Source organism: Puma concolor, chromosome B3, assembly GCF_028749965.1.
Source record: "Puma concolor isolate L17-30 chromosome B3, mPumCon1.1.hap2, whole genome shotgun sequence".
Lineage (NCBI taxonomy): Eukaryota > Metazoa > Chordata > Mammalia > Carnivora > Felidae > Puma > Puma concolor.
Window position 1 is genome coordinate 86,234,712 of NC_141672.1, and position 136,441 is coordinate 86,371,152.

Below are 136,441 nucleotides of genomic sequence, written 5' to 3' on the forward strand. Positions count from 1 at the left end.
TGGTATGAGCTGATACATGGCTAGGAAGGGTTTAGCACGGGGCACAGACAACAGATTGTGCCCAAGAAAATGAGCTTTTGGCCACGTTATAGAGACAATGGGAACCCTCCTCCACACCTGTCCTTTTGCTGCTTTGTGTCACCTGGGTGCCAGATTTATCACTAAGCCCTTGCTCATGCAGAAGCTGTGGTGCATCACAAAGGCTCTGCTCCTAGCGGACGGACGGGGCTAGGATGACAAAGGCCAGTCGCATCTTCTGCTGGAGACAGGATAACGCAAGTCCCATACTCGGGGCTCTGCAGTTCGTAGCTCTGACCGGTTTCTGAGCTGGCCTTCACATTGTGGTTAACTCCTCCGGGTCAATCCCCTGACCCCGCCCCGGCCGCTGGAACCAGCTCAACTCACTTCTAAGGCCCTGTGGCCAGAGGGGAGGGGGGCCTATTTCACTCCGACAAAGCTTTTCTTTTGGGCTGTGTCTCAAGAGAGGTCCCAGCTGGTTTCTGACCGAGGTGGGCCAGCCCCTCTCATAGAGGCTGCTCCCAGGAAAGGCTCATCCTGTTTCTCCTGAGGGAAACTCCTGCAGGACAACAGCAGAGTCCCTAGCCAGGGTCACTCCTAATCCTTTTGAGATCCTGATCTGTCCTTCCCTCTCCCGTGTCTCCTAGTGCGTTGTGACAGGGCATAATGGCAAGAAGGGAAGACCATACAAAACGGTATCTGCCTTCTGCCCTCTCAGGCCATCTGCTGACCCAGCCTCTTCTCTGGGTCTGTCTCCCTCTCTTCTTGACTCCCCCAGTGGACCCAGAGGCAGGGGCACTGTAGCGACGGAGGCGTGGGGAATGCTAACCCAGTTTCTCAGGGAATCCTCCTAGTCTTCCCTCAGGCTGCATTATGGTCCCTTGGCCTCCTCCCTACTCCCCTGCCCATTGGTATCCGGGTAGGTTCTGCAGTCCAGACCGGGCTATTGGAAGGCCTCATCATTCCCTCTTCTCTTTTAGGCAGCATTGGGCCAAGGGTCAGGGTCAGGCAAGGCTGTTAGCCAGCAGCAACAGTAACTCCACCTGGGCTTCTCCCCTTTGATTTTGTTGAGGAAGAGTTCCTAGAGAAATTCCCTAATCTGCAGGCCAGCCCGCATTCCTACTCCCAGGAGCATGGAGAAAATTCCCCTGCCAGCGATCCGTTACATACCTTGCCCAGCCCCCAGGGCACCTCCTTATCCTGGGTTTCCCCTACGCCCCCACTCCCACCCACACAGGATGACAGAGGAGCAGGGCCAGAGAAGTGGGCACAAAAGGGACCCAGAGCATCCCTATCTGACAAAGCCCTGAGGCTTCCTTCCCACCGAGGACCCCCAGGATTTGACCTGGTCATCCTCCCCTTTGCTACCAACACCCTGGAGGACGGGCGGGTATCTTGGAAACCTCTGCTTCCCAGGCACCCCACCTGCCATGCAGGACCATTTGGGAAAACCTCTTGCAGGTGGGCCTCTGCCTCTGGTCTGGTTCTCTTGGAGGCCCGAGGCTTAGGGGCCCCTCTAAGGTAGTGCCAGTCCTGGAGTGCAGGATACATACACGGGCCTCCAGTGACAACACTTGCTCATTAACGCAAGCCCTTCCTTTCCGGGTAGGGGCTGGAAGTGGGAAGAATTTGTCCCTCCCTTCCTGGCCCTACAGTAGAGGTGTTGACAAGTATAGGCAGGTGGAGACAGGCCTGCACAGCCATTAGGAAGGTCTTCGTAAAGCACCCTGTGTACACGCAGCACGAAGGGGAGGCAGGAAGTGTGAGGGAGAACCTAAGTTTCTAGAAAAATTTGCCTGTCAAAAGGAATATTTACCACACACTAGAGCCCTAGGCTTGGTTTCTGAAATGTTTTATTCTTTGGGAAAACCCAGGACGCATTGGTTCATAAAAACGTTAGGACTTCACTGTTAGGTGGCCTTTCTGAGCCGCGATGATTTGCTGAAACCATACGGTCAGTGGGACACTGTCGATGTAAGCGGTAATCCCAGCTGAAGCTGACGGAGCCAGAATAGCGCAGTTGAGGCAAGTTACTTTTGAGGCTGTGAGCATATCTCCACCTTCGAGAACAAAAGAATAAAGTGAAAAACTTTTCTTGAGAAATTATAAGGCCATCGTCTTGACAGATCCATATCAGCCACAGCTCTCAGGGAGCGGAGATTCAACGGCAGGAACGCCCCTGGTGAGAGCACCGCCACTGCCTTTGAACCACAGATACGTCACACACTCAGGGCTTGAGCTAGAACAGGCCTGTGTGGGTGGCAAAGGGAACAATCCAGGCCTGTGAGGAGGGAAAGCGGAGTTCCAGTCCTGACTGCCTCTCGTCTCCCCTGCGGCTGTGCTGAGTCACTCAGCCTCTCTGGGCTGCAAGTCTTCGCACCTGTAGAAGTGGGGGCAGGGCTGGTGATTCTAGAGTCCCTTTCAGCTCCACCATTCACCGCATTCTAAGTAAGGATGGCTGGAGCACAGAGCCTCTTCAGATGTAACAAAGTTAACAGAAGCATTTACCATGTGCCAAGCACCACGCTGGGTTTCCTGCCCCGGAGCAGCTCGCGGCCCACTGGGACTGACAGAGAGGTGGCCCTGCCGGGATAAAGAAGGGCACAGGGCAGACCCACTGGCCCAGGAACAACTGGGCATCAGCCCACCTGTGCCCTGCAACAGGCAGTCCAGCTTTGCAGGGTTTCTTCCAATGGCTGGCACGTCCCTCCTTCCCCTTCTACAACCTACGAAAGGAACAGATCTAAGTTTGCAGATAGTCTCGCCAAATCAAGGAGTCATGCAACATGACAGAGTGGAGGGACAGGTCTCGGTTGGCACAGACCATCAGTTTTCAGAAGCCTATGGACAGGAAGAGTAAAAGAGTCAACGCTCCCTGATTGTCACGCTCAGGAATTGGAGATGAATAGAAAAAAACAGCAAAGATGCTGCCTCGAACATCAGCTGGTTTTTGGCCTCTGACACCCGTTCCCCTTTCCTTCAGTAATAGCATCCTAGTTTTCTTCCCCACATGACGTGAGGTAACAGAAGCACCGTCCAAGCCCAGCCTCCCTCCCCTCTGCCCGTGACCTGAGCCAGAGGTGCGCTAGGTGGAGAGTGCAGTCGGGGCACCCTGCACCCAGATTCAGGGGAGTATGGAGACTACAGAGTCAATCCTGATGCCTCAAGCGCTGGCTTCTGCCCTGGACTTGATTCTCCAGGCTTCTCATCAGTGCTGGGTGTTAGTTACCTGACAGCCATCAAAGAGTTCCTTTCCTGCTCAGGATGGAGCTGGGGTGGGTTCCGTAGCTGGTAGTTGGAGGACCTGACTAACCGAAATTTTTATGCTTCATGCCATGAGGTCCAATACAGTGCAGTTCAATCAACATGTCTATGTGTTCAGCTTCAGACCTTAGCCCAGGAGGTGACTGGGGGTCATGGTTTTGGAAGCTTAACCCGCCACCATTTGGTGGGTGGATAAGGGTGAACAGCAAAAACACAGTCACGAAGGTGGAGGAAAAGATTTAATGTTTATGAGCAGTCCCTATGCCAGGAGCTCTGTTCATTTAATTCCCACACCCTGTGAGGCAGGTGAAATCATCCCCATTCCATGGATGAGAAAATTGAGTTCAGCTGATTAAATAACACGCCAAAGGTCACTCAACTGAGAGCTGGGAGGTGACCTCAGGACTGTGAAAACCCAGAACCTGGGCTTTTAACCAGACACCACATTGCTTCACTATGGAAGATTTATGAAAGAGTTCTCAAAAATAATGTAAGCAGCTTAGTGTCACCTTGGCTCTAAGGGGCCAGCAGTGAGAAGAGCCAAGGAGAGCATCTCCTTCTGACTGTCAGCAACTGGGCGCTCAGAGCAGGAGGTGGCTATGGGGGTGGGGGGCACCTGCAGCAGGGCAGCCAGACGTGGGGTCTGGGGAAGCATGTCCAGGTTGACGGTCAAAGCCACGGAGAGGATGGTGTTTCAGCGAGTGTGGTAAGAGAGGAGCAGGGGGCCAAGCCAGGAGGGCTGGGCTCCACCTGGTGTACTCAGAGGTGCTGGCCTGCAGGCACCCAGAGGAGCTCAGGCTGCCTACATGCACACGACCCTGTTCCTCAAGGGTCCAGCTGAGTGGCTGGTTTCGGCCCCTGCCAACCCAGGAGCTGGCGCCCACCCTGCCCATCACCCACCCATTGTATGCCGCTCTCCCCGCCCTTCACAGCAAAACCAGCTGAGACCCCGAAAGGGGAGTTCGGCCCAGTTGTGGCCAGGTCGGCCAGTTCTGTGGCGTGGGGAGCCTGGGTGGGAGGGTCTGGCTTCTGCGGGGCTGGGGGAGGCTTCCACTGAGGCTGGCAGGCAGCCCTTCCCTTCCCTCCCCCTCAGTAAAGGAAGGCAGGAAAAAACGTGTTTTTATAAATAGCTCCAGCCCCAGCTGATTTGTAAATTCAGTGGGTTTTTTGTGTCAATGACATCACCCTCCTCCCCATAGCAACCCCCGACGATATCAAAATTGCCAAGCAACGTTGGAGCAGCTCAGCGCCCCAAACGAGCAGGTCGCTGCCTGAGGATTTAATGGAGAAAGCCCAAAGTGAGCCTGGGTGCGTGGTGGAGGAGGGGCGTGCTGCGGCTGGGAAGGAGGCCGGAGCTCGCCGCCCGTGCAGCCTGCCAGGCAGCCTCAGGCCAGCTGGCGCTCCTCGGCCAAGGCCACGCTCCCTTTGACAGCCCTGTTGTCGACAGCAGATGGGGGAGGGCACTGCTCCCTGGCTGATGTGCCAGGAGCTGGGAGCAGCCATCCAGGTGACTAAGCCGGCCCACTGGCACTGAGTCACCTGCTGGCCCGGAGATTTCTTCCTTCCCTTTTGCATCTGATTATTTTGGGAGCTGGAAACTTGGAGCTGCACCTGAGTCCCACCCCTTCTAGTTCTCCCCTCTCTACCTTGGGCTGCGAGGAAGATGGGACCTATCAGGAATCTGCTGCCACCCCCCAAGGATATGGAAGATGCTGTGGGGGGTTCGGAGAGAGAGATGCTGGCCGGCAAAGTGCAATAACAGATATGGTGATCAGGCTGCTGTGTCCTCTGGAGGTGTCAGGAGAGAAGGGGAGACTGGTCCGTGCTAACTGGAGTCCTCCTGGGCCGGCTTTGAACTCACCTCTCACAGGATATTGCTGTTCATGAGTGGCTTCTAGGGTCAGAGTGGCATTTGGAGAGCAAGGCTGGATTGGCTTAGGCTGGCCGGGGCAGGTAGGTGGCTCTGTGCTGGGTGTGGCCCCACGTGTGTGTGAGAGCATGTGTGTTGTCCCCCTGCTGGGGACAGAGAGCAGGACTTGGCAGCAGTTCATCCTGATGCTGGGCCCACCCAGGCCCCGAGACGGGTGCTGCGGAAAAGGGACACCAAGCGCCTGGCTGTACCCAGGATGAGGAGCACCTCCAGCTCAGACACACCCAGGCCCTCTCTGAGTCCACAGGACAGAGACACGGGAGGACTTCAAGGTAGGGAATGGTCTAGAGGGGTAGCCCAAGGATGGAAGCCAACCTGCCAGGGGGTCAGACAGCACACTGGCTGCCCCCCCTTGGGACAGCCCCGGGTCCTAAGGAGACAGCCTCCTATCAAGGAATTCTGTCACTCGACCACACGGCGCCAGTTAGCACCGATGGGTGTGCTCTGCTGAGCCCACAGGGACCGGCCAGGGCATGGCTTCCCTGCGCTCCGGACCCAGCTGGGGCCACCCGCGGCCTAGGCCAGACCCCCACAGAGCATGCTCCGGTGTGTCAGGCAGAGGGGCGTGGGCCACCTCCCCCCGCCTCCCCCATACAGCTGGCAGCCTCACGGGCACACCGGTGAGTAAGCTGCCAGAGGGAGGAGGCTGTGTGCCCACAGAGGCAGGACAACACCATCCAGGAGCCTTCAGGAGAAGCGGCTAGGCAAGAAAAGCGCTGAGGTTTTCTTCTTCTTTTCCTTTTTCTCTTTTTTTTGCCTGAAGGGAGTGCCGCTTCCTGGGCTCCAGACAAGCACCAGCCTGCAGTGAGGAGCTTGAGGCCCAGCGGCCCCGAGGAGCGGCCACGGTAAGGTCCCTGCTGCCGCTGTGGGTTCGGGCTTCCCGGGCGGGGCTGGGGAGCCCAAGTGTCGGGCTGCCCACCACCTGGGACAGGGGCGGCAGCTGCCGGCTGCTAGGATCGGTAGCCCCGCGCCCCAGCGGACCTGCCGCTCCCTTTCCAGACTGATTTTGAAACAGCCCGGCGCAAGCTGATTTCCTATGGCTTCCTGGCCATAGGAAGAGACGCTTGTTTCTGCTGTTTCTGCCTTTACCTCCCCCTCTTGCTGGGCCGGGCTAGTGTGGTGCCACCAGGATGGCCCTCGGGAAGGCCCCTCTCACCCCACCACACCTGGGACACTCTGCTCACCTGTTCGGCCCACAAGTATTTATGGAGTATCGCTGGGACCCAGCTCCCAGTCACGCCCTTCTGCAGAGCTTGACCTGGCAGAGATGCTGACTCTGAAACTTTGGAGTCAGGTCAGGTTCAGGGGGCTGCCTGGCTGAGCACCATCCCTTCTCACAGGCCTCAGGCTCCCTGCCTCTGCTGCAGGGTTAATGACCTGGTTGGCTCCCCGGGGTCAGGCCCAGTACGTCTGGGGTTTAAAGTGCTAGGGCCCCGGGGCGCCTGGGTGGCGCAGTCGGTTAAGAGTCCGACTTCAGCCAGGTCACGATCTCGCGGTCCGTGAGTTCGAGCCCCGCGTCAGGCTCTGGGCTGATGGCTCAGAGCCTGGAGCCTGTTTCCGATTCTGTGTCTTCCTCTCTCTCTGCCCCTCCCCCGTTCATGCTCTGTCTCTCTCTGTCCCAAAAATAAATAAACGTTGAAAAAAAAAATTAAAAAAAATAAAATAAAATAAAGTGCTAGGGCCCCACCAAGAAGCAAGGCTAATACCGCATATGCAGCTTCTTCTTTCCCTGGTGTCACGCACCAAGGTTGGAGGGACCTGCTTGCGGTCTTCCCCTAAGCCAGTTCTGGTGGGAACTGGTTAGGGCCGCTGGACTCGGCCCCCACAGAAGCGCATCTGGCTCAGAATAAGGCCTTTGGGCCAAGCAAGGGGTCCCCTCTGCAGCCTAGGAGTGGCAAGCCTGGGAACCCTACTGGCAAGGGTGTCTAGTCAGGAAGGCATTGGAACTTAGGGGCAAAGCTTCTGGAAGCAACTGATTGGGGTGGAAAACTCCGTGCACCCTGATAATGGCCGCAAGGTGGGAGTGTGGGGGCTCCATAGACCTTCCAGTCCCCCAAAGACAGACTGATTCTTGGTGAACTGACCTCTCTGGGATGTGCCAGGTACAGGGAAGGTGCATGCAGGTCTGAGGTCTCTAGCCACAGCAAAGCCCACTCAGCACAATTCCCAAGGATGACCAAGAATGCCCTCTGTCCTAGAGGAGCACATGGGACTAGAGTTGGGATGAACCCAGAAGTGTCTCCCATTCCATTAATCCCCATACCTGGCTCCAGTAGGAAGAAAATGGCCCAGCTGAGGGGGTATTGCCCCCTTACAAAAGGTGACTCCAAGCCTAGGGGTCTCGAATGTATGCAGAGCTGAGCAGCAGCCAGTACCCAGAGGCTGTGGAGTGCCAAACAGCAGGCTGGCAGAGTGGCAGCTGGCTGGGCTAGGAGGGAGCAGAGGATAAAGGCGAGGGCGTAGGAAGCAGGAGAGGAACCGGCAGCCTGGGTTTTAGGCTCAGGAAGGGCTCTGGAGGGCTGGCTTTCTTAAACCTGCCCACCTGTATGGGAGGGCGGGGCAGGGAGAAGGTGGAGACTCTGAGGGACTGTGTTCTGTACGCAAACAGTCCCAGAGATGCCTGTAACGCACTGTTTCCTGGGTGCAGAAGGTAGGGGGGACTTGTGGGAAACTGTCTTGTGGCCTGAAGCAGAGCCCTCCCCATAGGATTTTCTCCACACCGTAAGTGGGAAGGCCCAGGATTCGGGAGCAGTTCCCGACGTGGGCAGTACTGCAAACCTCATAAACAGGCATTCTGCCGCCTGCCCCTCAAAGAGGTAGGCTAGCCAACAGGTTGGAAGGGAGCATGGAAGATGGAAGCTTTAGAAGCAGAAAGAGCTCTCAACTTCCTGAAGCCCAGCTGGCCCTGCTGCCCGAGGTGAGCAGACTGACTGGAAGCTGTCTGTCCCCTTCTGAGCTCTGCCTCAGGGCCCTCTCGGGGCTATGGTGAGATGTGGGGGATGTGAGATAAAGGGGAATTTGTCTTTTCTTGGCCAGATGCGGGCTCCAGGCAACACTTGGTGATGACACTTGGCACCTGGTTCTGGCTCACTGGCTTGCAGGCAGGGAACAGGACTGCCTGACTACAAAACGCCGCCACGGGTGGTGGGGACAGGGTGCAGGGGAAAGTGCTGACAAATGAAGGACCAGGCCTTTGCCGTGGGGAGCTTATAGCTCTTCCCCGTGAGTGGAAAGGGCAGCTGAGTCTGGAGGCCACCCCACCAGAAACCAGCTGAGCTACAGATCAGCCATGATCAGCAACAGGTGGCAGCATCCTCTTGCCCACCCTGGGCCCCAGACTCATTGCTGAAGCTGTCGGCCGTGACCCATCCAGTCCAGAACATTTATAAATTTAGACCGATGCTGGGAGATGGTTCTCAACATAGAACTTAACAAAGATGGACAAAGACAGATTAGCTGAGAAAGTGGAGCAAAAGAAGACGCCGCTTGAACAGTAACGGGCAGAGGACGCACGCTCAAGGAGATACACAAGTGCAAGAAGAGGGAGAAGGCTGGAAAGAAATGCGGTGCCACTCCAGTTTTTCCCAAATAGCAAATTGTCTGCCACTGAGTTTCTCTAAGGAATGACTGGAGTCTGTCGTTCAAGGAAACCTGAGTTTCCTTCTCCATCTGAGATCTAGATTCAGGCCTTGAGGACTTAAAACAGGCTGTAGACAGTGAAGGAACCAAGAGGCCTGGTCCCACTTCTCTCTGCGCCTGAAATTTTGTCACGTGTTGGCCCCGATTCCTTGAAGAACTGTATACTCATGAGCCCCATCTGAAAGCACAAACTCGGAGGGGCTTCATGCAGGGGGCCAGACCAGAGACCCCAGGGGACTTCTTGATCACTCTGGCAGATGACTTAGAAATGCCCAGGCACCATAAGGTTCAGACTCAGAGACTTTTTACTTTTTCTGCCAAAGTTCTATGGATTTAGGAAAGTTAATCCGGGTTCTTTCACCTGAAAGAACAAGGTAAAACCAAAGCACAGCATACTTTCATATGCTGGGGGGAAATCAGCATGCAAAAAAGGGTTCCCCCATAACTGCATGGAGCCACATTAGCCCCAGCAAAGGGACACTCATGCTGGCCAGCATTTTCTATAAAACCTCATTGTAACACATCAGTCAGTGCAGAGACCCATGTCTTTACAGAGGGAGGACGATAACCTTTTTTGTACATCTGTGGGTTTTCTGTGGCGACCATCCCCCCTCACTAGTATCTTTCTGCTTGGCTCTGGTTTGCCCGTGTCAAAGCACTCAGGCCCCTGCGCCTCTGGCTAACAGGATGGAGCCTGATGTGTGTTCTCTTGCACACTCAGGCTGCTCAGGATGTGGAGAGGGGGGCCTCTGGGTGCTCAGAGAAGCAGGTCCAGAAAGGTCTGGTCAGCTAGTGAGTTGTTCTGATCTCTGGTACCAGTGCAGCAGGGACCCAGCCCGCTCCACCTCAGGGCAAATAGCTACCAGCCGGTCACCTTTACTCAAGGCCTCCTGCTGTCTGCGTGCATGTCCTAGCTCCTGAAGGCTGCAGCAGCAGCAGAGTTAGAACTGGGAGGACTGGTTCTCTGGTTCAGCTTCCTGGCCTGGAGCCTTCGGCCTCCATTTTCTTTCTTTTAGCTTCAAATGAGGAATTGCACAGGAAGGCACAGAGGGTGGAGGGAGCCAGGGGGCCATTTATTCCACAGCCTCATGTGCTTCCAGAGTGCAGTCTGGGGTCAGGGGGGTGGGGTGCAGAGGAGGAAAGGACTGCTCCCAAAAGGAGATGGCCACCTTAGATTGCTAGAGCACATTCAAGCCAAAAGGAGTCCCTAAGAATGTCTGATCAAGACCCATAATATTATAGAGGAAGGCAGAGGCCCAGAGAAGGAAAGTGGGTCCCGAGATTACATAGCTAACTGATGGCAGAGCCTTGGTTTCAGGCTTTGAGGGTCCCCACTTCCCAGTCCAGGACTCTCTCACTGCCCAGACTACCTTTCTATCTGCAGTAACATCAAAGGTGACCCTGCAGGCAAGGGCAGACAAAAGCTGCAGAGGCTTGAGGAGACAGCCTGGCCCAAAACACTAGGAGGCCAGAGGGGTCCTGATGCTCCTGTGTGCCTCCTGCCCTAACAGGGGACTGGCCCTGCCACACACACACACACACACACACACACACACACACACACACCACCTGGGCTGCCCTGCTCCTGCAGCTCATTCAACAGGCAGCCCCAGCTCAGCCCATGCTCACTCATCAGCGCCCCCCAAGGAGAGGCTTTGCCCCTCCCCCGCAGCCTCCCCTCCTGGACACTCTACGATAAACAGATCCAGCTAATTCATAAATGGATTGACTCAAGTTCTCCTTGTCCCAGGAAGCATTTTACATTTGAACCATAAGGCTGGCAGTGTCTTAAGCCAAGGAAGAGAGGAATGATGAATGTGTCTAGGAATGAGAGATTCTGGGGCAGAAGTCAGGAAAACACAGGAGACCCTTTACTTCCGGTACTTGCTTGCTTTTCACCAGCATATCCTATGACCACAGGCAGGAAATTAAATGTCCAGTGGCCACCATCACAGGTCAGATCCCAGAAGCAAGAGGCCTGTTGCCTGTCATCTGTCACCCTGTTACCAGGCCACAGCTGGACTTCTCTTTTCCACTATAGTGGGTCTTGCTGGAAGGTGGTGTGTCTGGGATCCAGAAAGGTGGAGAAAGTTAGGGTCTCATACCCTGGAGAGGGACAAAGCCAGGACTGGGGGCAAGAATGCAAGGCCAGGAGCGAGCATGCGTGCAGAGCTCCTGTGGAGGAAAGGATGGGCAGACAGGCGGAGCTGCCCCCACACAGTCCATCATCCCGGCAAAGGCCGTTATGGCAGCCACTAGTGAGGACATGCCAGTGCACACCAGGACCCCGCCATGTAAGTGTTCACATAAAGTTCCCATGGGCCACCATCCCTGTGGTAATCAAGGTGTGGGCAGAGATTAAGGAAGGAAAGACCCTGAGAAGGGATGGCAGTAGCCGCCTGGGCCCCTCCAGGCCCCTCTAAACACAGTCCAGCCCAGTCAAGCGGCAGTTAGATAGGCCACGCCTTCTAACCCTGACCCAGGGCGGATGCAGAAGGCAGCGTTCTAAGAGCACTGCAGCTGGATGGCCAGTGCTGCCAAGAGGTCACACAGCCCAGAATGTGCGGCCTTTGTGCACTTAGAGCGAAGGTGCTGCACCCAGAGGGTTGTGGATGGGGCTTGAGCAACCAACATCATGTTTCCTCAGACTCTTCCCTTCCTGGGGCTCTGGCCTGTGCTCTTACCCAGTCAGGCACAAGCCTTCTGCTTCCCCCCTCCCCGCCCCCCCCGCCCCCCGGCCTTCCTGAAAGTTGGGCCCTGGGATCTAGGACATGGGTGCCGGTCATGGCCATGCCCCAGCCTCAGACCAGGGATGACTGCTACAGGCTGAGCGGAGAAAGGAAAGACAATGAAGCGTTTCCATTCAAGCAGCTTCCAGCTGTTAGTTCTGGCAGCAAAAATGCCAGCCGGAGAGCTGAACTGCCAGCAACAGACATTTGGATGGAACTTTGGAGTCCATTAGGAGCAAGGGCTGCAAAGTGATCATAGTGAGAAGATATTAAATGAATTCATCATGTCTCTAAAGTGAGTGTCCTTGGCATCTAGGTGGCTCTTTCTGTTTCCAGCCCTGCCCAGAGTAGCTCATGCCCCCATGTAACTGGCAAGGCAGCCACAGCCTGCTGTGTCCCTGCTTGAGCCCCTTGAGGTGGGTGGACAGTGGCCTCTGCATCTGGTGGCTTGCTCACATGACCAGGCCCCTTGGGCACTGCCAGGCAAGTTCAGCCTCCAGTGTCAGTTTGCGTTTGAGGTGGACAGGCCTATGTACTCCCATTGGCATAGGAAACCTAGTACAGATGCAGAATCTGAGAGAAAGGCAGGCAGAGAGAGGCTGGAGGCCTCTGGCTGTGGTGGTTTCCCTCTGCTAAGGTTCAGGATGGCACAAGGACACATCTGCCCAGCAGCTGGACAGATAGACTCTTCCCAAACACCTAATTGGGCCCAGACAGTGCTGCCACCTAGGGCTAGGGTTTTCTCTCTTGGATATGTAGTAGATAGACCTATTAGGTTGATGTAGTAGCAAGTTCTCCTGGAGGATCCCTGGGATTCAGCCCCTTTGGCACCAAAACTAGGCTCTCGTGCTCCCTGTGGCAGCTGGGTACATACATGGAACGGGGGAGGGAAGTGTCCACCTTGCTCCCTTTAGCAGCTATGAGGGCTGTGGGTCAACAACCTCTCGCCCTGACCGGGGGATGCAGGTCCTCGGGACTCTGGTTCCCCAATGCTCTGGACCTCATCATTCCATCACCTTCCCAAGACAGACGGACACTGTCTCCCCTGTTCTACACATCAAGAAACCGAGACTGAGGCATGCTGGAAGCCTAGAGAGGCAGAGGACTCCAATCCTGCAAGAACCCATGGTCCCTTCGGAGGGGCCGTCTCCCTCTCCAGCCTAGCAGCCCCAAGGGCTCGGCAATGTCAGCTCCCTCCATTCACGCTCCCAGACCCTCCCTAGGGCATTTGCACCTGCCTCCTGGCCCCATCAGCAGAAACACGTGGGCAGTCCCATCAGGTGAGGGGCACTGGCCCAGGCCATCCCACAAGCAGGAAGGGACAGGGGTTGAGCACCCTGGAAGAGAAGGAGGGGAAGGGGTCTTTTCCCAAGTGTGCCTCTCTCCTAGGGCTGAGGACTGCAGGGTGAGTGCAGAAGCCCCCTCTGCCCCACACGCCCAGTGCCACGTGGGGATCCTCATGCTCTGATCAGAAATGGTGCAGGGATATTCCCCACATATGCTCTGTGTCACATGACTGGCGCTTGCTGGGTGGTGGTCAGGGTTGGCCCAAGGAGGTAAACGTTCCCCCACCACTGTTCACTGACACTTGACCTCACATAGTCAAGTCACATCAGACAGTCCTTGGAACTAGGGACCTCTGGGCAGCGCAGATAAGAGAATGGGCTAGGGGCAGATGTACTTGGGTTGAAATTTTGGTTCTACGCTCAGTCACTACAAGACCTTGAGCAAGTTCCTTCACCACCCTGAGCCTGTTTCCTTGTGTGTAAACTGAGAATATAATAGTATAGTACTTCTGTGCTGGGCGGTTGTAAAGACTTGAGTGAGATAGTATGTGGGAATGGCTTAGCATGGGGCTAGCCCAATGGAAGCATTCACTAATTGGCAGGCATTTTATTTCTATTATTAGAGGAGGGCAGATTCACCTAGAGAAACAAGCCCTGGAAGGAATAAGTGAGCTTGTCAGCAATTCTTGATCCCCAGGAAGCTTCTCGAGTCACGGAACAGAAAGGTGCAGGGGAAGGATAATGTGTTTTTGTTTCTAAACCACAAGTAGATCCGTATCTTTCCTCTCTGGCCCTAACCTGGGCTCTCAGCCCTGGCAGTAGGTGCTTGGATGTTACAACAGGCCCCACAGGCTGAGAGCTAGCTAGCTGGGAAGCACTCGCCCAGCCCAGTGTGCCTGCCCCGATGCCCTCTCAGACAGTACTGCTTGGCCAATGCCCCAGAGCTGGCGAGGCTCCAGCAGCATCGCCCAGGGTGAAATGTCAGCTTTCAGTGTCCCTGGCCAGAGCTCCTGCCCCATTTGTAGAATGGCAGTGCATGGACAAGCAGAAGGCCTATGGCAGCCACCAGGGCTCTTCAAATAAGGGTGTGCCTGGTCCTTTTCTCTGTGCTCAGCACTGCAACCTGGGAACAGGGCCAGAGGGAGGCACATGGACGCTGGAGGAGACACTGTCCCCCAGAGTGTTCCTGCCACTGCCTGGGCGAGGCTGAGTCAGGCGTGGATCAGAAGAGGATGGGGTGGGGGTGGGGGTACTCACATACCAGAATTGACCACTCAGGATCCATTCTGCACATACCAGTTGTCCCAATTTGCAAATGGTCATTGAACCCAGTGCAGCAGACCCACCTGTAGATGTGACTCGAAGTGCAGAAACTTGGGGTTGGGATGGGTCCAAGAGGTCTTGCCTAGTATCCAGGATGGGAACCTTTCCTCTAGCATATCTGACGGATAGTTATCTCGGTTCTTGCATACCTACAGTGATGGGGCATGCATTGCCTCCTATGTCAGTTATATTTGGGAGTCTCCACCCTCCTCCAGCTCCAAACCCCATCTCTGCTCCCAAAGGACGCCAGGGTTCCCTAGACTCACTCCTAAAGGGTGAGGATGGGACTTGCCTAGTAGCCTTTCTGCGACACCCACGCTTGGATTCAAACCAAATCAAATACCAGTTCAATTCCGATAATATTCTAATGCCCACACTTTATTGTAGCTCAACAGTTCAAACTGCTTGGGGCTCTGGTTTGGGTATAGAAGTTATTTGTATTAAAAGAAAATAATTCACGCGCGCATTTGTGAGTCAGGAAAAAATCTTTAAGGGTGTTGATTCTAGGTTCAACAACGCAGCACAGTTCATTCTAGCTTGGTTCACCGTTCATTTCAAATCCCCCACAACCACTTCCCCGAACCCTCCCACCCAGCACACCCTGCTTCCAGTAGCCAGCAGTCAGCCAGTGCTCCTACATCGCTAGGTACTTAATCTGTGGGGAAAGCCATACGTGTGTACCAGCTGCCCCTGCCCTGCCACATGGTCCCATCAGCCTAGGCTCAGCAGGCAGCTTCCTGGAGGGAGCGGGCCACAGGAGATCAGGGGTTGGCTCATGAGGTCAGGCCTCAGTGTTACCCTGTCAGAGGAAAGAGAAAGAATCCACTTGGGAAAGACACAGAGAGGAGGAGGGAAGACAGAAGGTAAGGAGAGGAGCAGAGTGCATGGAGGAGGGCAGCGGGGGTACCAGCCATTAGCTGCCCAGCTTCTACACCACTAACCCAGGGCTCACAGGGACAGCATCTCCGCAGGCACCACCGTTATGCTTCCTCCCCCCAACCCCCGGGAGGGCGGGCTGTAGTGTAGCCAGACAGAATGCGGGTGTTTGGGGCTGGCAAATTCCCACTAGCCACCTTAGCTCGATTTGGCAGGAGGCTATAGTAAACCATGCATAAACAATAGAGCCTACGTGTAAATGCTTTATCTATAAATTGCACTGATATATCTAAAGAAATCAGTGAACAAAAATGATACATGGCAATAGGACCTCGATTAATAACAAAAGTTTGAGGCACCCAACAATGACAATAATCCCAGCACTGTCCTCAGTCCCACTCTGTGACACTGGTAGTCACCCAGCCACTGCTTGGGGGCAGCCATTTAGGGTCTAGGTATACCGAATTTCCAAGCCAGAATGCCCTCAGCATTCAGTCAGATACAGCCCTCTCTGGGGGCCCAAGTCTAGAAGAGCAAGTCCCTTGTGTAGGGAAGTGACAGGCACACGGCCTCTGCCCCTCACCCACAACAAACATACCCTCTAATTTAAAAGAAGCAGGGTAAAGGGCAAGCAGGAGTGAGCCATTCCCAATGGCCATCATGCTCCTAGGCCAGGGAACTGCTGGGGACTGCTGCGGACAGCCAGGGGAGGCCAGCTCTGTAACCAGGCCCATTCTCTGGGAGGGCAGGGCTCCTGGAAGCTCTCTTTTTCCCAGAGGTCCCCTACCGGGGAATCCTGAGGCCACAGGTTCTCAGAACTGAGCAGGTTCTGACAAGGGAATTGGAATCTATTTAAATCCTGGCTTTCCTGCCTGCTCAAGAGAACTACCCGAAAATAGTCTCAGGGCCTTGTCCAGATGGGACTGACAGGCCAAAATGCCAGATTTTAGGCCTCCAGCTGAGGCTCCCCAGGGTGTGTAGGTGGGTGCACTCAGCCCCCTGCACCTCTGAATATCCGGGAGGAGTCGGCAAGGCAGCCTCCAGATGTGCATCTGCAATGCAAATTAATGAGCTAATTGCACAGCGAGGCGCTCAGCGGATAATCCAGGTCAGGCCTCTGCGCGGCCGTCCAGGGGGCCATGGGGCCACGGGCAGGTCGCAGCGGGCCCGACCGAGATCAGGACCCCGAGGCGAAGTACCGGCCGGAGCCGGGGCAGAGCACTTAGCGGAAAAGGCTAGAGAAGGGGGACCCCCCCCTCGGGCAGACAGAGGCTCCTGGCCGCGGCCCCGGCACCCCTTGCCGACTTTTCCCGGGCTTTGTGTTCGCCTTGTCCTACCTGAGGCCACACCCTGAAATCAAACTCGCGGCCAGGTGAAGCCGGCGCTGCACAAACAAGTAAGTGCGGCCTGTCTTCGTCGTTCTAGGCGCCGAGGTCCCTCCCGCGGAGGGCGGGCCCGACTCCCGCGGCCGCTTCGAGCTCTCCAGGGACTTCCCGCTCGGCAGGTGGGTGCCCCGGCCACCCCGCGAGGCTGGCGACCCCTCCCCGGGCTGGGGCCGGGACGCGCGGACCGGTCTCCCCGCCCGCACGGCCCCCTTTCCCCGCGCTTTCATTCCCCAAAGTTCAGGGCTGGCCGGCGCCCTGTGCGCGCAGGAGCGGCCGTGGGGAGGGCGCCGCGCGGAGGGGCCCTGAGCGCCAGGACCGAGAGCTGGCGCAGCTGGGAGCGCGACCGACCTCCGCGTGTGCGCCGGCGCTTCCGGCCTGGCTGCCGCGGCTGCTGAGGCGCGGGGCTGGGGGATTCGCGTCCCGGAGGGCACCCCACTCCCGCCCAGGAGGTGGGGCCGGTGACCGCGCCGGCTCGGAGCGCGGTGGGGACAGGGGCCTGAAGCGGTGCTGCGCCCACTGCCCCTCCTCCCCGTGCTCTGCGTGGGGAGCCCGCCACCTCCCCTTGTACCTGAGATGGTGGCTCGGTCGGGAGGCAGGCCTGGGGCGGTTCCGAATTCTGGCCAGTCGCAACATCCGTGGAGACATGTACTACATATTTCACGATGAATTTCTGATCTGTTTCCACCCAGGCCTCGGACTGCGGGCCAGGGAGGGTCCTCAGTCTTCCCTCTCCTCGGTGCCTGAGAGCTCAGCCCACTGAAGGGTGAGGAGTCAGGAGGAAGAGCAGGGGAGGAAGGCAGCCAGGAGGTGAGTGAGGAACCTTCAGCCCTGGTAGGGTGTCCAGCAGCCTTCTCAAGACCTCCTTGAGAGACAGGCTGGAAAGGTCAGTGGGCAGGCAGGTGCCCCCCCTGGGATGGCCCATTCTTGGTACTGTCAGGCAGGGGCAGTGGCCCTTTCTAGGTGCCATTTCTCAGTCCTTAATGAATGTGCATTGCTACTTACACCAGCCCAGCCCACATGCCCCACCTGCCCCTGACCCAGCCTCTGCTGTCACCGGGTGTGATGCCTGTCTGGGGCAAGTCAGTGTCAGCAAGGCTGGTGTGCTGAATTTATGCTTGGGAAAGAGGCTCCCAAACAGGAAGGGCAGTAGCAGGCCCCGTGTCTGTGCTGAGCAGGCCAGGAGGCAGCTCCAGGCAGAGGTCCTGTTTGGCCAATCCCAGCCGCTAGCTCATTCCCCAGATCTCCAACCTGCTAAAATCCATCCAGCTTCTCTCACAATGGGTGAGTGGCACCCTATCTGGGATGTAGACGCTGCTAGGAACACCAAGGGCTAAGACATAAAGAGCTTCCGGGGTGTGGGCTGTGTTTTCTGTGTCTTGCCCTATTCTGGTGTGTTTTTGGCTCCCCTGACTTGTTTTTCTAGGTGGGGGAAGAGAGGGAGGTCAGGTCTATGTCTGCCCTCGGATCTTTTGGAACTGAGCAGCATATACTATCATACCGCAAGTTCTCCTCAGGCCATACATAGGACAGTAGCTGAGAACACATTTGGAACCAGAAAGAGCTGGGTTTGAATCCTGGCTTGGCCTTTTATTCCCTAAGCAAGTTGTTTTACTTCTCTCTAAACTTTATATGAAACAGAGCAGCCGTGCCTTCCTCATAAGACAGTTGTGAGAAGTCACAGTGATAAAGAATAAATGTAGACCACCCCCAGCAGTGAGCCACCTCCCAGCCTCCAGTATTACTTTGGAAATGTTAAACTACCTGAACCCTCCCCTCTTGGAGAACTTTGAGAACGGTCTGGTTCTGTGTCAGGAGCTTGTGAAGGGGTTAGAGCAAGCCATGAGAGTAAAGTAAAAGTAGATGGTCCATACAGGGCAGGTAGTGAGGTGGCCTAGGGAAGGGGCCATTTCTGGAAGAGGGTCCAGCTTTGGAGACAGAGATAGCAGTATGTTCTGTACATGTCACAGGTACTCACATGTCCATGGGTGCCCCTGGACACACTGTTGCCACAGGGCTGCCTAGGACAGAGGGGGCCTCTGCCCTCAGTGGCTGTGTGATCTGGGGCAGGCCATTCGACTTTTCTGGGCACCAGGCATGTTAGAAGAGCTTGGAGTCAGAGACATGGGGTTTGAATACCAGCTTACCACTTACCATCTCAGACAGTCTTACTCTCTGAGCCTCAGTTTCTTCACCTGTAAAACAAACCTCCTAATATCTACCCTGTAGTGTCATGACCATTAAATGCACTAATAAAAAGCACCTAGAACAGGGTCTGACACGTGCTAGGCACTTTACACCTGCACGTGTGTAGTATATTCCAGAAAGCTTTCCACCTTCCTCTCCCAGCCACCTTCCATCTTTAAGATGCACCCAGTAAAGCAGGTGTGAGCCATCTCACAGTAATGTGAGTGTAAAATGAAGAGAACAAGACAGAGACATAGAAAGTTAAGGGCTGTAAAACAGAAGTCTTTTTGTGTGATTAGGGGCCTTAATCCTGTGACTAGGGGACTCTAGAGGTTCTTCTGGCTAGGCCCCAAGGACTCTGTGATGAGGGCTCAGGCCCCTGTATGTGGAGGCTGCTGAGAAGCTGGAATAGTGATAGAGATGCCTGGCCTGCAGCCCTCCCCGGAAGGCCATTCTTCACTCTTCCCTTGGACATAACCCCATGCCCAGGAAAGCCCAGTGCTGTGGATTCTAAGTACACTGAACATAGGTCAGAGGGCTGCTCTGGCTTGAGCCGCTGCTGGACTGCAACAGAGATGCTGGCCCCCGAGGCGGGCCTGAGTCAATATTGACCTTCCTGGCTGGCCAGCCTGGCTCTTCGGCCTCTCATTCAGTTGGAGTGTTGACACAAGAGGTTGAATGAGATTTATTATCATATTCTTTTCAAGAACAGCTCCTGTATCTCTCCCCTGGGGATTCACTGGGACCTGTAGTGTGGGAATGGTGACAAGAGCAGGGAGTCCAGACATTTTGGCTTGTGTGCATAGTGCCCTCTGCCCTGCATCCTCAGCTTCTCTCTGTGCCTGTCCAGTGGGACAGCAAAACCTCAGGGGACTGCTCAGCATCCTGGGGACACTGTGCTTCGAGCAGTGGTGGCTAGGGGCACAGCCTGGGTCTAGGGCCCACCCATCCTACAGGTGACAGCTGGGCAGAAGTACAAATGAAATTCTTTCCAGCCCCTTCCCCCTAGTGAAACTTCGGGGGGCCAGAAAATGGTGCTGGGATGCCACCTCTCCTGACTCACATTATGTGATGAGGGGCAGATGGCAGGCCCAGACCCCTTCTAGAGGCTGAGGGAGGATAGAGATCAGCTTCATACAAAGGATGAGCGGCAAGGGGACAGAAGGACAGAGGGCAGGGGCCTCGGGAAGGAGGAAGAGCCCCCATCACCGAGTGTATTCAAACAGGGCACAAGAGCAGGTACAGACACCTCCCTGTCAGGAATGCCACCGAGTGACTGAAAGTTGGCCAGGGATGGAGGGGAGGCCAGACTCCTCGAGCAAGTGCCATAGCACGTGCATCACCATCTCTTCTGTTGGGCAGTGAAGATCAGGGTGGGGTAGCCTGATGTGTAGCCACATCTCTTTGGAAGAGCAAGCCACACTGCATGAGACTGAGCATTTTGTTTTATTCACCATGGTCCCTAGAACCCGGAGCAGAGTCAATGCACAGTAAATGAATTTATTGAATCAATGAATGAATAACATAATTTTATATCTAAATGAACTCCAGAAGGTAAGTTTTGAGAAAAATATTCCTGGCCAGTAAGAATCCTTCAGTGAAAGGCTGGCTTCTGTCCATGGTCTTCTCAATCAGGGGGCCAGTGAGGCCTGTCATTCTTCACAGAAAGACGTGTGGGATGACAGTTCCCAAAGAGTGTTATCAAGAGGGCAGACAACCCATTGACAAATCTCTGGGTGGAAGGGCCCAGCTCTGGGGGTGACACGGTCCTTTGAAGGCCAGTCTGTGACTGGATGGTGGCAGTAGTGGAGGTACCTTTCTAAGTGCTGTAGAACGCAGGGGGCTTACCTCTATGTCGGCGCCATGATTCTACAATAGTTCCTTTCCCAAGGCCTCATGAATGGGCCTGAGAATGACACAGGGTGTTGTGCTCCTGCCTGCAGCAGTGTTCACATCAGGTCGGATAGACACAAGTCTCCCCTTCTTTGCTGCTCTCCTTCGGCAAATGACTTAATCTCCGTAACATGGGTTTCCTCATCTGCATAATGGGTACAGTGATAGTCCTGCCTTATATAAAGGCTTGTGGTAAGGAGATCCTGTCTGTGACATGATCAGCCCAGAGCCTGGTGCTTACAGTCCGCACTCCCTGAGTGATGACTGACTGAGTGGGTATTTACTCAAAATACCTAAAATTGCTCCTTGAGTTGCAGCAGGTACTGTTTCTCTCCTCAGCGTACCTGGAGTAGTGAGCTGGCAGAGGTGAATGAGTCCACTCCCTGGTCACCACCAGAAATGCTACAGCCTAAGAAGGAGGAGAGCAGGCCAAGGTCACATGAAGGAACTTAGGAACCCCATGCTCTGGGGCCACGCCGAGCCGGCACTCAGCTCTGATAAGCAGACACTGAGCCTCCCTCAGCGGAAGCCCATGTGTCCCTCCACTCTGGCTCACTGGCACTTGGAGTGGGGCCCAGGGTGCAGCTGCCTTCTCATTTCCCCATCGCCCATGAAGGGGAATCCCACCAGCCTCATTCCTTTTAAAAAAATTTTTTTAATGTTTATTATTTTTGAGAGAGAGAGAGAGAGAGAGAGAGACAGAGCGTGAGCAAGTTATGTAGCCTCTCTAGAGTTATGTAGCCTCATCTAGAGTTGTGGGTAATAATGATAATTCCTACCTCCCTCCGGTTGTAGTGAGAATTAAGTGAATTGATCCTTGGAAAGAGCCTAGCACATTTCTTTTCTGGCCTCTGCTCCTCTGACACGACAGTCATACCATACCCGTCAGTGACGCTGGGCCTGTGGCTCCCTGAACTCTCCCACCAGCTCCACCCTTGGGTTTACTGGGTGTGGCAGCATTTCCTCCAGAAAGCCTCTGCCAGGAACTGACAGGCTTCCCATCTGCCAGAGTCTGGCTGGAGGAAACAGCCTCAGCAGGAGCTGTGCCTGGAGAGCTTCCTTCTCAAACTGGTTTGGGCAGGGTTCTTTGCTCCTGGTGCTGGGCATCTCCCTCTGGTCCAGTCAGGGGCCAGCCAGCCAGCAGGTGATGTCTGCAGACATTCAGAAAAGGAGAGTTCCAGGGGTGCCTGGGTAGCTCAGTTAGTTAAGCATCCAACTCTTAATTTTGGCTCAGGTCATGATCTCACCGTTCATGGGTTTGAGCCCCTCATCACACTCTGCGCTGACAGTGGGGAACCTGCTTGGGATTCTCTGTCTCCTTTTCTCTCTGCCCCTCCCCAGCTCATGCATGCATGCACTCGCTTGCGTGCTCTCTCTCTCTCTCTCTCTTAAAAAGTAAATAAATAAATGTTTAAAAAAGAAGAAGGAGAAGAAGAGGAAAGTTCAAAGCATTCCTCAATCACAAGGATGGATCCCAGCCTAGAAAAGAACCCTCAGCCTCTCCCTCCCCTGTATGGGGATGAGGTGTCAGACAGGAGGCGCTGGGTCAGCGAAGGCCACACTGAGCCTGAGCTGGTGCTCTGCTTCTGCCCAGTTGCCCTTCAGAGTGTTAGGTCCAGGGGGTTTCCATTGGATTAGGCAGGAGGAAAGGCAGGGGCTGGCTCTCAGAGGAAGAATCCTCCTCCTCCCTTGTTCCCCCTCCCTCCTCAGGGGTATCTTCTTTGAGGAAAGCCCCTCTGCTGGGTGAATGGAGTGTGGATGCACAGAGGTGGAGATACTGGGATGGCAACTTTAAAGGCTGGCATGGGCTGATTTACCACTGCGGCCTCATGGTTGAGGCAGCAACCACCTTCCTTCAGCCCCTGGGCCCTTGGTCTTGGGTCAGAAGGTAGGAAACTGGGGTAGAAAACGGAGATCTAGAAATGGCCAGTCGAGGCCCCTGTCTGGGCAGGTGATGTGCTCCAAGGACACAGGCCCTGCGGAGAGATGCAGGATGTCTTTGTCTCAGGTGTTTCCACACCCAGTGACCTGGCAACATTGGACACTTGAGTGGATGAGTATGTCTCTTAGAAACTCAGTTCTCATGATCACTCTTTAAACATGTTTTGTTTTCTTTAGAAGGAGATCTCGGAAAGGATCCCCTACTCCTAACCTTTGCCATCAAGAATTAGGCTTTGGACAAAGGAAACCTTGGTAGTTCCGTTTGTCTCTGGGACCCATGGGTGTGAAGGTTTTGGCCCCAGCAGACCAGCAGCTCCAGGAGAGCTCACCAAACTTGGGACCCCATGCAGTCACCCACACTGGACCTGGGGCAGGCAATGGCCTGTCTGTGGGTTTCCCCTTCTCCCATCCCCCCATCACCACCTCCAGCTTATTATTTTACCTTTCACATCTAGATCTGATTCATTTCAGGATATGACATGAATTAATTTTTTTTCCATATGGATATCTAATTGCTACAGCTACGTTTATTGAAAAGATCATCTGTTCTCTACCATATTGCAATGTCACCTTTGTCATAAATAAGTGACCTTATATGACTGGATCTATTTCTGGATTCTCTCTTCTGTTCCATTGGGCTATTTGTCAATCCTTGTGCCAGTTCCACACTGTATCAATTTTTGTACTATTATAATAAATCCTTGATATAGAGTAGGGTAATCCTTCAACCTTGTTCTTCAAGATTATCTTTAGTATTCCTGATTCTTTGTTTCTCTGTACATTGTTTTTTTTTTTTTTAATTGGCTTTTTTTTAGAGTTTATTTCTTTTGAGAGAGAGAGAGCATGAGAAGGAGAGGGGCAGAGAAAAGAGAGAGAATCCCAAGCAGGCTCCACACTGTCAGCACAGAGCCTGACGGCTCGAACTCACAAACTGTGAGATCATGACCTGAGCTGAAATCAAGAGTCGGACTCCCAAACGACTGAGCCACCCAGGTGCCCCAAAGCCTGTTTTTCTCCTTGTGTTTGTTTGTTTGTTTGTTTTTAGAGAGAGAGAGACTGTGTGAGTGGGGGAGGGGGAAAATGGTGGGGGGGGAGAGAGAGACTGAGAGAGAGAGAGAGAAAGAGAGAGAGAGAGGGAGAGAATCTTAAGCAGGCTCCATGCTCAGTACAGAGCTGGACACAGGGCTCAATCCCAGGACCCTGGGATCATGACCTGAGTCAAAATCAAGAGTTGGACGCTCAACTGACTAAGCCACCCAGGTGCCCCCTTATGTTTCCTTGTACATTTTGTAATCAGTTTGTCAATTTCGACCAAAAGAAATATGCTGGGATGTTGACTGTGATTGAAACAAATTTGTAAGTTAATTCAGAAATAATTGGTATCTTTGTATCAATGAGTCTTCCAGTCTGAACATTGTTTAATATCTTTAATAATGTTTTATACTTCTCAATGTAGGGACCTTGCACATATTTGATTAGACTTATTCCTAGGTATTTGACATTTTTAACGTAAAATGGTAAATGGTATCTGAGGGATTGTTTCCATGGTAACGCTTCTGATAGCAAATGACAAGGCTTTTTTTTTCCCCTCCTGAGGCCATTTCTCCAACTTTTGGACACCAACTGGGTATTCAAGAATTCAATTCAATTCTGACACTACTTGGAGTCCGCACAGACCCCACAGGCTCAGTCCCACAACCCCCCCCGCCCCTCCCCCCACACACATTGCAGATGCCAGTTGTGAGTCTTGGGCCACAGGTCAGGCTTGACCAACTGGCTATAGTTGAGTGTTCCCATGAGTCCCTTCTCAGGTTCTATAATTTACTAAAATGGCTCATGGAACTCAGGGAGGCACTTTACTTACTATTACTCATTCTTATAAAAGATAAAACCCTTGGGCGCCTGGGTGGCTCAGTCAGTTAGGTATCTGACTTCACCTCAGATCATGATCTCCCTGTTCACGAGTTCGAGCACCATGTCGGGCTCTCTGCTGACAGCTCAGAGCCTGGAGCCTGCTTTGGATTCTGTGTTTCCCCTCTGCCCCTCCCCTGCTTGCTCTCTCTCTCTCTCTCTCTTAAAAACAAATAAACATTAAAAAAAATTTTTTTGTAACTTAAAAAAGATACAACCCAGGCACAGCCAAAGGAAAGAGATACATAGGGCCAGGTATGGGGCAGGACCGAGCTTCTTCCACGCCCTCTTGGTGCTTCACCCTCCCAGAACCTTGACCTCTTGGTGCTTCACCCTCCCAGAACCTTGACGGGTGCGCCAACACGGAAGCTCCCTGCTTCCTGTCATTTAAGGGTTTTTATGGAGGCCTCACTGCACAGGTATGCTTGATCAAATCATTGGCCATTGATGAGTAACTCAATCTCCAGTCCCTCTCCTTCCCCAGAGGTGAGGTAGGGCTGAAAGATTCTTTCCATTTGGGATTCCAAGGGTTTGGGGAGTTGTGTGCCAGGAACAGGAAACTAAAATCAAATATCTATTTCCCATTGTACCCCAGAATCTTTAAAATTTTATTTCCAGGGCACCTGGATAGCTCAGTCAGTTAAGCATCTGACTTGGGCTCACTGTTGGCTCTGCTGTCAGTGCCGAGCCTGCTTCAGATGCTCTGTCCCCCTCTCTCTGTGCCCCTCCCCTGCTTGCACTATCTCTCAAAAATAAACATTAAAAGGGGCGCCTGGGTGGCGCAGTCGGTTAAGCGTCCGACTTCAGCCAGGTCACGATCTCGCGGTCCGTGAGTTCGAGCCCCGCGTCAGGCTCTGGGCTGATGGCTCAGAGCCTGGAGCCTGTTTCCGATTCTGTGTCTCCCTCTCTCTCTGCCCCTCCCCCGTTCATGCTCTGTCTCTCTCTGTCCCAAAAATAAATAAACGTTGAAAAAAAAAATTAAAAAAAAAAAACATTAAAAAAAATTTTTTTATATGTACATGGAGCTGACCCCATGTACACATTTAAAATTTTATTTTCTATTTGTTTGTTGTTGGTATGAAGAAATACAACTGATTTTTTTATATTGACCTTAAATTCACCTAATTCCAACAGTTTGTATGTAGTCCTTTCTCGATTTTCTATGTAAACAAATCATGTTGTCCCAGATAGTGTTAGTCTCACCACACTTGGGATGAGTCTTAACAGCCTCTCTTTAGGTGGGGGTTTCCCACTAGCTCAGTGATTGGCTCTGATTATTTTATTTTATTTTATTTGGACATGATGGCCTGATTACAACAGCCATTTTCTTTCTTTCTTTCTTTCTTTCTTTCTTTCTTTCTTTCACTGTTTATTTTATTTTTGAGAGAAAGAGGGGGGGAGGGGCAAACGGGGGGTGGACAGAGGATCTGAAGAGGGCTCTGTGCTGACAGCAGTGAGCCTGATGTAGGGCTCAAACTCATGAACTGTGAGATCATGACCTGAGCTGAAGTTGGATGCGTAACCGACTGAGCCACCCAGGTGCCCCTGGCTCTGATTTCTGACTCTCTTCCCCCCTCCTCTAAATCCTGAGTTCAGTTCATTGCTTCCAGCTGCTCCCCACACCCACCACCACAACTCTGGCTCCTAGGACTCTGTGGTGTCCTTTTTCCTCCAGCCTTTCCTGCTGCCCCTGGGAAAAAATTTGTTCCCAGGAGGGGGATACTAGAGCCATTTACTATTTGCTAAAGATGCTGTCCTTGTGCATTCCTACAGGCGAGGCTGCGGAACTGGGGAGAGGGATGTTCTGGGGATGAAAGTATTAGCTGGATCTTCTTCAGTTCTAGGGTGCATCCCTACATCTGCATTTAAGTTCACATAGTGAGGCAGGAAGGTGGAACCATCAGTGAAGCTAATCTAGGGACAAAGGGTCTGTCTGTGAGGCTGTAAGGACAGAACTGCTGAATAAAGACTCCGGGGGCCAAAGGCTGAGAGGCAAGAGGATGTTTTACCAAACCTCAAAGTGTCTATATAATGGAGAGGTGATGAGGTGCCCAGACCCTCAAAATTAGGTGTGGTCCCTTGACCAATGAATCTGTGAAGAAAGATATTGGACATCTTTCCCGGGTTTGTATCTGCTCATATCCCAGTATCTGCAGGGCCCTGAGTTCAGAGACAGAGATTCACAGAGAGGTAACATGGCAAAAGAAGTAGCCCCTGTTCACTGGGAGGTCTGGTCACTTAAGCCTCCCGAAGCCCCCCCCCCCCCCCCCCCCCCCCCCCCCCCCCCCCCCCCCCCCCCGTGAGGCAGCCTTTATTAACCCTGTTTTGTAAACAAAGAGCCCTGGGACACAAATCATTTGGGTAGCTTGCTCAAAGCCTCCTCAAATTAGTGGGAGACTCCCTACAATTCACCTGCAACTCAACAGGTCTATTTCATTCCAAAGGCCTTGGTCCTTGGGGGTCCCACACATGTGGCTTTGTCTAGAGGGAGTATTAGGTAAGCTCCCAACATTAAGGTCCCATAAGTTGCTGACACTCCAAGAGGTGTGACATAAATTAACTCACATGTGGTGAGTTCCTCGTGGGAAAGCCGTGGCTATTCGAGCCTCCCTGCCTTTCTGAGTGGGTGCCAGCTGCCTCCCAGATCCGTGACCTCCTCCAGAGCCTGCTAAAGTGACTAGGAAAATGCTATTTCCGGAGCAGGAGCCAAAAGAGAATGCCACGGCTCTGTATCCCAAATCTTTGGGGGGAGGGGTTGTTTGTTTTATATACAAGAACTTATGTTTACTGCTAACAAAAACAAAACCAAACACTACCAAAAAAGAGAGCTAGGGAAAGAGAGAAAATGGTCAGAAGCACAGCACCAAATCTCTGGATAGATGAGTGATCCAAGCATTCATTTCAAGAAACAAATATGTCTGTTTCTTGAAACTTAGAAGTGGACTTTCCAGGTGGCATTAGAGCCCATTCAGTGTACTTGGCCCCAATAAAGAAAAAATTAAAACAAAAACAACCCCAAAACCTCACATTGAGCTGTTTTGAGCCACTTCAGGTACAAAAGTATTCAAGTGAGCCATCCTGACCAGTCTCCCTGAAGGCAGGCTGGGGTCATCACTATACCCTGGGTTTCCAGGCTCCCCATCTCAAGTCTGAGTGCCCATGTCCCTGGTAGCTGTTCACATTGCTCACAGGGCCTTAGGCAAAGCCCGGATTAGCAAGGAGAAGAATGGAGGTTTGGCTACAAGTGATGTTTTGCACAGAGTCCTGAGACTCAAGGGGAAAGGCCCAAGGGTGGGGGGGGGAGTGCTTTCTTCCCTGGGGAGACCTACCCCTAGTACAGTTGTCCTCACCCACACCAGCTATGCCCTTAACTCAGGACCTTTCTGGAATGAGGGCCAAGCACTTGGTGACCAAGAGGGCCCTTTTGGGGTCCCTGATCCTATGATACGTGGTCCCAGACTGGATAACACGTTGGCTTTTTTATGAATGTTATTTATCACATAAACAGGGATTCTGTGGTTGAACCATCCTGGGACAAACAGGAGTTGAATGTGATCTGAAAGAAAAAACAAAAAACTTTAACGTGCTGTTGGATTCAACTTACTAGTTTTGTTTAGGATTTTCCTTTTTATTCACAGGTGAGATTGGTTCAGCTTTTCTTTTTCTTGTACTATTCTTACCTGGTTTAAGAGTCAAGGTTGTACATACATGTTTCATAAAATGCATTTACCTGCTTTCTTCCCTCTTTCCCCTCTTTAAATTATTGACAGTGGAATGATATTTGTAATGGGCTTTGGATCTTAGAAAAACACACCCCCAGAGTCTGCCTGCTCGGCAGGAGACTTGGCACAGACAGGCAGAGAGACAGACACCTCTTTCCCTTGTTTGTAGTCTGTGTTGGCTTATTTCTGGCACTTTTGTTGTTTCTGGGACTGCTTTGCTGGAGCTGGCCATTTCCCTGAGGAAGTAGGGCTGAGAGGTGAGGGAAGCCCTGGGCTGGGGGAGGGAGCATTGAGAGAGGGGTGGGGGTGGGGGTAGCACCCACCTGTGCTTCCCTGGACCAGGCTCCCATGAAGCCCCTCGCTGGAGCTCAGCCTGACCCTACCCACACAGGCACCATGTTCCGAAAGAAAAAGAAGAAACGCCCTGAGATCTCAGCCCCACAGAACTTCCAGCACCGTGTCCACACCTCCTTTGATCCCAAAGAAGGCAAGTTTGTGGGCCTCCCACCACAATGGCAGAACATCCTGGACACGCTTCGGCGACCCAAGCCCGTGGTGGACCCTTCTCGAATTACTCGGGTGCAGCTCCAGCCCATGAAGGTAAGGGAGGCGGCGGCAGGGATGGTCCTGCAGAGTCTGGCCTCTCCCAGTCCACAGAAGCCTGTGCCTGGCAAAACCACAAAGGCACCTGGAGGAACCACCTAATTACCAGCTATCGATTAGCTAGCTGTTTGCGTTCCCTGCTAATCAGCCTCACCCTGGGTGAGGATTGAATTTCCAGGGAGGAGGAGCCTGGGGCGTCCCTCTCTGCATGCAGGTTGGTAGGGTTGCCCGATTTAGCAAAGAAAAATACAGGATGCCCAGCAAAATTTGAATTTCAGATAACAATGAATAATCTTTCAGTATTAAGTGTATCCCAGGCAATATTTAGACCCGTAGCCCCTCTGGGGCCGGGACTCCCAGACCAGGGGGACTTAGTTGTGTGGGTCAAAAAGGGCAAGAGCTTGGTAGGGGCTGGGGTCAGGGGCCCTGCCAGGGTTTGGAGGCCACAAAGCCAGTTAATGTGGAGGAGAGCCCTAGACTGGCCACTGCCTCCTCAAGAAGCTCTGTGTGTCTCCCATAAGGCCACAGATAGAGCTAGAGAATGACAGCAGACCCCAGGCAGGGTCTGGACCCTACCTCTGTGCCCCCTCGGCTCCCGAAGCTCAGATGCCCACATCACTTGGCGTGCTGACTCCCTGTCTGCCCTGCTGGACTGTGAGCCCCATGACAATAGGCCTTCTCCCTGTATTTCTGCCCCCACACAGGCCCAACCTGCTGTGGACCCTGGTGAGTGACTGAAAAATTAAGAAACAGCTAGATGACACAGCAAGCGAGATCCTCAGGTGTTTCTCCTGAAGGCCCCTGGGAAGGCTGTCTGATCTGGTCCAGAGCCACCCCTCCCTGCCATGAACTGGCTGCTCACCCACACTCTTTTCCCTCCCCTACAGACAGTGGTGCGGGGCAGCTCGGTGCCCATGGACGGCTACATATCAGGGCTGCTCAACGACATCCAGAAGTTGTCGGTCATCAGCTCCAACACCCTGCGTGGCCGCAGCCCCACCAGCCGGCGGCGGGCACAGTCCCTAGGGCTGCTGGGGGATGAACACTGGGCCGCTGACCCGGACATGTACCTGCAGAGCCCCCAGTCTGAGCGCACTGACCCCCATGGCCTCTACCTCAGCTGCAACGGGGGCACACCAGCAGGCCGCAGGCAGATGCCGTGGCCGGAGCCACAGAGCCCAAGAGTCCTACCCAACGGGCTGGCCACCAAGGCACAGTCGCTAGGCCCCACCGAGTTCCAGGGTGCCACACAGCGCTGCCTGCAGTTGGGTGCCTGCCTACAGAGCTCCCCACCCGGCGCCTCACCCCCCGCAGCCACTGGTAGGCGTGGGACCAAGGTTGCCAGGCATGGTTCCGAGGAGGCCCGGCCACAGTCCTGCCTGGTGGGCTCGGCGACTGGCAGGCCAGGCGGGGAGGGCAGCCCCAGCCCTAAGACCCAGGAGAGCAGCCTTAAGCGCAGGCTGTTCCGAAGCATGTTCCTGTCTACTCCTGCCACAGCCCCTGCGAGCAGCAGCAAGCCAGGCCCTCCCTCTCAGAGCAAGGTAGGTTGGGATGGGCCCCGTCAGCAGAGCCCAGGAACCTGGCCTTCCCCACTTACGGGGTCAGGCTAGGGAGGGCATAAGGTGACACAGTGATCAAGAAGCCAGCTCAGCCTCAGCTGAGGATTCTACCCTGAACCAAGTAAGCCCTGGTCTTCCAAACCTTAGCACAGGTGAGTCAGGTTCAGGCTGGCTCATTTTCTGGGGCGGGGTGGGGGCCTCAGAAGGGCCTTTGGTACATCCCAGTTTACATTCTTGCCTTCTGCGGTGTGTCTAGATGGGCCACACTGGCAGGCAAACACCTCTAACCATAAGCCCAGACCTTTCCCCGCCCCCAGCACCCAGAGCCAGGTGCTCTGGTGCTGGACAGGGGCAGGGTCTCTGCCTCCCTCTTGTCAGCTTCTTTCGGCCTCCGCCCCCTGCTTGCCCCAGTGCTCTCCTCAGGTCCTGCTGAGGTTCCCTGTCCAGACTGCTTCTCCCTAAGGCATCAGGAATGTTCAGGTTTAACCCCTTCTCCAGTGAGAATGCTTTCCTTCCTCCCCTTTTCCTTTAGTGGCCGTTTGAACGTTCTGTAATGATTTATTTGGAGTCCATGTGCCCTGTGAAAAGCTAGAGCAATGAGCGTGCCTGGGCCGGGGAGCAGCAGGAGAACTGACTTTTGGCATGTGTGACAGCCTTAAATGCACATCTTTTTCCTTTGAAATAGGAAACAGTGAAGGGAACCCTAACGGTGACATTTCTTGACAGGCAGAGGAGACTGTCCTTGCCCTTAGATGTCCTGTCCGTGGTGACAGCACCAGCCTTTCTCATTAGGCAGAATGACAAGAGGTACTCAGAGAGGGTAGGACAAGTCCCAGGTGTCTCGAATGAGTCAGGGAAGGAAACGGTGAGAGGGCCCTCGGGGTTCAGGCCTCTTGCTCCTAAAGGTTTCTGGCATCTCTAGCTCCTTCTTGAGGGGCCGGTGGAAATGAGCTCACATTGCAGCACGAGGGTGGGGAGTCAGACCTAAAAAAGTCAGACCTCCCCTCCCTGGAGGGCTTTCAGAGCAAGCCTGGCTCCTCCCATGTTGGTGGTACATGAGTGTGGTTCCAGCTAGGGGAGTGGCCTGGACCCTTAACCTTTCCAAGTCACTGGCAGCCCAAGGCATCCAGGGAAGGTTCTGGGCTTTGTGTAGTCACTGGAATGAAGGACGTGGGCTGGGCTTCCACGTGGGGTGCGGGTTTAGGGGTAGAACAAATGAGATGTGGCTTGATGTATCCATATGAGGAACATGTCTGTGAGCTGAGAGGTCTCTGGAAGGCCATCCCCTGGGGAGACACTTCCTTGAAAACCAAGGTGGGAGCAGGACAGTTCACGCTGCCCAAGAGGTGAGAACTGATACTTGATCGCTCTCTGGCCTCTCGGGAGTCCTGTGGCAGGGCTTCGGGGGTTTGGGAAAAGGGGGTGTCAGCCCTGGGCTGGGCACTGACATGCATGTTTCTGAGCTCCTGCCAGCACCCCACAGCAGGATCAGGCTGTCCACCCAGCCTCTGTCGGCCCGTCCATCCTACATACTTTACCAAGGATCTCCCATAGGCCACCACTGCTGCATGTGTGGGGCTGTCCCCTGCACCAGAGGCAGGTGGTAGTCATCTGCGGCTTGGAGATGCCACAGTTCCAGATCCAGGGGAGTAGTTTCCTTCCAGGCACCTTGGGCATGTATTTCTAAATAAATATTTTCAAGCCAGGCCTCTAAAAGGCAGGGCTGAGACTTCCTCTGAGCTGCTCTGGGCCATAGCTTCTCAACCCCTTCACTATTGACATTTGGAGCAGATGATCCTTTGCTGTAGGGGCTTTCCTGTGCATCGTAGGATATTTAACAGCATCTCTGGCTTCTACCCACTAGATGCTGGTAGCACCTCTCAGACGGGATAACCAAAAATCCCCCCAGACATTGCCAAATGTCCCTTGGGGGATAAAATCAGCCCCAGTTGAGAACCACTGCATCCAGCTTCCTACTCCACCCCTACAGCCCCAGGAACCACCAGACCAAACCAGCAGCCAGCCTTCCGCACCTCAGCACATCCCAGGGGCTGGCTCAGGAAGCTCACAGCAGCTGTCCATGCACTGGTGCCCTAGGAGGTCAAGCCACCAATTGTCACCTCTAGCCGGAAGAGGCTCCAGGAGGGTCTGTGGCTCTAGGGCTTTTGTACCCAGCCCCAGGGAGCTTGGCCTGCAGTCACTCACTTTGGCTAAACAGCAAAAGACCTCAACCCTGAGTGGGGGCTGGAGGCCAAAGAGTTAAGACAGGAACTTGGGGGATTTAGGAGTGGTTCCACTTAGAGGCAGAAAGGCCAAATCGGAAGACCTCAAGAATCAGCAAGCCTTGGTTAAACACCTACTGTGTACCCTGTACTCTGTTAAATTCCAGGTACCTCCCGTAGGACCACAGCATAGGGGTAGGGAGTTATGCTGACCAGGGCTGACATTGGCCTTGCTCCTCACTACCTAGTGACGCTGGGCAAGTTACTTAACCTTTCTGAGCCTGTTTCTTATCTACAAATACAGATAATAATAGTACCCATAGGATAGTAAAACAAGCCCCAAGGTTGTGAGAATTAAATTAGAAATGCATTTAAGGGCCTTGTCAGAGTGGTATACCCCCAATAAATGGCTTTATTGTTTTTAAAATATTATGACATGGTCTTTGCCTCTGAGGCACTTACAGTACAGCCCCTAAGCCCACGGCTGGAGAGCCTGGCCCTGTCATCATAGCGGGGGAAGGGAAAATGAGGCATCATTGTAACTCTACGCACGACTCTTCTGATGGCTTCCCGCCCGAGGAGACGTCTCTATCACACCAGGAACTCTAGAGCCCACAACAGTGAATTCCATCTTTTGTCCCCCTTTCTCTTTCTTGGTGTGGCTTAATAGGTTTCCTCTGATTTTTTCTTGTGGTGACATTAAGTAGAAACTCCCTTCTTGTGGAGACAGGCAGCGAGGCCAACAAAGGGACCAGATGCTGCTGAGGTGAAGACTGAGTCCAGGTGGTGGGTCCCCACCACCCCCTATCCCATGTTCCAGGCCACACTGGAGCTGGGCTCTCAGCTGGATCCCTACTGTATCATCCACCCACCTACCCCTGCACCATTGGTGCCTGGGTTCAGCCAGCACCTGCAGCAGTGTCTCCACAGGGGCCTTGAGAGCAGAGGGGGAGCAAATCCCCTCCTAGGCCCCTCCACAGGGCTTGTCCTTACCACACCCACTCCCCCCCCCCACCCCCCGCACCTACTGACAGCACCCACTCAACCACAGAGCAGAGATAGCCTGTGTAGGAGGCCAAGAAGCCAGAAGGTGAAGGGAATCATTTTAAAGCCTTCCTTAGAAATCCAGGTAGAGAGAGCAGCTGTGTTTGTAGGCCCTCCAAACTCTGTCCAGCCCCACCCAGATGCTCAGAGAGCATGTTTTCTGTGAGCCATACCTCACAGGCCAGCAGACAGCCTTTCTACAGGGCCTCAGGGGCTACCTCGTGATTGGTGATCCTGTGATGTAGTGAGCCGTGCAGGCTGAAGTCTTGTGAACCATCTGCTCCTGGGACATGGCCTCACAGCCTCAGCAGTGGCCCTGCCCCCTCCACTCCCATCCCAGTCCTCCCACAGTCTCCCTGAGGCCATGGAATCACAGACCCCATTTGTCCAAAGCTGCCCCAAGTGTGGCCCACAGTCCTCCTACATCAGAGCCCAGGGGCCTCATTAAAATGCAGGGTCACTGCTCTAGGGAACCTACCGAGGCAGAAATCTGCATTTTATCCAGCTCCCCAGATCACTGTGCATTTATAGAGGAGACCGGGGCTCAGAGAGGGTGAGGTGCCTAAGACTCATCGCTGGTCAGAGCAGTGTAGTAATGAAACCTAGGTTGTGACCCCCCAGTCCAGAGGTCTCACTGCTCCAACCACACAGAGTGGGGAAAGGTGGTGCGGGCCAGGTGCTGGCAAAGACGTGGGAAGATCTATTTACTACCCAGATGTGCTCAGTGGGCAGGATGGAATAGTCACAATGGGTGCTGGGAGGTTCTCCTGGCTCCTTCACCGTGTAGGCTGAACCCAAGCACACTCTGCCACAACTTGGCTCTCTGCCAGCAGGGGCCCTTGCACACATGCTCACCCCTAGGCAAGACCAGGGGCCGAGTGGGGTGGTGTGAGCGCCCTGAAGCCTGGGGAGAGGGTGCTGAAGAGGTTGACAAGGCTCTGCTGAACCTGGTAGGACCAAAGGCCCAGACTCGGGGTCCCTCAGCCCAAGCTGAGGGCCTGAGGAGATTTCCTGGAGGTCAATGGAGCTCTGGGGACCTGGACCAGGACCCACTGGGCACCTAGGCAGCTGCTACATGATGGGTTCTGAGACGTTCCAAGAAGTTCTCTGCAGCTCCTGAAGTGTCCCTCGTTAGGTAACTTTGGCCCTTTCTGGGGTGCCCCTTTTAAAATCATATAATGCCTGGGAAGAGTCGTATTGCACATCGCCAGCTTCTTGGAGAGAACCCAAGAATGGGACCCTTTCCTGCTGGGCTGCCAGGAGGGCTTAGGACCTGAAAGGCAAGGAACCTCAGAGGCTTCCAGGGCTGGGGCTTGGGCTCACTGAGGGCCAGTCTGCCATGCAATTCCACTTCCCCTCCTGTCCCACCAGAGGCCATAGAGATAGGCCCCTGCCTTCCCTTCCTTGTGGGGGTCATCAGCCAGGAGTTTCATGCTTGGGAGCAGGTAGAGAGGCTGCTCTGTGGAGCCCCTAGGAAACCTCCCCACCCCTGGCCCCAGGGCTTGGGTTTGGCTAGACCTGCCCTCCTGATTCCAGATCTCTAGCCCAGGAAGCATACCTGAGAACACTCAGATGGTAACACGGCTCTATGGTCCTCTGTTAGGGACACACTCTCACAGCATAGACACGCAGACTCCCTGCTGTCTGGCACAAGTGGGGTTATCAGAGCCCGTGCTGTGGCTTCCCTGCCCTGTGCTGGGAGCCAGTCACAGCTGCCCTGCCGTCCACACCCCCACCCCACCACCCAGGGCCTCTTCCACCCACATGGCCCCTTGGGTGGGAGCGCCCTGGGAATGAAGAATGCCTCTGACCCAGATTCCCTGCACAGCCCAGCAGCACAGAAGGAAGTCGGCCTCTGGATGGCCTCCCAGGGGTCTGGCTGTCAATTACCCAGGAAGAAATACCCGGCAGAGGACACCCCAGGGACTCTGCTTTCTTCAGCTTCCCAGGAGTGGCAGAATGGATGTAAAGAGCTGCTGTTGGACTGCTCACCTGGGAATGCTGGGGGCTGGGTTGCCAGGCAGAACCAAGCTTTGGCTTCTGCTCCGTTTGAAAATCCTTGCCTGTAGCACCTACCCTATTTGGTCTGACACCCTCTAGACCTGCCCCTATCCAGAGGTCAACCCCTGCTTCTGGAAAGGTCACAGCAAACGCTCCCACAGTCAAACCCCTTTCTGTTTCTTTTTCCCTCCCTGCAGCCCACCTCCTCTTTTCGACCGCTGCAGAAAGAACCCACCCAAAGCCTGGTGGCCAAGGCCCAGTCCTTGCCCTCAGACCAGCCCATGGGGACCTTCAGCCCTCTGACCACCTCGGACACCAGCAGCCCCCAGAAGTCCCTCCGCATAGCCCAAGCTGCCGGCCCACCCCCAGGCCGGTCTTCCCCCGCGGGCTCCCCACGCACCAGGCAAGCCCAGATCAGCACCAGCAACTTGTACCTGCCCCAGGACCCCACGGTGGCCAAGGGTGCCCTGGCTGGCGAGGACACAGGTGTTGTGACACACGAGCAGTTCAAGGCTGCGCTCAGGATGGTGGTGGACCAGGGTGACCCCCGGATGCTGCTGGACAGCTACGTGAAGATCGGCGAGGGCTCCACGGGCATCGTCTGCCTGGCCCGGGAGAAGCATTCAGGCCGCCAGGTGGCCGTCAAGATGATGGACCTCAGGAAGCAGCAGCGCAGGGAGCTGCTCTTTAATGAGGTGGGAGGAGAGGGCAAGATGTGGCGGGGCGCTCGGGATGAACATCTGGGAACGGGGGCAGTGGGGACTGTGCCTGGCACTCAGGCACCCCCACCTGTCCCCCCCAGGTGGTGATCATGCGAGACTACCAGCACCTCAACGTGGTGGAGATGTACAAGAGCTACCTGGTGGGCGAGGAGCTGTGGGTGCTTATGGAGTTCCTGCAGGGCGGGGCCCTCACGGACATCGTCTCCCAAGTCAGGTGGGCAGCTGCGAGGGCTGGGCAGTGGGAGGGCCGGCTGCCCCCCACTGTCTTGGAAGGAGTATTGTGCAGCCTCAGGCCAAGGACACTGGGGTGCCTGTCACGTCATTGTGAGCACCTCCCGTCTGTTGGGGTTAACAGACTCATGGCGTTCAGGAGAGTGGGTTGGGGAACACTAGAATGTCTCCAGCCTAAGTCCAGGCCCATTTCTACCAGGGCCCTGGCCTGACTGGACCCCCACACATATTGCCTAGGAGCTGTGGGGCCCGGTACCAGGGGCACCTAATCTGGCAGCCAGCTGCCCTGCAGCCCCGCCAAAGCTAACATTCTCTTCTGCCTGTGGCCTTCCCTGTCCAGGCTGAACGAGGAGCAGATCGCCACTGTGTGTGAGGCCGTGCTGCAGGCCCTGGCTTACCTGCATGCCCAAGGTGTCATCCACCGGGACATCAAGAGTGACTCCATCCTCCTGACCCTGGATGGCAGGGTAGGCCCCTCCCCTCCCTGGTACACCCGCGTCCCACCCCCTGCTTCCATATTCCCAGCTCGGCTCCGGCTCCACCACTCACTCCCATTTTTCCCTCTCACCTCAACCGCAGGTGAAACTCTCTGACTTCGGATTCTGTGCTCAGATCAGCAAAGACGTCCCTAAGAGGAAGTCCCTGGTAGGCACCCCTTACTGGATGGCTCCTGAAGTGATCTCCAGGTCTCTGTACGCGACTGAGGTAACTGGTCCTTCCATCCCCCAGTCCTCCCAGAAGCAGCTTGGGAACAAATAGCTCTTGTGGCCCTTGCAAAGACCCGCCCCCGCTCCCCAAAATAGCCCTAGTTTTCAGATTCCTCCTTAGTCAGTACCCTACCCCACTGCCCATCACACCCTGCCCACTCTTAGATGGGTCTGCTCTCACTTGTGACTTTGCATCTCGAAAATGCTCCTACGGCAGCTCAAGGGCAAGGTGGGGTATGGCCGGGCTTCCTCATGTGTGATGGCCATTCTCAGAGAATGGCTGACAGCTATGTCCCTGCAGTCAGTGGGCACTCATGCAGAAAGGAACCGACCACGAGGCAGGTGGCCAGGAAGGAGGCCAGCTCACCGATGAAAGCTGGGGCCAGCTGCTCCCATCCCCCCGCGGTACACTGCTACTGAAGGGTCAGCTCTGGTCAGTGGAATCAGGGACATTCTCTTCCTGCAGGTGGATATCTGGTCTCTGGGCATCATGGTGATTGAGATGGTGGACGGGGAGCCACCCTACTTCAGCGACTCCCCAGTGCAAGCCATGAAGAGGCTCCGGGACAGCCCCCCACCCAGGCTGAAAAACTCTCACAAGGTCAGTCAGTGCACAGGGTGTGCCCTTGCTGACCCCATTCTTCCTGAGGCTTGGAGGACCAGAGCCTGGGCTCCCAGGCCCAGCTTCTCCCTTCCACAGAAGCCAGAGGCTCCCAGAAAAGGCTCTTCTTTCTCCGCACAAAACCTGCACCTGGGTGTGGAGCCACATCTGTACACAAACCTCTGTGGTCACTCAGACAAGTTTCTGCCTGCAGGCAAATGACAAGAGCCTGAGAAAATGGAAAGCAAGCCTTCCAGGAATCTAGAGAAGCTAGTTGAGCAGGAACCCCTCTACCCCATCTGGCAGGGGAGCCATACCAAGGCACAGTGTTCCGAGTCTGTCATAGCAAATTGCCTTGTCCTTCATTGGTGCACATCCTGACCACGTCTGAACCACAGGTTTTCCCTTAAAGGGGGTGCGTGTGTGTGTAACCCTTTTCTGTCAAATCCACCCAAACTCACAGGCCTTTACCAGTGGACACTCCTTGCTGGTGGGCAGGTCAGTACAGGGCGGCAAAATGGCACTGCCATCTCGTGGCCAGATCGAGAAATGTCCCAGAGGGGTGAAGCCCAGTCCCCGAATAATAGTTCTGTGGCCCCACCACAGCTGGATGGGAGAACAGACAGGAAGACACCTTCTGAGACAACTGGTCCTTGGAGCCTGCACCACCAGCCCCAAGATTAACATATGGGGAGATTTCCAATTGGCTAATTCCCTAGAGGAGGTAGCCTTCTGTAACAGCCCAAGATTTAGCTTAATCCCAAGATATTGGCGCAGAATGAACTAAGATAAGCCCCTGACTTAGACTCTAAGGCTTAGAGCAGTAAAGAAATCTCCCTTTTCAGGTCCCACTTTGTTTTTTTTTCTTTTCTTCCAAACACTTCATCCCTGATCTCTTTCTTATCTTCACTAAAGACAGGGCAAGCACATTTTATCATTAGCCCATTGGGCAGATGAGAAAACTGAGGTCTAGAGAAAATTGCAACTTGCCCAAGATCAGGGATAGACCCAGGACTGGATCACTAATATGAATCCCATGCTTCTCCCGCAGAGCCACAGAACCTGAAGGCTGAGAGCTCTGAGAAGCAGGGTGAGGAATGGGCTATATTTGCAGCCCAGCTTCCCAGGACACCAGGCTTCTTAATTCCACTGCTCAGTAGCACCCCCTAGAGGTGATCTAGCCACTTTTCCTGGACCGATGCCAATTTTACCTATCCCATAATCCAGAAAGTACTGAGTCTGGGAGCTACTACCAGGAAGTAAGAAACGAGAGAATTCAAGACTTTCAAATGATGGTGGGGCCAGGCAGACAAGTAACCCCGAAGCCACCCCATGCTGTGGCTTCCTCTCACCGATGCCCTGTCTCCACAGGTCTCCCCAGTGCTTCGAGACTTCCTGGAACGGATGCTGGTGCGGGACCCCCAGGAGAGAGCCACGGCTCAGGAGCTCCTGGACCACCCTTTCCTGCTGCAGACAGGGCTGCCCGAGTGCCTGGTGCCCCTGATCCAGCTCTACCGCAAGCAGACCTCCACCTGCTGAGCCCGGGGACACTGGGCAGCCAGCCTGCCGGCGGGGCCTGCCTGCCTCATTCTCTCAGTATTCTCTCCAAAGATCGAATGTGAAACCCCACCCACACCCTTCTGCCCCTCAGCCCACTGGGCCAGGCCGGACCTGCCCCTCGGTCTCTCTGCCTCCCAAGAGAGTCCCCAGTTGCCTTTGGGATGGTAGAGACCCCCTTCTACAGAATGACCCTCTGTTATTTGCACAGGGATATTTCTAAGAAACGTGGAGACCCGCACTCCTGGCCACGTGGCCAACACAGCAGAAAAAGCTGCTGCGGTTTTTTAAAAGTAGTTGTACATTAGCATCCCAGGTCACCGAGAGGGCAGACTGCCTGTCTTCGCCAGGATACTTGCTGTTCTCAGCTCCAGCTCTAAACCCTGGGGTCTCAAGAGGGCCACAGGGAAGGTTTCTATTGCCTGAAGCCGTCTTCCTCCTTTACGTCTGACTTCCTGAAGGTACGGTCCAACCTGCACCTGTTTCCTGACCCACCTGCACTGACACCACTCTCCCTGCACAGCCTGCTCCAAACTGTGAACAGCCTGCTCTCTGGCCAGGGGTGGAGGAAGGGCATTTGTCTGGGTAAAAGAGAAAGAATGCGGTTGGTGGTAAACATAATCTCACTTTACAGGATGGAGAGAACATTGTGTGTGTGTGTGTGTGTGTGTGTGTGTGTGTGTGTGTGTGTGTGTGTGTAAGTGGAGGACAGTCACCCTGACAGCCTGGCTCCCTTCAGGTCACTCACAGGTCACCTACTTCAGTAAGGCTTCCCATCCTTTCTGCCACTAAATTCTACCAGGAAGGGACTGCTTTCTTGGCCTGGTTTCCCACCTCCTAAGTCCTGTGTTTCTACCTGAACAGTGAAGAGAGCTGACACATCCCAGGGGCTTCACAGATTTCCAGGTGTCTCCTGTACTGTGGAGTCTGAGAGCCAGAGATGGGAATGGTAAAGGAACAAACTTTGTTTTGCCTGTGAGCTTTCTCTCAATAACCAGGTCATCAAGGACCCATTATTTTCAAAAATCTTGGTCTGAGGGAGATGAACCCCCCCCCCTGGGGCTCCATCCTGTCAAGAAAATGGACACCCCCTTTGTGCAAACCATCTGCCCTAGCTGCCTCTTCAGACACCTGTCTCTTTGTCCCCCTTCCCTCCCCACCTTCAGGGATGTTGTGAGTCAGGGAATCCAGGGAAGAACTCCAGGTGTCAGGACCCTATCTAGATAATATTTTTAGATTCCTCTGCTCCCTAGTGGCCTGCTTTGGGCCCCCCCCCCAAAAAAGAAACTTGCAAGGACTTTTTTAAGGGTCAGAGTTTTAAAAACAAAAGCATCTTCCCTAGAAACTTTTGTGAATTGTTTGCACTTGTGCCTGTTTTAAATTAAACTGAGTGTTCAAAACCTCTGGGCTGTTGTCTCTGACAATGGAGCCAGGCTATGTTCAAGCTGGACACTTCAAGCAGCTGTCTGGTGTGCCCCCCTCCCATATGAGCTCCCCAGCGGTCACTGAGTCCACAAAAAACCCAACTCCCTCGTGGCATGTGGGCCCATGAGGGCGGATAAGAAGGGAAACGGAAAGCGAAAGTCCCTTGGGACTGAAAGAACTGAGAAACGGACAGAGCTGTCCTTCCCAGGGGAGAAGAACCCAGCCAGGAAAACCAGGGCCATGCACTCTGCTTGCTGGTACCACAGGGGCTCTGCGGGCAGCCACTGGAGCTGATGGCCACTTTCTGCACCGGCGTCTCCCTTCTCCCTTTTGCTTCCCACTCCAAGGAAAGTCAGAGGCTGCTTTCCTCCAGCTGTCCTTAGAAAGTGGCCTGGAACTGCTTCCAGGGAGAAAGCAGTCTGTGTTTCTGTTCTCAGAACTGAGGGGTTGTGGAGCAGCAGTGCAGTGACTGGAAATCAATACACCTTGGTCCTAGTCCCGCAGGTAGGGGAGGTAGATGGCATGATCTTTAAGCTTCTAGCTCTGACACTGATTCCAGCACTTCCTTCCTGAGAGTTCATCCTACCCCCAGCCCCAGGGTTCACTGAAACCTCTTACCCAGCATCCAGGAGTCACACAGACCCTCTCCTGCTCCCCACACCAGCCCCAGCCGGAGAGCTGCCCTGGTCTCGGGGTCCTGGTCCCACCAGCTCAGTTGGAAGCAGTACCTGAGTCCTTCCTTCAGGAGGCGGCCACAGTGCACGGTGGAACAGGCAGGGATGGAGGCTGACAGAAGGCAGAACCTTCACAGGAAGCAAGCACACCCTCTTGTCACTCCATAGGGAGCCCAGAATCAGGAGCAGTTGGCGAGGCAAAGAGAGGCCAGTTCTTGCAACTGAATAATACTGGATTTATTAACTATTCTTCTGAGTTCTAATAGTCCTTCCACCGCCCAGTGTCATTCCAAAAGCGTGTGCGGACGTCATTTGGCCTCCCATGCAGCCTAGTTCTGAGTTTGATGTTAGGGTACTGAGCTCCAGTGGCCTGTGTGATTCTTCACAACGATGAAAGCAACAAGGATTGGAAAAGAAAACTGTTTAGAAAGGTCTCTTCTAAAGTGAGCGAGCTAGAGAGGACCCCAGCCTCAATGCCTGGGGGCTGACAATGAGAAGGAAGTGCAGGAGAGCAAAATGTGCTGAGATGTAGAAGTTTTGCACAGAGCTGGGACTAGTAAGTAATCTGCAAGAACAGAAAGTCAGTCACACACAGTTCATTGCAGACAGGAAAGATCTGCTGTGGTCTTTTAGAAACAATACTTTCAACCACCAAGCCCTTGGCACCTCCGTGGAGAGGAGCCCTCATGACTGTTTACTCAATAAGGAAGGCCCAGGGTGACATTCAACCAGAAAGCCACAGGTCAGCAACATTTGAAAGATGACAGCACCATCAACCTAATGTTCACCCCAGACCTTACAGTGTTTTGAAGAAGTCAAAATACTTGTATTCTTACACCATTAAAAACACCGTGGAAATTAAACACAGTCAGAAAGGGAATAAGTGAACAAGCAGGGATAGGCCGGAGTGGGGGGCGGGGGGGGGGGGCAAGAGTTTGTGCTTGGGATGTCCAGTTATCCCCCATCCCACCCCAGATCCTCTCCACCTGGCTTTTCAGGTGCTTCTGTATCCTTCACCCACCACCCAGACAGTGGGACTAAGGAGAGGCAGATGTCTGGGGAGAAAGGAATGAGGGGAGGGCAATACACACCCAAAACGAAAGCAAATCTCATCAGAAGAAAACAATGGAGGTCCTAAGGTTCAGAAATTATAAAGAAGGGGTTGGAAGCCCCTGTTTTTCAGAAGAGAGCAGGAACTCTCTGGACTTGGGAGCCTTAATTTGGAAGATCTTGGAGTCCTTAGTGAAGAAGGGTCTGGGCTCCTGCTACTCCAAATCCGGGTTTTTTGTTTACTGTCCCTCACTCCACTGCTGGGAAATGGCTTCAAGTATCCGGATTTAATATACTACAAGAGTAAGGGGAGTCCATGGGTAAATGCACACGGAGGGAGAAGTACATTGCCGTGATCCCAAGTGAAACCAGAAAAAGTCTCAACTCCGAGCCAGGGCGCCGCGAGGTAGGCGCAGCGCTAGCCACCAGGGGGCACCAGAGATCACGTCCAGTGCGGGGTGGAGTGGGGTGGCTGCACTTTTGAGGGGCAGAAGGATTGGGAAGGTGTCTGACATCTATACAACGCCCACTCACCCCATCCCCATCCGCACCCCTCCCCCCGACCCAACTTCTCAGCAGAGATCATTCTCTCTGGGCAGTCCCCTTAGAGTTATGGTGAGAAACCTTTCGTTCTGCAAAGGCGTTTTAGATCGACGCCTTGAAAAGCCCCCACCTCAGACGGGTGAGGCGCTGCACGCTCAACCTTCGGGGTTCACAAAAAAAGCCCCCAAGCGCAGCCATCTCGCGGGCTGGGCGCACAGGTGCACGCGTTCACCCGACCTCCTAGAATCCCCCTCTTAGGCCAACACAAAGAGGAGGCAGGGGAGGTGGGAGAGGAAGGACCACGCCGGAAAAGGGCTTTTAACCACCTCTCCACGGTTGCCTCTGACTCACTAATCTGCCCAGTAATGAAGCTTTGCCCGGCCTGCGTCCCACGCGCTGGGGCAGAGGCAGGGGTCCTTGGTCTCGACCTCCAGCATCTACCATCCGCCCTGCCCTCCATTAACAGCCCAGCGAGAAGCAGGAGCCCTTTAACAGCCCCCTTCCAGCTCTCGCCAGAGTTTGATGTAATTTAAACCCGGACCTGCGGCTCGTGTGGGCTTCCCGACTCCCTCGCGCCGCCGTTCAACGTGGCAAACACTTCAGTCAATTATCCCCCTCGCAGAGCTTCTATTTAAAGAGACATTGTCAGGTTCTTAAGCCTCGGATCAGACCCGCTGCTTTCTGCTTCATATACAAAGACTCAAAACACGAGTTCTTTGAGGATTGGAAGAAATACAATTAAGCCAAGCCTTCGCAACCGTTCCACCCTGCGGGAGCACCCACATGGCACCCACATGCGGGACCCGGGGAGCTGGGAGGTGGTGGGGGCGGGGAAGTGCCAAGTCCTTTCATTTCAGGCCTCTAACAGTTAGCAGAAGTAAGGCTGGATCACGAGGGACACGACCTCAAAGATAAAACTCAAATGCCCCCGAGCTGAAGTACAGGCTGGCTCAGGTGCTGGGAGCTGGGCTGGGTAGGGGTTGGTGTGGGGCAATGACCCCCCCCCCCATCATCAATTAAGTTGAATCCTGGGTCGGCCAGAGGCACAGGGAGCTGGAATCACCCAGGAGCTGTTTCAGGAGACAACCAGCATTCAACACCAAGGCCTCTGCCACCCCCAAATATGCTCTCATTGTCTCGAGGCAGAAGTTTCTCCCCAGAAAAACGTAACCTTCAGACTCCTTCACAATCAGCCCTCCTGTCCAGAAGGGCTCAGAGGCCAGTCTCCTTGCTCTCCTTCTCCAGCACTTAAGAGGAAGGGAGACTTAGGTCACGTGCAGAATTACTGTCTTATCACTACGCAGAGGGGGGAGGCTAGGCCTTTGTTCTACAAGTCAACTCTTCTGCTGCCTGGCTACTAGGGTGTGGGAGACTGGCCAGGAGGGGCGGGAGTCCCGCTAGACTCAGAACTGAGCCTTAGGGCTCAGAGTAGAGGGTCCATCTTCCTGGCTGGAAGGCTGTAGCATGTGGAACCAGTCTTCTACTCTTCCTCTTCCAGGACAGGAAAGGTAGGCTGTAGGGAAGGCGAGAGACCTAGGCAGGGAATACCAACAAGCACAAAAAAGAAATAAAATAGGGGCTCTTTTCAGAGAGAGGGTTGGTAAAGGTCTTGCCTTGGCAGTGGGGGACAGGTTCTGGATCACAGGCCGGGAAACTGCCAGTTAAATGAAGGACCTGGAAGAGAGAAATCCCAGTGGAGGCGAGACATTAAGAGCAGGGGGAGCAGGGTTCAACCTCCATGCTGTTTACCGCTGAGAGTGCAGCACCATGGCCTCTGTGCCTGCCTGCCAAGGCTGAGGCCCAGGCCCCGAATGGGGCAGAGCGTTGGCCTCTAACTCTGCGCCGCTCTCGGGCCCTGGTGCGTCCCCGACCAGGCTGGGGATGTCTGGAGCTGTGGAGCGTCGGCGCAAACCCAAACGGCCAGAGCCGGGGCCGCCCTCCGGGTGGGGGCTAAGGCCAATGGGGGCTTGCACTAAGGTCGGAGGCACTCCCTCCAGCACCTCCTGCGAACGCCACCTCCCGGTCCCCGAAGACTGGGGCGACTGTGGTCGGGCCATTAGGGCTCCTGCCCGCAGTCGAGCCGCCTCCTCCTCGGTTACAGCACCCAGCGCCAGGCTCATGCTCCGGCCCAGCTCGGGCCTGTCGCTGCCCTGCGCTCGGTGCCGGCCAGAGCCCTTGCCCCCTGACCCTGCCTCGCCACCGTGACCGTGGCCGCCGGCCGCTCGCGCAAAGCGCGCCAGGAGAGGCCGAGGTAAGCGGCGAGGACTGGGTCGTCGACGCTCGGGGCTGGGCGCGGGAGCCGGACGGCCAGGAGGGCTATCGGAGTTGGAGCCCCGGGCCGCGGCGGCGGCGGCTGCGCGGCCCCAGGGCCCGGTGAGGGCTTGCACGCAGGTCCCGTGGCCGCGGGCGGCGGCCAGTTGCAGCGCGGTGAGACCCGCTCGGTTGGTGCGGTCGAGGCGCAGGCCGAGGCGGCGGAAAGAGCGCACCAAGAACTCGAGCACCGCCCCATGGCCGCACGCCGCTGCCCACATCACTGGGCTATTGCCCGCCGAGTCGGCCGCCTCCGGGTCGCCGCTGAACTGCACCAACAGCTGCACGGCGTCCAGGTGGCCGCGCTCGCAAGCCAGGCTGAGTGCCGTGCGGCCGCGCTCGTCCCGCAGGTTCACTGCTGCACCCTGCTCCAGCAGTAGCCGCACGAAGCGCGCGCGCAGCGCGGGGTCCGGCAGGCCCACTGCCACCATGAGCGGCGTGCGGCCCTGCTCTGCGCGGCAGTCGATAATGCTGCGGTCCAGCGCATCCAGCACAAAGCGGGCCAGGTGCACTTTGCCCGCCTGCATGGCCTCCAGGAAGGTGCGCGTACCCGCTCGGGGGCACAGGTCCTTGGGCTTGAGCATGACCCCGGCCGCCGCTCCCAGGCGGCCCAGCAGCTCCGCACGGGGGCGCCCCTGTTCCCGCGCCCCGCCGGGCTCTGGGCCCCGCTGGTGCTCTGGTTCGGCTCTCTCCGCGCGTGGGCGGCTGCAGCCGAGGGTCCTGATGTTCCCAGTCTTTTGCTCCCGCGGCTTCCGCTGCCCCGCCGCTCCTGAGCCGCACGCCTGGCGTCTCGCTGCTCCTTCCCTGAGCTTCCCGCCTGGAAGTGCAGGTTGCTCGCTACTCTGAGCTCTGCTCCTGGCCCGCTACAAGACTACGAGAGCGAAAGCTCGGCCCCTTTCTGTCTGTCCCGCTGTTTTCCGCGTGTCCGGTGCCCCTCCGTCCCTTGTGGCTTGGAGCCGCGCCACTCACCCGCACCCAAGGCAGCCCCCGCTCCCCTGCTGAGACGGTGGCGCCCGCCGAGCGCGCCTGCCTCCAGCCCTGGCGGGGCGCGCCGCTCCTCAAGCTGCTGGCGCCGCTCCTCCGCCTCCTCCCCGCTCGCGGGGGCCGGGCCGCGCCGGGGCGCTTGCTCCTTACTTGGGGGGCTCAGCGGCGCGGGAGCCGCCGCAAGCCTGCACACCTGGCTTTATAGCCTCGGGGGTCTCCATGGCAATGGCTGCCCTGGAAGCGGGCTGAGCCGTCAGGGCAGGAACGCACGCGGCGGGGGAGACCGCCCCTGACCCCCACCCCTTTGTGGGCCACGAAGTCGGGGAGCGGCTCCTCCTCCGCGCTCCCCTGGGGCTGCGGCGGCAGTTGTGGGGCGGGGGTGGCGGCTGCTGCTGGGGGCCACATGCAGCAGGCCAGGCCAATCCCAAAGTCACAGTCGTCTTTCCTCGTCTCCCCGCCCTCCGCCCCCACAGGAGTCGGTGCTCCTGGCTCCTTAGAAACTTGGGACCTCGGACCCGTCGGGGAAGACGGAGGGCTTCTCGCTGCCCCCAGCGGTCCAGGTGGAAGGAAATGGGACCCCAAGAGGGCAGAACTGGACCATAAGCGAGCTGGGAGTTGGCGGCGAAAGGCGAACTGGAAGTAATTGCGGGGCGGGGGAGGGGGTATCTGCGCTGCGCACAGGGTGGCGGGGGGGGGGGGGGGCGCTCATTCTGGCTGAGAACTGCCACTCCAAGTGTAGCGAATCACGCACTCACACACAATTGTTCTTCCCGCACACGCTCACTCTGAGCGGGGGCGGAGGGGAGAGTGTGCTCTCCAATCTCCGACGTCTCCAACCCCGACCACGCGCCCGCTTGCCAGCTCCCGGCGGCTGACAGGCACAGGAGGGAGGAGCCGAGACGCGCGGCCCCAGCCGGAGCCCGGAGTGCTGCAGCCTCGTGAAGAGTTCCCTGGCGCCGCCACCCCGGAAAATGCGAGGGACAAACACGCAAGCCTCCCCTACTGTCCTCGCCTCCCTCCTGAGCACAAAACCACCCCCAGACCACAGGGCTCTGATTTTGACTACTAGCTGACCTGTTTGAAAGGGAAGAAGAGAGCTCGAGTCAGGGGGGTGTGGGAAAACCACGGCAACCCCACTCGCTCCTGAGATGAAGGGCCGAGGTCTGAGGCCTTGGTTGAAGGGAGTCGGGGCTCCTCAGAGACGCCGTGGGGTGGGGGTGGGGGGTTTGGCTGAGAGGGTAGGTGTGTGTGTAGGGGGGATGAATGGGGGGAAGAGAATCAGGTATCAGCTTCAGAATTTACTGAGACTTTTCATGAGCCAAGTATTGTGTTCGCAGTTGCGGGGAAACACAGAAGTTCAGTTCTGGGTAGAAGAGACCTTCCCTCCCAAGCAGGGAAGACAAGACCGGTACAAAAAAGTAGAGGCTATCACCAAGGGCTCAATACATAGGTTAAATACAAAACTGAGACAGTGCTCAGAGGAAAAGGTGGAGTTGTGGGGAGGAGAAGGCTCTGGAGGAAGTCTGAAGACAGGACTTCTGAGGTGGTCTTCAAGCCTGTGGGGGATCTGGCTGCTAGGAAATGAGGAAGACATTCCAGACAGGGTTACTGAGGCCAGGCCAGGAAGCAAGAAAAACACCTGTAGGGGACAGTATTGAGGGCTGCTTTACTGAGAACCTTCCTATAGAAGACAGGAAATTAAGGGAATCCTAAAGGTGTCCTGAGCCTGGGCAGAGCATTGATAGTATGCTTTGCAGCAGGAGCCGCCTGTGGAAAGATTCTGGGCAAGGAGAGGATTTGCCCTTCCAGAAAGAAGACAGTGGGCTCAGATGGGTGAGTGGCAAAGTGCACATTGGGCCCTGCACTCCAGGCTTCTTGCCTTTCTCCAGCTCCCAGGCTTCAGGGATGCCCAGTGGCATCCTGAGCCCAGCTATGGGGCGGGGACTCCCACACCCCTCTGTTCTGGGCGGTGGGGGGTTAGTGGTGGCGGTGGTGGTGTGTGTGCATGTGATATATACCTGTACACACTGTCAAGCTCCCACTCCCTTTATCTTCTCTCATTCTTTAATCCCTCTGCTCTGCCCATTTTCTCTCCCGGTGTCACAAAAAGGGCACAGCATTTGACATTGGAGTTCAGTCACAGCTTGAAGGCATTTATTAGCAGTGTGGCTCCAGGCCTGCATTGTCTCATCTGCAAAATGAAGCCGACAATACTAGCCCTGCCTACTTCTGGCAAGATCAAGCTAGAGAGTGTCAGGGAAAGAGCTACATGGTTATTCAGAGTGTAGAAAATCCAAACTCGCCCACCCCAGACATGGGGGCCCCTCCTGGGGTGTCGCCTCAGGGTGAGTATAGACTCTCCAACCCCAGTGGGGGTGCAGGAAAGCTCTCCCCCCGCCAGAGCAGAAGAAAGGCTTTCCTTCCCTTCATGACTCAATTCCCCTTTTTGCAGCATGAGGGAAATTGCTTTCTTCCCTCCTGTTTCCAGAGTCGGGGAAGGAGGTAACCCTGGAATCTGCATGTGGCAGGCCCGCCTGACAAGCCAGGCAGCGACACACCCCAGGTAGAGGAGAGAAGCAGTGGGAACATGGAATGGGTCACTGCTCTGTCCTAAAGAACCATGGACTCCCTCCTCATTGGGGCTTCCGCCTCTGTTCCTGGGATGGATGGAGACAGTTCCAGGGAAGCACAGGAGCCAGAGGTTCCTGTCAGGGCCTCCACCCTGGCTTGGCAGACAGCGTCATGCTGGCCACTCTTTAGAAGGAGCAGCCAGTGCATTTGCCCCATCTGTCATCACCAAGCCAGTCAGGCCTGTGGCGGGTCTCAGGCCCTGGAGCCCTAGCTCTGACTTTTCCGTAGGCTCAGTAGGTTCTGAGCAGAAAAGAAATAGCAAAACTGGGGGGGAAAAAAAGAGCTGAGACGGTGCCGCAGAGCAGAGGCCCCAACAGCCAGAATTAGAAGCTGTCGCTTAGGGAGCTGAAGGCTGACAAGAGATGGAGCTGAGGCAGGGAGCAGGCAGGCACTCCACACTCTCCTCCCCTCCACCTGCTGAGCCTCTCCCCCAGGCAGGCCCCAGGCTGGCAAAAGAGCTTCCTCCCAGAGGCGCTAGGCTCAGGTCTGCAGTCTGTCATTCTGTCTGCAGCCAGCGCCCCTCCCAGACCCCTTTCTTTCCCCCTCAAGTGTCACCAGCCCCCTCACCCTGTCATGTTGCACCAGCTCGGCAGGGTTGGGCCAGGTGGCACATGCCTGGGAGATCCAGAGAGCCGGGGAGGGGGTGGGGGGTGCAGGGGGTGGGGTGAGTCAGCAGGGGACTCTAGTATCTGAGTCAGCAATGGGACTGGGAAGGGGCGGGGACCCTTCTCTTCATGTAAAAGGTGAAACTGAGGCATGATGAATGGACGGGGAACCTTGCCCCAGCCCCACAGATACACAGCAGGAATTCACCTGCTCAGGGCCCTGAGGGAAGGCATCAACCTCTCCTCTGCACATCCCCTACAGCCAGAGATTAACTCATCTCCAGGGCCCAAAGACTATGACATTTTCCCAGGGGGGCACCTTGCCCTTTTTCCAGAGGACAGAAAGCAGGGAGGTGGGTATCTGGGGCTGGCCCCCAACCTGCTATGCAGAGGCCTCTCCAAGAGGCAGGAATGCATTTCCTTCCCTATTCCTGGGCTTCCCAGCTCCACACTGGGGAGCCCAGAAACTGCCCCGTCTGGCTGAGAGGCTCGGGGAAGGCAGCTTCTCCTTCCCCTCAGCAGTCTCGGGCAAAAACAGGGGACTGTCCAGTTGACTCTATTTGGCACTGGCTCTGGCTTATGCCCACGTGCCTGGGTCAGTGAGCTCGTCTAGCCTGGATCCTCATCCCTACACGGTTCTACCCCTGGGCTGGCAGGGAGATGGGGCAGTGGAGTGCCCAGCAGGAGAACTAAAGACAGCACACTGCTCTGGGGTACAAGTGTCCCACCCTTGGCTGTATCCAGTGTGTATGCAAGCGGGACGTGTCAATGACAGGCCTTACTGCTGTGAATGAGCAGGACCCCTAGTCTCAACCTGCAACCCGGGAATGCTGGGATCCCAGAGGTCCGGCCCCCAGAGGTATGGAGGGTGGTGGCGGTGGTTCTGTTTATTTTTCGAAGGCACAGGTGCTCAGAGCTAATGGCATTTGTTATAACTCTCTGATAAGAAAACAACCTCTTCCCAGAATCAATCCCCACCTGGTGTCTCCCAGGCCAGTGCCTATTCCCATTTGGGATTTGGGACCATGCCACAGATGCGGCGAACAGCTGCCCCCAAGCCCCTGTCGAGCAAGCGTTGGGTTCAACCATAACTACCACGGGGGCCTAAGAACGTGATCGCTCTAAGTCTGCCTAAAGGGGCCCAGGTGGCCTGGAGGTTCACAGCTCCCCAAGAGGGTGGGGGGCACCTTTGCAACAGGCTCTTCTGCTGTAAGCCCTGAGGGTGGAGACAAGGAAAGCCCACATCTGGGGGCGGGTGGAGAGAAGGAGTGACCTCATTTTCCAGTGGTTGTGGCATCAGAGCTGCCAGAAGGGGAAGTGAATCCCCTTCGTGCCCAGAGGCAGGGCCATTCCTTTCCGCTGGGCTCTGGAAGGGACTTCATCCTGGGGTTCAGCTCCCAAAGGGTTTTTTTATTTTACTCCCCAGGCTGTTTCATTTCAGGAGCATACTACCCCTGCCTCCCATTTCTTAGCTGTAGAGCAGAGACCAGGCTTAGGCAGGAAATATTGGGACAGGGTTCTTTTCAGTAGCAGTAAGAAGGGGAAAAAATAAATAAATCTCATAAAGGCAGGAGAGAAAATGATAATGACCTTGTCAGGCAGCCTGCGTGGGGGTGCATACTAGGAAGTAACCACCCCCCGCCCCCAGGCCTAGAAGAGTGTCCCAAAGGCCTTCCTTGGCCCCTCCCTGCGAGCCAGAGGCCCAGTGTCTCAGAGACCAGACATCTGAGGCAGCTTTTCCATGTCAGCCTCCCGTCCCCCACAGGCAGGAGGCCAGGGAAGGGACCTCAGCCTGGGATCCCGGAAGCAGCTGTCCCCAGGGAGCTTGGAGGTAGTGCCAGGCTCCACATCAGGGAGCTGACAAGGAGGCCAACTCAGGACAGGTCTGAGATGGGGCCTCACAGCAGCAGGGTTTGGAGTTTGGTCCTGCTTGAACTAGAGGTTCTAGAGTGGAGGTTCCAGGTGGCCAGACCTAACCCTCCAGGTGAGAACAGTGAGTCCGGAGTGGGGCACCAATGGTTGCTCACTAGGAAAGGTGGAGTGGGGCCAGGACCCCATTTCCTGCCTCCCAGTCCATATTCTTGTGCCCTCAACGAATCTGTGACACTCATTCAGAGGAAGAAGTGAGGGATGAAGAGCAGGAAGTCCGACTGGAGAGGGCCTCTAAACCCAGACAGGCCCCTGCCCTGATGGTACCAGGTTCCTGCCTCCTCCTCCAGCTTAGCTGCAGGAGGGGGCTCCAGAGTCCAAGGGAGGCCCAGCTTCCGACAGCCTTAGAATGCGGGGGCCTTTCCTCCCAGGGGGATGGAGCCACATCCCAGAGAAGAGAGAATGTCCTTACAGAATGTCCCAGTGGGATGGGGGCATCAGAGGCGACTCTCCTGGGCATCTGCCTTTGCTGTGAGTGGGTCCTGCTCACACAGCTCCTTGAAGGCCCCAAAGGACCTCTCAGGCTTGTCCTTGGCCTCAGAGGGGAAGCAGTCCCTGAGGCAGGTCCTCACTGACTCCTTCACCTCGGCCTCCAAGCCCTTCATCTTGGCCTCGTACTCTGCCAGTGCCTCCTGCTGGAACTGTGGGGACAGCAAAGATCACCACCTGTCTCAGAAGGGGCCAACCGCCCACTCTCTGGACAGTCAGACAAGGGGATGCCCAGTCTGTTTAGAGCTCCCAGGAGACTGGGGTGGGAGGTGGAAGGTAGTGGAGACCATCAGGGAACCTCTCAGGGAAGGGGGTACCAACCAGGCAAAGAGATGTATAGAACTACCTCCTCTTAAAGGGCCCCAGGACCCCATGGGAATCGGGGCCTGTGGTCCACCAGTGAAGGCTGAGTCCCCTTCCCCTCACCCCATCCCCTGACTGGCAGCTCCCCGGGGCAGGCCAACTCTGCTGGTGGCCAGGGTAGTGGTCCCTGTCACCTGCTTTTCCATCTCCCGGATCTGCTCCAGGCAAGCTGCCTGCTTCTCCTCCAGCTTCTCCTGGTGCTTCTCCAGGTTCTCTGTCATCTGGGTGGGAGTGAGAGGCAGGGAATCAGGATAGCACAGACAGGCAACCTGGCTTGGAATCCAGCTACAGTCCCAGTTAACCAGCTGTAAGACTGGGGACAAATTTGTTACCCTTCAAACAGTTCTTTCAAATTTGTAAAATGAATAGTGTGTCTTGCTGGATTGTGCAGGAGTGTATGAGACAGTTCAAGTCAAGTACCTGGTTGAGAGCCTGGTATGAGGTCAGGTCTCAGTAAAAGTGAGCTGTGTTAGTGTTGTTAATGGTGGGGGGTGGGGGGTGGGGGGGAGGCGGTTAGGTCCATTCTCAGCAGGTTTTCCTTCCTTTTCTGACTTCTCGGAGCCTCAGGAAGCCCCCCTCACATCCCATCCTCCCCTGGCCATCTAGCCCCTTAACATTTCCATCCAGGGTGATTGGCCATAGACAGATCCCCTTAGGCTGGTACCCCACCCTCCCACAAAGGCCAGAACCACGGGATAGCCTGGGGACTCCTCTTCCTCTTCATTGCCTCCTCCCATCCCTAGCTGCAGGGCCTGTTCTGGACTGTGCATCTCTTAAAGGCAAAGTAAAGGCCTGGGACCACCCCTTCCCTCCTATGTAGTGTGTGTGTGTGTGTGTGTGTGTGTGTGGGTGTGTATGAAGGACACAGCTCTTACACACCTGCTTGATGGCTTGCACCACCTCCTGAATGTGAGAGTTGTTAATCTCTCTCTTCAGCCTGTTGGGGTGATCAGAGTTTCAGAGAGGGCAGGGGGCCCCTAGGAAGAGTTGAATGAGACCAAGTCTCCTCAGTGTGTAGACAAAATGAGAACTCCACCCTAAGAGCAGAACCAGCCAGAGGGGGTAATCATGGGGACCCAAGGAGGACTTGAGGGGCCACTGGGAGCTCCAGGGACTGAGGAAAGGGCTTCCTCACTGAAGTGCACTGTCCTACAAGGTGTGTGTGTGGGGGGGGGGGGGAGCTACTGTCCCAAGGTTGCACCTCCCTCTTTGTATGATTGGTTTTCCCTTAAATTCTCCTTTCTGAGAATTTTGATTCTCCTTTCTGATGGCTTCTGTGTTTTGCCTAAGGAGGACACTCCGATCAGAGGTGACAGAAATGGGATTAACTTTAGAAACCCAGGGGACAGGCACATCTCTGGAAAGTAAGTCAGGATCCACTTGTAGACAGGCCCCTTCCCACCTGGAGTGGTCCCTTCTCAGACCCGCCCTGGAGTCTGAGGCCTGGGCCTCCCTCCAGGGCTCACCTTTCTTGAGCCATCTTGTCCGAGGTGACTTTGACCATGGCCTGGATCCTCTCTATCCTCTTGGCCTCCAGCTTTTTCTTCATCTCTTTGGTATCACTGCAGAAAGACAAGCATCAGGAAGATGTTCTGAGGGGCCTGAGCCCTCCTGGGAGATAAGAGTCAGGCATGGGCGGGAGGCAATCATACGTCTCCAAGGTCTCCTTGAGGGTCTTCAGCTCCGCAGCCTGCTTCTCTCTGGCCAGCTCCATCATCTTGGCGATTTGCTGCGGGAGGTGGGGGGGGGGGGCAGTTGTGCAAAGATGAGCTTGGCTAGAGGAGCCCTTTGCTGTGAGGCGGTGGGGACGGGGTGGTGTTGGTTGGGTTGTGGCTCCCTCCCCTCCCCCGCCCGGGCACCTCGGCCACGTGCTGCTCCTTGCGCTTCAGGATGCACTCGTACCGCTCCTCGCCCTGCTGCAGCAGCTCCAGCTCCAGGCGGTCCTTCAGCTCCCGCGCGCGCGCGTCCGCGCCCTCGGGGCCCTCGCGGCCCTCGCTCGGCGCGGCCCCGGCGGCCTCCTCGCAGAGCGGGGTCCTGTGGAGGCCACGTGTGGGGACAGGCCCTGAGCCCGCCTCGGAGGGCAGGGCCCGCCGCCGCCGCCGCCGCCGCCCTTACCTCTTCTTGCGGGAGCCCTTGCTTGCGCCGAGCCCGCGGCCCCCGCAGCCCCCCGGGCCCGGCGGCCCCAGCTCGGCCAGCTGCGCCGCGCCCCTCTGCAGCAGCTCCTCCCAGCGCCGCGCGCCGCGCCGCTCCAGGTCCCGCAGCTCCTTCTCGTGCCGCCGCTGCAGCTTCACGACGCCCTTCAGCTCCCGCAGCTCCTCCGGGCTGGCCGTCCGTGGCTCTGCGGGGGCCGGGGTGAGGTGCGCCGCCTCCCAGAACCCCCACCCCCACCCCCCAGGAGTCTAGGACCCTCCCCAGGCTCGTTCCCAAGATCACTCGGACTCAGCAGGCCTTACCCGCAGCTTCTTTCACGGCTTGCTCCCTGGCCCTGGCCCCGGCTGCTGCAAGAGCCACAGCGTGGGCTAAGAGGTGCTGGACAGACGGGATTAGTTCTGTAGGCTACTCTCCCCTCCCTGGGGGGGCATTATGGGCCCCCTGTAGCGCACTTTCCTGGCGCTGCGACTTCTCACACAGTTGTTCCCATCCCAGGTGAAAGTCTATTTTGGGGGGATGCTGTGGGTACCGCTGGAGAGGTCGAGGCCCTTCCAGTCTGTGGGAGGACCCTGCAGTGCTTACCTGCAGACCCGTTGCTCAGTGGGGCCAGTGCCCCATTGACGTGGCCGGCGACCGGACTTCCGGGTGGGAAGGGTTTCTGTGTAGGGAGAGCAGATTCGGAACATAGCACCAACAGCTCTTGGTCTTTCAACCTAGGACTCTGCCTCCTCCCTCATCTTCCCTCCCAGAGGGCAAAGCTCCTGGACCAGGCAACACAGACCTCAGGCAGACCTCCTATGGCTTCCTTGAGCTTCACAGACTTCTTATCGTGGGCACTGAAGAACTTGATGGGATTGGCAAGAGCCACGGTGAGATCTGGGTGCAGAGGGGCATCACTGGCCTGGTATGGAGATGTACCTGGAAGCCTCCCCCATCCTCACCTACCCCAGGATGCCCTGTCCTGCCCCACTCTGGAGGCTGGCTTGAGGAGGGGGAGGGGGAGTGAGTGGATCCCGGCTCCCAACATACTAAGGGCCTCCTACCTGCCCAGGTGTCAGGTACATAGTCCTTCATCTCCAGGAAGACAAAAAGCGCAGGCATGGTAAGGGGCATGTTGCTCTCGCTGTGCAGGCACAGATGGTGGTAGCCTGTTGGGCATGGCAGGGTGGGCAGTAAGCCATGCTCATTGCTGCCCAGCACTGCACAGGAGCAGCTAGTTACTCAAGACTCCTGGCTTTAGAGTCAAAGAGGCCAGAGCCTGAGTCTGATTCTGTGCCTTCCTGGTTGTGTGACCTTGGGCAGATAGGTTTAAATCTCTGAGATTTTCCTCAGCTGTGAAATGGGGTGACTAGCGTCTACCCATGTGGTTATTGTTAGCATTAAGTGAGAACGTGTTATAAGCCCTAACTCATTTTAAGTGCCCAGTAAGTATCAGCTACTTGGGAAATTGCCCCAGTAGTTCCAGAATATTACAGGCATTCTGATAGGTGGGCAGAGGCCCCACCTCTGTCGGTTTCCTATTCTTGCCACACTCCTTAGGGCTGATAACTTGAGAGGGTTAGGTAAGGTCTCAGGGCCACCTCCCTGAAGCAGCCCCACCCTCTGGACAGGCTCCTAATACTGGCCTTCGTCTCAGACCGGCTGACAACAGCAAAGAAGGACTCCATCCTTACCAGAATTCAGGGCATTAATGGGGATGATGCGGTGTCCAAGAAATCTGTTGCCTTCCTCCATTACAGCCACCCTGAGGGAGGCCAGCTCAGGCATCAAGATCTAAGGAGAGTTCGGGACAGGACAAGCTAGGAGGTGGCCAACCTACCCACCTCCCTAGCTTCAGAAGTCTTAGCGTCAGTGTGAGAACATGGCAGGTGTTGCCAGATTTGGCACACTCTAGGCCACACACGTAGGCATCCTCTGAGCTCATGCCATGGCTGGTCCACGCAGGGGAGAAGGGCTGGGTATGCAGCCCAGGGCTCGGGGGTCCTGGTGCAGGCAACCCTTGACAGCCTTGCCAATGAGCATCCAATGGGAGCAGAGCAAAAGACCCTCACAATTCCGTGGCATTCTGTACCCTCGACTGGGAGTTCACATTTCTGCCTCTCATCCTAACATGAACATACACACACACACACACACACACACACACACACACACATGCATGCACGCACCTGCTCACAAACTTCTGTAAACGTGGATTTGGGACTCTTAAAAATCAGGAAGCCATGGGGGGAAGAGAGGGGAGGGGAGAGGATGAAGGAAGTCCCTTTATTTAGTTCCTCTTTTCTATAAGTAGAGGCCAAGAAGTAGGGACAGACCCCAGCCCCTGCCCTAGGTCCCCACCTTCTCAAAGACAAAGGGCTCCTCCTTCCAGACAGGATTGATAGAGTTGGCACTGGGTGACAGCTTGGTGCGATAGCGCCTCTTAGGGTCCCCAGGAAGGCCAAACAGCTCCACTTCGACATAGGTGCGCACACTGCGTTCTGACAGGAACTGCCCAGAGATCACCTAGGGGTGGGGCCCATGGGAGGCCGGCGTCAGCCTGCCCACCCAGGCCCTTCCCTAGCACCTGGGGCCTCCAGCTCCTGTGGCTAAAGCATCCATTCTTGCATACTGTGAAGAGCCCCATTCAGCTGGGGCTGTGTGGCTCAAGGGTTACAGCTAAGCTCTTGGCGACCAGGTGCTTCCAGCATTCAGGGAAGAAGTGGGGGCCTCCCCACCTCCCTCCCCCGGCAAGGAAGGAACAGCACCCTCCCGCAGGGCCTGGGGCTCCTGTGGACCCACTCTGCCTACTCTTCTCCCCTCCCCCATCCCAGCCTCAGCCCTTCCCCTTGGTTTCCATGGGGACCAAGAGGCAGCTTCCAGTGCTGAGGAGGAGGCAGTTTCCAAGGCAACTTGCTACTGCACGAACTGGCTTGGGCTGAAGTTTTCAGGATATCAGGGGAGGGGGGTTGGGAGGGGAGGAGTAGAGCTCTTTCTCCTCAAGTCCCCAGCCCTCCCGGCCACTTGTCCACCTCAGGGCCTTGCCGTAATGGAGAGGGTGGTGGCTACCACCACATCGATGCGGTCCACTGAGAAGGGGTTGAACTGCTTGTCTGGCCGGCGCATGAACTCATGCTTGAGGAGGTAGCCACTCTGCCCATTGAACTCAAACAGCGCCATGTTCTGCTGCATGGGCAGGTCTGGGGGGACAGGGGCACTCAGTGAGGAAGGCCCTGCCCTCGGTCTGCACCCAGTCTCTGTGTCCTACATTTCTCAGCCTCTCCTATCTTGTGAATGGGGCGCTTGGGTTGACTGTGAGAATGAGGGTCTCTCCTGACCTAGCCTGTTCCCTTGGGGTGTCTCATCTCTCAGGAAAGCTCCACAACCTGGAGTCAGCAGGAACAAAGCCACGACCAGACCACAGCTCGCTGTGGAAGTTGAGGCCAGCAAAGCAGGTGTTTCGATGGGCCCATTCAGGCAGAGCAGCCAGAACCCACGCCAGCACCCTGGCACCTTCACATACATACCCGTACACGTGCAATCATACAGGCATGAGCTAATGCATTTAGATCCCTGACCGCTCACACACCTGCACGTGCTCCCACAGCCTGAACAAACATCAGGACACTGATGTTCTAAAGACACTGAGCTGTTCTAAAGACCCCCCCCTCCCCACAGGGATGGGGTGAAGGTGGGAGAGGCAGGGGGCAGGGGAAGGTTCTCAGGGGCCTAGGAGTACCCTCACCCATCGTCTGGAAGTTGAGGGCAACCATCTGGCAACCAGCATTCCAGAACATCTGGGGCATGTAGTTGGAGGAGTCCATGCGGGTGCCCTTAGGGTAAATGCGGCTCATCTGGCGCTTGTTGTAGCTGCCTCAGAGTTTAGGAGCCCGGCCGAAGGCCGCCCACACCAGGAGGACCCAACAGCTCCTTCTGGGAGCCCTGTCCCCAACCCTCCACCCCCACCAGGGACCCTAGCTATTGAGGCCTCAAGGATACTCCACAAACTGCACCGAGGCCTTGGAGAGCAGGTCGTAAGCCTTGAGCTCTGTGAAGGAGGAGATGACATAACTTCGGTTCTTCTCTGTGTCGGAGAGAAAGGGCAGGGGGCCCATGTCAGGTTGTCCTCCTCCCTCCTTCCTCCCCTCCCTTTAGGCTAGCTCCCTCCAGCACAGAGATCCCTTCCACCCAGCATTTCTGCTGAGGCCCAAGGGCTTAGGGGGCCAAGCTGATGTGCAGATCCATGTGGGTAACGGTGTGCTGGGGGCAAAGGGTATATGTGGGAGATGTGCATAGGGATGGGGTGTGTGCCACAGTCCTGCAGAGTGAGGGGTGTGTGCCCTGGATGGTACAGGAACATGCTGTGATATGCAGACAGTGAGCATGCAAGTTATATCTGAACATGAGGGCTTGGGGGCAGGGGAGGGAGAATAAACATCAAGGATCGGACACGCCGTGGCTGAGCACAGGTGAGTTTGCAGGGTGCGGGTCCAGGAATGAGGAGTCAATGTTGCAGAGGTACACACTGCACAAGTGTGTGCAGAAAGAGGTGTTTACGTGGGGGGCACGCCCAGAGGATGAGGGGAATGCATTATGCCTGTGTCAGGAGAAGTTGAAGTTAAACAGCATAGGTGTGCACAGGAAGGGAAGGGTGCAAGGGGCAGATGTGCACTGTTCCTTCCCTCTGCCTTTGGCCCTTCCTGGGAGTTCTCCTGCCTGGGGTGGGGAGATAGGAGGTGGGGAAGGGAACAGGGCTCCTGGGCTTGGGCCAGCCTGAGGCTCCATTCATCCCTGAGAGCCACAGCACCTGCAGAAGGCTGCAGGAGCCTCAGGCCAACAGGGCTAAGATGGCCTGTCATAAGTGGCCTGCCTGTCATGGACACACTCCAGAGCATTCTGGTAGGTGCCAAGTTTCTCACTACAGTGCCGGGAAACTGGGAGCCACTGCCACTTAAACAAGCCCTTTGCCTGACTCCTCTGCTGGCTATTTATAGACAGGGTCCCCAAGTCCAAGGAAGGGGGGGGTCCTTCTTCCTCTTCTCCCTACCCATCAAGCTGCTCTGCTGTCAGGATGCACTTCTTAAGGGCCTTCTCCTGAATCTGGCCTCGTCTCCAGCTTACCACCTTCCTCCCGCTTCATGCTTACTTACGGGCAGAGAACTCAAAGGAGATGAACTTGGTGGGTTGAATGTAATTCACTAGGCTGGACATCTCCTCATAAGCTGTCACCTCCAGGCCCGCTGTGCCCTAGGGAAGAGAGGGGAGGGTGGAGAAGGGGAGGGCAGGTACAGAACCCAGGGAGGTGGCCCCCTGCCCGCACCTGGAGGGCTCCGCAGAGGACACAGCAGAAGGGGCTAGGGGCTGCCCTCCACACACCTCATCCGACTGCATCTTCTTGATCTCTTCCTCATTCAGGCTTCCCGACTCCTCCTCCTCTTCCACCTCTTCCTCCTCCGGCTCTGTTCCTTCTTCACCAGCCCACGCTGCCACACGCAGCTCCATGAGCACTGGGGCCTGGGGACCCCATACATCCCTTCCAGGCCCAGCCCCTCTCTCCCTCTCCAGATGCTCCCCCTCCCACACCCCCCCCCTCCCAGGCCGCCTCACCTGTGCCCTCACCCACAGAGGCACTGGGTGGGCAGTCGCCCTCAGCCTCCCCACCCGGCTCCTTGCTGGGGGATGCTGGGCCAGAAAACTGGTTCTTTTTGTTCTTGATGAGGATCTTGCCTCGGAGATCCTCGGGGCTGGGCAGGGGGATGCCTGGTTTCAGCTGAGGGAGAGGGGAGAGGGTCAGTACCAACTCCTCCCCTTCAGGGTGCAATCTCAGCAACTCTGTACCCAAGCTGTGCTCCATCTGGCCCGCCTGCTTCTCCAGCCTCTCATCCCATCGTATCCTGTTGTGTGCTGTGCTCCTGCCTGACCCAACGTACGCAGTTCCTCAGACAACACTCTTCTTGCCCAGCTGCTAGAATACTCTTTCCCCACCCTCACCAAAATAATCCAGTTTCCCCCTCAGATTTCAGCTTAGCCATCCCTTCCTCCAGGAAGACTTCCCTGATCCCCAAGTACTTCCATAGCAGCCCCTGGTTGTGACGACCTGGTTACTTGTCTGTCTCCCCACCAAAAGGTAAGCAACCTGAGGGCTAGAACTGTGTCTTTGTTGCTAACATAGCCCCAAAGCCCTACACGGTGCCTGACACATGGTAGATGATAAGATTCTGGTCCCACAATCTTCCCAGATAAACCCCAACATCTTCTGGGGACATCTGCCTCCTTAACCTGGCCTTGACCCTGCCCTGGGCCCCCAGCCCCCAGGCCCAGATGCCCCACAGCAAATTCCACTCACTGGGAACTTTTCCAGGGGCTCTGTGAGTAGCATGTCCCCAAACATCGTCCGGCAATACTCAGCCATCTTGGCCTGTTGGCGGGGTCTGCAAAGAGCAGAAGTGGGTAGGTTTCAGCAGCTCTACCCTCTTCTTGTCCATCTTTTTGGGGCCCTGACCTGGGTCATCAGGGGCACAGGAGGTCAGGGAGGCAGGGACACAGACAGGAGAGCCTGGGGTCCCAAGGAACTTATAAAACCCGGGAGAGAGCTGGAGGGCATGGCTAGAGGTGGGGGACAGTTGGGAGAGGGCAGCTACAGGCAGGAGATGGGGACAAGAGAGAATGAGGCTGAACAGGTCTGATACGTACGAGTCCACATGGTTTTCAAATGACAGGATGACAGGATAGGGGGAGGTCTTAAAAGCACTTTCTGCAATGGCTTCAATTGCTTCCTGGAGGAGAAGGGGGCCCAGCCGAGAGGAGGTCAGTGCTCCAGGCCCCCCACCCCCAGAGGCACCCGTCCCCACTCCCCAGTTTCAGGACACACACAGAACTGGAGGGCCACTGCTGGCCCTGTCTCCTCTGGTCCCCTCTAGTACCTTCACTGGTCAAGGCCTCCCACCTCCCCCCTCCTTTCAGCTGCACCCCCAGAAAACTTATGGCCCAGGGCCCTTCCCTAGTGCCACTGCCTCCAGCTTCCACACACTGAGTCTGACCTTGAAATAGATGTCTGTGGTCATGGTAAAGCCGTGGGTGATGATGGGCTCCTCGTCAGGGGGCCTGCCCTTCCAGCAGTCCAGCTCCACGCAGCGACAGCCAGCCAGCAGCACCTGGCGGTACATCTCTGCCGAGGAAAGGCCAGAGAACTGGCCAGCTGTACCAGAGCAAAAGGGAGAGGCGGGGGCTTCACCAGAGGCCGGTCCAGCTCGTGCGAGCCCTCTCCAACACAGTCTGTCCTTTTGCAGCCTGTGGGCGATCCCTGCGAGGGATGGATTCAGGGAACAGGAGCAGCCCCCGTAAAAGGAGAAGTCACAGTGAGGTCACCCTGGTCACCTGTCAGGTAGGTGTTGTGTGAGGAGTTGATGAAGTAATGGTTGAGTGGCTGTGTCATGTCTTGGTAGAGTAGCAGCTTGTCCTGGGCCAGCACACTGTTCTCCGGCCCACAGAGAAACCACACCATGCCCTCAGGTGACAGCTGGCCTGGGGGGCAAGGGGAAGCTGTCAGGGCTGCAGCCCAGCTGCCAGAGCAGGCCAGGCCCACAGGGATGAGGGGCTCCCTTAGTCCTCACCCCTCTGCACGTTGATTGCACTGGGCTCGTACTTGTCAATGAGGCCCCGCACTTGGTCAGGCCGGGCGGGCGGAAACAGCAAAGAGTTGAGGCGGGAGTCCCTCTGTTTCTGGTTGATGAATTTGGTCAGGTGCTCCTTGGTCATGTAGGGCTTGGCCTTGGCGTGGCTGCAGGCCAGAGAGGTCTATAGCCCCTGGGCCGGGGAGCACGGACCACCGCCTCCTCCAAAGAAGCCGCCTTATTCCCAGCATGGCAAGTGGGATTTTAGCCACCACCCCTTCCCCATGCCCAGCCCAGCTAAGGAAGCTCACTAGGAAGTGAAGATCTCATCTATTTCTGGCCGAGGACAGAGGCTCATGAGGAAACTCTTGTAGACGGATTCTGGGAAGTCCTCAGGATTGATGGCATCATTCTGGGGGGGATAGTCACCTGATCATTCCTGTCCCACCTTCTCAGTGCTAAGACCCACAAATGAGGCCCAGCCCTGCGCAAGGGGGCCTGTCAAAGGGAGGGCTCAGGGCGGGCCGAGCAGCATCAGGTACACCCCCAAGCACTGGCTTCTCAAGGTGCTGGTTGCTGAGCAGAAAGCATGCTTAGCTGGTTTGCCTTGCCTCTCAACTTGGACACAGGCTAGACCCTTGGCTGGGGCAGGATCAGAACTAGGGATGACCAGAGCAGGGAGGAAACAAGGTTAGCAGCAAGTGATGCTGCTGCCAGAGCAGTGAGCTGTCTTCGTTTTTTTTTGTTTGTTTGTTTGTTTTGTTTTTTGTTTTTTTTAAGTGGAGGACAACTTTTCCAAAAGACGCAACTTGAGTGTAAACAGTGCGCGGAACAGCAGGGCCCCCAGATGCACGAAGCAAAAACCGACCAAACTGAAGTGAGAAATAGTTCAACAATAGTAGAGACACCAAAGAGCCCAAGGAACAATAACAAAAAAGACAAACTGGACTTCACCCTAATTAAAAACTTTTGTGCTTCAAAGCATACCATCGAGAAAGTGAGAAAGTCCACAGAATAGGAGAAAATACTTGCACACCGAATGTCCGGTAAAGGGACAACTCAACCAGCAAAGAGACAAATAGCCCAGTGGAAAGACAGGCAGATTTGAATAGACATTTCTTCAAAGAAGATATGCAAATGACCAGTAAACACATGAAAAGATGCTCAGTCTCATTAGTCATTTGGGAAATGCAAATCAAAACCACAATGGGATACCACTTCACTCCCACAGGATGACAAAAATTTTAAAAAGACAGACAACAACAAGTGTTGGTGAGGAAACTGTAACCCTTGTACATTGCCGGTACGATCATAAAACGGTCAGTCTCTTTGGAAAACAATCTGGCAGTTCCTCAAAATGTTAAATAGACAGTTGCCACACGACCCAACTATTCTACCTCTAGGTATAGAGAATCGAAGACATACGTCCAGGCAAAATCACGCACACGAATGTTCACAGCAGCATTATTCAAATTAGCCGAAAAGTAGAAACAGCCCAAATGTCATCAACTAACGAACATACATAAGCCACATGTGGTCTGTCCAAACTACGGGATATTACTCAGCAGTAAAAAGGAATGAAGTACTCATGCGTGCTACAACATGGAAGAACCTCGAAATCCTCACACTAAATGATTGAAGCCTGACATATTGTATCTTCCATTTACGTGAAATGTCCAGCTTAGGGATCTTTATAGAAGCAGAAACTGAAAGTAGACTAGTGGTCTCCAGGGATACTGTGCCTTTGCATTTCATCCCAGAAAAACCCATCCCATGTCTTCCAGGATCATACAGGAAGGCCAACATCAGTCATAGTTTGGAGCAGAGGGTCTGAACAAGAGAGCCAGCCCCTGTCTCCCTAAGCCTGGGTCTTGGACCTATCAGCTCCAAGCAAAGATAGGTCAGTGGGTCCTAGCAGGACACAAGGAGAGCTGACAAATACGGGGGACTTAGCCAAGGTGGGAGCTCAGGAGGCAGGAGAACAGGAGAGGGGATGTGCAGCAAGCAGTACCGGCTGCAGGGCCCTCTGCAGGAGCCCATTTCCACCCTGTCTTTAACCCTATGCTTGCGTTCCTGTGACTGACTACATCAAGGAGTCACTAGCTGTGCCTGGAGGGGGAGTAGTCTTTTAAGGACCCATGTGGACAGGTGATCGATGAGGTCTTTGTTTTATTTATTTATAACATAACAATTTCTTATCAGGAGACAAAACTCCATGGGGTGCAAGCAGTGCCCCCCATGGGCACAGGGGACTGAGATCCACTCCCCTACCCAGGCAGGAACACTGGGCTCGGGCTGCATCTGCCCAGAGGGCTCCTTTTTTGGTAATCCACGTAAGGCCCCTCATGGGGTGACCCTGCATACAGCTTGTAATTTTAAATTATTTAGCCAGAAGGGGAAAAATGTTTTCCTGTGTTAAGCTAAAGGCTGTGTCCTGGCAGCTTCAATGCTTGGTCTGTTCCTCTCCCCACACTGCACAACTAACCCCTTCCCCATATTTCAGACCCCTGCATATTGCCCCCATCCTTGCTGACCTTATCTCCCTCCTCTAGGTGAGAACTTTCACTCTCACCTTTCATTCCAAGGCTAGAATGGGGATGCACCCACCTGCTTGCCCTGAACATAGTCCACCGCCCACTGCCCGCACAGCCACCCAGGAGTAGGCGGTGTAGACCAACCTGTTCTGGATCCAGGCACCTCACCCCCACTGCCCTGGTTCTGTCTCTGTGCCTACTATCAGGACCCGGTGCTCTAGGGTTAACTGGCTTTGGGGGCTGTTGGCCGGGCCGTGCCATCATCCCTGCCTTCACCACCCCCGACCAGACCTGGCCACACTGGGCCTCTTGTCACAGCCAGCTCAGGTGAGAGGGGGTGGGCTGAGGCAGAAGAACCACTCACCTTGCCTTTGGGGAGGTGGCAGGAGCTGAGGGCAGCTTCCACCCGCTTGCGGTCAGCAGGAAACATCTGGAAAAAACTGAAGGAGCAGAGAAAGGCACCAGGCAAAGACAGGGGTCAGACCTGGAGAGGAAAGGCTTTGAGGAGCTGAGCCAAAGTGTGGGAAGAGATTTGGGGAAACTCACTTCTTCACAGGAATCTTCCCTTCGGGATTGAGCTGCATCTTGAGCTTTACCAGGCTGGTGGGGCAGAAAGCATCTCACTTAGGCCCTGGGGCTGGCACACTTAACCCCACACACCAAGGCCGGGCAGACAGGCACTTACATTTTGTCCAGGAAGGTGCTGCGAGAGGCATTGGCTGTCAGCGGGTGCTTGACCAGAGCCAGTACATCTTCAGCCCAGTTCTGCAGGACCCCAGGGCACCGCATTCAGACCCCTGACCACACAGGTGCCCTCACCCCCTGCAACCCTGGCCTGTCTCGCAGGAAGCCCAGGCTACCCCAGGTGCCCACCCCAGGCGAGGTGTGCCCCCACCATGCACCTGGCCCACGTTCTCCTTGTAGGAGACAAAGTTGTGGAAGGTGAGGTCCACCATGTCCGGGCCAGACACCACAGTGAGCGTCTTTAGCAGGAAGTTGTTCTCAGGAAAGTCCATGTTGAAGACATCCCGGAGCTTCTGGCTCTGCAGCAAGCAGCGACACGGGATCAGAAGTATGCCCCATCCCTGCCCACTGTGGCTCTCCTTGTCCCTCCCCCTCAGCGTTTGAACTATGGCCACCCAGGGCGGAGTCCCATCCCCATCTGAGGAGTCATGGGCCTCCGCACCTTCCCATCCCCGACTCCAGGGGCCGGAGTGGAGATGGAGAGCCCACAGGAGGAGATTAACCTAGCCACAGGGCCTGGGAGTCCTGTGTATTTTGTTTGCCACTTTTCATTTGAAGATGAATTCTCAGGTCCCAGTCTCATGGAACCCAGCTTCCCACCAATCCCTTCCTCCATTTTTCCTACTGGCGTTAGGCATATATAGGCAAACCAGATGGGGAGGGGGTGGGCACAAGCAGTACCACCCAAATAGTCCAGGGTGCTCTAGGGGCAGGAACTGACCACACGACATGTCTGTTTATGGTACCAAAGCTCTGGAAAGCTCAGGAGCAGCCATGTCCCTTCCTCCGCTCTGGGACGAGGCCCCGCTACCCAGTCTGGGAACTCTTCCCCTTGCTCCAGAGATTAGGCTTCCCACACCCACAGGGACTCCTGCGTTGACCCCACAGAGCTTGTGGCCATGTTGAGCCTGGGATGCCACTGGGCCCACCTACCTTGGGTATCTTGGCAAACTTCCCAAAGCGAGTATCCCTGATGCTGGTGATATCCAGAAACTCTATCTCCTGGAGGGTGTCCCAGTAGGAGCAAAGAAGGGATGAGAACAAAAAGGTCAGTCAAGAATGAAGAGCAGAGAGGAGGGAACTTCCAACACCCCTTCACATCTTGACCAATTGCCTTCTGTAGATGCCAAGACTATCTGGGGTGGCCTGGACCCTACCCTTCCCTTCTCACCAATCAGGTTCTCTCCACTCATAGGAGCCTCCTCCCTTCCTCTGTCCATTCCTTCCCTGGCCATTCAAGTTGCTCAAGACGTATAGCCTGTGGTCTTGCCCATGCTATCCTGGATTCTCCCCAGGTTCCCCTCCCTTCCCTCCATCCAGGTACTGAGACCCTATTTAATCTTTCTGAGCCCCCAGTTTACCCAGAACAACAGGTAGAGAACCCGCCTTCAGTGGCAGTTCTTTTTCCTTTCTCTCTCTTTCTCTCCAAGGGATGCTAAGTCTGGAACATCTTGGCCCAAGGCAGCCGTGGTTGGAGTGACTGCATCCTCCCTCCCAAAGCAAATAGCCTCTGCCCACAGGAGATCCCCCAGAGCCACCCTTCCAGGTCTTTTTGTATTCCCTGAGCATTCACACCTCCACCCCTACATTATCAAAAGGTTGCTTTGACTCAACAGATCAGCAGGAGCTCAGGGCCATGGTAGGTAGGGGCTGCTTCACCTTACTCTGATGTGTCCAATATAAGTAGTAGCCCTTGGGATCCACGCGGAGGATAACTGGGGAGGCTATTGTGGTTTCCTATAGACAGAAGTGGGGAGGGAAGGAAGAAAGGAAGGAAGGAAGGGAGGAAGGGAGGGAGGGAGGGAGGAAGGAAGGAAGGAAGGAAGGAAGGAAGGAAGGAAGGAAGGAAGGAAGGAAGGAAGGAAGGAAGGGAAAACAAAAGACAGAAGGGGTTAGCTGTCTGCTCTGAGACCTCAGGCCAAGCTTCCCTGGCCCAAGCCGGGGGTTTCAGAGCTCACCATCTCCCCTCCACAAACCACTCCCCACCAATCCATCCAACTGTCCCATAGACACCAAGTGCATTCCCACCTTCAAGCCTAAGAACCCAACCCTGCCTGAAATACCTTCAAAGAGCACCCCAAGTCTCTCCTCTTCTGAAAAGCCTTCCCAGAAACATGCTATAACAGTGTGTGTGTTCACACACCTAGAAGCCCATCCAGAAAATCCCCAAGGGCTTATGGACTCCAGGGAAACAAGCCTGTGCTGTAGCATAAGCTAGGCCATAAGTTTATGCGCTAGACCATGAGCTTAGTGCTTCGTGTTTGCTGAAGAGCCAGTGAATGGCTCTAAATTCTTGTTCCACTCACAGAGCACACAGGCTATCTTTCATTTTAATGGTCTTCGTATGCATATAAAACAAGATGGTAAAATTGAAGTTTCCAATAAGGCATGGTAGTTGCTGCACACCAAATCACACCAAATGCAGAATTTTCAAAGGCAATGGTCAAAACAAGGTTCTCAGGTCAGGGGTGGTTAGAGTATGGGGGAAAAAAACAATTTGGGAGGGGGATAATTTTAGAGAAAGCTGTGTTGTGAACTCCATTCCCTTCCCTCCCAAAGGGAGGGTTGGGGGGGGCTGACCCCTCACTTTTAAAGCTAGTGAGGGGTTTCAACTGTACTTAGAAAGCTTTGGTCACCCCTGCAGTTGTGGGGCAAAGCAGACTGGGGTCTGACTCCTGCCCAGGAAACCGAGTGTCAGAGGCATTGAGACGCTGATTGTGCTAGATAAACCCAAACTTCAGAGTCTGTTGGGGCAGTGAACACAAGAGTATGTGCTGAGGTTTAGAGGAGGCCTGTGGGAAAGAGGGACAGAGTCCAAAACCATAGGAAACTGAAAGTGGTAACTGGATTCCAAGAAGTAATTTTGAGCGACCTTCTGAAATAGAGATGGCAGAGGGACCCTTACATAAGGGACCACCAGCTCAGGGAAGGAGGGTCTCCTCACTTTGAGGAGAATCCTCAAAAATGTCCACTAGAGAAAGAATAAGCCTAACATTCTGCCAGGCTCAGAAAGCATGAGCCAACTGATGATGGCATCTGTTCATGAAGGACTTTGGTCCCCTCTCCCTCATCTCTCCCTGCACCCATGGTCCGGAGGGCTTGGTGGAAGATCAGGGAATCCTGCCTTCGCAGAGCACATGCAGTCCACCTAAAACCATTCCTAGAAGGAGGAGGGCAGAAGATGTTATCCAAAGTAAGATTTGAGTTTTGAGTTATAACTAGTTTCCGAAATAAGATTGGGTGTTATGAGAAGTGACCATAGGATTGTCTGTTCCCCAAGAGTAAATGGAATCTCTTGTGACTGGCTGAGTTTCCTTCCATGGGCAGAAGAAGAGCCTCTCCCACCAAATACACTGTAAAGGGACCGTGGGAGACAAAATTAAGTTGGGAGTTGATTACATCTTTTGCATTGTGCTTATTCAACATGACACGACATACTCAAGTCATAGGCCAGCTGGGCCAAAGGCAATCTGAGCAGAGCCCTGTCTCACAAGTGCATGTGCCCCGTGACTAGGCTTGGGAGATTCCTGCTCATGGAGGTCAGGCTCCTGGGGTCATGCTGTGCCCTGCCCCAGGGAAGGGAGGGGGGCAACCTGCTACATAGGTACTGGCTTGCAGAGAAGGCCAGCTAGCATGTCCCCCCGCCCCCCCCCCCCACCAATGGCCCTCTGCCCAGTCAAGTTACACACACTTCCCAGAGGAACCGAGAGAGGCCACTTCACTTTTCATTCTGAGCCACTTCCCCCATTCCACAGTCTCCTGGGACATGTCACCACCATGCCACATCCCCCACACCACTTCTAGGGAAGCAGAAAGCATCTAGCCAGGGCCTCCTACCCATAGTCATGGCAACCAGATTATTCAGCCTAATGTAGAGCCCCAGGCTGCCTTAACTCACAGACCCAGAACCCCTTCATCCCACCTGTAAGAATGAACCAGCCCTAAGGCCCCCCCGCCCACACACACCCGTGAGCCTTCCAGTTCCCTTCCTGGGATCAGCCCACAGTGGTTCCAATACTGGACCCACCTAGCAGCCTCACAAAGGACCCCAAATTATTCTCACTGCCCAAGAGAGTCCCTGGCCTGTCGCCACACATTTTCAGGGGCCAGGAGGACCAGAGTCTGGGAAGCAGGTCCCAGTCTGGGAAGGAACAGACAGCGGAAACAAAGATACAAGGCAAAGCAGTGGTTTCCCCCTTTCCTTGCAGATAGGGGGGTGGCAGGGAGCCCAGCTGAAAACAGCCAGCAGAAGCAGAAGTCAATCAGTTCCTTCCCAGCAGAAGCCTCCAGTTCTCATTTAGGGTCCCCCGGCCTTGTGTAGCTGCCCACGGCAGCTATGGGAAGAGTGGGGCTCCCCTGGGCCAGGGCAGGGCCAGATGGGGAGGAGCAAGAGTGCACCCTCTGTGCCAAGAATAGGGGCCTGGCTCACCTCTGCTTCTGCCCCTGCCTCAGCTCTGGGGCACTTTCTTCCCACTAGTACTGAGACCAAGAACAACAAATCCTGCTTGTCTTGGGGGCTTTGGGGAAGGACAGACGCAAACCCAAACAAACTCCCTCCTGTGACCACCCAGGCAGCCCATCCTCTTCTTATATCCAGACACAGAGCCCTAGCCCCTGCAGTCCAGGGACACACACTCAGGGCCACACACCCTCACCCCCAGGTTTGTTTATCCAGGCCATTGTGTCAGCTGCCTGGCCAAGCCACACAGGCGCCTGGTCCCAGAAGACATAAACCAACCCACCCACCCCAACAAGGCCCCTGACAACAGGGCTCCCAGCACCCCAGTGCCCCAGCAGCCCACGGCCCCTGCCCCACTCACATCGTCCCATTTGATGAAGCGCTCCCCTTGGCTCAGATAAGCCTTCACCTTGGGGGGCAGCAGGACAGGGTTGAGCAGAGACATGCTGCTAAGCGTCCCTCTTTGGAGAGGCTGGACAGGCACCCGTGGGTAGGAGGAGGGAAGGAAGAAAGGCCCGAAGGAGGAGAGCCAGCCGGGCTGGGCTCACATGGCACCCGCCCCGATCGAGCGGGTCCGGAAGTCTGGATACTCTTTTAGCCCACGGGTGGCAGTGGCTGGGGGCAGAGCTGAATGCTTTGGCCAGAGGCCCATCTGTCTTTTAAATCAGTCTCCTCCCCCCTGCTTTCAATGGGGGGCTGTGGTCACTGCTCCTGCCCAGGGAGGTTAGGCTCCCCTCCACAAAGCCCCCGCCCTCACCCTGTGCCTCAGCACTTCCTGCTCAGGGCTTCCTTCTATGTGCTGTTCAGGACGGAGGGGCGGGTCTTGAGAACTGGTCACCTTGGAGCTGGGGGCCTCAGTCCCAGGAGTAATCTCTGGTCAGATGCAGGTGAGGAGCTGGAGAAGGAACAATATGGGGACCCCCCCCCCCCGGGGATGCTGTTGCCCAAGCTGGGCCTGAGGGGAGGGTGTAAGTAGCTCCCCAGGGGAAGGGACCTCCACAGAGGTGGGCTCTAAAGTATAGGAGTCTCTTCCCACAGCTGAGGAGGCTGGGACCACCCTGGAGGTGGGTGTTGAGGGTGGGGTTGGGCGCAGCTGGGATTTGGTGGTTTGAATAAGCAAAGTTTGCTGCACACCCAGCTCTTCTTTCTCAATGCTTCCTCCCATGAAAATGAGGTACAAGTGAGGCAATCAGGCCCCTCGCCCGCCGCACATACCTGCTCTTGGCCCTCTGGGCCTGGCAGAGGTCTAGAACCCCCACAAACCCAACATTACCCTACACACACACTGCAACCCTTGTCACCGCCTCCACTGCGCTCTCTTGCCCAGCTCTCTCCTCTGCTCTGTGCCCAGGGCCTGGGGTGAGAACACCAGGGGGCAGGAGGCCGCTTGGTGAAGCCTCAGTTCTGTCTGCCTGTTGAGGGTGCATGGACCTAACACTGACTGGGCCCAGGGAGCTCAGTCCCAACCTCCCTCAGCCAGCCCACTTCCTCTTGCCTAACCTACGCCTCCTTATCACCCTTCTTAGCTTAGCTGGGGGAGCAGGGGGCTCTGCCCAGGACTTCCTTCCCCTCTGAGGGCCTGGCTTTCTGCCCCAGGTCCCATGTGAGCCTTTGTTCCGCCCCTTAACAACTGTGGGGCCCTCACCCAGGCCCTAGAACTGCCTCTGCTGGCCAGTCTGGCCCAGGGCAGGAGGATGGGGGCCACTGAGGGCTGGAGCTAAGGGGATTCCCAGCACAAAAATAATCCCTGGAAAAGTGATTCTAAGGCTACTGGAGTGGATCCTGTAACAAGGCCCGACAGCCTGTGGAAGCCGTTCTGGAACTGCCCTGTGCTTCCATGCCCCACTGCCTTCAGGATTCATCCTCTGTCCCCTCCCTCCAAGCCTTCTGTCTGTCATCACCCCTCCCTCCAGCCAGCAGTGGGCCCCCTGTAGGGCCCCTGCAGTTCCCATTCCCTCCCTGGGATCAGGTTCTCTCTTGGTCTGTTTGAATGCATTTTGCAAGGGAAATCCTTGCCCTTTCCCAAAGACCCTACACCTGTCACCTGCAGCCATCTCTCGTCCTGCACCCAAGTCCCTCCCTCTTGTCTGCCTGGAAAGACAATCCCCACCTTCTCCCTCAGCCTGGGGAGAGACAAGAGACAGGCTCCTCTCATTTCATGAGATTGGAGGTGCCACAGGAAGGCGGGGATTTCAGTACTCCTTACTCTGATCCTTTCAATCTTGGGCTCTGAATCCACAGAGGCTCTAATCCACAGAAGAAAGCCTCACCCATCTTCTCCCGGTGATGGCAGTGCCTGGACCCAGTTCTTGAGACCCCCAATCGTAGCTTCAGTGGGGCCTGTACTCTCCTGCCGTCTTCCTACCTAGCGGCCCTCAGAATGGAAGAAGACCGGGCAGCAAGAAGAGCCAGGAAAACCTTCATCAAAGAGGACTTTTTTTCCTTTAAAAATACATTTAGGTTTCCTGCAATGTGAATTGACAAAGAAAAATACCGTGTAAGTAACGGTAGAGGGGATATGGAGAAAATTAGGGAGGTCACACGAATAACCAGTTTGGGAAATGTGGCTCCTGGGCTGAGCTGAGTAGTAGGCACCCCACGCTGCCTGCCAATCTCACCCCCAGGGCAGAAGGTAGAAGGGCAAGGATGCCCCCTGCTGGGCGCACTGGAAAGCATGTGCCTCCTAGGGAAAGGCTGGGGATCCCGGGAAAGCCGACTCTCAGGGAAGTCACTGGAGGGTCTGTGTCATGGTGATTCACGGAGACACGTTCGCTGGGGAGTTTGGCATGTGTGAGCTTTGGCGGTGAGAAACTACGCTCAACAGAATGCCTCCCAAGGAGATGCTGGTACCTAGAACCCAGGAGGCAGGCAGGTGTCGAAGTCTCTCGCTCACTTGGCACTTTTGGGTGGGGACCTTGTGCTGTGGTTCTCCAACCTGTTCATCAGCAAAGATTAGTAGTGGAAGTTAAACTCCGATCTTCAGGTCATAGCCAAACAAGAGAGTCAGATGAGATTGGTTTCTTACCTGATGCCATGACTTACCGGATAAAGCAACAAAGTTCCAGAGCCTGGAGATCTATGGTGCATTTTAGGCCAGTGGTTAGCTACTCTGGGAATGAAGATGCCTTGGTCGTTGCATTCTCTGGGGCCTATTTCCCAGTCTGTTATAGGGAGCCACACTCAGTCTCCATAAATCCAGCCACTTACCAGCTGGTTTATCTTGTGATACTTAACCTTCCTGTGCCTCCATTTCCTCACCTATAAAACAAGGATCATAATACCTCCAAAGGTGGTTGTAAGGATTCAATAATATGTATATCCAATACTTAACATAGTGCCTGCACATGAGCTCGATAGTATTGTTATCATTATTTATCATTATTATTTATTGGCAGACACTGGCAGGGGAAATACAGTTTCTCGTCACTTCCTCTGCAGTATATATGCTGTTCTTTCCAAAACAAGTATCTTCACTGACTTGCTTTTTGGATTGCTCTTTTTTCTTTTTCTCAGCAGTTTGTGTGGGTCAGGGGCTGACCCATCTTCAAAGGGCAGGCAGAGTTAAGGGTGCGCCTGGTTATAGACTTGAAGCGGGCTGTCTGCTATTCAAGCAGGCAGCCTGAACTCATGAAGTCATGGGCATGAGGACTCAAATCGTGGGCAAATGCCAACCTCCTGCCACCTTTAACCACTACAGCCTCCACAGCCGATGAGGCAGGTGTGAGAGTGAGGAGCTGTCCGTCAGTCCAGCTGAATGTCCGGCTATGGCTCCACCCTCTGCACGCTGAGAGCTAGATGTGGGTGGAGACCCAAATAAGGCTGGGAGGCAGGTGCTGAGGTTCTGATCCCTTGGGGAGGAGAGGAGAGCTTGTTAAGAGTTCTCTGCAGAAGCCCAGGAGGAAGACATTGCCTGTCTTCCCAGGCCAAGCCCTTCTGGAAGCATAGAAAGAACCATCTGGGACTTATAATAAGTCTCATGGGTGTTTCCCTTTGAAGTACCATTTTGGATCAAAGTTACCTGAAGGTATAGCTGAGTGAACACTGGGCCCAGCCTCAAAAACCCAGATTTTAGTCTCAACCAGAGCAAAGGTTTGCTGTGAGATCTTGGCAAGTTACCGGAGCTCCCTGATCTGTTAAACTTTTGATTATTTCTAAGATTCCTTCCAACTCTAAAAAATCTTCTCTTTACAACCAGAAAGGGCAACCTCGTCACTTTTATCTCCTGCCTTTCCTCTGAGAGGTGACAAACCTAGAGGCTAGCACTGTAGACGGCAGGAAGAGATTGGCTCCTACCCCAGCAGGATGTTCTTGGGCACAGTATTTATATTCTCTGCCTCTGTTTATCTATCTGTGAAGTGGACCAGTTTTTATAAGTGTGATGGAAGTAAGCTAGATGATGTCCTTCTCTGGGTGGGCATATGGTTCGCTGCACACAAGGAATGCCCTCAGAGCTGATGGGTGGCTCATCCTTGTCCCTGTGCTGGTCCACCTTTTTATCAGGGCCTGGGTAAAGCCACAGTGAACAAGACCGTGGCCTTTGTGAATAGCAGAAAGCCAGTGAAAACAGGGAATCTGTTGGGAGCTACACTCAGGATCCCAAAACATCCTAGCCTGCTCAAGCAACAGCCTCAGCCTCACAAGGTAAAAAGAACAGGGCTTAACTGAGAGATCCGGGCTTGGCTCCAAAGCACCAACTGTACAAGGACAGGGTGGGGAAGTGGCGGCTTAGCGGAAGCATGTGTGAATAAAACTGAGGGTTTTCGCTCACAGCCAAGTCCATAGGAGTCAAATGAAAAGCTGCTAACTAAGCGGACAGACGCTTGGGCTGCTAAATTGAAGTCAAGTATTGAGCCCAGTGATTCTCCATCTTGATATTAATCAGAATTGCCTGGGAAGCTCTAGGAACATTGTGAAACTTGCTGCATCCAGACCCTTTGATTCAGGACCTGGTGTGGGTGGATGAGGGAGGGAAGGAAGGTGAGGAGTTTGGATTTCTGAAGAGTTTTGCCCTTGGTTCCAGTGTGCAGCCATGGCTTGAGGACCAAAAGAGACTCAGTCCATTCTCCTTCTTGGCATGCATGTCAGACCACAGCTGATGTACTCAGGGACCCAGTTTAGGCTGCTTTATCGTGGGGGAAACACACAAGCTGGAGAACACTGGTGAGGGGCAACCAGGATGTAGGAAGCACACAACACACGGTGAGGACTGTTAGAGAAAACCGCAGCACAGAAGACACAGGCCGTCCATGAGGTCCACCTTCAAATGGTCAGACTTGTTCTCTGAGGTCCTAAAGGTTAGATCTTAGGTGATAGTCTTAGGTCAGGCTTCTCATGAAACACCATGAGACAGAGATTTGCTTGTAGGAAGTTTATTGGGAGGTGTTCCGAGAAGCAACACCGCACACCTGCAGAAATGAAGGACTAGGGATTGATGGGGGCGGGGAGAGAGAAATTGATCAATGATTTAATCACAACAAGGGACACTCCAACAGGGAGCTTTAGGGTTGAGATAACCCTTCAGAGGCAAGTTGAGATGGCCCCAACTGAGGCAAGAGCTCGTCCTTTGAACCCCTACATTGGCCATCTACATTTTCCCTAGGAAGGGCTCATGAAGTCAGGCAAGGCGGCTTCTTTTAGTGGCTTAAGGAAATGCCCAGGAAGAGACTCATTTGTCAGCCATTACCAGCCAACCCTTCTGGCAACCTGGGGATAAGCTTCTCTGTCCCAAAGGTGGGATCTGGGTAGTGCATCATAGCAACCATGGCAATACCTACTTTGCACAGCTCAGACCTATTTGCTCCACATGCTAAGCTCACTCTACCTGGAATAACTCCTCTGGGATTCTGGTGATTGCTTTCCCTGGGAAACTTACAAGAAGGTAAGTGGAATGACCTATAGCCCCTACTACTGCAGCTTGTCTAGGTGACATAAGTGATATTCAGTGTTCCCCACTCCCCAACCATTACCCATTCTAGATTCTCTTTACCTTCAGCTTGTACCTGTATGTGTCCAGTTGGCTTACCTGGTGAAATGACTCAGATCCTCATTCCTAAGCAATATGAGCCCCTAGTCACCATGTCCTTCTCAAACCATGCTGGTAAATTTGTCCACTTATTATCAAAATTGGGCAAGTGTGTACCAAGAGATACTGTAGTGGATGACCTCAGTGCCAAACATATTCTTCCCTGACACGCTGTAGCAGCAAATCTATCTCCTCCAAAGGACCAGGGTCAGGTCCCTCTGTGATGATGTGGCTCCTTTTTTTACCTACTGGTCTCTTGGCACAAGTTGTTTGAAGGACAGAAAGCAGTCACACTTAAAGCTTATGGGATTCTTGATTTGTCCCTTGGTAGAAGTGTTCTGCCTCTGGGAACCAGATTCTCTAAACCTGGAGAGTCTGGAACTGTAGGAATAGGAACCACAAATTTCCCCCAAAAGGGTCACTGGGAGTGATGATAAGTGGGTTATTCCTACTTTCACCCCTTGTTTTCTAGACCTCTGTATCATAGCCATGGGGAAATAGCACCATATTATAGTTACTGAATAGGGTGCATGCTTCCTTCTGGAGGATGGTGTCCCACCATCTTTAAAATGGGCCTTCAGCTACACCTTCGAAAGGCTGCTCTTTTACTCTATCAGCTCTACTCGCCAGTGGGTGGCAAAGTATGTGGTAGGTTCAGAAGATTCCACGATCCTATGTCCACTCTTTTGCCACAAAGTGGGACTCTTGGTCTGATACAATGTTATGTGAGATTCCACGTCAGTAAATCAAATACTCTTTAAGTCCTCAGGGAGTGGTGCTGGTTGAGGCCTCAAACAGGAAAGAGAAATTCATGTTCAGAATATGCTGATTCAAGTAAAGGTTAATCACCAACCTTTCCAGAGAAGGATAGTCAACTTGTTACCGAGCTGTTGGTTGGCCATCAGTCGCTGGCAGGTTGAACATTTGGCAGCAACAATTACTAGATCAGCCTTGGTGAGTGGGAGCCAATTTTGTTGGGTCCACCACTACAACCATAGACAATATGCCATCTATGCCAACATGGCCACTTTATCCATGTGCTCATTGCGCCAAACTGAGTGGTTGATGACAGAGGCTAGCAAACGTTAACTAGCCAAGTCATTCTATCCATTTGGTTATTCAGCGTCTCCTCTGTGCCAGATGCTCTCAGATGGGCATTAACATGCAATATATAGATCTTCACACTTTGTGCTCACTTTCATAGATACACCAACATGCCTCTCCCCAAGACATTGTTTCCAATCTCCCAGTGTTGCTCTTTCTAGGCCTCTAACCAACTAACCGAGTCCATTTGCTACAGCCCATGATCCTATACAAAATTGTATGTAGGGCCACTCTTCCGGGGAGCCGTGAGGATCCAGGTCCCCAGATATCAATATAATTCGGACACCGCATGACCTTAAAATGTTTGGCCATTTCACTTTCCCCATTGTACAGTTACCCTAGTAAATGTCCATGGGTCCCTTTGGGGAAGGACTAGTGAAATCATTGCTCTACTGCCATAGTATTACAAAGGCCTTCCCCCTAGAGACTTAACCTCTCCTTCAGTCAACAGGTTCTAGATCTGAAAATTGAATCAGGTCTGGAAACTGGACGAGGTATTGTGACTTTTTATTAGAGCAACTGCCATCAATCTCCTGGCCTTTAACTCTTGATTTCTTTTCATTGTACAGCTCAGCAATTTTGTATGTGATCTACAGATCCTTGGAGGTCCTTGAAACCATTTCAGAGACTTCACAAGGTCAAAATATTTGCATTATAATACTAAGATGTTATTTGCCTTTTTAACTGTCTAGACATTTGCACTGATGGTGTAAAAGCAATGGTAAATAAATCAACTGGCACCTTAATAAACCAAGGCAGTGGAAGCAAACTATTCTTGAAACAGTTTGTTCTTTTTTATTATGAAAGACAGAAAGAGAGAAAGAAGAAACAAAGGAGACAAAGAGGATGGAAGGAGGGGGAAAAGGAAGGAAAAAGAATCAGTTTCACTTAAGAATGTCCTTAATGAAAAAAAAGACTATCCTATAGAAGAAAGAGAGAGAGAAAAGAATGTCCTTAATGAAGCAATAAAAATTGCTGAAATTTATTAAATCATGACCCTTAAATACATGTCTTTTAAATATTCTCTGTCATTGGGGCACCGTCTGGCTCAGTCAGTGGAGCATGCAACTCTAGATCTTTAGGTTGTGGGTTCAAGCCCTGCGTTGGGTATAGAGATCACTTTAAAAATAGGGATGCTTGGGGCGCCTGGGTGGCGCAGTCGGTTAAGCGTCCGACTTCAACCAGGTCACGATCTCGCGGTCCCTGAGTTCGAGCCCCGCGTCAGGCTCTGGGCTGATGGCTCAGAGCCTGGAGCCTGTTTCCGATTCTGTGTCTCGCTCTCTCTCTGCCCCTCCCCCGTTCATGCTCTGTCTCTCTCTGTCCCAAAAATAAATAAATGTTAAAAAAAAAAATTAAAAAAAATAAAAATAGGGATGCCTGAGTGGCTCAGTAGTTAAGGATCTAACTTCAGCTCAGGTCATAGTCTCACAGTTTGTGAGTTTGAGCCCTGCATTGGGCTCTGTGCTGACAGCTCAGAGCCTAGAGCCTGCTTCAGATTCTGTGTCTCCCTCTCTTTCTGCCCCTCCCCAACTCACACTCTGTCTCTCTCTTTCTCTCTCTCTCAAAAGTAAACATTAAAAAAATTTTTAATAATTTAAAAATAAAAATAAATATTGTCTGTGATTAAATGTAAAGTACTGTACTGCACACAGAAGTAACGGGTCTCGGGGCGCCTGGGTGGCTCCGTCGGTTAAGCATCCGACTTCAGCTCAGGTCGCGATCTCGCGGTCCGTGAGTTCGAGCCCCGCGTCGGGCTCTGTGCTGACCGCTCAGAGCCTGGAGCCTGTTTCAGATTCTGTGTCTCCCTCTCTCTCTGCCCCTCCCTTGTTCATGCTCTGTCTCTCTCTGTCTCAAAAATAAATAAACGTTAAAAAAATTAAAAAAAAAAAAAAAAGAAGTAACGGGTCTCTTGGGCACCTGAGTGGTTCAGTCCGTTAAAGTCCGACTCAGGTTGTGATCCGCTTTGTGAGATCAAGCCCCTGTGTCAGACTCTGAGCTGACAGCACACAGCCTGCTTGGGATTCTTTCTCCCCTTCTCTCTCTGCTCCTTCCCCTCTTGCACTCTCTCCCTCTTTCAAAATAAATAAACATTAAAAAAAGAGAAAAAAGAAAAGAAGTAATGTGTCTCTCTTATGAACCACAGTGCAACTGAGTCACCAGCTGAACTAACCCATTTTCTTTATGGAACACCATTTTCACTTGAAAGAATGACTGACAGATAAACTCCGATTACTTAGACTTTGTTATTTGGCAGATGTTTTCTCAAATCCAAACCAAGTAAGCCTGTCACTTTGAGGAAAACAACCAACAGTACTTACTAATGATAAAATTTGAGGTTTTCAGCAAAAATTAGAATTTTAGAAAATTTGTACACACTATCATGAGTTGATAGATTCCAACGCTTAAACTTTTTCTGATATTAACAAATATAATTTTTACTATTGTATAATGAATTGTATCAATATTTGAAAGATCTATACAATCCAATGAAGCAATATTTTCCAAATGACTGAAGCGGGATGTTATAAAACCATGCATGGGAAACAGCCATTCATACTGCAGGGTAGATTAATAGACTTTAATATGATCAAGTACAAAAAATTCATTGATATAGTTTCATATTCTAAATTACAACTACCATTTAAGAAAATACTACTTGTTGAGTTTTGGTGTAGTCTCAAATTATGTGAAAAGGCTATTAAAATGCTTCTCTCTTTCCTAACTACATATCTGGGTCAGGCCAGATTTTCTTCATATATTTTAACCAAAACAACATATTGCCAGTAGAAGCAGATATGAGAATCCAGCTGTCCTCTATAAAGCCACACTTAAGAATTTACAAAAATATATTTAAAAAGCCACTCTTTCACTAACTTTTTCTCTCATACAATGTAGTTATTTTTCATATAAATATACTATTGATGTTAACATATAATGGGCTAATTATTTTTTTAATGTTTATTTTTGAGAAACAGAGAGTAGGGAGGGGCAAAGAGAAAGAGCGACAGAGGATCTAAAGTGGGCTCTGTGCTGACAGCAGAGAGCCCGTTTCGGGGCTGGAACTCACCCGTGAGATCATGACCTGAGCTGAAGTCGTATGTTTAGCTTAACCCACTGAGCCACCCAGGCACCCCTGGGCTAATTCTCTTTTTTTTTTTTTTTTTAACGTTTTTTATTTATTTTTGGGACAGAGAGAGACAGAGCATGAATGGGGGAGGGGCAGAGAGAGAGGGAGACACAGAATCGGAAGCAGGCTCCAGGCTCTGAGCCATCAGCCCAGAGCCTGACGCGGGGCTCGAACTCACGGACCGCGAGATCGTGACCTGGCTGAAGTCGGACGCTTAACCGACTGCGCCACCCAGGTGCCCCTCTTTTTAATGAGTTGATAAATACTTGACGAATTTCTCAGTCTTATTTCTAATAGGGCAAATGTCAATAGATGCAGCCCGCATAAACAAAAGCTCTTTGGAGATGCCAGTTTTCAAGACTGTAAAGTGATATTTTGTCCAAAACACTTGAGAACCACTGGTGCAGGTACCATTACGGGCTGCCCACCTAGCTTGGCCCAGGGATGCTATGTTCTATTCATCAGCTGCCTAGCTCTACTGTCGGGACCCTCCACTGCCACTCCTCTTTGCTGCTCACCACAGTAGTTGTGCCAACCTCTGGCTTCTATTGCGTGGTCCTATCGTTCCCATCGCTATCAAAGAGCCAATTCTGTAATGGCCTCTTGCTGTCAGCCCTGGCCTACAGAGGACAGCCACACAGCTTCTCCCAGTGCATTCCTCTCTGCTTTGATAGCCAGAGTATCCCCTGGGCCTTCCTGTGGAACTGAAGCAGGTTTCTGGCCTTCCATAGAATACCGACTACAGCAGGCTCACTTCTTTGAGCTTTTTGAACGCCTCCTCCATCTTCTGCTATGGCAGTTCTGACATTTTCTTTTCCCTTAGCCAGCCATTGTCTTTTTCCTGTCTCCCAGGACCCATGTCAGGGTCTTAAATCCTATTTTACCCGAGAGTGCTCCCATATCAATAAACTTTTTTTTTTTTTTTTTTTTTAAACTTAGCATCCAGACTTGGCTCCCCACAGATCCAGCCTGTACATCCTCTCCTGGCTCATGCCAGTACAAGTTGGCTACTTTTGTAGCTCCTTTGCAGGTGTAGCCCTCTTCCTTTCCTATCAGGCTCCTGAACATCCCTGGCTGGGTTTTGTTGCAGCTTTGCCCTTATGTGTTGGTCTTGGAGGCCAAGAGAGAGAGGCAGTTTCCTTTGGCACCTGAGAGCAGTTCCCAGAGACAGTGGAAGTGTGAGCCATCAGTAGCCAACACTCCTGGCAGCTGGAAGAATCAGTGCCTCGGCCCCCATCTGAGGTTACCCTCACTACAGAGACAAATTTAAGCTCTGCCTATGAGGCAGAGTAGTGCAGGGATGAGAACATAAGACCTTAGAGTCAGAAAGGCTCAGGTTTGAATTCCATCTAGTTATGTGACCTTGGGCAAGTTACTTAACTTTTTTGAGGCTGTTTCTTCATCTCCAACGCGGAGATAAATAGTAACTACCTGATAGATTGGTATGAGACAAATGAGATGAGGAACCTAAGTGCTTAATATGGTGCCAGCACTTACTAAAGCCATGGATGTTGCTACTGTTATAACCGATCAGACCTTTCCAAAGCTGAAAAGGCTGCCTTATGGAACAGACAATAGGTACACCATCATGGAGAGTCTTTTAGCTGTCGCTGGAGAGGGCTCCATAGAGATGTTGTGGAGGATTCTCTAGGGTCCATGGGAGTATTCACAAAAGATGACCTTGGGGCCCATTCTGTCTCCAAGCTGCCTTGATTCTCTGATTTCTCTGACTGCTTACCCTTGGTCGGGGAGAGGCACTTAGAGAAGCATATTCACTTTCAGGCCACTAGGGGGCCATTTGGTTGCCTGCAACAGGAATACACTAATGGTTTCTTAATGACTCAGGCACCAGGGAGATCAGGCTCAATTATATCTGAAAGCATTTTGAGTCCTAGGGTAAAAGACACTATGTAAATCCGGATAATAAATAGGACTTATTGATGACAGTTTAAAGAATCTGGCACTGTTTCGTTTGGAGAAGAATAGGGTGAGAGGAACTGAATGAAGGCTTTGAGTATATGTATTCCTTAGCATAGAAAAGAGTGACGGGCTATTTTCCTAGCCCACTGGGAACGAAGCAAGAAGAAAGTTTACTTTGCAACACAAGAAATGCAGAGTGCATCCAAGAAAGAGGATGGAAGGAGGCTTTGGGTTGGCCTTACCTGAATCTTTCCAAATAATTCACCTTAGTACAGTTCATCTGATCAGTTCTGCCACAAAGACCAGAAAGCAGGGAAGAGAGGACAACATCCAGAGACAATTCAGAGATTTTTAACTTAACAGGTTACCCTGCGGGGGGTGGGGGGGGGGGTGCCTCTGGCCAACCTGGAAGCAGTACAGGGAAGGAGCAGTTGTCTTTTCCCCATCAGCCCACAAAAGGCAATAAACATTCCAAATAGTTGATGTCCTTAAAATTTCTCAGAAAGTACAAAGGCAGGCTATTCCTGGAGATAGCATCCAGTTGACCACTGCTAGTGACAGACTCACACCTGGATCTCAGGAATGAGAGGGAGAGAGGCTGGGTTACAGGCCTGTGGTTTAAGCAGCTGATCAACACACTTAGTTCTGGTAGCCACTTGACTTCTGTACAGCTGAGGTAGCAGGGCACCGGTGCTACGGAGGAGCTTCCTTATAAAGAGGCAGGTGTTGGGAAGGCAAAGGTAGGTCCTGTTGGGGAGGAGGGAAAATGGGTAGGGCAAAGAGGGTCCTGCCCCACAGAGTCAGAAGCCAGGAGTCAGGCTCACACATGCTGGGGAGGGGGAGGTCACCCACAGGACCCCCGCCACCACCACAGTCCTCTGCCCACTCACCAGCACACAGGCACAGTCTCACATACCCATTAAGACACCCAAGCAGTCCGCTCACCCAGCTCTGGGAACACAGGAAGTAGAATTCAAGGAGGAGGGAACCAGAAATTCTGGAAATCCTTACCCAGAGTGGAGGAAACAGAAGGCAAGAGAGGAAGACAGAAGGACGGGGAAGGCACAGGGGAAAGCGGCTACTGAGAGTCGAAGCTTGGCTAGGGGACGTTGGCACCGACCAGACCGTAGGGAGGACAAACCTCACAAGAGAACGGGCACGTTGGGGGGGGGGGGGGGGGTGGCGAGAAGGGGACAACAGCCCAGACTCTGAGGCCCAGAGGGGATCAGAGAGGAGTAAAACTCTGAGAGCCACACTCCACGGGTTCAGTGCAGCCTCTTGAATCCAAATCAAGCCCAAAGCTGGGAATCGGGCACCCCAAAAAGCGGGATCTGAAACCTGTTGCAAACTTCAGGACTAAGGCGAGTCTGGAGAGCCCCGCTCAGCACGTGGTTCCCAGAAACTTCGAAAGGTCTCGCAGCCTGACTCCGGGCTCTAAGAGAATAAGAGAGGAAATCGGGAAGATTTCAGCACCGCTCCAAAGCCCAGCGCCGGCCGGGGGTGGGGAGCAGGGAAGGGGCGCGACCAGCTGCGACCACAGTGAGTGTTCGGGGACGCTTAGCTGCCTGTGCAGGACGTGGGCCAGGTTCGCTAGGAGTGAAAGAGTTCAGGAAACCCGCCCGGAGGGCACGTGGAGCGGGACGTCGGCCGAGAGCATGAGCATGAGAGTGGTATCACCCCGACTTTGGGGGGGGATACTGAGGCCTGGGGGCCGCAGCCGTTATTGCTGTTCCACCTGTCACTTCGGACAGTGGGGAGCGAAGGACAGAGGCGCCAGAGTTGACAGCTCCGTGCTCTGACCACCCCTCCCCGCCCCCTTTCCAGTTCCGCTCCCCGCCCCAAACGGCGCCGTTCCCCTTTTAAAGAAGCGCCCGGGGCTCCCATCTTCTCCGCGCCAGTTCGCGCGGGGCTGCAGCGACGTTGCCCTTTTAAGAACCAGCCTCCTTTAACTCTCTCCTAACGGGGCGTCCCGGAGGGGCTTGCGGCGCCCAACACAAGCCCGCCTCCCCTCGCGGCACTTCCGGACCCCGGCGTCGCCCTTTTAAGAGGCAGCCCCCAGCAGCGCTCCCCCCGCCCCCTGTTGCCGGCGCGCGAGGTGGGGGAGCCGGGCTGGAGCGGAGCGCGCCGTCCGCGCGGCCCCTGGAGACCGGGCGGCCGGCGGCCGAGCAGGCGGCGGCGGCGGATGGGGACGCGGAGCCGGGCGGCTGTGGCGGCTGTGGCTGTGGCGGCGGCAGGGAAGCAGCTGACGGGCCGGCGGCGGCGGCGGCGCTGGCGGCAGTGACTGGTCCAGGCCCCGGCGGCGGCTGCAGCGACGCGGTGGAGGGCTGCGGGCGAGCGGCGTGAGGAGCGGCGGAGGAGCGCGGAGCTGCCGAGAGCCGGGGGCGCCGGGCCGCCCCTTGTCCAGTCCTCGCAGGCCGCCAGGCCCCCTCCAGCCGGGGCCGTGGAGCACCGGGGCAAAGGCCGGGGCCCCCCCATGAAGGAGCGCGACGCGGCCCCGGCCGAGCGGGGCAAGCCGGCCACCTACACCGGGGACAAGAAGGCGAAGATGGCGGCCAAGACCAACAAGAAGTGGGTCCGGCTCGCCACCGTGTTTGCCTACGTGCTCTCCGTGTCGCTGGCCGCCATCGTGCTCGCCGTCTACTACAGCCTCATCTGGCAGCCGGTGGGCGCCGGGACCTCGGGGGGAGCCGCCGGCCCGCCCCCCGGCGGCTCCAACGCCACCGGCCCGTCCGGGACTTCGGGGGCGGCGGCCGGGCCCAATGCCACAGGGTCGTCCCGCCGCGAGGCACCGCGCGACGCGCCCCCGCTGCAGGCGGCGCGGCCCATGCCTCCGGAGCCCTCTGCAGACAGTCCCCCGGCCGGGCCGCTGGAGCGGCCGCGGGGACCGGAGGAGGACGAGGAGGAAGCGGCGGCGGCGCCCGGGAGTCGTTGAGCCCCTCCGCGCCAGGGGCGGTCGGGAACCATTCTCCCCTCCCCACGCCCGGAGGCAGGACTTTGCAGCAGGACGGGGCGGGGAGCCCGCGGGAGTGACCCCCACGGGAGTGAACGCCCTCTCTCCCCGCAACGATCGCCACCTCGCCCGGGGAGCCAGGGGCCTGCATCCCGATCTTGAAGCCAAGGGACCACGATTCGCCGGGGGCTCGGGGTTTGGTCTTCCCAGGACCGTGCTGCGCCAGGGCTCTGAGCCATAAAGGGAATGGGGGGAGGGGTGGGGAGATCCCAGCTCCGAACCCTTTTTCGCCGCTAGCTCTTGTGTATCCTACGTGCAGGAGTGACTCGGGCTTTCCCCCAAGACTCAGGGGAAGGAGGGAGCTGTAGGGGCTCTTCTTAAATAAGCTGAAGCTCTCACAAGGAGGAGGGCACCAAAAGTAGTGGAGCTCAGGTACGTCAACCTAGTTGCAGTGGCCACAGATGCATTTAATTTATAGATCCCTGTATATAGTTGTTGACATATGCACTAGAAGCTATAATTACACAGAACTATATGTATCCTCCCACAACCCTGGTTAGCTTCCGACCGATGGGGTCACGCAAGGGCTATTTGCTGGCCCCCAAAGTGCAGCTAACCAGAAGGGCACAAACACTGTTTTTTTTTCATCATCCACTCTCTCCCCTTTACCCTCTCCTATTTCAGAAAGATAGGTTTATGGCCCAAAAGAGTATAATCATTCTTAGACTTGAGAGGACAGGGGGAAACCTTAGAAGAAGTAGAAGCAGTTTAGGGGGGGTGGAGAACGAACTAATCCCCTCCTCTTCCCACCCTAGTGCCCCCACGGAAGAGGCTTCCTGTTGCGGCCCTAAGTATCTGGATATGGGCCAGGGAAGAAGGAAGGGAAAGAGCAATGCCTCTGTGCTTCAATCCTTGGCCTTCTCCTCACAGAGTTCTTTTAGGAAGAGCAAGCTTTTGTAAGTAGAGTGGCTCACAAGTGTTTTTATTTTATTTTCTGCTCCTCAAGATCTTGTCTTGTTCCAGTAATCACCCTTGCCTTCTTCCCTCTTTGCTGAGCCTGTGACAACGTAGCCCTGCAATTAGGGCCAAATTTGTTGTGAAAGCAGAGCGTTGAGCACGTTGTCTGGTTTTGACTTGTATTATAGAACCAGAAAGGCTAAAAAGTGAGCTTCAAACTCAGGATTGTGCTTTGATAGCCGGTTAATAGACCAGCCGTGGGAAGGTTACATTGGCTTGTCTTTACGTCTCCTGATAAACCTACTTATTTGCAGCCTATACTTGGAGATGAAAAACACCAAGAGAAATGACATCTGTATAGTTCTGGGACAGCAAGAATTCTACAAACTCAATTTGGATTCCATTTCCTTCTGCCACTTGCTTTTAGGCAATTGAGTGTGGGTAGTGACAAGATATCAAACCCCTTAGTGTTTCCTTTTTGGGAAATGAGGCACTTTTTAAAAAACAAAAACAAAAAACTTATCCACCTGAGTCCTGAAACAGTTGGTCTCTCCAGTTTTTTGGCCTCCACTCTAGTTAGCTCTGATCCAAGTTTACAGGACAACAAGCCTTGCTTTCAGCCATGTTCTGTTGTGGGCAAGATAACAGCAGCTGAGCTGTCATAGCCTGGGAGCAGGCTGGTCGCACCCCCAAGGTGTCTTGGCTGGAGGAGATTTCTGAGCAGCTGATGTGACTTTGGTCATTAGGAAGCCTTTGAGGCCTTTTTAAATTTTCGGTGGGGGGTCTGGGGGTGGGGAAGAAACATGAAATGCCACTTTATAACTTCAATAATAGCCTGTAATTTATATTTATTGTGTGAATTTTTAGTCCTATATTTTAATAATTTGTAAATTGATCTCTTATTCCAAGAATCCTTTGAACTTGCCGGAGAACATCTGGGAATCCAGTCCCCTGTCCCCATCCCTGCATTCTGGACTGTTTAATCCACTTTGGGATGGATCAAAGAGTCTAGAGAGACCACTCATAGGTCCAGCTGCTGGCCTCCAGACTCTAAAGCCTTCACTGGAATTGGGACATTAGCTCCAGCTCTAGCTGTGAACATGACCAGAGACATTATTTATAATTCAGCCATTTAAGATATACCTGTACTCAAAAAGTCCTGTATATTTTTTAAAAGTTTTATTTTTCAGGTGAACAAAAATACATTCTAAGAACTCTACATAAGCCTGTGTAAGTTGACCGTTTCTCTTTCGTACTCCTTGGGGAAGGAGTAGAGTTTGGAAGAAGACATGGTCTGAGATGTGGTGGACAGACGTTGATGAATAGGTGTCAGAGGAAAAAGCAATTGCCCTACTGTACTTTTGTGCCTGATGGCTTCACTGAATTGATTAAGCGTGGCAGGGATGCATCTTAGTCGGGAAGCAGTCATGGGGTCAGGTGAACAGTGATACCTAGCTCAGCCACCTTTTACCAACCTTAAAAAGGTTCAAAACAGTTCTGCTCTTAAGAGATTCTGAGCAGATACCTAGCTGAGGATGCTCAAGGACCAGTAAGCCAACATATTAAGAGTTATGACAAACACTGAGCTGGCTGAGAGCTGCGGTGAGGATAGGCCACCCGACAGCACCACTGTTCTCACCTTTAAACCACTGGCCCCTAGATAGTTCGAAAAGTGCCAACAGTGGGAAAGAGGTGCTGACACACCTGCAGTGGTTGGCCAGAGCTTTGTCCACAGTGGAGCAGGTGAGAGAGCCAAATGGCTCAGAGAAGGTGTAGGTTGCTTCAAAGGTGAGGCTTTTTCACGCCCTAAAGCAAACAATAAAAGACAGGTGGGTGAAAAGCAAAATAAAAGGGATTAGCAATGCTGCAAAATACACTGGCACACAGTTGAACTCAGCTCATTATTAGACAATGCTGCCCAGTACAAAGTGGAGTGAGAAGCCGTGTTGGTGGGGCCCCCTGAGGCCTGCACTTCTCCAGAGCTGTTGGGGGTAGCTTCTGTGCTTTTACATCACCTTGTAGTCTGCAGGGGAGCATGGAAAAAGTCCGCCCTTCTTTTATTTCCCTCTTCAGCCTACACAATGGCTTTTTGTGAGAGGGCTTGGTAAGGCAGAGCAGAAGGGAAGTGAAAGAGTTTCCAAGGTTCTTCTAGTTGCCCCCCCACCTTTGTGTAGACGGTGACATGTGGCTTTTGCAGTTGCACACAGCTTGCCAGAACAGGGCTGGGTTGGCGGGGAGCAGTGGCCGAACAGCTTTATTTTCATAGGTTAGAAATCAGCTGCAGAAGTGCCCGTCAAGAAGGAGAGGTCTGTGCAAAGGGGGGTTACTCTCCTTTAACTGCTTCCACCATTAGGGTCATTTCTAGGTGTTTACTTCTATTAGAAGTTACTGTGCACATTTATGCCCTGGCAGCCTGAGTTTGAAGGAGGAGATAATCCTCTTTTGAAAGTGAAGTTTTGGAGGGCGAAGGACCAGGAGTTCGCTAAGCTGTTCAGACTGAGTTTGTGTTGGAATCGTTTCTTTCCCCCATGATGCTGAGGTGCAGAGAAATGTGTCTCTGAAGTTTTAATCCTAAGAAAGACTTTTCTGCCTAACAGCTCTAGATTTCTGCACAGTATGAGAGTGCAGCTTTGGAAGCTCTTCTGTCTACCTTGTTTTCCAGTTTTCACTAGGGAATTCTAAGATGCTGTGTTCTTCAGTTGAGTATTTATATCCTGTTTTGAAAGGCTGGGTGGAGAGCATCTACTTGTTTCTACATGTTTCTTTAAGGGGAACCAAAAGGTCAGGTCCTGAGCTTTAGGGCTACCACAACTATTTAAAAGGGGTAATAATTGTCCTCCCCTTCCTGTCTGCAGAGAATGGAGGTATTTCTGGAATTGCAATGCAATAACAAAAGGGCCACAGCTGTATACTTTTTCCCTTTTTTTTTTTTTTTTTTTTTTTTTTGTCTCTCAGTGGAGGGCAGGACCACAATAGCTTTGCTCATTTCACCGGACCAGCGCTAAGCCCGGTGCCTGGCACATAGTAGGAAGTGCCTAGAGTTGGTTGATCATCTGGTTGATCACTGCGTTAGATAGAATTGGCCTTGGTATCAGTGTGGTGTCACTGTCGTAATCCACTTGGATACACACATCCACAGCCCATAATCTGGTTCGAGGGAGTAGAAGGCTAAAGAGAAGCCCTGCAAATCACAGCTGTACCAGCCATTCTGGCCACAGTTTCTTTATGTCCAAGTTAAAGGACATGGGGTCAGCCTGCCTGTTCTTTCCAGGCACAAGACATACACAGCTGTAGTCCATGTAGTAGTCAACAGACACAACATAAACTGTGTGGCCCGTTCTTTGCCCCCTCTGTTCCGACCCTACGGCCTAATGTTGAGCTATAAAAATACCTGCTTTATTGACAGTTTTGGGTCACATCTGTTTTAATTGCTGACATAGCTTGTAGGTTTCTGCTGCCAGAAAACCTGTGTTATACTCTTTGTTCCCTCCAGTAGCTAGTTTAAAAAATAAAAAAACAAGGACTTTTTTTTTTCACCACATGCCCAGGCTCTCCCAGGCTCTCCATCCTAAGTGTACAAACAGCCATGGCTCCCAAAGTCATGCACTGTGTACATGAGCCACCTGGTCAGTGGGGAGCACCTGGGCCAAACCAGTTCCATATAAACATTCTATAAACATTGGCCAAGCTACTACTGAGGGACCGGAAAATTCCCACCGAATTCTTGTCCTCAAGAAATTTACAGACATGCCAATAAGAATCTACTCTTGTCACTGCCCTGTTTTCTTAACTTCAATAATCTGCTTTTAAAATAGTTTATCAGTTAACCAGCAGTATGATTTTAACTCCCCGTAGAATATTTTCCACAAATCACTACCATTAATTCAAGAACTATTTATTTAGTGCCTGCAGTGTGCCAAGCAAGCCTCAAAAGTCCCCAAGCCAACGTGTCCAGAGAGGCAATTATGTTGATTACCAAGAAATTCCTTTTAAATATACCTCTCTCAAAAATAAATAAACAAGCAAACAAAACTCTCTCTGCTAACCTCAGTGTTTAGAGTCATGAGTTGAGGTCTCTGCCCAGCTTATGACCTAGAGGCCACCTGCCCCCCCCCCCCCCCAGTAGCTCTCTACTGGTAGTTGGGGCAGTATTGTGTCATGGCAGTCGGCCTCTGTGCATGGGCAGCTCACAGCATCATGAGGACCTGGTGAGGGGAGGCAGTGTGTTCTTGGAAGGGACCCTGAACTGGAAAATAGGAACCTTGCGGACTCCGTAATAGCACTGGTTAGGGCCTTGACCCTGCTTTTTCCTCCTAACCAAATGGGAATTCATGAGAGCAACTGGAGGTAACAGATGTGAGAGGGCTTGGAGATGTTGGGAATAGAAGTGCAGCATAGACATAGGAGGTAATGTATTTTCTAGGGAGTGTCTGTCCCTTTGGGCATAAGTGATGCCTGGAAAGAAATGCAAAGGGGCAGGTGATAAACATCATAGCAAGGCCCAGACCATCAGCGTCAGCATCACCCGGGAACTTGTTCGAAATGCCATGTCTTAGGCCCCATCCCAGGCCAACTGGGTGAGAGATTCAGAGGCTAGAGCCCGCCTTTGTGTTTTAACTAGCTTTCCAGGTGACTCTGACTCTAAAATCAAAACCACCAGCCCAGACTTTGCCTCCGATTCTATAACTTAGGGTTTAGGTGTTTCTGTTTTGACAGATGGCTACAAGGTGACTTTTGACCTTTTTTCTCAGTTGAAGCCAGCTGCCCTGCTGGGAGAAAGGCAAACACTGTATCCCCAGAGTTTGTAAGAAAAAGGGGGAGAGCCTGCTGCATTACTGGTTATCTTTTGAAGGTGCCAGGAGAACTTGCCCTGGAGAACTGGTAAAGGAGGCAGGCCTGAAAGAGTCCTCCCTCCCCCTCCCACTGATGGTGTTTGCCTCACCTCCTGCCCTGGGGCCTGCTGCTCCTGAGTCAGACCTTAAAAGGAGCAGTGGGTGCCACACTTGTTCTTTCTGGTGCCAGGTCTGTGCTATTTCACTTCGTCGGCGTCAAGTGGATGCTTAATGAGGGGCCGTGACGTAGGCAGGCCGACTTGAGAGAAAGCAGCCTCAGTCTGTGCTTCTTGCCGCTCTTCTCCCTGCCTACCCAGCCTCGAGTCCTCCCCTCAGTGAGACCGTGGCCCCCCCTGCGTCAGCCCTTCCGCAAAAGCACCGGCAGTCCTCACTCAGAGCTGCTTGCTGGGTCTGTGAACACTGATAAGTGGCTGGAGAGGCAGGGTGAAGTGGTATCTTTAGTTTCTCCTATTCCTTTGACCACACCCCCCTTCCCAACTTAGTCCCCAAAATAAGAAGATATGGCCATGTGGGGATTTTTGCCATTTCCTTTGGGGGTTTTTTGGGGGGGGTGGGGGGATAGGAGGGGTTGTGCCATCTTTTCCTGTTATTCCTGTCCCTGAAGCCAGGGTTGGGACTGAAATTGACTGGTGGTCAACTCTCCAAACTTGTGCCTTGTTAGATAGCTGGCTCTTCCTTGACTGTAAGAAAATACAGTCGTGCTGCTCCTTTGGGGGGGGGGGGGGAACCCTTAACTCCAGGAGATCTGAGCAAACCCCACAAGGGAGTTTGTTTCTGAGGAAAATATTAAGCAAAGACTGTGGTGGGAGTTCGTGGGAGTGCCACTGATGGAAACAGAAGAGGGAATGCGCTGACCTGTGGAAGTCGGTGTGCAGAGGTAGGGGCAATGCTTAGGAATCTCGGTGACCCAGCTCGTGAGGCTCTGAACTCCAGTCAACTCCTCCAGGACAGTAAAGGAAGCTCACTGTCCTGGAAGGCTGGGGAAACTTTACAAACCATCCCTTGTTTCCCTGAAGTGTTCTGATCCTAGTGAAGATGAGACCGGAAGAGAAGGTAAAGGAGAGGATAGGAAACAAAGTAGACAGAGATCAAACCAAATAGCTATCCATTTATTTAACACACAATGACTGAGTGCCAGGCTACTGCTGATAGAGTGCCTGCTGTGGGCCGGGGATATTTTGCATTCTCTTTCATTTTCTTGACAACCCTTCAAGGTAGGTGTTACTGGCCCCATTTTTCAGATAAGAAAACCAAGGCCTTAGAGGTTTAACTTGACCAAGGTTACCCAGCTAGCTGATGACAGACCTAGCCCATGTCTGTTCCTACCCTGCTGCCTCTCCTCAAAAAACATACCTCCCTTGCAATATGGTCTGCTGCTCCCCTCTGCCCAGGTGATAGGGGCTCAGGATGGAGAGATATTCTGCCCCTTCTGCCCTCTGTGTTATGAGGCCCTAAGCTGTCATTGCTCTACTATTCTGCAGGCACCTTCCTTCTCAGTTCCTCCAGCTCTGTGCCTGGGTTCCCAATAGTGCTGTCTCATGAAGAGCTTCCCACCTTTGAGGAAAGTCTTGTCAGCTGGTTGGAGAGGAAAGAGGCATCTAAGAGGAAGTCTCCCAGCCAGGCCTTTAGACAAAGGAGCCAGGAATTGTTGCAGCCAGGCTCCCATGACCCTGAGGTTTATGGAGGGGTGTCTATGCTTCCCTCCTTCTCCACGGCTGGTTCCATCCCAGGGGAGGAGGGTGCTCGCCCCCTTAACTGCTGCCCTGAAGAAGGCTCCCCCTTTGTTGAGAAAAGCTGTGATACTTTTCTGGCACTACAGTCTTCCTAGAGTGAAGACCGCCTGTGCTGGTCTCTGCACTCTCTAACCCCTAGTGACTCCCATGACATCCTTTCTCCTAATGTCCTTCTAGATGTTACCCTCAGAGAGAGAAACCCTATTTTTCCATAGCCCTTCTGCCCAGCTTTCTTTTCTTTTCTTTCTTTCTTTTTTTTTTTTTAAGTTCATTTATTTCAAGAGAGGGCACGTGAGCAGGGTAGGAGCACAGGGAGAGAAAGAGAGAGAAAGAGAGAGAATACCAAAGAGGCTGTGCTCCAACTTGGGGCTTGATCCCACGAACCGTGAGATCATGACTTGAGCTAAAATCAAGAGTCAGACGCCCACCCGAGCCACCCAGGCGCCCCTTGCCCAGCTTTCTCTACTGCTTAGGTCCTGTTTGTAAGGGCCGAGCCAGAGTTCTGGCTGAATTCTACATCCCCATCCCATAGCCAGACATACCTTGACATATACCCTCTAACGAAGGCCTGTCTACACGGTTGGTACCATGGAGGCGGGGCGGGGGGTGGCCGTTGGGAGCAGTTTGTGAATGTTAGAATTCAGATTCTTGATGATGATGGTGATGATGATGATTACTGTTATTATTATTTTGAGACATCTGAATTCAAGGGCTCTGCTTGAATCTGCTCTTCCCCACCTCTATCCTTTGGGAGTCATGGGTCAGGCCCAGGCCCCTGCTCCAAATACATATATGTATGACTGGAGAGCAAGAGGAAAACTTCAGTTGGAATCATTCGCCCTTACCTATTCATGTCTCAGAGGGGTCTTCCCACACGCATAAGAATATTCCCAAGCCTTTTCAAAATTCCACACCAACCTCTTCCACCCCCTTCACCTTATCCCATTTCCAACCAGCTAACCAGTCTCCTCACTCCCCGCTACAGGAAGTTGGCACCACCCACTCACTGGCCTCTCTGGCACCTTCCCAGGTGCCTCAGCTGCCCACCCAACTCTGAAGCCAGGAAGCTTACACCCGGCCGGGGCAGCCCTCGCCGGGTCCCCGACATAGCCAGCAACAAGTCCTTAGAGTCTAGAGTCTGTCTTTGGCCCTAGCTCACCATATCTCCCAGCCCAAACCCTTCCTACTCAACCCGTGGTCCAGGAAACAGCAGCACAGCTGTCACCTGGAGCCGATTAGAAATGCACATTGCCAGGCCCCCCACAGACCTACCGAATTAGGACCTGCAATACTCTGCGCCTTAACATGTGAGAAGCACTGCTCTAAACAATCTGATCTGCTGAAAAGACACCCCCTCCTCATGCTTCCTGCAGCCCTCCCTCCCTTCCACAGTGGAGAAACCCTGAGCATGATCTGGACACTCCCTAGAGAACCCAGAGAGGCTGGTGAGTGAGGCCTGGGACCCTCAGCAGAGAGGAGCAGCCACCACCACAGGGCCAAAGAGGAAGGGAACAGAGGGGGCCACATGGGGAGATCCAGGCAGGAGCTTGGGGGGCAAAAGACACACGTGGTGAGAAAGGAAGGGGCACCTGCCTTTTCCAGCAGAAGTGAGATGGTTCCCTTTGGGCTCCTCCCACCATCCCCAGCTCCTGTCAGGCTCTTGCAGCCAAGAATGGCTCCTGCTGTGCAGCCTGGGGCTGCTGGATGCCTGAGTTTCTCCCTCCCTCTTGCTGGCAAAGTCACCATCGCCCACCGGCTGCACTGCTGGTAGTGGGTGCTCAGGAAATGTTTGTTGAATTGAGAGGAAGCCACAGCTTGTGCGGAGTCTGAATAATTCACCAGCCGTGGGCCTCAGGGGAGGGGCAGGAACAGAGACTAAGTAGGAAAGACAAGTCCTGAAGTTGTACTTCGCCAGAGTCGCTGTTTCTCTGTCCCTCGTCTGAGTCCTTGCTATTGCATGACCTTGGTGCAGGGAGGTGGTGGGGAAGAGGAAGTAGGAGATGGCAGGAAATGGCCCTGGGCTGCAGGGCTGCCCTCTTCCCTCCCCTTGGGGTACACTTGAAGTCTGACCTGGGTAGGGGGGAGGGTGTCCCTGCTGGTGAGCTTTCCCACCCTACTGTGGAGGGGTGGGGGGGGAGGGGGGGGAGAGGCTATTCTCTCACCACCCAACTCCACCCCATTTCAGAGAGGAGGCCTTTCCAGGAACCCTCTCTTTTGCAGAGGAGACCTGAGCTCCATTCTCCTGTCCCCAGCTCAGCCCCCACCTGCTGTGCCCTCCCTTTCTGGGCCTCAGCCTCCTCTTCCAGGAAGGCAGGAGGCTGCCAGCTGATGGCTGACATTCCACTCGTTTGCCATCCTGTGAGTCTGGGGCTGTGAGTCACCTGGGTGCAAGGCAGAGGCATGGGAAAGGGCCCAGGCCTGGGCTGGTCCTGCCAGCTACTGAGGCTGCCTCCACCTCCAAAGCCACAGCTGGAAAGAGAAGCCAGGCCCTGGGGGTGATAGAGGCCAGGTGAGCCAGGTGCTGAGTGTTTCCAAGCCTCGCTTTCTTGCCAGCCTCAGAGACCAGGTGTGACATAGGAATACACCAGGAGCTTTACCTGCAGGTGAAAACACACCCGTACACAGGGATGTGCACCTGAGATACAAGGAAGGCCAGCTCCTTGCCCTCACGATGTCACCCCACTGGAAAGTTTGCCCAACTGCTCAGCTGGACTGCCACAAGCCACCAGCAACCAGACACCCACCACGCACAAGAGTCCTGACTGCATTCTACCCTCCTCCTCTGCCCAGCCCGGCCCCTTTGCTCCCAGGGACTTTGCTCAGCATCTTCCCACGGGGCCCGGACCTCCTGTCCTGCTTCTCACACCTCCTGCGCCCCTTGCTCTTTGGCCCATTCCCCTGGTGGGCCTGCTTCGTTGTGCCAAGCCCTGCTGGGCCCCAGCCTTGCCAGACCTGTCTTCTCTGGGCTCTAAGGGCCCTGCTCCTCCTTGGGGCTTGGAGCAAGTCTGTACTTCCGGCTCAGCCTGGGGGTCATTCCACCCCGGGAGCTGCTCAGAACCATCTGGCCGGGACACAGGGTTCTCCTGGGCTCCAGGCCTTGGAGGGAGCACACACACACTCGCCCCGGGCCCAGGGCTACTGGCTCCTCCTAGAGAAAGGTCAAGGGGAACCAAGTCAGTGTTTTGTGGAGAGGCAGGTTCTGGACTGGCTATCGAGACTCCTGACTCCCTTTTTGGCCCCTCTGGGGATACCGGGGCTGGGCTGGTTGCTGGGGCACTTGTGGGTCTGCTCAGCTCCACCTCGCTCTGCTTCTGTGAGTGTTCCTCCTCGCTCCGACTCTTTCTGGTACTTTGGCTTCCCTGAAACAAGAGATTGGCCCTGCTGGCTGGCGAATTCAGAGCTCAGATCCCCAGCCCGTCCCATCCTATTCCCAAACACCCACCTCCTGGCTCTCCAGCTCCTCCTTGCCTTCCTTCGTCTCCCACCTGTAGAAACACGACACATGGCAGGGTCTACTCCTACCCATGCCCTTCACATCAGTTGCTCTGTAGCCAGGGGCCCATGTTCCCAGGGAGCAACTAGACCCCAAGGGTCTCAGAGGAGTGTCAGAGCCAGAACAAGGCTCCAGGATACTTCCCTTCCAACCCGACCTTGTTCCCCAAATCCTGCCATTTCCTCTGAACGCTAGCCACTTGAGCTCCATCCCAGGTGCCCAGCTGATGTTTATGGCCAGGCCTGGGCCACCCTGAGTTCCATGGAGACTCTGGACGTGTCCCTGCCTGCACCGCCTGGGAAAGGCATGCCTGACTTCCTGGGGGAAGGCAACTGCTGTAATTACTGCGGCCTCCCTGGGCACCAGGCTCTCGCTGCTGCTGCCTTTGCTGCTGGCCTCTCCTGGAACCTCATTAACCTGCCGCCAGGCAGCCGTCAGGCAGGAGGCAGCGGCCCCGAGGCCCGGAGCACGAAGCTGGACCAGTGCTGGTCCTGACCTCCCAGGGGCAAGGGAGATCCCGGAAATCAGGAAGCCCAGATGATTCCCCTGATTTTGCCCCCTGCCCCCTGTTACCTGCGGGCCCTGCCAGTCAGCCTCTCTGTCCCCCGGGCTTTGCTTCGTGTGGCAGACACCACTGAGGATCTGCTGGGTTGCCCACCCCGAGTAGTACCACCTGCAAGAGATGGCCCACGAATCAAGCAGAGAAGAGGGCATGGCAGCCCAGCTCCTTCACCAGCTCATGCAACCCTGCTCCTCCTTTATTCCCAACTCACCTTTACCATCAGGGGACAAGGGTGGGGGCTGTAGCTTTCGGTGGCTCCTGGGACCTAAGTGGGGCAAAGGAAATGGGGAAAGAGTGGGGTGATAAAGGATCCAAGGAAGCAACACCATTTTTCCAGGACCAGGAAGCTGTCTTTCTCCTAGTCCAGTTGTGGGTGTTCTGACTCCCCAAAAGAGCCCCGGTCTGGGGATCGAGAGAGCTGGGTGCCTGTGCTCACTTTGCCATTCCTGGCTAGGTAGCTGGCTGAGCCTCTCCAGCCCCAGCTTCCTCCTATGTGAAGTAAGGGGACCAGCAGTTCTAAGAGCTCTGTCCCTACAACAGGCCAGGGACAGGGAGACTGGAGCTTTCACCCGTGAGGGACCGACTTCAAAAGGATCCCAGTGCAGACTTCCTGTGAGCCTCCTCCCCGGAACTGCTGGGGTCAGAACCCAGGGTAGGAGCTGTGGGTTTGGAGGGAGGGAAGGTGCCCTGCTCTAATAGCAAGGGAGAGGAAGGAAGATGTTCTTCCATGCCTCTTCCTAGCTCCAGAAATAAGTGGCACACCAAGAGACAGAGAAAGGAGGGGAAGCAGGGGTGGGGGGAGGCTGTGATAAAAGCCAAGGAGGGGAAGGAGTTGCGGTGGGTATTGGCTCACCCCTGGTGCCGCCCGCCCTGGCCGGGCCCTCTTCTCGAGGCTTGCTGGAGTCCTGTAGCCTGTGGAGCCAGAGAGTCAGGCTGCTGTGGGATGGACACAAGCTAGGGCAAGCCTCACACAACCACTGCCTCCCTCAGCTCCAACCCCAGAACAGATGGGGGAAAGGTGGGGGACCCGGTGCCCGCCCTGAGCCCAGGGCCCAACCAGAGGGCCCAGGAAGACTCTTAACCACCCTGGAGACGGTCTCACCAGCCCTCCAAGAAGCACCCACAGTTAATCCTGCCCTAAGCCCCGCAAGCATGTCAGTCCAACAAGCTGCCCAGCCCTGCCACCCACGTGGGCTTGGCCTTGTCCAGGTCCCACGGGCGGCGCCAGTCACCCTGTGCGTCTCTGTGCCTGGCCACACGGGCCAGGTCGATCTGTTCCCGCTCCTGCTTCCACTGGGCATAGTCCCAGCCCACTTCCTGGGGTCCCCCCACTGGTCGGTGGGGAACCGGGCCTGGGACCAGGCCTGGACTCTGGGGCTCCCGAGCACCCTGCAGGGAGAAGACACTCAGCACCATGGGGTAGAAGCAGGAAGGCCTGGGCTTGGAGTGGAAATCTGGATACTACTAACCCCTTCCTCTCCAGGTTTCCACGTCCCCGTCTAAAAATTAAATCCATTCCGTCTCTAACGTGTTGTTTGCCATAGATACGGTTTCCATCCACTTGTTAGCTGTGTCTTTTGGGCAAGTTACTTAACCTCTCTGTGTATCATTTTCTCATCTGTAAAATGGGGATAATAATAGCACCTATCCACGGGGTTATAGGGGAGGGAGGGTATGGACAGGGCCAGAGTGGAGAGGCATCTGGCAGCAGTCAGCAAGAGCCAGTAGTAGGGGCTGCTGCCACCTAGAGGTCACACCTGGCACATGGCCAGTCCCCTGCAGCCTCCTGGCCCACCCCAAGGCCCGTCAGAGATCCAGTTAGGGTAAGGGGCTGACCTCTGACTTCTCCTGTCTCTCACTGCAAGGCCCGCCCAACGTGGAGACTGGCCAGAGAAAGGAAGAAGGGGTGGGAATTTTTGCTGATGCTACCTGGGCATGTCCCCATAGATGAGGGACATATGTGACTCAGCTTCTCCGCCTCCCCCAAATGAGCACTGCCACTTTCATGTCCCCATCCTCTCTTGAAGATGTACCTTCCGTGCCGAATCCGAGCTGACGGCCATCTGCATGGAGGGGGTCCGGCCCAAGCCCCCTCCAGGTGACCCTCCTGCCCCCCGGTTCTTTGCTCTGGTGGGCTTCTCACTTACGATCCGCTTGGCCTGGAGGAGGTGAGGATGGGTGGTGTGGCACAGCCAGGTAAGAAGAGGCTGTCGGCCTGGTGCCTGGGCTTCCCCCGCCCACCCTGCTTACCTCAGCTCTGTTCTCCATGGTCACAGCCAGCTCCACCCGGTCCCCCAGGCAGAAAGTACCGGTGTGATACTCCACCTCCTCGTCCTCAAGCATCGCACTGGCTGCTTCAGGTCCAAGGGATCTCACCCAGTTCCGGCTGACAACCCGCTTCTCCTGCGGAATGGGATGCCATGCCCTCAGGCCACATGGGCAGGGCTGAGCAGAGCTGGGCACTGAGTCCTCTGGGAGGTTCCCCAAGGCTGGCTTCCAGCCCTGGACCTCCCTGGAATGCCCATAGAGGAGCTGATTCTATGGGGCATTCACATGCCAGTGGCATTAGGTTATCCAGGCCCTGGGGCCACCCTGGGGCCCAAGATGCCATAGCAGCCTGTCATCTCTGAGCTGGGAAATCCAAAGCACTTGGACAATGGGGCTTTGTCCCTCCGATACTGCTCGTGGCTTTCGGCCCCACTTCTCTGTCCCTGTAGGGTTTGGGTTTTAGGAGTAGCCTGTGGTTTACAGCACAGGTGCAGGGCTATGGGACTGGGAAAGGGTATGCGGAGGCTTCTATTCGGTGGCCTTTCAGCTGTGGCCCTTTGGGTGCAGGGGAACTGGGTGGGCTGGGCTGCAGAAGGCTGGGAACTGACGGGTGAGCCCCAGAACTGTGAGTGGAGGAAACAGAGGAGCAGGAGCAGTTGTCTTCCCCTGACGCAGGCTGGGCCTCCACCTCCTCGCAGGGCCGGGTCCCCAGGGCCTGGCATGGTGCCCTGTAAACTACAGACCCTCCGTCAGCACTCGCAGAGCAGCTACAGGAGTGAACAACCCACGCTGTCACCCCGGGGTGGGGCTTACGCCGGGAACCTGGCTGATAGTGACAGTGAGGCCATCAGGTCGGAGGAATTCCTGCGCGGTCACAGCCATGCCCCCCTGCTCCGCCTGCCGACGGTCTTCCTGGATCTCCTACGGGAGGGCCCGGGGTCAGCACAGGCCATGGCCCCCCAGACGCACACAGACAGGCCTACACAGAGAGACACCAGTGGGACACCAGGGGGCAGAGGCACGGCATCACAGAGTCCCCAAGGTCCTCTCAGAGTTTCTGAGATGAACCACATGGCCCTAACCCTGGCCCCAGGCCTAGAGCCTGCAGGGAGAGACCGCCATGCAGGGGTCTGCGAGACAGACAGGGAGTGCCCACCCAGCTGCCCTTCCCGGCCCATCACAGCCCGCTCACCTGGTACCTGCGGAGTAAGGCCTGGTTCTTCTTTCGAAGGGCCACTATCCTCCGATCCAGCTCTGCATCCTTCTCTTCCTGCCTGCTCAGGGGTGACTCAGCTCCGTGAGGCCCCTGCAGAGGGCAGGGGGCCCAAGCTCCTGACTGCCGGGCCCATCCCTTATCAGGCCCCTAACTTTCACATTCACCTGAGAACCATATTCTTACCACGAATGGACCCCGGCTCTCCGGAGCTAGGCTCACAAGGGGGGATGGCACATGGAAGGTCCCAAGTCCCCACCCTACTAGTCTTGTCTGCCCGGCTCTCTGCCTCCTCAGGGGTTCAGATCAGGGCCTCATACGGGGCCCTCCGCTCTCAGCAGTGGGCTGCCCCTCCCCCGGGCTCTCCAGGGAGCTCCACTGCCGAGAGAGCCTGCCGAGCAGGAATGAGAGTTATAAATGGCTCTGGCAGCGGAACCTGCCGTGACTGGGAAGTTGCCAGGGGATTCAGGAGGTCGAGGAGGGGAGCTGTTTGGCTCCCAGGCCCAGAACCACGGTAAAAAAGAGAAGCCCCTGCTCTGTCCTGGGCTCCCAGGCCCCGGGCCCCACTCCCCAGGCTTGCAGCCCAGCCTGTGGGAAAGAGCCATCGTCGCGAGCCCAGCCTTTCCAGGCCTGAGCTTCTTTCCGGCAGTCGGGGCAGGAGAGAGCCAGCTCCATGGGCAGGCCCAGCAGAGGAGCCACCCTAAGCAAACCATGCCTCTGCCCCGAAATCCCCAGGTCTCTCCCTGTGTGGCTGCAGGGTCTCCCTTGTAGCCAAACGCCCCTGCCCAGCCCCCTGCAGGCCTAGGCACAGCCCTGTTCCTCCCAGGCCCAGCTGTCCCCAGCTGCCCCCAGAGTGTGGCTGCCTGGTGTCCCGGCCTCCTCCCAGCCCCCAGAAGCCCCCCGCCAAAGGTGAGGTGCCACTCACAGCCGAGTGCATGGCAACAGTGGGCACTGAGAGAATTCCAGAGCAGCCCCAGGGGAGCCAGAGCCGGAGGGAAGCCGGAGCCGCCGAGCCACCACCGGAGCCGGGCCTCTGCTGGCCTCTCCCTGCCGGCTTCACTGCTCAGCACACGAGATCATGTTGTGATTACAAAAGACTCCTCTGGGCTCACAGCCAGGAATGCTGTCGCCGCCGCCCCCACCCATCCACTCTCAGAGGGCAAGGACCAGGGCACTGGCCCTGCCCAGCACCTCTCTCCCTGCCCCGCCCCAGCGTCCCCAGAGACAGGGCAAGAACCTTTCTCTGTCAGGTTGGCCCACGCAGGGGGCCTGGCTGCCCCAGGCCCTACCTTCTCTGAGGCTCTATGCCCAGCGGAGCCCCAGCCTGGACGCACCTGCAGAGGGATGGGCAGCCAACAGAAGCCTCCATTCCTCCCAGGAGTAAAGAGCCTACAGGATGCAGCTGAGCCCATCGGGCATCCTAGTCGGAGGGCCCCCACCTCAAATGAGCCTCTCCCTATTTGTCCTCATCAGCTCTGGTTTCAGGAATTTGAAGGGAACAAGAAGCTCACCTCCCCTCGGCCACCAAATACTACTACATACCTGACATAACACCATTAGTCATTCCTTTAGGTTGAACAGTGTCTTCCCTGTGTTTTAAAGTACAGCCACTCCAGAGAGGCTCAGCTGTCCAAGTCTCCCCTCGGTATGGAGAGATGGGCCTTCCCGCAGGGCCCATGCCACCGCAGCCCAGAGCCGGCCACTCAGGGTCCCAACTCTGGGCGCTTCCTGGCCTTGCTCTCCAGGACTGGCCTTTCATCCTCTCCCACCCTGAGAAAGGAGGCAGCCTTTCTCAGGGAAATCTCTCTCCAAATCTTCCCAGTATGGCTGAGGGAAGCGGCTTGCCTGGCAGTCCCACTCTTAGAGCCCCTGGGAGCTGAGGCTTGGGGTGCTGGGAGGAGGGGTGTCTCTCTGTATCAAGGGTACCTATGGTCTATTTCAATAGCTACAGGGACCCGACCTCCAAGACCTGATGGGAGGGAGAGGTCCCTGCATCCCCCACATTCCTGATGGAACAGGCCTCAGTTTCGCTAATCCCATGATCTGTCTCCAGAGCAGAAATCCTCGCTGCCCTTTCACTCCTCCCCAGACCAGCCCAGGCAGCCAGAGTTTCAAGGTCTACTCCCCTTGACCCATCCGTTCCTGCCCCCCTCCCATCCCTACCATGGTTAGCCTTTTTCCTGGCCAGGCCTTCACACAGCACCCCTGACCCACAGCCAATCTCCACAGCCCCAGAGTTCCCATCCTGCTTGGAAATGCCACCACAGTCTCTTCCTTTCCTGCCGGATGTTCCCACTGAGTCAGACTCCCAGCAACGGTGACGTACCCAGTCTCCTCTCCCTCTCTTTTTCTCTCTCTCTCCTCTCCCTCTCCTTCTCCCAACCTCTCTGTGTGCTACCTCACACAGGATGCTGAGTTTCATCCTAGCCCCCAAAGGCCCTGGTGGTCTGGCCCCCAAGCTTCCCACCACCTACCCCACACCGTGTTGTTGGACCCGGGAGGCCTGCACAGCACCAGCCTGAGATGGAGCGACACAGCAGCTGAGACCTAATGTTCTCCATCATCTTTGGCTCTCAAACCGGGTCTGGGGCAGTGGGGTGTAGATACAGGAGGCTACAGGGGTGAGGCAAGGTCGGCTGTGCCCCTCACCCCTGTTCCCAGCCAGGGTCAGGGCAGGACAGCGGCAGGGAGACAGGAAGCACAGGTAGCAATCCGGCCATCCCATAGGGAGGGTGACACCCCCCCGCTTCTGGAAGGGCCTGCAGGGAGAGACCGCCTAACCTAGTGAAGGTCCCCAGGCCCATCGGGCTGCAGGCCCACATTTTCTAGGACAAACCAGTGATCAGATAGGGCCCCACAGTTGCTGGCCGTGTGCTTGCCAAATGTTACTCACACAATACGTCGTCCCTCAGAGCAGCCCCTACATTCTCCTATTTTCTCCAGCGTCTGAAGTTTGCTTGTCTGCTCCCCAAATGGACAGAGGCTCTCTGAGGGCAGAAATGGTATACTGAGTGCCTCCAGATCCCCAGGGCCCGGCATAGTGCCCTTATAAACTACAGACCCTCCCCAAGCGCTCGCAGAGCAGATACAGGAGGGAATAACCCGCGCTATCCCGTGCGTGGCTGTGGGTGTCCTATGTATGTGCTTTGACTGCCTTTCTCTCCACCCAGAAACACACGCAGCGCTGAGTAGTGGTAAAGGCCCCCATGAGGGGTAAAGAAAGGACCCCTGTCTGGGGGAAGTGGGAGACACCATGTCTCTGTTACTCCATGCCACCACTAGGGGACAGCAGAGTCACAAATCCTGATGAGGTGTGGGCTCTCTTCCCCTTCTTCCCTCCAGCTCCCCAGCTCCTCTCCCTCAAGTCTCTATAATCCCCAGACTGGAGAACTCCCAACTCCGCCATCTTAGAGAAGCTACACCGTTGTAGAAGCCTTATTTTATTGATGAGAAGTGCCAGAGAGATAGCACCACCTGCCCAGGCCACACTGCCTTTTGTGTCACAGGTGAGACTAGGAGCCAAGGCGCCTGCCACCCAGCTGTGCACTTTCCTGCCGCTCACCCCCAGGTGGCCCCCAAAACATTGTTTCTGCAGATACTTCGCTCTGTGCCCTCCTCTTCCCTGCGCTGAGGCGGACCCATTGTCCTGGCACCTCAGCCATGGGTCCTGGTCAACAGCTCTTCCCTGGCTCCCTCTCGGGTGGCCTGCCAGCTGGGCCCGTGGCCACACACCTGGAGTGGGCTGTATTTGGGTGGTATTTGTGGTCCGTGGTATACATACCCCAGAGCCCATCCTGAGGACAAGATGGCTGCACATCTGGGGATTGTCACTGAGGAGAAAAGAGGAGAGAGGCCTGCAAGGGAGGAAGGGACTCTCTGGACCACGCACCGAGACTGGGAGCCCAGATCTGACAGAGACCCCACTCCTGGGCCTCATTTACTGTTTCCAGAATGGCTGCCCCTGCCCAGGGCTGATGAATAAAACGTAAGCACTCCAGTCCTTGCCCTTCCTCAGCCTTGACATAAGATGGGTCAGAGTGGGATGGGGGAGTCCGAATTAATTTCACTTTCATTGACTGTATGACTTTAGGGCAGTCCCTTATCGCTCTGGTCCTCATCTGTAAAATGAGGTGTACCTACTCCTCCAAGTCATTGGCCGATGAAAGGAAATGACACGTCTTATCTATATCTGGAACAACACGCCTCCCAGAGTCAAGCTCAACATAGTTTTCTTCTTGCCTCCGGGAACCGTGATAGCCAGCTCGTGGATGCTACCACTACAGCATCCTTTGAGGGGCCCCATAGGCTGCCTCCTGCCAGCCTGCTGGGATCTGAACACACTGAAGACTTCTGAAGTGTGAGGCCCACTTGTGACCTGATAGGGAGATCCTGAGGCACCGCCTCAGCATCCTCTCTGAGCCTCCCTTCATGATGACCCCTGCCCAGCAAATCCTGTAAGGCCAGGCTCCTGCCCCACCCCCTGCAGGGAGTTCACCTTGACTCCTCCCCTCCCTCATGCCTCGTCCCCTCTGAAGTCCCAGGCTCTGGCTGCCATCTCTGGCCAGCTAGCGCCGATGCTGCCAGAAGCAGTCCCCGTGCTTCACCTGCCTCTGGATCCCACTAGGCCCACTTCCAGGCTCACATCCCAGTGTCTGGGAACCATTCCGGGCTGGGGCCAAACCCTTAGAGATCACTGGGGCCACTTTCCCCACTCTGGGTGGGTGGTTGAGTATTGAGGAGGAGGGCGGGCAAGGCTGGATTACATGAGCACCCAGACAATAGGCAGGCGACCCTCCAAATAGGGAGAGGCAAGAGGGTGGCTTAAAGCCTCCTGGATTTCCTTTCCTGCAAACCCACTCTCCATCAGGGCCATTCCTGGCCCAAGAAACTGCTTTCCTGCCTCCTCCTGACCTGAGATCTATGCAAGGCGATGCAAGCCTCTCAGGGCAGACCAGGCCCAGCCCTGGGTGGGGAGGACCCAGAGTACATGAAGTAGGGCCAGGACACGCTCTGGGCAGGCTGCAGCCACGGGGGCAGTCTGGGCCTCGCCTTTCCCCAGAACATGCATGCCAGAGCAGGGTGGGGCTGAAGCCCTTTAAGGCATCAGGAGGCAAAAGGCTGATCTGGGGACCCACTCCTCCATTCTGCTGTCCAGGGCACACCCAAGGCTGGGACATCACATGCCTTCCAGCTCCTGGCCCAGCAGTGAGAGATGAAGCCCCGGGTTCTCCCTTGTTTGGGGCTCTCTTCTCCATGACGGGTGCAAAGGTGACTCACAGTGTTCTCCCAGGACCCAGGACCCACCCCTGCCCCCAACCCCTAGCCCAGAGCTGCCCACAACCAGAGGCTGAGTGCCACCCTGTCAAGAGCTGGCCCACAACATTAACGTTAACGGGGTATCTACTGCGTACTTGACCTGGCCGAGGCAATGAGGGAACCGAGAGGCGAGGATCCAGACTCCACCTTACTGGCACTTGCCAACACCAGGCCATGTTAGCCTGAAGCCAGGGCAGCACAGGGCACGGGCCAACCGAGGAATTTTCCGACTGAGCCTCAAGGGGATGAGGAAGACTCAGCAAGGGGGTGGTTGTGAGAGGGCATCCCGTGAATGCATGATGGCAAGCGCAGTGGCACAAGCTGGGGGCTGTGTTCAGATCCCGGAGGGAGGGGTCTGGGCCAGACAGAGCAGTGGGAGTCCAGGGAAGAGTGAGCAAGGGAGCCTCAGGAGGCCTTAGAGCATCAGCATGGGGGAGGGGGCATGGAGTAGAGAGGGGAGGAGTCAAGACAGCATCCAGGACTCAGGCCTGGGGGTCCTCATGAATGTGGGGAACAGGCCAGGCTTGCCTGCATGCACCCAGGGGGCTCTTTCCTCTGGGCAGGCAAATAGGTTGGAATGCCAGCATGGGACAGACAGGTTCTCCCCCCACTTGAAGCTCATCACAGGGGCCTCTCATGGGGGTGAGGTGTGGGTGGGGTCATACCCTCTAGACATAGGGAAGAGGTCTGGCCCAGTTTTGAAGAATAGAAAGAAGGACAGAAGCCCGACAGAAGGCAGAGGGCTTGTTGAGAGGTGACCTGTCTCACCGAGAAGAGGGAAGGTGCCTTTGGAATGGCCAGGGCTGACATGCCCCCTCTCCAGGTGGCATCACCCAACCTGGACGCTTCAAGGCAGCAGAGGACAACCTGGGTGAAAGCACGTTCCATGGTCACCACAGGGAAGAGGAAGCAGCCACAGGCTGGAGAGAGAAGTACAGTGACCAGTTGTCCCAGCTTGCCCGGAACTGACTCCATTTTAGCACCGGAAGTCTTGAGTCCAGAACACCCCTCAGTCTTAGGCAAACCTGGAAGTTTGGTCACCTTAGGGGGAAGGAGGGCATTGGAAGAAGCTGGGGCTGGGGGGAAATGTCTCAGGAGGCTCTCAGTAAAATACTCAGTGATGCCAGAAGCCAAAAGTGGTGATATGTCCCGCAGAAAGATCTCAGTGTGCACAAGGGCAGGAATGATGAGGCCAGGAAGTCAATAGCTCATCAGTGCTAATACTGACAATAATGAGAACACCACGCACTTGCAAACAGCACTGCCAAAGGCCTCACACCTGTGATGTCATTTGATCTCATCAAGCTTTGAAATCTGTGAATTAGCCAGGGCAGGTGTTATTAGCTTCTTTTTGGAGATCAGGGTCAGTGACTTGCCCAGAAGTCTCCGTGGTAGGGTGGGGTCTCCCCACTGCACCTGTGCTGAATCACTGAGGCCGATGCCCAGCCCTGCACACTCTCTCCAGCCCATGCCCAAGACCAGCCACCTTTGCCCTGTTGCCGTGAGAAACCTGTCCACCCAAACTGTGTAAAGAAAGACGCCTGGTTCTCCTGCCTCCCTCCCCACCCTACAGAGCAGCCCAGGAGCAGGGTGCCTTGCTGGCTCTGCTGACAGGCATGAAGGGTCGTAGAGAGTGACATCCTGTCTTCGTTGCCAGTCAGCACCCTCCCCAAGACCCCCCACCCACAGCTTCTACCACTATGGGAGACTCCCTTTGGCCTCTCCTCTCCTCAAGGCCAGACGCTCCCCCCAGAAAGGTCTCTTCTTGCTCCTCAGAGTCCTTTCCTCTATACTCGTGACTTTCTGGCAAGGAAGACCACCTCTCTCAGCCAGACAGTACATCCAATCGCTTGGTGGGCGGTCACTATCTCTAAGGCACAGTACCCAAGGAAAGAGGGGACACACCCACAGCTGAGGCTCTGCTCACCTACATCTTAGGGTTGGGAAGGGGAGAATCCACAAACAGCATCCTCTGCTGTAAATTCGCTCTGCCTTGTCCACCACTGCTACGCACATCCTCCCCTACGGCAGGCCTCCTGTCCCCCCAGACCGCTCAGCCTGTCCTAGCTTCTGTGTCCACCCCTTCAAAACAGGCCTACCTCCTCTGCCCGAGCAAGGCCTCCTTGCCTCCTACCACCTGCCGGTAGGACCTGGATCCCGAGCTCAGACCCTGACTCCGGAGATGGTGAGGACGGAAACTGGAGCCCAGGGCATTGGGCCCCCACTGCCCTCCTCAGCCCTGCAGCCCCACTGTCCCTTTGGAGGTCCCTGAGGATGCAGGCCTCTCCTTTCAGTTTGCTGCCAAAGACTGGGGGTGGAGGTGGGGAAGTCATGCCACCAGGGTCCCCGAGAGGGAAAAGGAGGATTCCCAGAAGAGGAAGGCTTGCAGGGCGGCCGGCCAAGGCCGGGCGCAGGGGTGAAGTGTGGGCTGGAGGGTGGGACGCTGCAGGCACCACACCTCTGTAAACTTCCCAGGACTCTGGCTGCCCTCTGTGCCCTGGAGCCCTGAAGGCGCACAGTTGTGTGCATGAACCCCACCTTCCCATGAACCAAAGCCCTTTGCCCATAATGTTACCAGAGCAGGCCGGATATTTTCAGAAGAGCATTCCTGAAAGGAAAGACAATGTAGAGAGAAGAGGCCCCGGGCGCTAGATGGGGTGGTCCTGATTGGGACTAACTACACCCTGGCTGGGTGGCCTCAGGCAAGTTTCTTAACCTCTCTGAGTCCCGGCTTTTTTTTAATCTACAAAAGAGGGAGGGGGGGAAATAATAACACCTTTCTCCAAGAGCTGATACGAGATCACTGATAGTGTAAAAGAACCTGACACAGAAATACTTTCCTTTCCACCATGGAAATAAAGGAGAATCACTTTTTCCTTCCCTCCATGTCTCAAATCATTTTCTGATGTGGTTATGTTACTTCTGTTTTTACAGCTTTTAACAGAGACCAAATCAACGTACCATAAACTGCACAAACTGTGCGATTTGTTATGTGCCCCATGTACACTCCATGAAACCGTCACCACAATCAAGATAATGAACATACCCATCAAAACCAAGTATCCGAGTGTCCCTTCTAATGCTTCTCCTAACCCTCCCCCCAGTTCCCACCACACTGTCCCCAGGCAACCACTGATCTGCTGTCATTAGTTCACATTATCTAGAATTTTACAAAATTTTAGAATTTTCTAGACAGAACTGCACACCGTGTATCCTTCACATCCCACGTCCTGCACTCAGTGGAATGGTTTTGAGACGCAGGCGTGTTTTGGCATGTATCAGCAGTTCGTCCCTTTTGACTGCTGAGTGGTATTCCATTCACTGTGGGCACCACAGTCTTTTCAGCCATTCAGCCTATTGACAGACATTTGAGAAATCCCCAGTTTTTAGCTACTACAAAGCTGCCGTGAACATTCAAGTATAATCCTTCGTGAGGACCTGTTTGCATTTCCCTTTGGTATGTTACTTTTTAAAAATGAGTTTTAATGGGGCGCCCAGATGGCTCAGTCGGCTGAGCGATTTCAGCTCAGGTCATGGTCTCACGGTTCGTGAGATGGAGCCCTGTGTGAGGTCTGAGCTGGTAGCACAGAGCCTGCTTGGGATTCTTCCTCTCTCTCTCTCTCTCTCTCTCTCTCTCTCTCGCTCTCCCCCTCCCCCGTTCTCACTCTCTCTCTTCAAAATAAAGAAATAAAATTTTTTTCAAAAGGTGAATTTAGGGGCGCCTGGGTGGCTCAGTCGATTAGGCATCTGACTCTTGATTTCGGCCCAGGTCACGATCGCACCGTTTGTGGGTCCGCGCTGACATTGTGGAACGTGCTTAGGATTCTCTCTCTCTGCCCCTCCCCGCCCCCAAAGTAAATAAACTTTTTGAAAATGACTTTAATGCAGTTCAGGTGCAGCCCGTTCATCCAGGCCCTTTACAGGAAGGCCTAGCAACAGTGGCTGTTTTAACTCCTGCTTCCTCTTGCATACTTCCGATTCCACGTGGTTCTTGTTCTCCTTGATTGAAACGGCCGACCGAGCCCTTTCATCTAGCTGGGGGCGGGAGTGTTAGCATGCGTCAGTTCGGGCCAGCATTGTGAGCCCAAGGGCTGCCAAGATTTGGGACTTTCCTTGGTTCTATGGCATCTCCTTACCAGACTGATGGGGTAAAGTTTCCATCCTCCCCACCTGCACACGCACACCCACACTCACACATCCTGCTTCCACCTGCTCTTTGCCCAGATTAAGATTAGCCCATCCTCCCTCATTCCTCCACACCCTCTGCCTCTGATCCTCCCAGTGTCCCTGGCCCGTCCAGCCTCCCCACCCTATACAAATACACCTGAGGTTAGACGGAGCCTCAGACTTACTCCCGCTCCTTGCTCTATGCTCTCAGGTAAGGATCTGCTGGCTGTGGACCGGGGACAGGAGGGGCTCTCTGTGAGAGTGTGTTGTGGGTCTATGTGGCCGTGCTTTTTCTGAGGATGTGTGCATGTGTACTCAGTTGGTATCTGTGCCTCTGTTTCTGTCTGCGTGGGTGTCGTCCATCTGTGTGTGTAGGTCTGTGTCTCTCATGAGCACAATGTGGGTCTATGTGCTGTGTGTCGGTGTATCTGCATACGTGCCTGCCCACCTGCCCTTCGGCCACCGCAGGCCCAGCTCCCGTGCCTCCGTCATGCCAGGCAGAGGGGTTTCACTGAGGGCTGAAGGGATTGCATTTGTTCCCTTTCAGAGGAGCTTACACACCAAACTCCTGTCCTTCAAGCATCGTGGCCTGAATCGGGGAGAGAAAGTCCAAGTCTTGTCTTGTTTTTCTTAATCGAAGTTTATTTTCTTTTTTTTTTTAACATTTACTTATTTTTGAGAGACAGAGAGCATGAGCTGGGGAGAGGCAGAGAGAGGGAGACACAGAATCTGAAGTAGGCTCCAGGCTCTGAGCTGTCAGCACAGAGCCCGACGCGGGGCTCCAACTCACAAACCGCGAGACCATGACCTGAGCAGAAGTCGGACGCTTAACCGACTGAGCCACCCAGGCGCCCCTCTAATCAAAGTTTAATTGACATAGCATTATATTAGTTTCAGGTGTACAACAGTTTGTACCTTTTGGCCCTCTGCACCCACTTTGCACTTCCCTTCACCCTCACCCCCTCCACCCGACTGCCACCAACCACCAGGTAGTTGTCTGTGTCTATGAGCTCTGGGGTTTTTGAGAACTTTTGGTTTTGGCTTTGGTTTTGGCCTTTGTTTTTTTTAGATTCCACGTATCAGTGAGATCGTATGGTATTTGTCTTTCTCGGACTTATTTCACTTAGCATAACGCCCTTAAGGTCCATCCAACCTGTTGCAAATGGCAGCATTTCTTTCTTTTTTATGGCAGAATAATATAACACTACACATGTACATTTTCTTTATCCATCTATGGACACTTAGGGTGCTTCCGTGTCTGGCTACTGTAAATAATGCTGCTACAAACATGGGGTGCAGATATCTTTCCCAGCTAGTGTCTTCATTTTCTTTGGATAAATACCCAGAGGTGCAATTTTTGGATCTTGTGGTAATTCTATTTTTAATTTTTTGAGGAACCTCCATACTATTTTCCACATTGGCTGCACCAATTCACATTCCCACCAATAGTACCTGACAGTTTCCTTCTCTCCACATTCTTGCCAACACTTGTTATTTCTTATCTTTTTGGTAATAGCCCTTCTGACAGGTGTGAGGTGATAGCTCATTGTGGTTTTGAGTTGCATTTCCCTGATGATTAGTGACGTTGGGCATCTTTTCATGTATGCGTTGACCATCTGTATGTCTTCTTTGGAAAAATGTCTATTCAGATCTGCTGCCCATTTTTTAACAGGATTGGTTTTGTTTCCTCCAAGGCCTGTCTTTTCTCCTTCTTCCAACCTAACTGGCCCTAAGGTTGTCCTTATCACTCCCTTCCCTAACCCCAACCTCATGAATCGCTTCCAGACTCATTACTCACCAAGGGGAAGGATCAAGGGTAAGGAACAACCTTGGGCATAGCTCAGAGGCTGACATCTGCTGAACATTGGTGGTATAAGTAGAAGCCAACAAAAGCAGATGACTCAAGAGGTGCAAGGGGCTGGGGCTGTTGAATTAGGGGTGCGTGTGTGTGTGTGTGTGTGTGTGTGTGTGTGTGAACATTTGTGTTTGCATGTTCACCAACTATATGAGTACCAGAGAGCCCTGGTGTTAGGTATTTGGTCCTTTTGTCATATACTATAGTCTGACTTGTGGGTCAGAAAAAAAATGAATGTATTGTGTGTGCACAGGGTCCAGTCTGGGGTTGTCCATTGTGACTGTGTGCCCAAGCAAGATGAAGCCAGGCACCAGGGCACATCAGCAGCTCCATCCAATGAGAGTGCACTTGCTGGAGAATGGCTAACTGGCTCAGAACCCAAGCCTCCCACGAACTTCCAACCCTGATGGGAGGAGGTAGAAACAAGCAGCTAGGGCCCTGGAAGGCTTTCCATTACCTTGTGCTGAATCCCCCAGAGGCCCCTACAACCCCATTCTGCTCTTCTCTGGGACTACATTGCTCTCATCAAGCCTCCCTCTCCCACCTTTATGCCAGGTGTCTATACAGGGACAAGAATCTATAGGGACTGGGTACCATGGCCTGACACGTGGAAGTCCCACACACACATAACATGACTGACCTTGACCAAGTAGAATCGAATTAATACAGGATTGTGACTCTGGGGGTGGTTCTGGGGTCATATGTGAGGGTGTGGGGTTTAGGGACCAGTGCATGATACTTTGATGTCTCTGTCTATCCACCGTGTGACTGAACCCGTTGGGTCCATTCAACACCAATGCCTGGCACCTACTCAGTGCCCAACTCCATAGTGGGTATGAAGCTAAGTCAGCGGGAACAGTTTTATCCTTTGAAAGGGTTGTGTGTATACATTCCTGGGAGGGAAGAAGGAGTGACTGAGATTTGGATTACAGCAAACTAAACTTGACTTGTTGAATCACAGGTGTTCCTTTTGTCACTCCCTGTGCTTGCTGTATAAGGATGGAGTCAGGTAAGTGGCTGGGAGGCTGTGGGGTGAAGAAGGAAGGAGAGTGGTGAAGGCAGAGGCCATCAGTCAACCATATCTACTGCATGCCAAGAATGTGTGTTTGCATGAAAGTGGTGGAGGGTTCCAAAATGAGAACAATTTCTTATATTTTGTAGAATACTTTACAGTTTAAGAAACATGCTCCTACATCCTTCATCTCACTAGATCTTGAACCTCAGGGGTAAAACAGACAGATGCTTTTCCCGTTGTACACACAAGGCCCAGGGAAATTAGGGATCATGCTCAGGCTGAGTTTGTGGAGATATGGAGGGTCTGGAGCCAAGAACTCAGCTCATGGCAGCTGTGCCCTTGGCTCTTCTCAAAAGGAACAAAAGACTATCCTGGCCCTCAAGAAATAGAAATCTCATGGAGCAGGTGATTCCCACCAATGGAGCACTTCAGAACACTCAGGACCCCTCAGATTGGTCACTGCAGAATGAGCCCTCTGGACCCAAAGTGGGCATACAGGGCAGGGTCAGGATGGCCCAGTATTAGCATACTTCCCACAGGAAGGCACAGAAAATCAAGCAAGAAGGATTTCCAAGTGGGAGGAGACATGAGCAAAGGCTAAGAGCTGGGACCAGAAGGTCAAAGCAGGAATACACCAACAACCAAGGGTCTGAGCGGAGACTCGGTTGGGGAAAATAGGATTTGGGGGAGGGGATGGATGGGGAGACAAGGTAGGTCCTGTCCGGAGGTGGAAGCAGAAGATTCAGGATTTGTCATTGTGGAGTGCCTCCCTTAGTGTCATGGAATTTGGCCTGGGTTGAGAGGGCAGACAGCTGACAGACTGGGGCTAAGAACACATACTTCCTGACTTCACCATCCGCTGGAGGACTCAGCCAGCTCTCGAGCAAACGGGGACACACAACTGAGCTTTGTTCTGATTTTCAATATATCTGTATCTGTTGTTGAGAGAAGGAGGGATGGTCAGGCAAGTGACCAAGTCTGAGGAGCCTTTTTGGGGCTGGGGGGTGGTGACCACAAAATCAGCACCAGGGAAAGGACAGGTATCTCACTGCAGAACCAAATGACCAAAGCCGCTGCTTTTTCTCCTTTCCTCTCCCACAGGTCCGAAGGTAGGAAATCTCTCCAGCTGTCTCCCCTTTCTCCTCCCCGCTGCTATGTCCTCCAGACCTCCAGCCCCCTTCCTAGACCTTCAGGGGACAACCATGACCTTCCTGAAATGAAGAGTAGGGAGCAGGCTCGGCCATCAGCCCCGCTGGCAAGCAGGCAGGGGCACTGCGGTGTTCCTCCACCCCCTGCCGGCTGCAGCCTTCTCCTCGGCTCCTCTCCTGTTTTCCCATCTGTCTCTCCTGCTTCCTCACATCCCCTCCCCATCTCAGCCTCTCTCCTGCTGCTTCCCCGCCTGTTCCATGTTTCTCTGCTTTCCTGACTACCCCCACAGCCTCCCTGGGTGGCTGGCTTGCTCCCAAACCCCAACCACACTGCAGGGCCCCAATGACCTGCCTCTGCCAGAGAAGAGAGGCTGCCCACCCCCCACCCTCCACTGGCTACCACCAGCGGACCGGGCTCCTAGGCCTGGAACTGGCCCCACTGCAAGGAGAGCCATAGAAGGGAAGGCAGGCGGGGTGGGAAGTGGCTGTTTCCAGGCATCGCTGAGCCTGGAGGAGGAAGGGGCTGCTCTAACATGGTCACAGGAAGGCCCCTGGCCCTGGAGCCTGCATTTTCCTTGCCCGTGCCAAGCCTTTATTTGGGCCTCGGAGAAAGAAGCAGATTAGGGATAGGGGCAGAGCCCCACCCCTACCCCCTCAGGACTCCAGGCCCCCCAGTGCTCCAGCACCAGAAGCAAGGTGGTTGGTGTCTCTCTTCTCTTCCCTGGGCCTGTGGCAAGAGGCAAAGAAACTCCTCTGGCCCTGGAGCCTCAGGAGCGGTTCCAGCAAAGACAGAAAGTTAAGTCACACTCTTTCCGGCCTCTTCTGGCTGAGGCAATAAAGCCTTGATTTTACTATTTTTATTCTTCCTGATTTCTTGAGTCTGGCACCTACTCAGGGACAGGCATGGGCTCACACACGCACCCACTGTCATGTACACACAACCATGCACATGCACCCATATGCACGTATCTGTTTGCACAGCAGGCATGTGTATGTACCCACCCATGCACATGTACACAGATATAACTATTTGCACGTAAACGGAGAACACACCATTGTACCTACACATAGACACACACACACTGTACTTACATAGAGAACGTGTACACCCTCACTTTGCTACCCCCCACTTTTGGTCTCCTCCCACCCTCCAGACAGCTACCCTTGTCTTCCTCCTCAAATCCTGCATCTCCCCTAACCCTGCCTTTTGTTGCCTCTTTGTCCCTGGCCCTCAGTGTAAGCTCCTTTATAGCCCCACCCTTACTTGTCAGTAGTCATCCTGCAGTTCCTAGCCTGGCAAAATCTCTAATCACTCTGTAAGGGTTCCTGGGTGAGAGAAGGGAGAAGATGAGATAATTCTGCTTCTTACTTACAGATGAAAGAAACCAAGGTCCAGGGAGTGGGAGTCATATCTTGACTCAAGGAATAGAAACGACTGAATCTAGGTTCCTCCGCTTTTGTCTGCTTAGTGCTCTGGCTTCATCCCTTGCAGTCCCTGCCTTCCAGCCCTCCACCACGATCCCCTGCTAGTGCCCAGGAACCCAGAGTTCTCTACAACAGAGGATGAAGGGAAGGGTGGGGAAGAGGGAAGTTGATCTTGGGAAAGACTGGCACTGACCTCTGATTCTAACATTGTTCATTTGGCTTTCCACAGGGGCACTGCCATGGTGGTGGCCATGGCCCTGGGCCCCCTTGTGGGGAAAGGCACCCCCCTGGCCATGGTCCTGGGCACTGTCCTGGGGGCAGCCACTGCTCAGGGCCCTGTGGGCACCCCCCTGGCCATGGCCCAGGGCACTGTTCTGGGGGAAGCCACCCCCCAGGGCCCTGTGGGCACCCCCCTGGCCATGGCCCAGGGCACTGTCCTGGGGGAAGCCACCCTCCAGGGCCCTGTGGGCCCCAACCTGGTCCACCTCACTAAGGAAGCAGAAGAAAGAGGATACAAGAATGGGGAGTGTGAGTGGGTTGCCCTGCTGACCTGGCATGGAGCCTGAACCAGAATCTCCTCTTTCTAATAAACAGCCTCCCAGAAGCCATGTTTTACTCTTAAAGAGTCTGTCTTCCTTCATATCCAACTTGGTACCCAAGTGGCCTGGTGGCCTCTAGTTATACAAATGAGCACCCAGCCAGGCACTCTCAGAAGCTTGGCTCCCATGGTGCCCATAGCATATGCTTGTATAAGTCCACCCCTCCTTTCCTTTTCACTCTGGCCCTCTCCCATCAAACAGTCTCAACTGTGTCCTCATCATTTAACCCCATCATATACACTGACCTGGACCTGACGGACCTTCCAAGGTTCCATCTAGATGTCTCACTGTACAGATCAAAAGCCCTCAACAGATCCTTACTGTCCAGATGTATTTCTCACCATTCTCTGAAAAGACAGTGAACTCTCCAGCCTCCTTAACTTTACCTAGTTCATCACCACCACCCCTTCCCACTCCCAGTTCAAGAATACCTTCCCTCTCAGCCAGGTGAAACTCCAGCATCAACATGAAGCCTTCCCTAAAGCCCATTAGGAAGAGAGAGGTCCTCTTTGTACACTGTCCCCTTCTGTGCAGCTTATACCATCACATGGGCCTGACCACACCCTACCCACTTAGCACCAACTTATGATCTGGCTTTTTATATCTCCAGCCAAACTGTAAGCTATTCAAGGCAGGCCCACCACTTCTACATATACCTCTAGATTCTCCCACTCCATCTGCTAGTGACCTATGCCTTGCATAGAGTGGCATTTGCACATAACTTAGGGACATCTATATTCTAAATGCTGGTAGGTTCTGACTCTCTCCCAAGGCCCATTCCTCAGCCACGGCACCTCCCTACATATACAGCCAGCCTGCTTGCTGTGAAACACTTTCTGTCCATCCAAATCCCCACATCTGGGACTCCCAATCCAGTCCCACATCTGGGACTCCCTCCAATCCCCAACTCCCAGACCTCTCACACCACCCATATCTATTACTAGCCCTCTACCCAGGCCTGTCCCAGGCCCATCATGCCTCCCCTCCCTGACAGTCATTCCCTGATGGTAGAGGCAGCAAGTGTCCTAAAGTGAGTGGCTATTGAGTACCTTCCAGGCCGGAAAGGGGGTGATTATAAGAAAAAGAGCTGCGAATTCTCTCTCTTCTCCCTCTTCCCACACCCCACACTCAGCACTTGAATAACAGAAGCCCGGCTCCACGCCTGAGGGGTGCACACTCAGGTCCAGGTCCAGAAAAACGTGAAGAAAGACCCAACTTGAATAGTGCTAATCCCATTGGGGAGGAGGGGGTGGTTGCTGAGCAAAGCCGAGAGAAACGTGGAACTTAAACCGCCAGACCTCTCAATCCTTCGGCTTCCTGCACAGTGAAGTGCGGGTGTGGAAGCTTCTCCCTCTTTCCGGCTGTAAGAGTGCGTGCCAAGTTGTGAGGCTCTCTACACGGTGCCTGAAGTCGCGCTTCCTGGTCCCTTACGGGAAGACCGATGTCCCCCTGGGAAAGGCCAATGTGCAGACTACAGCCAGACGGCTGGGCCCCTCTAACAGCAGCTCTCAGACTTGGCCTGGGTAGAGGGGGCCACCACTACCAGTCCCGGGGTCTTAAAAAACTGCAAAGCCTCCAGCGCCAGGCAGCCGCGCGGGGAGAAGCCTCTGTCCCCACCCCTGGTGCCGCGCCCATTGGCTGGGCTCTTGTCGGCCCCGCCCACCGATCGGTCCGCCTGGCGCTGACGCATGCGCGGGAGCCCGCCACCGCCGCCGCTTCAGCACCAGCTCCCGGACAGCGGCGCCGCCCACGGGCATGGACGCTGAGAGCGGCAGCAGCAGCAGCGGTCCGGCTCCCGGCCCGGGTCCGGAAGAGGAGCAGCAGCCCAAGGAGGAACCCTTGGCCCCAGACGGCAGCTCCCCGGACAGGTAGGGCGGACCGCTCCGCAGACCCGGCTCGCAGACCTTCCCAGCACCCCCGCCCCAGGTATCCCTGTAGCCGCCATATGTCTCCCTCATTCATTCCCCAGCCCCTCCCAGAACCCCTTCCACCGCCCCGAGCTACCGGCCCCCTGGCCACGCCCTCATTCTGCCGGGTCAATTTTCTCTCTCCCTGATACCCCCTACTGTCAGTCCCCGTCGCCCTCATTGCCCAATACCTGCCCCACCCACTGTTCCTACCTTACCTCTAAGGCCGGGGGTTCCTCCGCCCCTCCAGCCCTCTGAGCCCCTCCGTCTAGGCCCTGCCCCCGCATCTTCTCAGTAAGCTCCAAGCCCGCAGCCCGCAGTCTGGGTTCCAGCATGTCACTGTACTCGAAGGTGCGCGTGCAGGGTAGACGGGAGGATCCCCAAGGTGTGTGTCCTGGGGAGAACAGACACTCGCCGCCACGCCAAGGACTGTCTTTGTACATCACCGTCAGTCTCCAGTCTGCCCTGCATGGCCGGCTGCGCACATGTGGGCTTGAGTGCCCGCGTGTGGCAGCCACCGACAGGCCCTGGAGGCGCTAGGGTGGGCAGGCTCTAAGGCTCAGGCCGCGGTCAGTACTATCCCTGAAGGAGCCCTAGGCCGGTGGGACAAGAGGAACACCTTCTCTCTGAGGACCCAGATCTTGGTGCCTCTCCTCCACCTTCCTCCACCATATGTGTGAGGGAACAGCCCAGCCAGGTAGCAATATGGCGCAATTTCTGTGCCCTGCCTGGTCTGCCACCCTCAGAATTCCTCCCCTGACATGATACTGCCTGTCTCTCTCTTGCCTGGACTGAAATAAGAGGTATTATTTGGGGGCAAAAAAACAGAGATGGACATATGTCTACACTGCACCAGTTAAAATGTGCATTCTGTACCTCAGAGCAAAGAGGAGGCCCCACAAGTGGAGAAAAATATTCTCTTCCCTCTATTGTCAACACATCAGCCTGGATAGATTTAGCCACCTTTCACTCCGAAAGGCACAGAGCTTTCTTCAAGGAGGTGAAATAGGATGGATGTGTTCCCTGGACCAGGGGGGTACCTGGGACTATGGCCTGACCAAGGAGCTAGGGACAGACATGACAGGAGCAGGACACAGCAAGGCAGGGGCCTGGGACCAGGAGCATCCCTAGAAGGGGCTGGAGAGTCATTTGCTGCCTTGGATATTTCTTTTACCAAGGATAAACCCTATCTAGTCCAATCACTTTCCCTGCACATGAGAATCATTCTTGGGCACAGGAACCACTTGCTCTCCTTCAGCAACTCCCTGGGACCTCTGGCCTCTCTCTGTACTTCCCCAGAGACCCTGGGCACCAAGCAGGTGAAGGGACACAGTTCAATTCAAGAAACACAAATATGTTCCTGCTGAGCTAAGGACTACTCTAGGGTTAGATACACAGTGAATAAAACTGCACGTGTGTAAGCACACACAGTCCTTTACTAATGCATTAACTACAGAGCAATTTGAAATAGTTCATTCTCTGTTTCTTTTTTTAATTACCTTTTTATTTTCCTAGTGGCATGAATTGCTCCCTCATCTGTCTAGGCCTGTCTGCAGGATCACATGGATGTCCATATGGCTATGTGTCTGTGGGCCTGGGGGTGCTGTTGATGCATATGTACATTTATCTCTTATGAGTCTTCCGTGTGGGGGCTCTGTGTCTGGGGCCCTGTCAGCCAGGCCATGGCTGCTTTAGCCTTGGCCTCTTGATGAAGCCTGTGTCACCACTTTCCATCCCCCTGCCTGCCTGCCCCAGTCACTTGGGTTGCAGGCCAGCCTAGGAAGTTTCTCACCCTCATCAGAGCGATGGAACTGAGGGGGTAAGAATAAAAGCTGCCTGGGGAGGCAAGGCCTGGGATGTTTAACTTGTATTATCACTAGGTATCCTGGGAAAAGAGGGCAGCAGGAGCTGGCAGGAGAAATCTTTTTTTCTCAAAAGAGTTTGGCTCTTCTTCTTGGGAGGGTTGAGTCTGGAATGTGGAGGGTTTCAAATTTTGCCACACTGACAATGATGGGCACTGTGAAGAAAGATGAGATTTAGAACCAGCTGATCTTAGGTCCTTGGATAGGGATAAGGGGGGTGTAAAAGAAGGGGCTGGGGCCAGGGAGACCCCCGTAGAAGCAAACCAATGGTAGAGGCTGGAATCCCCCCTTGAACAAAGCCAGCTAAAGAACGATGCAGGCTTACGAGCTTTGGCAGACTGGTTAAGGGAGAGTGTTTCCTTTCTCCTCCAGCAGCTCCAAAGTGCTTCCCTTCTTGAAGAAAAAACAAAACAAAACAAAACCAGACACTCCAAGTGGAAGTGCCTAGCTCCTAGGAAAAGCCCAGTGCTCAGTGAGTGCTCTAAGGCCATGGGCAGCTGGAAAGGCCCCCTGGCTGCCCCCCACTCCCCACCCACCGACCCTTGGAAGGCAGGCTTTGATGTAAAGAGGGTGACCAGGGAGCTGGCTCAGTCAGTGGAGCATGCAACTCTTATCTTGGAATTGTGAGTTCGAGCCCCACATTGAGTATAGAGATTACTTTAAAAAATACAATCTTAAAAAAATAATAATAAATAAAGAGGGAGACCAAGACTAATGGGTCATATTCATGCCTTCAGGATTTTTTTTTTTAATTTTTTTTTCAACGTTTTTTATTTATTTTTGGGACAGAGAGAGACAGAGCATGAACGGGGGAGGGGCAGAGAGAGAGGGAGACACAGAATCGGAAACAGGCTCCAGGCTCCGAGCCATCAGCCCAGAGCCTGACGCGGGGCTCGAACTCACGGACCGCGAGATCGTGACCTGGCTGAAGTCGGACGCTTAACCGACTGCGCCACCCAGGCGCCCCATGCCTTCAGGATTTAACCCAGACCGAAAACAGTGCCCAGCATGTGGTAGGTGCTAAAAAAAGACCTGCAGGAAAAAAAAAACACCTTAAAGAAGTACATGTCCACACTTATGCACATAAACCTGGCCATTTATCCAGCTTTATCCAGCCTCCCTTTGGCCCATGGGGAGGGGTCAATAAGGTCTTTTATCTGCCAGGACGCTGGCTGCTATATCAATTCTATGGGTCATCTGAGGTCTTCTTTTAGAACATCTTTGGTCAAATTTGTATTTTTCTAAAGGTTGAGTTAGTTTAAAAATAAGTATCAGTGATTTTTTAAAGTTTATTTATTTATTTTTTTGGGGGGAGGGAGAGAGAGAGAGAGAGAGAGAGAGAGAGAAGGAGAGAGCCAGTGGGGGAAGGCAGAGAGAGAGAGGTTGGGGGAGAGAGAGAATCCCAAGCAGGCTCCACACTGTCAGTGCAGAGCCTAATGCAGGCTCAAACCCACGAACTGCGAGATCATGACCCAAGCCGAAGTCAAGAGTCGGACACTTAATGGACTGAGCCACCCAGGTGCCCCAATAAGTATCAGTGATTTAAACCATAAGATCAAATTCTGACATAGCTTTTAGATAACAAAAAGGAAAGTATTTATAATTATATATGTAATGAGATTCTCAAGGTGCGAGAAGTTCTAAAATGGAGATACATTATCTGAGGTGCCTAAAGAGGTCAAATTGTAAATATAAACATACTTCTTAAATTATATGCTTCCTGAAGAACTGAGTGTGGGAAGGGGCAGGAAAGCAAATGTATCTTCCACATGCCAGGCTCCATGGCAGGCACCTCACGTATGTTGTATCAGTTAATTCCCACACCCAACGGAGAGGGGGCATTATCAACATACTCTCACTCAATAGGCAAGGATGCCAGCACTCCAAGAATTGTGTCTCTCCCAAGGCCCCAGAGCTAAAGGATGATGGAGCCAGGAGCCCACCTCCAGTGCTCCCCCATTTTGCTCTCAGCATGGGGCTCATCCTTTCCCAGACTGCTATGCCAGCCAGTCGTCCTTCTGGGTGGAGGAGGAAGAGCTTACCTATTCTATCCACTTCCTCTACTTGGTCTCTGGGCAGAACCCAGCCTCCCTGGGCAATGTCTACTTGCCACCATGGCTGGGACTCTGGCATATAACCCTTTCAGCAGTGCAGCAGGCAGGGCCGGAAGCCAGGGTTGGCTCAGCGTAAACGACACAACTACACAAGTTCTGGCCAGCCAGGTGAGTCAGGTGAATGGGGAGAGAAGACAGAACTCTGCCAGGGCTTCCCAGTCCGAAGCCCCTCTGGAAACCCTCCATAGCCCTCAGCTACTCTGTTCTGTGGACATCTTCTCTCGTCTTAGGTCTGGCAATCCTGCCACTGGGTGGGACTCCACCTCCCCCTGCACCCAAGGAGTGGGGCTGCATCCATGCACCGAGAGCTGCTCTCATGAGTAATTTTGAAAGAAGAATCTATTGCCGATTCTTCCTTAGCAAGTTCCTTGGGGGTCCCAACTCCCTCTCCCAACTGTGCACACTCTTACAAAGCAAACCTTCTGCCCCATGGCCCAAGGCTGGTGGAAGGGCAGCACTTGCCTCTGCCAAACCTTCCCTGAGGTTTGGCATACCCTAAACCTCACACCCCTATCAAAGCTGGGCCTTCCTCTGGGCTCCTTCAGCCCTCTGACTTCCTCTCTCACAGCACCCAACATGTTGGACTGTTGTCAACATCTCCTGCCTACCATGAGTGCCTAGAGGCCAAAGGCCCTATTCATCCCAGGACCACTATTAGCAGCCTATCTAGTGCTCAGTATTCATTCAGCAAACATTCCCTGGGCACCTTCTGAGTGCAAGTCACTCTTCAAGGCACGAGGGCTGCAGAGATGAACAAATGCACCAGACCCTGCTCTCCTGGAGCTCACATTCCATTTGCGAGTCAGGCAATAAACACGACAACACTATAAGGTCTGGTTGGGGCAAATGCTGCGAAGAAATATAAAGCAGGGTAAGGGGATAGAGAGCTGACAGGTGATTATTTAGAAAGGGTGGTCAGGGAAGGCTTCTCTAAGAGGGTAATAGTTGAACAGAGACTAAAGAGGGGCTATGAGCCATGCAGTTATCTGGGGGAGGAGCACCCCAAGCTGAAGGAGGAGAAAGTTCACAGGTTCTAAGGTGGGACCAAGATTGCAGCAGGTGCTCAGTAAATGTCCAACAAGAGAATGAACAGATGACTGCAGCCGGAAGAGCACAGGACTGCAAGTCAGACCTGGGTTTAAGGCCCAGCGCTTCATGGCTCACTGAACCTATTTTCAAATCTATAAAACAAGGAAAGTATCTCCCCTGTAGGGTTTTTGTGAGGAATAGAGGACACCATATATGTAAAAGCACAGTGTTCAGCATGTGCCAGGCTCTGCCAATAACGTTTTTTGAGCGTGTGGACAGATGAGTGAATGAGATAGCGGACCCGAGAGGTAAGCTGGGGAGTAGCCTGCACCCTCCTCACCTCTCCCCCAGGACTAGTAATAGAACAACCCCAAGCCCCCAGCTCCTTGCCTCCGACTCCTGAACAATGATGGGGCATGGGATGACCCCCGCCCCCATCACCCTTGTCTCCTCTCTCAACAGGTCCCAAAGCAAGGCTGTGGCCCCTGAGGCAAGCCCAGAGAAGAGCTGCTCTCTCCACAGCTGCCCCCTTGAGGAACCTTCCAGTTCTTCAGGACCCCCACCAGCGACTTCCACCCTCCAGCCTGGGGGCCCGTCCAGCCCCTTGGCCCCTGCACACTTCACCTATCCCAAGGCACCACAGGAATACCGGGGGGACAGTTCCCTGCCAGGGCTTGGGGACCGGGCAGCTCTATGCTCCCATGGCTCTAGCCTCAGCCCTTCTCCAGCCCCCTCACAGCGAGATGGGGCCTGGAAGCCACCATCCGTGCAGCACCATGTGGTCAGTGTCAGGTAAGGAGGGGTTCAGCAGCCTGCAAGCTGCCACTGGAAGGTGGGGCAAGGCTTAAAAGTGGAGTGAGCCCCTGGGGCTCAGGACTCCTTCATTAGGAGGCAGCCCAGGATGTCTCCTGCCTCTGATGGAGGAGGCAGCCTGGATGGAGGAGGAAGTAAGGGTTGGAGCTTGGGAGTAGAACAGCCTGTAAGGGTTAGTACCATCTTCCTCTACCTCCCACCCTGCAAGAGGGCTCTGACAAGCAAGTATCTTTTCTTCTCTTCCACAGGCAGGAACGGGCCTTCCAGATGCCAAAGAGGTAGGCCTGGGCCTTCTCTGGCCCCCTAAGGGTGACTAGGCTGGTGCCAAGTTTGGCCCCACCACCCCTTCTTGGTGACTCCTAAGCTCACCACACCCTGCTGCCTTACCCAACACCAATTCCTGTGGGTTCTCTTCCTCTTTCCCAGCTATTCCCAGCTGATTGCCGAGTGGCCGGTGGCCATGCTGCTGCTGTGTCTGGCTGTCATCCTCCTCTGCACCCTGGCTGGACTGTTGGGGGACCGACTGCCCGACTTCTCCAAGCCCTTGCTGGTAAGAAAGGGCGGGACGGGGAAGGGATAGGGGCCCCCAGGCCTGGCCACCTCGGCTCTGTCTGGGGCAGAAAGTTGGACGGCACAGCTGGAGTGGGGTGGCAGTGCACGTTGGGGAAGTGGTACAGAGGCGATACTCTCATCCAACAATCCAGACAGGTGGACTGGGCTTCTCTGCTCCAGGGATGCAAAGGGGCAGAGCCAAGAAGAGCCAGACGGAGCACCCCTCCTCCTGCCTGATCTTCTCTGTCTTCCTTCCTGCAGGGTTTTGAGCCTCGAGACACAGACATTGGGCGCAAGCTAGTGGTCTGGAGAGCACTGCAAGCCCTCACAGGCCCCAGGAAGCTGCTTTCTCTTTCCCCAGACTTTGAGCTGAACAGGTAGCGGGTTCCCACCTTTCCGCTGTTGAAGCGAATGGGGGAAAGAGAGGGGGCATTGGGTGACCTCCCCAAATGCAGGTCAGAGGGACTTGCTGGGATCCCCTGGGGAGTGGTATCTGGCCTCCTCTGAGCCCCTACCCCTTGATGGTGCCTGGCATAGATTTTCTCTCTACCTCAGCTCAAACCCCCACACCACTCTGAGCCCCACACCCTGGAGCAGTGCCCAGGAGGGCTTGGTCCGGCCTCGAAGGATGGTGGAACCCCTGGAAGACAGAGGGCAGGAGGACTTCTTTTGTGGTCCCCCCGGTAAGCTGCAGCCTAGCCAGTTCTTGCCTTTCATGGTGGTCCCCTTCCTACCTACTAGAACAGGAGGGCTCGGGAGAACAAATGTGGGCAGACAGAAAAGAAGGAGGTTGGCTGGCCATGTTCAAGTCAAGGAAGTTGGGTTACAGCTGGGAGGCTGAGGCAGGTCTCGGGTACTCCAGCCACACAGAGTCAAGCTGGGTGGGGGTGGAGCACCGGATCAGGCAGCCTGGCACAGGTTTCAGACTCCTGAGACTCTGAACCTCATATGGCCCTGGGTAAGCGTCTTCCCTCTGGTGGGCCCAGGACCTGATGCCAAAGAGCTGAGCTCTGGAAGGGGCGGGGGGTGGGGTGTGTTGCAGAGAAGAGCTATGCACAGCTGGTGTTCATGTCGACCTCAGCGGGCAGCCTGTGGAACCTGCACGCCATCCATTCCATGTGTCGCATGGAACGGGACCAGGTGAGCAGACTGGGGAGGTGCCAGGGGTTGGGGGGTGTGGGGGTGGGGCAGGGACATCAGGGACCTGATCTCAAGGAAATACAGCTGAGCCAGGACTGCCAGGGTGGACTAGGGAAGAATATTCCCTGCTTAGAAAATTATTCCAACCCTGTTGAGAGGCTCCAGGTCAGGGTGGAGAAAGAAGAGTCGACTTTTTATAAGAGCCAAGACACAGACTATGTGGAGCCTGGGGATTTTCAAAAGGTCCCGAAGAAAAGCTTCAAGAGCTGTTGAGGAGGACCCAGCCCAAGGCCCCCAGTCTCCATCAACCCAAGCAGTGCCAATCCAATCACGCCAACTGGAAAGCCATATACCATAACATCTGAAGAAAGATTTGCTGATAAAAACAGTGTGAACGCCACTGAGTAGCCCAAGGCACTCCATACAAGTGAATTCAAAGTACCAAAAGACGCCTTAACATGCGCCCTGGAGTCAGATGCCTAAATTCAAGGCCAGTTCTAATACTCCCTAGCTGTGTGACTGCAGGCATGTTTCTTAACCTCTCAGTGCCTCAGGCTTTGCATATATAAAATGGAGAAAATAATGGTACTTGTCTCATAGGGATGTTGTGACAGTTAAACAAGATAGAATTTGTCATAGTGATTGGCAATAGAAATCTCTTTTTTTTTTTATTTTTTTTAACGTTTATTTATTTTTGAGACAGTGAGAGACAGAGCATGAACGGGAGAGGGTCTGAGAGAGAGGGAGACACAGAATCTGAAACAGGCTCCAGGCTCTGAGCTGTCAGCACAGAGCCCGACGTGGGGCTCGAACCCACGGACCCCGAGATCATGACCTGAGCCGAAGTCGGCCGCCCAACCGACTGAGCCACCCAGGCGCCCCGGAAACCTCTTAATAAATGTTACTGTTGTCACCATGATCTCAGGCCCAAGGCCGTACAGTACAGCCAGTTGGTGACAAAACGGGGCCTCTGAGTCCCCAGGCCAGTGGCCTCCCAAACTACACCAGCTGTTGTGATGTGTTGTGTCAACAGCAGGTGGGAGAGAAAAGGAGACATGGGGTCTGTAAAAGAAACAGCCCTGGCCCTAAGAGGGTTTAAGCAGACCTGGGGACAGAGGTGGGGGGCTAAGGCTTGGCACTGACCCTGATCCTGGAATGTTTTGGCCTCACTTTTCCCATCATTTGCTTCCAGTTCCCTGGACCCTTGACCCCTCTGTGGCTGGCACTCCACTGGCACTCCTGGCTCAGGCAGTGAAGAGCTGGGGTGTGTGACCTGCAGGGGTCCTCAGGGCAGGACCTCTCAGGCTGAGGCCTCAGGCAGCATCCCTGAGGCTCCTCTTTGATGGAGTCAAGATGTAGTCCGGAGCCAAGTGCAGCTCTGAGACAAGCCACTTCTACTGGGCTGGAGAGATACCTCTCTGCCTCTGCCCTATAGCCTGAAAGGAGGTGAGGGGGCCTTGGATAGGGCTGGGGAAACCTGGGCCCCTGCGTTGCTCCTGAGCTCTCTCCTGCTGTGTGTGCTGTACAGATCCGCTCCCATACCCGCTTTGGGGCTCTGTGCCAGCGAACGGAAGCCAACAAGTGCTGTCCCAGCTGGTCCCTGGGCAACTATGTGGCCGTGCTCTCCAACCGCTCCTCCTGCCTGGACACGACCCAAGCGGATGCAGCCCGAACACTGGCCCTTCTGCGGGCCTGTGCCATCTACTACCACCGCGGTGCCCTGGTGCCCTCTTGTCTGGGCCCCGGGCAGGACAAGCCCCCGCACTGCGCCCAGGTTCCCACCAAGTGCTCTCGGAGCAGTGCCGTCTACCAACTCCTCCACTTTCTGCTGGACAGGGACTTCCTGAGCCCCCAGACTGCTGACTACCAGGTGCCCTCCCTCAAGTACAGCCTGCTCTTCCTGCCCACTCCAAAGGGTGCCTCTATGATGGGCATCTACCTGGACCGCCTAGCCACCCCCTGGGGGCTCTCTGACAACTACACATCCATCACTGGCATGGACCTGGGCCTCAAGCAGGAGCTGCTGAGGCACTACCTGGTCCAGGACACGGTGTACCCCTTGCTGGCCCTGGCTGCCATCTTCCTCAGCATCGCCCTCTACTTGCGCTCCCTCTTCCTCACACTCATGGTGCTGCTGGGGGTGCTGGGCTCCCTCCTGGTTGCCTTCTTTCTTTACCGTGTGGCCTTCCGCATGGCCTACTTTCCCTTCGTCAATCTGGCAGCCTTCGTCCTGCTCAGCAGCGTCTGCGTCAACCACACCCTCATCTTCTTCGACCTGTGGCGCCTCAGCAAGAGCCAGCTGCCCTCCGGGGGGCTGGCACAGCGCGTGGGCCGCACCATGCACCATTTCGGCTACCTGCTGCTGGTCTCGGGCCTCACCACGGCCGCGGCCTTTTATGCCAGCTACCTGAGCCGTCTGCCGGCCGTACGCTGCTTCGCCCTCTACATGGGCACGTCCGTGCTGGCGCACCTGGCGCTCACGCTGGCCTGGCTGCCCTCCGCCGCCGTGCTCCACGAGCGCTACCTGGCCCGCGGCTGTGCGTCCCGGGCGCAGGGCCCGTGGGGCGGCAGTGCGCCCCGGCGGCTGGCGCTGGCGCTGCACCGGCGGCTCCGCGGCCTTCGGAGGGCGGCGGCCAGCACCTCGCGCCTGCTCTTCCAGCGCCTGCTGCCCTGTGGGGTCATCAAGTTCCGCTACATCTGGATCTGCTGGTTCGCCGCGCTGGCGGCAGGGGGCGCCTACATCGCCGGCGTTAGCCCCCGTCTGCGGCTGCCCACTCTGCCGCCGCCCCGCGGCCAGGTCTTCCGGCCTAGCCACCCCTTCGAGCGCTTCGACGCGGAGTACCGCCAGCAGTTCCTGTTTGAGCGGCTGCCTCAGGGCGAGGGCGGCCACATGCCTGTGGTTTTGGTGTGGGGCATCCTGCCCGTGGACACTGGCGACCCGCTGGACCCTCGCAGCAACAGCTCCCTGGTGAGTGACCCTGCCTTCTCTGCCAGCGGTCCCGAGGCCCAGCGCTGGCTGCTGGCGCTCTGCCACGAAGCTCGGAATCAGAGCTTCTTTGGTGTCCAGCCCGAGGGCTGGCCCACGCTGTGCTTCATGGAGGCCCTCCAGCGCTGGGTGGAGAGTCCTGCTTGTGCCCGCCTGGGGCCTGGCCTCTGCTGTGGCCACTCAGGCTTCCCTTGGGCACCCCAGCTTTTCCTGCACTGCCTCAAGATGATGGCTCTGGAGCAAGGCCCCAACAGCACCCGTGACCTAGGACCCCGCTTCAATAGCCAGGGCGGCTTGGCTGCCCTGGTTCTGCAGTTCCAGACTAACTTCCAGTACAGTACAGATTACAGCCAAGCACACCACTTCTATGCTGAAGTCAGCCACTGGCTGGCAGGGGAGCTGGGCAGAGCACCTCCCGGCCTCCACCGGGGTTGGTTTACCAGCCATCTGGAGCTGTACAGCCTGCAACACAGCCTGAGCACAGAACCTGCTGTGGTGCTGGGCCTGGCTCTGGCGCTGGCGTTTGCCACACTGCTGCTGGGCACCTGGAACGTTCCGCTTAGCCTGTTCTCCGTGGCAGCGGTGGCAGGCACCGTACTACTCACCGTGGGGCTCCTGGTTCTACTCGAATGGCAGCTCAACACTGCCGAAGCCCTCTTTCTCTCTGCTTCCGTGGGCCTCTCAGTAGACTTCACTGTCAACTACTGCATCTCCTATCACCTGTGCCCACACCCCGACCGCCTGAGCCGCGTGGCCTTCTCGCTGCGCCAGACCAGCTGTGCCACGGCTGTGGGGGCCGCGGCCCTGTTTGCAGCCGGTGTGCTCATGCTGCCTGCCACGGTGCTGCTCTATCGCAAGCTGGGCATTGTCCTCATGATGGTCAAGTGCGTCAGCTGTGGCTTTGCCAGCTTCTTCTTCCAATCTCTGTGCTGTTTCTTTGGACCAGAGAAGAACTGTGGGCAGATCCTCTGGCCTTGTGCCCACCTGCCATGGGATGCTGGGAATGGGGAGCCTAGTGGGGAAAAGGCAGGCCGCCCAAGATCAGGGCCAGTGGGAAAGGCACCCGGATCCTGCTCGGAACAATACGAGCTACAGCCCCTGGCACGGCGCCGGAGTCCCAGCTTTGACACCAGCACAGCCACTAGCAAACTGTCCCACCGGCCCTCGGTGCTCTCTGAGGATCTACAGCTGCATGATGGCCCCTGCTGCCCCCGGCCCCCACCGGCCCCTGCCTCCCCAAGGGAGCTGTTCCTGGACCACCAGGCAGTCTTCAGCCAGTGCCCGGCCCTGCAGACCTCCTCCCCCTATAAGCAGGCTGGCCCCAGCCCCAAAACCCAAGCCAGGCAGGACTCCCAAGGGCAGAAGGCTGAGCCCGTGCAGGCCTCACCAGAAGCCTCGGCCCACCCTCCCAAGCCCAAGGCCGTGGAGCCTCCGGATTGCCTCTGCTCCTCAGCTAGCACCCTGGAGGGGCTCAGCGTCTCTGACGAGACCTGCCTAAGCACCTCTGAGCCCAGTGCCCGAGTGCCAGATTCTGTGGGTGCCTCCCCAGAGGACCTGGACGAAACAGAGCAAACGGTACCTGAGCGGGGCCAGCTGAATGAGAAGCGAGACACCCTATGGCTGGCACTGAGGGAGACCGTGTATGATCCGTCGCTGCCTGCCTCCCACCAGAGCAGCTCCTCCTGGAAGGGCCGTGGGGCACCAGGGGATGGCAGCCCTGTGGTGCTGCCCAACAGCCAGCCAGATCTGCCAGATGTTTGGCTACGCAGGCCCAGCACCCACACTTCAGGCTACAGTAGCTGAGGGAGGCCCAGGAAGGCAGGACTGGGGCACAGAGCCTGTCAGAGGTGACAGGAGGGGGGCAGCCCCAGACTGGAGCCTGATAGTGTCTGCCCGCATCAGCATGGAGGGGTCTCACCCTCCAGCTGTGGATTTTAAACCCTGCCAGATGTTTCAGCCTTGGTCCAGACTGCTACTTACTCCCCACATCTGGAGGATTCAGTGGAGAGGGTCTTTGGAGAGAAATGTCAAGCTCTCCTTGTAACTTGCTGAGGTCTCATTTGTCCCCATATGCCAACCAGGACCTCTGGAAGGGGGAGGGCCAGATGTGTAGCTCCAGGTATCAGGGCGAGGCTGACCCAGCCCCCAAGCCAAGTGGGACGAAGGGACTCAGTCCGTGGAATCCTGCCAGGGCACCTCACCAACCAGAAGAGCCCTAGGGAGCCTCAGCAGCTTCCAGGGCCTCACACCTTTCAGGGGCTCTTCAGCAGGACACTTCCTTCTCTTTGGAGACCTTCTCTGGGCCGGAATTAAGTGACTCTTTCCTGAACAGCCCTACCCCCTCACACTCCCCGGGCTGACCAGATATTTGCCAGGGCCTGGCAGAGACGGCTGCTGGGAATGAAGCAGGAGGAGGAGGGCTGGTCAGCCTCAGAGTGTCTCTCAGTTACAGGACGGTCCCTCGTGGGGAGCTGCTCTGGTACACGAAGCGTGCTCTCCCCTGTGAACAAACAATAAGAATCCTTTACATCCTGCATCTCTTAGTTTACGGAACACTTGCACACCCACTTTCTCCTTAGTCTCACCATGTCACTATGGGGAAGTCTGCGGTTAGCCAGGTCCTTCTGCCCCCGATGTATAGGTAAAGTCATTGAGAGTAAGTAAGCTTAAGCGATTGACCCACAGTCACAGAACTAGTACAGGGGGAAGCAACTTCCCTGGCTCACTCCCCCCTGAAACTTCCACTCTCCTGGCTCCCTGCCCCAGGGACATTGGCTTGTGGCTAACTTGACCCTTCACCTCTGGCACCCTCTTACGACCTGCCTTTACAGGTGTCTCTGAGTGCAACACTCCCTTCCTTCCTCTCTTTAGACCTCCGTCTCGAGAGAGCTATACTCTGAGCTGGCTGCAAGTTGCCCCGCATCTGCCCAGTGCTTCCCTTCAGATCCACTGAGAACCTATTGGCTATGGGGCATCCTGGCTGATCTGCTTCCCGGGTTCAGGGGCATACTTCTTCCATGGCCACAGTGTATGGAGAGCCCCTGTCAGGAGAGGCACTGAGGGTAGTAGAGGTTGAACGGAATTCAGTTAAGGCAGGACCCCAGGCCTGCCCCTTTTGGGAGTGTGTGAGTCTAAAGCTATTCCCCGCGTCAGGGTCCCCAGCTTCCTGAGGACATGTCGTTCTGGGGGTTCTCAGCAGACCAAAAGGTGACTCCTCCTCCCCAAAGCAGAGTCTCTCCGCAAGGTTTTTGAGCCCACGTGAGAGCGATGGCGCTTGGAGCACATTTACTTGAACACCTACTCTCCTACGGTACTTCGGGGAGACGGAGGCATGGAAGGAAAATGGAACGTCTGCCCTCAAGGAGCCCGCCCTCTAGCTGGGGAAACAGCTCACATAGACACACAGGAGCGATGGGTCACTAACAGCACCATGCAGGGCATGCTGAGGGCCAAATGCCTGTCACCATTAGTATCGCTGGAGGTCAAGTACCCAGGACTGGGTAACCAGGAAGGCTTCCAGGAGGGAAACAACTCAAGCGGGCTTCAGAAGTGCAAGTATCTCAGACTGGAAGGGACCTTAATGATCATTTATTCCAGCAGTTTTCTTTTCTTTTCTTTTGTTTTTTTTTTAAGTTTATTTATTTTTGAAAGAGAGAGAACACAAGGGGGGAGGGACAGAGAGAGAGGGAGACACAGAATCTGAAGCAGGCTCCAGGCTCTGAGCTGTCCGCACAGAGCCCCACGCAGGGCTCGAATCCACGGACTGCAAGACTGTGACCTGAGCTGAAGTCGGTTGCTTAACCGACTGAGCCTCCCAGGCGCCCCAATTCCAACAGTTTTCAAGCTCTGTAGCCTCAGGACCCTTCCTTCAAAGAATCCTTGTGTGAAAACACAGCATATAAAACATAACAAGCAGTGACTCTAGTGGGTTCTGGGTGGGGTATACAGAGCCAGCTGAGCTCCCCTTTTTACTGTGCCTCTCAGACAGGCCCTGGGGAACCCCTCAAGTTCCTGGCAGCTCCACAGAATGTAGCATGAAAACCACTGATCCAGGCCATCTTACAGATGAGTATCACAGACAGGAAGGGACTTTTCTAGGGCCAAACAGTCTGTGACCACGCTGGAGGCAAATCAAGGGGCATTTTTGGTTTTGTGTTTTCCTTATATCGTTGAGACCTACCTCCCACCCCAAGTAGCCCAGAAGGGGAGCAGGAACCCGAATGACAACAGGAGTTGTGGAAGAGAGAGAAGACCGTGGGCAGGAATGACCAAGGGATATGTCGGCTCCTTTGCAAAATAAGAAAATCAAATCCACTTGACCCCTGACATCAGGAGGAGGAGGAGGCAGTGACTAGGACCTAACTTGGACCCGTCCCCCCGGGAGGTCTGCTGGGACCACTCTGTCTTCATGTCCAAGTGAAATTCCACCTGTCTGGCCTGTGGCTGTTCATCAGGGTCTTGGCTTCTCTACACCATGGACGTGTCCTCCTGTTGCCACACATCCAGGCCGAGAGAGCCCTGGTCTCATCTGGCACAATCAGCCAGGGGGAGGACGAGGTGAGCCCTTCCTCCTGAGCATAAGCAGAAGTCTGGCCTTGATTCAAAAGAGAGACCAGCATCTTAGTTGCTTCTGAGCAGCTCACCAAGGCTCTTCTGCCCTGTATTGTGGGAGGGCAGCAGGGATCCAGACCAAAAGAACCTGTTCCCCCACACCCTCTCTTGTGTCTTGCAAGAAGAGACATGGTGTCTAGGACTGGAGCTTCAAAGCTTTTTCTGGCTCCGTTAGAATACGGAGGGGTGGGTGGGACAGGCATCGAGGATTTGGGCACACCCGAGGACCCTACTCGGGGATTTCTGGGTCCCATTCTTGCAGGCCACAGCCACAAAACCCTACAGGAAGGCAGACAAGCCAGAGTAGTTAAGGTACCAACTGGATCTGTTCTGTCTACCACCGGGCCCAAAAGACTGGAAGAACCCAGTGGTGACCTAAAACATCACCTTACACCTAGAGGGGCCCATACCAACAGCAGGCAATCCACATTAGTGAGTAACCCAGCTTGCCTCTCCAGCCCCAACTGTGGAAAGCAAGATGTAAAGCATTTCCAATTTCCTTTGAGTTTCAGCAGACCTACTCACTTTATTAATATTATCAGTGGTTACAATGAGTATATGGCTTAGAAGCATGCTGTGAAGCAGAGGAAAACCAGTTAAAGCATTTATGTTTGCTCTGAAAAATTCAAGAAACGGTTTCTTAACACGGAGACACTCTAAAATAGAACTACGTTGATACCCATTTGGGATTTAAGGTCATTTCTCCTATTTGTGCTACAAATCCTTGAACTCACACTCAGAGTATGAGTATGCGTGCTGTATGTTTTTAAAATGTAACTTGGTATACTTTGTTACTATGGAAAAACCCATCCTTCCATGGCTCTGGTGCTTTGTTGACAATGTTAGAGATTGATTTGACCGGCAGAATCTTAGATTTTACTGGCACATGGCATAACTGATACCATGATATTTAGGCAATATCCCAGCTTGAGCCCGATTCTGAAAGAGACATCTCACAAGAGATTTATAAGCCAAACTTCCTCAGCCCCCTCTAACTCGTTCCATTCTTCTCCCAGTGCATGAAAGGGCTGGGAGGGGTCTCGGGAAAGAAGATTCATTTGGTTTACAACCTTCACCCGTTTGTCCAGAGAGTTTCTGATCTTTCCTTCCATGGTGGCCTTATCTCAGCCCTTGATAATACACGCAGGCAACAACAAGCTCTCTGACACCCATGCCATCCATCAAGATTTCATTTACTTGGGGAGAGAAAAACAGGCATTCCTCACCCTTCCTACCCACACCCTTGTTCCCAGGGAAGACTATACCTCAAGGTCTGTAGGTGTTTATGCTTAAGAGAAGAAATTGTAACTCAGTTCAGTGGAAAGATGAGAAACAAAAGAAAGCCACTATGTGCTATGTGAATGGTTGGTTGTCCTAAAGCCACTCTGTGCTGAAAAGCCCTGGAAGGACCTTAAAGTTATAATCATTATCAGGTCTCTGTGTGATTATTCACATTATACCTCAACATAGGAAAAAGATCAGGATTTTTCCAGATTCACAAACATCTAATAAGAGCTTCAGTACTGCTAAAGAAAATCATGCAGCTGGGCAGATTGGTGTAGATTTGAACTCGTGACCACCAGACTTCACTGGACCCTCAGCTCTGCCTACCTTGTTTCCGTTCTAGTTACTGGTTTCCATTCTTTGTAATGACCATTTAACACTTTCTCTTGCTTCCCCCAACATCTGAGACAGAGAATTCTGGAGATCTGCAAAGGACCCCCCTCGAGTATTCAGCATAGCACTACTCATTGTGTAAATATGAGGAAACTACTTGAGACTAAGGAAAGAACCATTCAAAATGATTAGAGGGAACAGCAGCCAATAGTCATAGAGGACTGGAATAGTGCCTGTTCCCATCAGCCAGACTTGAAAACATCATAATTTATGGAGCATTGGTTGGAGTTCTCAGAAGTGTCTTGCCTCAATAGTGGGGACTCAATTAGCCCTAGTTTATTTATTTTTTTATTAGCCCTAGTTTAAACACTGCTCACCCCATCTAATAATTGTTTCCCATCTAATAAATTTTAAAGCAAGACCTGAAGGGATGAAACTGTTTCTAAGTAATGTAACTGTATCCCAAAACAGACATCAAGAATATTCATATGAATACAAAAATAACCAGCCACCAAAACCAAAATTTACAGTGTGTGAGGCCTAATAAAAAAAAAAATACTTATCACGCGAAGAAGCAGAAAAATATGACCCATAGTGAGGAGGAAAATCAATTGACACCGACCTAGAACTAACATCTATGTGAAAATCAGCAAAGACATTGTTATAGTTGTATTCCCTTTATTCATATAACTAAGTAGAGACTTGGAATATGTTTTTAAAAATATACACATTGAACTTCCACAGCTGTCTGAGATGAAAAAAACCACTGGATGGAATTAACAATAGTTTAGACACTGCAGAAAGAAGACTGGTGAACTTGAAGACATGGCAATAGTAATTGTCCAAAATGAAACACCAAAAGGAAAGATTTGTAGAAATGAACAAAGAGCAGGGCCACCTGGGTGGCTCGGTCAGTGAAGCATCCAACTCTTGATCTCACCTCAGGTCTTGATCCCAGGGTCATGAGTTCAAGCCCTGCACTGGGCTCTGTGCTGGGCATGAAGCCTACTATTAAAAAAAAAGAAAAAAAGAAATTAATAAAGAGCTACAAAGCATGTAATAGGAAGAAAGTTGGTCCTTTACAAATATCTAAAATTATGAAAAAATGTAGGCGTCAACTAAAAATGGGTGAGAGGGCACATTGGGTTTTTTTTTTTTTTTTAATTATTTGTGGAGGTGGGTGAACAACAACAAGAAAGATTTTGAAAATGCTGCTCCAGATTCCATCTTCCTTCCCCTTTTCTGTATGACTTTTCTCCTTTGATCATCCCCTCTCCCTCTGAAGCATCCTTTTCTTCCTGTCAGCCTGCTTGTTCCCATGGGCACATGTATCCACTAGTAGCTGCGTCTTTGAGAAAACCCTTCCTTGACCCCCACAACCCACCTCCAGTTATTGCCCAATTGCTCTACTCCATTCACAGATTCTTTAATGTCTACACCTGCCATCCCTGCTTCCTCATCTCTCATGTACCCCTTAACCCACCTTAATGTGGCTTCACTCAGACCTACCTCTCCACCAGAGTTCCTTTTGCTATACTTGCCAATGACTTCTTTACCAGTTATTCTCAATAGTTTACCACTCCCTCCTTCGGCAGTTTAAGACTTCCTCCTCCTGGCTTCTAAAACACCACCCTCTTTTTGTTGTCTTGTCACCTCTGTGGCACCTCTTTATCAGGTTTCTTGGTTGGCACCTTATCATTGCAACTTCTAAATGCTGCTATCCCTATCCTTGGCCCTAAGGCTCTTTGTATACTTCTTCCCTTGGAGATCCCATTCAGCTTTTATTTTATTTTTTTTTTAATGTTCATTTATTTTTAAGAGACAGACAGAGCATGAGCGAGGGAGGGGCAGGGAGAGAAGGAGACACAGAATCTGAAGCAGGTTCCAGGCTCCAAGCTGTCAGCACAGAACCTGACTCGGGGTCAAACTCATGATCCTCCAGATAGTGACCTGACTGAAGTCAGACGCTCAACCAACTGAGCCACCCAGGCACCCCCCTGGCTTCCCCCCTCCCCAAATATATCCATACACCCATGACTCCTAAGAGTCTATCTCCAAGCCAGACTCTCCTCTGGGCTGAAAGCCTATTTCAAACTGCCTACTTGACAACTCCACTTGAGTGTCTGAGAGGCATTTCAAGTTTACCTTGTTCAAAAAAGCTCTCAATCTCCCAGCAACACAAAATAGTGACTCTATCCACAGTTATTCAAGCCTGGGAGTTATCCTTAAGATCTCCCTCTCCCCTGCCCCTC

The 136,441-nt window shown here is 54.3% G+C and overlaps 6 protein-coding genes and 2 long non-coding RNA genes across 20 annotated transcripts; 4 read left to right on the forward strand and 4 right to left on the reverse strand.

Moving 5' to 3' along the window:
* The first annotated feature begins 4,554 nt into the window (after positions 1–4,554).
* PAK6 (p21 (RAC1) activated kinase 6) lies at positions 4,555–40,750 on the forward strand. 9 transcript variants are annotated; one of them, XM_086710353.1, is made up of 12 exons: positions 15,974–16,461; positions 17,140–17,257; positions 23,284–23,461; positions 27,888–28,017; positions 28,444–28,701; positions 29,592–30,245; positions 35,728–36,225; positions 36,333–36,466; positions 36,824–36,950; positions 37,063–37,188; positions 37,657–37,791; positions 39,163–40,750. In XM_086710353.1, exons 5-12 carry the CDS (start codon positions 28,450–28,452, stop codon positions 39,328–39,330), a joined length of 2,094 nt encoding a protein of 697 aa, XP_086566479.1. In that variant the 5' UTR covers positions 15,974–16,461; positions 17,140–17,257; positions 23,284–23,461; positions 27,888–28,017; positions 28,444–28,449; the 3' UTR covers positions 39,331–40,750. The 9 variants fall into 9 exon arrangements, with proteins under 9 accessions (XP_086566484.1, XP_086566479.1, XP_086566478.1 ...); XM_086710352.1 differs by lacking the exon at positions 23,284–23,461; XM_086710357.1 differs by lacking the exon at positions 27,888–28,017 and having other exon boundaries at positions 16,446–16,569; positions 28,493–28,701.
* On the reverse strand, positions 14,547–16,541 carry LOC147580175 (uncharacterized). Its single transcript, XR_015252583.1, has 2 exons — positions 16,403–16,541; positions 14,547–14,988 (listed from the first exon to the last, which is right to left on the reverse strand). It is a non-coding gene; the product is annotated as an uncharacterized LOC147580175 (long non-coding RNA).
* Positions 40,751–43,266: 2,516 nt separating the features above from the next.
* On the reverse strand, positions 43,267–46,947 carry ANKRD63 (ankyrin repeat domain 63). Its single transcript, XM_086710359.1, has one exon. It carries the CDS (start codon positions 45,932–45,934, stop codon positions 44,786–44,788), a length of 1,149 nt encoding a protein of 382 aa, XP_086566485.1. The 5' UTR covers positions 45,935–46,947; the 3' UTR covers positions 43,267–44,785.
* Positions 46,948–48,466: 1,519 nt separating this feature from the next.
* On the reverse strand, positions 48,467–70,604 carry PLCB2 (phospholipase C beta 2). 3 transcript variants are annotated; one of them, XM_086710362.1, is made up of 32 exons: positions 70,193–70,604; positions 67,032–67,109; positions 66,306–66,374; positions 65,531–65,671; positions 65,314–65,393; positions 65,175–65,228; positions 64,993–65,068; positions 62,406–62,506; positions 62,095–62,261; positions 61,859–62,005; positions 61,522–61,679; positions 61,175–61,257; positions 60,828–60,912; positions 60,089–60,251; positions 59,858–59,964; positions 59,632–59,728; positions 58,481–58,565; positions 58,227–58,351; positions 57,527–57,681; positions 56,843–57,007; positions 56,176–56,275; positions 55,546–55,650; positions 55,284–55,378; positions 55,085–55,160; positions 54,805–54,846; positions 54,467–54,689; positions 54,211–54,385; positions 54,004–54,080; positions 53,818–53,913; positions 53,231–53,288; positions 52,486–52,572; positions 48,467–52,140 (listed from the first exon to the last, which is right to left on the reverse strand). In XM_086710362.1, the coding sequence occupies exons 1-32, from the start codon at positions 70,274–70,276 to the stop codon at positions 51,937–51,939; spliced, it is 3,558 nt and encodes a 1,185-aa protein (XP_086566488.1). In that variant the 5' UTR covers positions 70,277–70,604; the 3' UTR covers positions 48,467–51,936. The 3 variants fall into 3 exon arrangements, with proteins under 3 accessions (XP_086566488.1, XP_086566486.1, XP_086566487.1); XM_086710360.1 differs by having other exon boundaries at positions 54,805–54,870; XM_086710361.1 differs by having other exon boundaries at positions 54,805–54,849; positions 70,193–70,603.
* Positions 61,770–63,256, forward strand: LOC147580177 (uncharacterized). Its single transcript, XR_015252585.1, has 2 exons — positions 61,770–61,865; positions 62,875–63,256. It is a non-coding gene; the product is annotated as an uncharacterized LOC147580177 (long non-coding RNA).
* A 13,094-nt stretch (positions 70,605–83,698) lies between the features above and the next one.
* Positions 83,699–87,135, forward strand: INAFM2 (InaF motif containing 2). The gene is made up of 2 exons (XM_086710363.1): positions 83,699–85,910; positions 86,821–87,135. Exon 1 carries the CDS (start codon positions 84,478–84,480, stop codon positions 84,934–84,936), a length of 459 nt encoding a protein of 152 aa, XP_086566489.1. The 5' UTR covers positions 83,699–84,477; the 3' UTR covers positions 84,937–85,910; positions 86,821–87,135.
* A 4,717-nt stretch (positions 87,136–91,852) lies between these two features.
* Positions 91,853–101,109, reverse strand: CCDC9B (coiled-coil domain containing 9B). Of its 3 annotated transcripts, none has more exons than XM_025919624.2 (11): positions 100,959–101,109; positions 100,013–100,126; positions 99,634–99,741; positions 98,803–98,955; positions 98,586–98,711; positions 97,742–97,941; positions 97,406–97,464; positions 96,764–96,817; positions 96,564–96,663; positions 95,940–95,982; positions 91,853–95,856 (listed from the first exon to the last, which is right to left on the reverse strand). In XM_025919624.2, the coding sequence occupies exons 1-11, from the start codon at positions 100,968–100,970 to the stop codon at positions 95,317–95,319; spliced, it is 1,509 nt and encodes a 502-aa protein (XP_025775409.2). In that variant the 5' UTR covers positions 100,971–101,109; the 3' UTR covers positions 91,853–95,316. The 3 variants fall into 3 exon arrangements, with proteins under 3 accessions (XP_025775409.2, XP_086566491.1, XP_086566490.1); XM_086710365.1 differs by lacking the exon at positions 100,959–101,109 and adding an exon at positions 100,220–100,939 and having other exon boundaries at positions 99,634–99,799; XM_086710364.1 differs by lacking the exon at positions 100,959–101,109 and adding an exon at positions 100,220–100,938.
* Positions 101,110–117,266: 16,157 nt separating this feature from the next.
* On the forward strand, positions 117,267–130,497 carry DISP2 (dispatched RND transporter family member 2). The gene is made up of 8 exons (XM_086710366.1): positions 117,267–117,426; positions 122,933–123,262; positions 123,532–123,561; positions 123,710–123,833; positions 124,097–124,212; positions 124,391–124,518; positions 124,878–124,975; positions 126,504–130,497. Exons 1-8 carry the CDS (start codon positions 117,314–117,316, stop codon positions 129,762–129,764), a joined length of 4,200 nt encoding a protein of 1,399 aa, XP_086566492.1. The 5' UTR covers positions 117,267–117,313; the 3' UTR covers positions 129,765–130,497.
* Positions 130,498–136,441: the final 5,944 nt, after the last annotated feature.

Coding starts and splice junctions, on each gene's coding strand:
- PAK6 (XM_086710353.1), top strand. CDS start 28,450: ATGAAGCCCCTCGCTGGAGCTCAGCCTGACCCTACCCACACAGGCACC. Junction 36,467..36,823: donor GACATCGTCTCCCAAGTCAG/GTGGGCAGCTGC, acceptor TTCCCTGTCCAG/GCTGAACGAGGAGCAGATCG. Junction 37,189..37,656: donor GGTCTCTGTACGCGACTGAG/GTAACTGGTCCT, acceptor CTCTTCCTGCAG/GTGGATATCTGGTCTCTGGG.
- INAFM2 (XM_086710363.1), top strand. CDS start 84,478: ATGAAGGAGCGCGACGCGGCCCCGGCCGAGCGGGGCAAGCCGGCCACC.
- DISP2 (XM_086710366.1), top strand. CDS start 117,314: ATGGACGCTGAGAGCGGCAGCAGCAGCAGCGGTCCGGCTCCCGGCCCG. Junction 117,427..122,932: donor GACGGCAGCTCCCCGGACAG/GTAGGGCGGACC, acceptor CTCTCTCAACAG/GTCCCAAAGCAAGGCTGTGG. Junction 124,976..126,503: donor GTCGCATGGAACGGGACCAG/GTGAGCAGACTG, acceptor TGTGCTGTACAG/ATCCGCTCCCATACCCGCTT.
- ANKRD63 (XM_086710359.1), bottom strand. CDS start 45,934: ATGCTCAAGCCCAAGGACCTGTGCCCCCGAGCGGGTACGCGCACCTTC.
- CCDC9B (XM_025919624.2), bottom strand. Junction 99,742..100,012: donor CCTTACTCCGCAGGTACCAG/GTGAGCGGGCTG, acceptor GCCCTCCCGTAG/GAGATCCAGGAAGACCGTCG. Junction 95,857..95,939: donor AGGAGCTGGAGAGCCAGGAG/GTGGGTGTTTGG, acceptor CTCTTGTTTCAG/GGAAGCCAAAGTACCAGAAA.
- PLCB2 (XM_086710360.1), bottom strand. CDS start 70,276: ATGTCTCTGCTCAACCCTGTCCTGCTGCCCCCCAAGGTGAAGGCTTAT. Junction 57,008..57,526: donor CCACCACCCTCTCCATTACG/GCAAGGCCCTGA, acceptor CCCCACCCCTAG/GTGATCTCTGGGCAGTTCCT. Junction 52,573..53,230: donor TGGTGCAAGCCATCAAGCAG/GTGTGTAAGAGC, acceptor ACTCCCACCCAG/ATGACAGAGAACCTGGAGAA.